We start from the raw sequence: 144,179 nt of genomic DNA on the forward strand, positions 1-144,179 counted from the left end.
TGAAAAATTAAAGGCCATAATGTCTTAGAAAAAGAAGATGATCCCTACTTCCATTTTTTACTACTTTCTGTTCGCTGGTATTTTGGAAACCCGGACAAGTGTCAGCTGATTTACCAGCAGCAATCATTACACTCTGAGGTAGGTTTCCCATGCCAATATAGGAAACAAAATAGAGCAGGGATCTCTGAACATGCCTACGGTATATTTGAGCGAGAAAATATTTGATGAGACCAATTGTAACCTACCCCTGCTGCCTTACGCTAAGGACACAAGAAAGCTGCAAAGACAATATACACTGCAGCCAGAACAACCTTTTTATGGTCAGGGTTTGTGAGCATTATGCAATGTCAGGGCTTTCTGCTGCTCACCTTCTTTCAGCCTCAAAGTCCTTTCTGAAGAGATAAGGTACAGAGGATATGAGTGAAAGGTCTTTCTACTCTGTCTCGCAACAAGAGAAAGATAACATAAGGAAGTATTAAAACATTATCACTTCTTGCATTAACCTGTTCACGTTCTGTACATGAACCACTTTCACACAGAAACCTCAGACTTTGGACATGAGAATCATTGTACCTGAAGTTCTGGAATACAAGTAGAATAAAAAAACCTCAGCTGGGAAAAATTTTCAGGTGAGTTACTTGCCACAAATTATGAACTTCAGCATAAGAAATATATATGCTGGGACAAGATTCAGTATCGGGGCATAATGTGCCTTCACCACAGTTACTTGCCACAAATTATGAACTTCAGCATAAGAAATATATGTGCATTTCTAGCCCCCCTTTTCTGCCTGTGAATCCTGATATGCAACTGAGCCTATGGGCTTTAGATTTTTCTGATTGTCCTTAGACACATTTATATAAAACCCAAGATACAGGTACATTCTGTATCAAAAGCCCCAGCTCTGCTACCCATCTTTTTCATACTGGGGACCTGGGCATGCTCATGCTCAGCATATTCTGATGTTTCTAGGGCAGTGGAAAGAAGACCCCAAGATGAGGAGTCAGTGTAGCTGTCTCATAAATAGATCAGGGCCAAGGCACCATTGGAATCTGACCATGTTCATATTATCAAACTTCCTTGCCCTCCAAAATTGGGTGCATACGTTCAAATCAACTATTAAAAGGGGCCCCTGACCTATATAGTCCCTGCTCATACTGGGAATTGTTTGGCTGAATGACAACTAGCTAACACTATATGGTTGGTAGGAGACTGTCTAGGGTACAGTGACCATGAGATAGTGGAGTTTTCAAAATGCAGGGAAATAAGGAGGAGCAATAACAGAACCCTTACTTTGGACTTCCAGAGGGCAGACTTCAGCTTATTTAAGCAACTAATTCGGAGAGTACCCTGGGTAGGAGCCCTTAAGAACAAAGGGGTCCGGGATGGTTGGACCTACTTCAAGCAGGAACTCTTGAAGGCATAGGAACAGGCTGTGCCCATGTGCCAAAAGATGAGCTGCTGGGGAAGGTGACTGGCCTGGATGGGAAAGCAGCTCCTGAAGGAATTAAGGAAAAAAAAGAGGATGTATTGCCTTTGGAAAGTGGGGGAGGCAACTCGAGATATGTTTAAGGATGTTGTTAGATCACGTAGGAGAAAAATTAGAGAGGCAAAAGCCCATCTAGAGTTTAGATTTGCTACTCCTGTGAAAGACAATAAAGAGCATTTTTATAAATACACTAATGCTAAAAAGAGGGGCAAGAAGAACTTCCACTCTTTATTGGACCTGGAGGAGAACATTGTAACTAAAGATGAGGAAAAGGCAGAGGTACTAAATACCTTCTTTGCCTCCATTTTCAACAAGGCAGGAGGACTTCAGGATAACTGGCCTCCTGAGCTGGTAGATGGGGTCAGAGAGCTGTATAATCCCCCTGAAATCCACGAGGTAGTAGTTAGGGACTTGTTGAACCACTTGGATACTCACAAGTCCATGGGACCAGATGGGATCCATCCTAGGGTACTTCGAGAGCTGGCAGATGAGCTGTCCAAAACACTCTCCATCATTTTCCACCAGTCCTGGTTCACTGGAGAAGTCCCAGATCACTGGAAACTGGCCAATGTGATGCCCATCCACAAGAATGGCTGGATGGAGGAACCTGCAAGCTACAGGCCTGTCAGCCTGACCTCAGTGCCAGGAAAGATTATGGAGCAGATCGTCTTGGGGGCAATCACAGCACACTGCAGGACAGCCAAGGGATCAGACCCAGCCAACATGGATTCAGAAAGGGCAAGTCCTGCCGCACCAACCTGATCTCCTTCTATGACCAGGTGACCACCTGGTGGATGTGGGGAAGGTTGTGGATGTAGTCTATCTGGACTTCAGCAAGGCCTTTGATACCGGTCCCCACAGCAAACTCCTGGCCAAGCTGTCAGCTCATGGCGTGGACAGCCACAGTCTGAGCTGGGTTAGGAACTGGTTGAAGGGCCATGCCCAGAGAGTGGTGGTGAATGGTGCCACATCCAGCTGGCAGCCAGTCACTAGTGGTGTCCCCCAGGGATCAGTTCTGGGTCCCATCCTGTTCAATATCTTTATTGATGATCTGGATGAGGGGATTGAGTCCATCATCAGTAAGTTTGCAGATGACAACAAGTTGGTAGTAGGTGTTGATCTCTTAGAGGGTAGAAGGGCTCTCCAGAGGGACCTTGCCAGGCTGGACAGATGGGCAGAGTCCAACATGATGACATTCAACAAGTCCAAGTGCTGGGTGCTGCACTTTGGTCACAACAACACCTTGCAGTGCTATGGGCTGGGGTCAGAGTGGCTCAGGCAGAAAGGGACCTGGGGGTGCTGGTTGACAATCACCTGAACATAAGGCAGCAGTGTGCCCAGGTGGCCAAGAAGGCCAATGGCATCCTGGCCTGCATCAGAAATAGTGTGGCCAGCAGGAGCAGGGAAGTCATTGTGCCCCTGTACTCTGCACTAGTTAGGCCACACCTTGAATACTGTGTCCACTTCTGGGCCCCTCTTTTTAAGAAGGACATCGAGACTCTTGAACGTGTCCAGAGAAGGGAAATGAGGCTGGGGAGAGGCCTCGAGCACAAGCCCTATGAGGAGAGGCTGAGGGAGCTGGGGTTGTTTAGCCTGGAGAAGAGGAGGCTCAGGGGAGACCTTATTGCTCTCTACAACTACCTGAGATTCTCAACAGGACCTTACTCTCAGGTTCTGATAACAGGACATGTTCTCACATGGGAGAAACCCATAGAATGCAATTGTCTAGAACTACCTAGAATGTGAAGCTGCCAAAAAAAAAAAAAGTAACTGTAGTATACAACCCAAGCAATGTTGTATGCTGTGAATTCCTGATCATTTTAAGTCAGTGCTCCTGTAGGTGATTTAAAGCTCAGTTTTATATTTGTGATCTCTGGGGTGGTGTGCATAAATATCTATAAATGTAGAGAATTCAAATTAGAAAATAAAGTTCCTAACACTGCTGGATGCAATGATAAGTACAAGGATGAGAATGCTTTCAGGGTTAAGTTATTAATAAGGTAAACATGTTATAGAGTTATACTGAAAGCTTTTAAAAGCTATTTCAGAACAGTTTTCTAGGTGGAAAATATTCAGTATAGTTCTTCTCTAAACATCAATTTCCTCAATTTACTGTATAGTCTGTATTTAGTGGAGCAAAGAAATACATCAACCTACATACAGTTTAGAAGCAAAATTAATGGAAAAACCTCATTATGAATAATGTATATGTTGTATATAGGCTTTAAACCATTTGTAACAGGTATTTTTACTATTAAAGGATAGACCTCCATCTAGTTTTGCTCGATCATGTTTTGGTAATATCCCTTTTACTACTATTTTCTTTCTGATTCCTGCAGATAGCTGCTTTGAGAATCAGCATTTTAGCGATATTGACAGTGTTTGCATCACACCATTTGCACAGTGAAAGGCCACCTAAATTAACTGCACAAACTACTAGCAACAATTACAGTATCAATTGTAGCATAATCTTAATATAACCACTCGTTATGATTACAGTATGCAAACCATTAATTAGAGCTCTACAGAACAGGGAAAAGAATAGCAAATTAAGGCTATCATTTAAAGACATTAAGTTTTCTGAACTATCAGGATCATAGTGGCAATGTACCATAGTCCATCACAAATGAAACACACCTTCTAGTTGCTCTGTTGAACAAGTAATGTATTAAATCTAATACTTAACAAGTGAACTATGCCTCTGTTTTCATCCCATGCTGAAAGATCAGGCTCTGACACTGTATTTTAGAAGCATGCCATTTCTTTATTTGCTGCAAGATGGAATTCATAACTCAGCCATGTTCTACCTCCCTGTGGCTCACAGTTAACGCTATTTCCCTTTTTTATTACTTGACTCTCTTACACCATCCTGCTCCTCTCCTGCAGTAACCCCCTCCTCTCTGCAACCAGCAGCTGATTTCAGCTCCCCAAATGGGACAGCAGGAGCTTGCTCAATAGAATGAGACAAAAACCATGGAGGAATCAACTTTACACCTTACAATACAGGTCAAGTCTGTTCCTGCTGTTATGGGACTTAGAAGAAATAATGTATATGCTGGTGAATGCGTATCTGCTCCACTTGGGACCTCTCCTGCCAGTACAGCCTCACTTTTCATTCCCTAATGAATCCCAGTATGTTTCACATATTACTGGTTATAAGATTTTGGTGTTTCTTGACTTTGAGTACCTTCTGTCATTTCCATCTAAGTTACAGAAAATGGAGAAGAATCACTGTCCCCTGTTGAAGAAGGCTGCAAGTGCTGGGCCTAAAAATCCTTACCATGTTACACAAAAAATTAAAATATGCCCTTTTTTTTTAAGTAATACTTTCTTCCCTTGACTTACACCTCTGAAAATTCAATTCTTTATATTATTCTTTCCTCTTGCAGACTTTTCTCTTTCTGCACTTTTGATCTATTCAGTTTGGATGCATCACTGCATCTGATCACCACAAATAGGGAATGTGGCTGCTGTCATACCCTAATTGATCAACTAATCATAGCATAGTATCATAGTATCTGTCAGGGTTGGAAGGGACCACAAGGATCATCTAGTTCCAACCCCCCTGCCATGGGCAGGGACACCCCACACTAGATCAGGCTGGCCAGAGCCTCATCCAGCCTGGGCTTAAACAGGGGGCCTACAGGAAGGCTGGGGAAGGACTTTTCAGGATCTCAGGTAGTGATAGGACTAGGGGGAATGGAATGAAGCTGGAGGTGGGGAGATTCAGGCTGGATGTGAGGAGGAGGTTCTTCACCACTGGGTGTTTAAGCCCAGGCTGGATGAGGCTGTGGCCAGCCTGATCTAGTGTGGGGTGTCCCTGCCCATGGCAGGGGGATTGGAACTAGATCATCCTTGTGGTCCCTTCCAACCCTGAATGATACTATGATACAAAAAAAAACCCTCCAGGGATGGGGCCCCAACCACCTCCCTGGACAACCCATTCCAGGGTTTCACCACTCTCATGGTGAAGAACCTCCTCCTCACATCCAGCCTGAATCTCCCCACCTCCAGAGCTATATGGCTTTGTCACTAATATATGAATGATAATAGTATAGTTCAGTTCCCCTGCCACAGACATGTTCACCAACAGAACTTTAAGGCCCCTCAACCCCTATATTAACACCTCCTGAGAAGTTTAACTTAGCTTTTAATTCTGTTGAATCCATCTGTCTGTCTGTAATGGCTTTTGTCTCGAGTAGTCTATTACTTAAGACAACTTAGGATATTAATAGACAGGAGATCAAAGAATATTAAAATAATTGGTAGACTGGTGGTGAACTTCTGAGGCTTGTTTCCAAAGTCCAGGTGACATTAGTTTTATGTTCTAAGAACCTAATTTTTTTTCCTTTGAAGTAAAAACTTGAGTATATAAAATAGGCATGAATTGATTGCTTCAGTTACACTTTAGCTAAAAATGGTCTCTGTTTGTAATGCATCAAGTCACTGAATCACAGAATGTTAGGGGTTGGAAGGGATCGCCAGAGATCATCAACTCCAAGTCCCCCTGCTAAAGCAGGGTCACCTAGGGCAGGCCACACAGGACTGCATCCAAGTGGGTTTTGAAAGTCTTCAGAGAAGAAGACTCCACAACCTCTCTGTGCAGCCTGTTCCAGTGCTGTTTCTCCTCCTGCTGAGGTGCAATCTCCTGTGTTCTACCTTGCACCCATTGTTCCTTGTCCTATCACTGGGCACCAGTGAAAAGAGACTGTCACCTTCACCTTGACACCCAGCCCTCAGATATTGATAGACATTGATAAGATCTCTCAGCCTTCTCAAGACTAAACAGTCATGGAGATAGTACTTTGATTTTCCACCTCCTATCCATTGGGTGGTCTTCATGACATCTTTAGGAATTTATACTTTTGAGATCTCTCCTTGTTGAATGTGGTTGGAATTAGCAAAGTGCTAGTGAGGGGGAACAGATGTACAAGTTGATTATATAGGTGTGATTTTTCCCCCTTGGAAACTAGATTAAATGATACCCAAAGCTTTGTCAGTAACTATGAAATATTCATTCTGGGGACAGATGTATTCAACTTTTGTTTTTTCCCTCCCAGAAAGCCAGAAACACAAGAAAACTTGCAAGTATTTCTCAGCTATGTTAAGACTAAAGAAATATAATATTTAATCATATGCCAGCATTTAAAATGCTACTATTTGTTTCTTTGCATAAACATCCAGCATGATTACAGAGCAACATGCAGATGAGCAGGAACTACACAGAATTAGAAAAAAAAGAGTAATTCAGCACACCAGCAGGCTGAAAGCCAAGGAGAGCAAAATATAAAGTCAGAATTCAACAAGGAAGTATTTTCAAGAATAATAAACCTTTGCTTAATGTGGAAAAAAAAATATGGAATTCGTTTAAAATTTGAACGTTACATTGAAATGCATTTGTACCTTTGTCAATAGCACACTGGGGTTTGGTACTCTGTGGCCCAAGTGTGATGGGGTCTATGTGTATGCAAAGGCAGCTCTGAATCCCAAGACCCAAACTCCCAGAGAAACAGCATTTCAGTTTCATCGGGAGCTCACCTGGACATCTTGGATTATACGTCCATGGAGATCTACTAATTTTTAACGGTGGAGTAAGAGCTTTGCCTTTACTCAAACTTTGGCCTCGTCCCACTCCAAAGTGGGGATGGCAAGTAGGTCTTTGTTCCAGCAAACGCCACACACGGCTCACAGGTGTCCGCTCTCCCCTGGTGCCTCTAGGTGCAGCCTGAAGACGGAAGGCGCAGGGCCTGCCTTTCCGCGGGGGCCAAAGAGGCAGTGCCACCAGCACACTGACTACGTGGGGAGGACTGCGACGAACCTTTGAGAGATACAGCCGTGCTCTCGCGATCTGGGGTGTAATGGGAGGGGAAGAGAGGAGCTTGCACTTATCCCCGTTGAGAGTGAATGAGGTAAGGAATCTGTACAGCAGACGGAGAAGGAACCAGCAGTCTCTTCCTACCCCGCCTCTTCCCCAGCGGGGAAGAGACGCCCAAGGGGGTGCGGAACCAATCGGAGCGCTCGTAGCAGCAGCCAATAGGGGCGGCCGTGACATGGCGGGAGCTGTGGGTGGGGGGCGGGCGCCGTAAGGCAAAGGTGGCAGGGGCTGCGCGCTGTCGCTTCTCTTTCGTGCATCCCCCGACACGGCCCCGACAGGCATGGCGCCCTCTCATGTTGCCATCATCGGCAGGTAAAGTGTCGTCTCTTCCGCGGGTAGATGTAGTGACCCAGGGGAGAGTTGCCAGCCCGGCTCGGCCCCCTGGGCGCTCTGGGAACGGATGCCTGGAGACGTGCGACGGACTCAGGCTCTGTCCCGGTGAAATCTGGCCTGGAGGGAGGTGTGTTGGCTGCTTCAGCAATCCCTGCCCTTGCAGGTGTCGGATGTGGCAGTGGGGTGCTGGCTTGGGGCGGTGGGTGGATTCCGGTGCGTGCAGCCCGTGCTGGGGAGAGGCGCTCACAGGGAGGTCTGGCTAGCCGCGGGTTCGAGTTTCTGCCGGAACTGAGGAGCTCACTGGCAAGGCTGGCTTCGCTTTAGTCCGACAGCTGTGTGCTGCTTTAAAACAAACAAACAAACCCCACAATCATTCACAGCATCTTCACTGTAAGTGAAGTTGTCCTTTACGTCTGAAAGACTGCTGCCCTTTCTCATTGCAGTGTTTTGTGTAAGAGGAGTGGAGAAATCCAAGGTCAGATTAAGATCCTGTTTGTCAACTCTGTCAAGAAGTTCTGAAGTTTCTCTCGGGCGCTCCTGCAGTAATACTTCCTTGTCATAAGATACAGCAGTATTTCTGACTCGTGTGGGAATCAGAGAATGTAAGGGGTTGGAAGAGACCTCGAAAGATCATCTAGTCCAACCCCCCTGCCAGAGCAGGATCACCTATACCAGATCACACAGGAATGCATCCAGGTGGATTTTTAATATCTCCAGTGGAGACTCCACAGCCCCCCTGGGGAGCTTGTTCCAGTGTTCCCCCACCCTCACAGTGACTATTTTTTCTCATGTTTGCATGCATGGTTTCATCCTCTTCTTGAGCTAAATTTGAAGCTCTTCACTTGAGCAGTAAGCTGGTGAGGCAAGACGACGCATGCCAGTCAGTCACAGCCCCCTGTGCACCACTACAGCTTGGTGCTAGAACTGTGGGCTACAAAACACTTCACTAGCTAGACTGCTGGACACATGTCTCAGTGCTGTCATGTGATGGTGACAAAGCTGGTACTTAGCAGTGGCACTTGGGGACCTTTCATTCGCCATGGGTGTGTGCAGGATTGGGAGAGCTGGACTCTTGCTCCCAGTGCACAGTTACAGTGAAGGCAGGAAAATTTCCTGGTAGCACCAACGTAAGTTGGGTGATCAGATCTGGGTTTATCACTAGACCCAAAATGACAGCACATAGAGTGTTAGAAATCACTGTCTTGGGGTCAAGTATGCTAATATCAGGTTGTAATGTTGCTCGTTGTTGTGTTGTACGAGGAGAAACAGTACCTACCACTGACTGACTTTGTACACTCCATAGCTCAAAAGGAAACAAATCTCATTATTCTAAACATCTATATTAAAATAAACTTCTTAAAAATAAAATACTGACTTAAGGAAATTAATTTAAAAGTGCTATCTGAGAGAGATGATACTAATTTAGAAGTATATTGGTAGCACCTATATGCTTGGTCAAGCTTTTATTTTCAACCACTTGGTAGCCAGGAGGCTACAGCAGCAATCAAACCTTGACCCATACCTTACCTTTTCCATAAGTGAGCATGTTCTGTAGTGGAGTGAGGGCTGCTGAAGTCAGGGTTTACTATAGTAAGTTGTGCATGTTTATTCTTTTAAAAGGTAAGTTTTGAGTGAGAGCTTGCTGCCCACTTAACTAAACTAAATGCAGAGTTTTACTCTTTTTTTTTCCCCCCTTCTTTTTGGTGTTTTTTTTTAGTCTCAGTTATTTCCTGATTCCTGCTGTTTCCTGAAACTTCCTGTTTTGTTCATTTTTTCCCTTTATTTTAATGAAGAGCTGAACATGTTCCTATTTTCTGTCCCTTTTCTAATCTACCCTGTTGCTCTATCTCTGACTTTTACTCCCGTTTTACTCCTCTATTCATGCCTCAGTGGCCTTGCATTTTCCAGTTGCCAGGGGTCACTTAAGTTTAATGTTGCAAATGCAGCAATCTTGAAAGTGGCAGGAAATGCATGTAATTATCAAAACCCCTGCTTTAACTGTTGCAGGTATGGAGTTCTGCTCTTGTCTTTTATGGAATTAGAATATTATTTGTGATTCTGGGTTATTTAGGCTTATGACACCGTGCCTAAGAGCTTGCATTTGAAGAGACTGATGTCTTCTATAAGCTTAAGTTAAAAGCTGTGCTGCTTTGAGAGACATGATAAAATTGCCAATTACTGCTAGTTTCCTCTATGTCCTTCTCAGTAGTGTGACTTCACCAAAAGATGTAGACAGACAATTCCTGCATGCATCCAGCATGGTAGAATGCATCTTCTGAAAATAAAGGCAGTGCTAGAGGTGGGTAGATGGAAAAGTAGTATTGAACCCATGTTTGGTTATTGATTGATTTGTTTTTCATTCCTTTTCACATGCTTACAGTGCTTCCCAAGGCATTATGACTCTGGTAGCTGGCCTTAGGTTTTCTGATCATTTCTGAAATAAGATTCTGAACTCTTAGACCAATGGACTGCTGTCTGTCTTTAGACTATGAGTTGTTTTGTGGTGTTTTGTTGTTTGTTTTTTTTTATCTTTAACATAATTCACTGCACAATGTTGTACCTGACAAAATTGTTGGCACTTGAGTCCAGTGTCCCAAAGTAGTGGTTCCTGCTATTTGAATTCTAGTTTGTTTTCTTCTGTTTGTTTTCTTCCTTATTATCTTTCTCCCAGCTCTTGGAGAAGCTGCTACACAACTAGCAAAGAGTACTTCTCTTTTTAGAGATTTGCTTCTTACCGATATGTAACCGAGCCTTTAATCAAATATTGAAGAGTCCAAGCTGTGTTTTGCTCCTTGCAATGCTTGTAAGATGTCTTTCTCCAAAATAAATACTTTGTTAGTAACTGAATGGTATTTTTCTTTTCAGTGGACTCATTGGTCGCAGCTGGGCCATGGTGTTTGCTGCTGGAGGCTTCAAAGTGGTACTTTATGATATCGCACAACAGCAGCTAACAACTGCACTGGAAAACATTCGGTAAGTCACCTGACTTGAAGTGACAGTGATTGTAATGAAACTGCAATGTCTGTAATTGTCTGTAAATGTCTGGTGGATGTGGGGAGGCCTGTGGATGTGGTCTACCTGGACTTCAGCAAGGCCTTTGACACCGTCCCCCACAGCAAACTGCTGACTAAGCTGTCAGCCCGTGGATTGGACCATTACACTCTCTGCTGGGTTAGGAACTGGCTGGAGGGCCGGGCCCAGAGAGTGGTAGTGAACGGTGCCACATCCAGCTGGAGGCCAGTCACCAGTGGTGTCCCCCAGGGATCAGTGCTGGGCCCCATCCTCTTCAACATATTCATCGATGATCTGGATGAAGGGGTAGAGTCAGTCATCAGCAATTTGCAGATGACACAAAGTTAGGGGCAGATGTTAGTCAGTTAGAGGGTAGAAAGGCTCTGCAGAGGGATCTCGACCGACTGGACAGATGGGCAGAGTCCAATGGGATGGCTTTCAACAAGTCCAAGTGCCGAGTGCTGCACTTTGGCTACGGCAATCCCATGCAGAGCTATAGGCTGGGGTCGGAGTGGCTGGAGAGCTCCCAAACAGAGAGGGACCTGGGTGTGCTGATTGACAGCCACCTGAATATGAGCCAACAGTGTGCCCAGGTGGCCAGGAGGGCCAATAGCATCCTGGCCTGCATTAGGAATAGTGTGGCCAGCAGGAGCAGGGAAGTCATAGTGCCCCTGTACTCTGCTTTGGTTAGGCCGCACCTTGAGTACTGTGTCCAGTTCTGGGCCCCTCAGTTTAAGAAGGACATCGAAACACTTGAGCGTGTCCAGAGAAGTGCAACAAGGCTGGGGAGAGGCCTTGAACACAAGCCCTATGAGGAGAGGCTGAGGGAGCTGGGATTGTTTAGCCTGGAGAAGAGGAGGCTCAGGGGTGACCTCATTGCCCTCTACAACTACCTGAAAGGTGGTTGTAGCCAGGAAGGGGTTGGCCTCTTCTCCCAGGCAACCATCACCAGAACAAGGGGACACAGTCTCAAGCTGCACCAGGGGAGGTTTAGACTCGAGGTGAGGAGGAAGTTCTTCACCGAGCGAGTAATTTGTCATTGGAACGGGTTGCCCAGGGAGGTGGTTGAGTCATTGACCCTGGAGGCGTTCAAGGGGAGATTGGACGTGGCACTTGGTGCCATGGTCTAGTCATGGGGTCTGTGTTGATAGGTTGGACTCGATGATCCTCGAAGTCCTTTCCAACCTAAGTGATACTGTGATACTGTGAATGAGCAACCACTTCTTGCTCTTCAAGGAAACACAGGATTTAACTTATGAGCACAGGTCCTGTTAAGATCAGAAGAGTGGCGCTCCCAAATCTCACTCAATGACACTTCTGAAGAGCACTTGAATTCTAAAGTAATGATTTAAGAGCTTAAGTTTATATCCAAATTCTTGAAGCGATTTTATCATCATTAGCTTATCTATAGGCTAAGCTTAAAATAGATGAACATTATAGTTTTTTCGTGGAAAGACAACAAATGCTTTCAAAATGGAAATAGGTTAATATGGATTATTGAGGAGCCCTGCTGCAATTACAATTAGTGTTTTATAACTGGAAGTTTTTTTAATTCATAGTATCATAGTATCATTCAGGGTTGGAAGGGACCACAAGGATCATCTAGTTCCAACCCCCCTGCCATGGGCAGGGACACCCCACACTAGATCAGGCTGGCCAGAGCCTTGTCCTGCCTGGTCTTAAACACCTCCAGGGACGGGGCCTCAACCACCTCCCTGGACAACCCATTCCAGTGCTTCACCACTCTCATGGTGAAGAACCTCCTCCTCACATCTAGCCTGAATCTCCCCACCTCCAGCTTCATTCCATTCCTTCTAGTCCTGTCACTACCTGAGATCCTGAGAAGTCCCTCCCCAGCCTTCCTGTAGGCCCCCTTCAGATACTGGAAGGCCACAATTAGGTCACCTGGGAGCCTTCTCTTCTCCTGACTGAACAGCCCCAACTCCTTCCATCTGTCCTCATAGGAGAGGAGCTCCAGCCCTCTGATCATCCTCATGGCCCTTCTCTGGACACGTTCCAGCACCTCCACATCCCTCTTGTAATAGGGGCTCCAGAACTGGACACAGTACTCCAGGTGGGGTCTCACCAGGGCTGAGTAGAGGGGGAGGATCACCTCCCTTGACCTGCTGGCCACACTTCACCTGATGCAGCCCAGGATCTGATTGGCTTTGCGGGCTGCAAGTGCACACTGAGAGCTCATGTTGAGCTTTTTGTCCACCAAATTCTTGAACTGTTTCTTTTTTTTGAGTTAAAGAACAGATTGCTAGTTCCACTTAATGATGTAACTACTGATCAGTTGCTGTAGAGGCTGGGAGGCATCTGTAGAAGGAGCAAATTTGACAGCGTGAACATAAGAATACTCATGCTGGTTCAGAGCAACAATCCTCCAGCTCTTTACTCTGTTGCCTTGTGGAAGTACAGCTAAAGCCAGGTGGTTTTGGTCCATGGCCATGGTTTGGTCATGGGGTCTGTGGTGACAGGTTGGACTTGATGATCTTTGAGGTCTCTTCCAACCTTAGTGATACTGTGATTCTGTGATATGACAGGTGCAAGTTCAAGTCCTGCTTCATTGCTCCCTTCCCCCATTCTTCAGTGCCTAGAAATTTCTTGTGTATTTGATAATTAACTAGATTTCTTCCAAGTATTTCTCTAACCTTGTCTTGAACCTGTGTACATATTTTTGTGGCCTTCTGCCAAAGGACCTTGTGTTCTGTAGGTTTACTGCGCACTGTGTGAAGAGCTATTCCCTTTTGTTTGTGTTCAGCCTGGCTTCTCAGTTGCTTTCTTTGGCCCTGAGTTCTTATGCCACAAGGGACAGTGAGTAGTTGGTTCTATCCACTCTATTCTTGCTGGACCTGGTACAGCTTTTATATGCCTTTGAGAGAGAGAAAGAGTGGTTATAGAGTGGTTCTGTGCACAGTCTTAGGTTGTTGTATCAGCATTTAATTTTAAAGTTCATATTGTTCCATGATGAGCATCAACCTAAATGCATCCTCCCTCCCTTCCTGATGCCTTGGAGTGAAGTATGCCAGCTGCTGTGTGCCAGGCAGCATGGGGAATAAGCTGCACCTAAAAAAAGGGTTGTGGTGTGTTGCATCCTTATTGTTTTCTGTGACAAGACTTAGAGCAAAGAGAAGTGATTTCAGGGGCCTCTTGTAAGTCAGTTAAATTGGAGTTCAGAAGTTAAACAGTGTGCCTTATCTAGGGATATCTTCTAAAAAATAGCAAGCAACAACAACAAAAGGCTTGATAACAAAAGGGGATGAAAAACCTAACTCCTACAAATGTGTTTTAATTACTTTTTTATTTCCCCAAACCTCTTTTCCAGGTAGGTGTTAGTCAGACTGAACACCTCTGTTGCTACACCTAGATGATAGAAACTTTTGGTTTTTGCAGAATTACTGTCATAATGGTAGCCATGATGAGATTCTGGATTGTTGTGGAGGGGCCAGTTTGCAGTCTACATTAGTAAAGATAGCACTTGCCCCTAATTTTTTCTTTTCTAATAGCAAAATGAAGACTTTAGCCTTCCAAGGTTTTCAACTTGAAAAAGTGAAGCATGAAGGGTCTTGTGTAGTAGGGTAGAGTGCTGTTTGCACGTCTGTACTGTCCTGTGTTTGCGTTTGCTGTCTCATGGGAGTTCAAGTTTCACCTTTTACATAAGATGTCATTAACTCGCTGTATAATTAACTTGTGTATCTTGGCTGTTGTGGCATCCCAGTTAAAAATCCTAGTTTCAGGGCAACTTAGTTCTTGTGACAAACATAGAAGCTGTGGAGTTTCTTCAACCAGTATTTTAATGATTGTAGCTATCAAAATACAGTCAAACTTGAATTTATGTACACTTATTTGTTGCACACAACCTTCTACATCTCTTTGAGTTACTGATAGGACATTTCTGCAGGAGCTGGAGCTTGAGTGGGTTAACAAAGGCTTTCAGGAGGCAGCGTCTTACAAAGCTGGTTGGTGGTTGCTTCTCTGGACTTGCTGGGAATTGCTTTCCTCGTTCTTTCTAAATAGCCGGTACTGGTAGGGAAGTTTTTAGTCTTAGGATGTTTGTGATTATTTTGTTGTTTAGTATTGATGAATATTTGTTCCACTGTAGTCTGCAGTCAGTGAACTTTTAGTGTATATAGTGGTACTCTATGAATTAAGGAGAAACTGGAGTATTCAAAGCACTGTGGGTTCCCTTTCTTAAATAAAACTGAGATGTGAGTATCAAACAGCATTCACTTTACTTTTAAAAGCAGATGATACTTCTTGAAGAAATGATACTAAAAGTCCACCATATAAAATAGATAATAAATACTTTAGTACATCAACTCATAACTCATTCTGAATTTATATAAAGTCTATCTCAGGGTTCATTAACCTAATGAATTCAACTTGTACAACAGTAGGTGGGCAGCAGGGGTATAGAGCTGCAAGAGGACTCAAACAAGTTTAGGATGGGCCTACAATGAGCACAAGAGCCTGCCTTTATCTGTGTGGAAAAATACAAAATGTACTACAAATATATATACTACAAAATGTAATACAAAATGTAATGTGTCCAGAGAAGGGCAACAAGGCTGGGGAGAGGCCTCGAGCACAAGCCCTGTGAGGAGAGGCTGAGAGCACTGGGGTTGCTTAGCCTGGAGAAGAGGAGGCTCAGGGGAGACCTTATTGCTCTCTACGGCTACCTGAAGGGAGGTTGTAGCCAGCTGTGGGTTGGTCTCTTCTCCCAGGCAACCAGCACCAGAACAAGAGGACACAGTCTCAAGCTGTGCCAGGGGAAGTTTAGACTTGAGGTGAGGAGAAAGTTCTTCAGAGAGAGAGTTGTTACCCATTGGAATGGGCTGCTCAGGGAGGTGGTGGAGTCACTATCCCTGGAGGTGTTCAAGAGGGGACTGGACATGGCACTTGGTGCCATGGTTTAGTAGTCATGAGGTGTTGGGTGCCAGGTTGGACTTGATGATCTTTGAGGTCTTTTCCAACCTTACTGATTCTGTGATTCTATTCTATGATTCTACTCTGTAACTATATTTAAAAATCTTGATTCTGGGTAAAAAAATAAGATTAAAGTGTGAAATTTTGATCCACTCAAACAAGAGGAGATGCATATCATGTTGCCACAATATTGTTAAAGCAGGTAGAGGGGGTGTGTCTTTTTAAGGCCTAACATGGTGTGATGGATTTACTGCCTGTCTACCTGTTGCCAGATGTGTGGTAGTCAGTGCCCTGACACACAAAATAACTGTGCACTGGATCGAGCTGGATGTACCAGTGGCATTATTAACCAGTGTCTGGTCTAATGGGACAACCTTTTCTTTGGCTGAAGGAACTAATGAACAACTTCACGTCGCACTTGCCCTACTGCAGTCTGACACGCTGTATTGATGCCCTGTAGTAACCTGCAACTTTCCACTCCCAGTGTGCTTTCTTCTGAGTCAGTATTACTCCTGTTTGAATGCAAGATTACTAAACTTCAAAAAAATGAGGATTAGAAAAGTAAGTAGTACCCTATTCTTGAAGTAATCCTAACAAATAGGATGCAGAGGTGCTTCAGTGCATGCCCCACCCCAAACCTTTACACTGCTTCTAATGTATAAACTTTTGTCAAATAGTTGCTGTGCTACTGTTCTCAACATAATTATGCTGCTGATAAAAGAGTAGTTAATTACAGTGGAAAGGCTATATTTTTTTCACTCTTTGTATCCAGTTCATATTTCATAAAGGATGTTTTTTTTCATGTCTAGTGAAAGACTGTTGCATGGGGGAAAGTTTAGTTGATGCTTAAGAGGATGCTAAAACTTGGCTGTTTGCACGTGTTGTCGTTTCACCTCATTCCTGTGTGGCAGCCAGTGTCCTGGGCCACTAGAATATACAATTTAAATACGACAAAGGCTATGTTTTGAGAAGGGTTATGGTGTTAACATTTGCCTGGTACAGGAAATACATACATAGAATAAACCAGGTTGGAAGAGACCTTCAAGATCATTGCATCCAATCCAACCCACCTAAACAACTAAAGCATGGCACCAAGCACCCCATCAAGTCTCCTCCTGAACACCTCCAATGATGGAGACTCCTCCACCTCCTTGGGCAGCCCATTCCAATGGGCAATGACCCTCTCTGTATAGAACTTCAAAAAGTAACAGGTTGCCTAGAAATTGAAGATCTCCGTCCTTGAAGGCTTTTCAAGGCATGGCTACACAAAAGCAAGGCTAACCAAGTCTGGTGCTAGCAATATATTAGGAAGAAATACATTAGGAAGAAATTCTTTACAGTGAGGGTGGTGAGACAGTGGAATGGGTTGCCCAAGGAGGTTGTGGATGCCCTCTCCCTGGGAGTGTTCAAGGCCAGATTGGATGAGGCCTTGAGCAACTTGGCCTAGTGGAAGGTATCCCTGCCCATGGTAGGGGGTTTGGAACCTGGTGATCTCTAAGGTGCCTTTCAGTCCAAACCATTCTATGAATATTTCTGCTGCAGATGAAGGCTGGGCTTGAGACTTCCCAGGGCCCTTCAGCCAGTGTATCTGTGACTGTGGGAGACCCAGGTGTCAGACTGAGTCTTCATGGTCAGGAGCAGGGAGGTGAATTATGGGTCTCTATTTTAGGTGAGCCTACTTTGGTTTCGGTGAGAATTTCCATATTGAACCTAAACTTGGAACAACAACAAAAAAGAAATAGAGAACCATAGAAAATGCTTTCTGTCAGGCAGGTTTCTCAGCATATGCTTGTTGGTTCTAATGCCAAGATGTCAAAAGGATTTTGACAAATGTAACCATTAAACTAACTTAGTTCACTAGATTTGAAGGCAGCATTGCAGTTGCTCTTGTCTCAGATCTGTGTTCTTTACCCAGTGTGAAAAGATGAATCGATAGACAAGAGTCAACATACTTCTTTTATTCCAGTTCTGCACAGAATTGGGTCCTAAGTGGTAATTCCATAAAGCTAGCACACTGTTAGCTTAAACAGCAGCAGTATGAATAACAAAGAAATTAGGTATGATTGCTGATACTATGCCAAATAGTATCCATGGATAAAAGTGAGGCAGTGGGGTGTGGAAAAAAATGGGTTAAGTGTCAGTGTGACTTGCAAGGTCCTTTTGTAAAGACTTTTAAAGCAGGAGTTGTGACAAAGGGCATTTCAGTAAGTTTGTGGCCAGGAGTGCCATTTCATGGGGTAAATATGCGCTCAGTTCCCATAGTAGGGTTCAATGGAGAGTCAATACAACAGTAAAACTCTGGAGACAGACAAAGCGTGGACTCAAGAAGGAAGTTATTGACATGGATTCTTCGTTCTTTGGGGAGCTGAGTCAAAACTCTTCAGGCTATGCACACAATACAGTTGCAGTGTGAAGTCCTATGAGGTGCTATAGATGTGTGCTGCAACAACCTGTCCAGTACACCTCAGGGATGATCAGCCTGAAGTCTTCCAGTAGAGGGCAGTGGTGCACTGCTGCATGCACAGGCAGTCTGGTTTGTGCTTTAATATAGGGTAAGGATCAGAGGACATTCCCTTCCTTTGACCAGACTTTTATGGCATTACAGAATCATTAAGGTTGGAAGAGACCTCAAAGATCATTCTAATACCCAGGGGATCATAAAGAGGGTCTAGGATTTGGAAGGCTTAAAATTAATTTGTGAAACAAAACAACAAAAATGTCAATACACATGTTGGCAAATGGGCCCAAAGAACAAAATTTCCTAGGAAGAAAGGTCAAAATTTAAGTCATGTACATATTCCCTGTTCCATAATTGAAATAACCATACTAATTTAAATAAATGACTACCAGGAAGATTGATGGTAAACAGAAAGAATTTTTTTTTTTTGTTTAGGAAGGAAAAAAATTAGTCCAACCTTAAGCTATAAAAGATGGAGTTAGTAGTTTTGCAGGTTAATTAATGGGATGTCATTCAACAAGTCCAAGTGCCAGGTGCTGCACTTTGGCTACGGCAATCCCATACAGAGCTACAGGCTGGGGTCAGAGTGGCTGGAGAGCTCCCAAACAGAGAGGGACCTGGGGGTGCTGATTGACAGCCACCTGAATATGAGCCAGCAGTGTGGCCAGGTGGCCAAGAGGGCCAATGTCATCCTGGCCTGCATTAGGAATAGTGTGGCCAGCAGGAGCAGGGAAGTCATTGTGCCCCTGTACTCTGCATTGGTTAGGCCACACCTTGAGTACTGTGTCCAGTTCTGGGCCCCTCAGTTTAAGAAGGACATTGAGACACTTGAACGTGTCCAGAGAAGGGCAACAAGGCTGGGGAGAGGCCTTGAGCACAGCCCTGTGAGGAGAGGCTGAGGGAGCTGGGATTGTTTAGCCTGGAGAAGAGGAGGCTCAGGGGTGACCTCATTGCCTCATTTGTGACGGAGAAGCATCAGTGACAGGATGGTCAACACTAGCAGCGGTTGAAAGGTCCAGAACAGGAGACAGATGCTGCCAACTTCTGTAGGAGCTTGTGGAAGAAAAATAAAAGCCGTATCTCATAGTCTACTGCTCCATCCTTTTTGAATCCCTCAGTTACCAAGTGTACTGGCATTTCAGAGGATCAGGGAGGATGACACAAGGGTAGTATTGCACAAAACATGTCCAGAGAAGGGCAATAAAGCTGGTGAGGGGGTTGAAACACAAGCCCTATGAGGAGAGGCTGAGGGAGCTGGGGTTGCTTAGCCTGGAGAAGAGGAGGCTCAGGGGAGACCTGAGACCTCCTGAAGGGAGATTGTAGCCAGGTGGGGGTTGGTCTCTTCTCCTAGACAACCAGCACCAGAACAAGAGGACATAGTCTCAAGCTGTGCCAGGGGAGCTTTAGGCTGGATGTTAGGAAGAAGTTCTTCATAGAAAGAGTGATTGGCCATTGGAATGTGCTGCCCAGGGAGGTGTTTAGGAAGAGACTGGAGGTGTTTAGGAAGAGACTGGATGGGGTGCTTGGTGCCATGGTTTAGTTGATTAGATGGTGTCGGATGATAGGCTGGACTTGATGATCTCAAAGGTCTTTTCCAACCTGGTCTGGTCTGCTCTGCTCTATTCTATTCTATTCTATAACATGATCAAGAACTTCACCACCTTCTTCAAAGTAGGAATTAATTCTGCTGTGGTCTCTTCAAAAAGCAAAAGCAAACATTTTTTTAAAGGAACATGCAGCCTATGAGCAAGAGTATGCTGGAATTGGCCTAGTGCAGCTGGGAAGTTTGTTTCTGGTGAATGGATGGTTAAGACCTTTTGAAGTACTGCTTCCTTATCAATTACTGGTTTGTTGTCTTGCATCACAAGGTTTAAAGGGGACAGAAGTTTGGGTACTCTAGCTTAGGTGCTCCTGTTTCACAGAATCACCAAGGTTGGAAGAGACCTCAAAGATCATCAAGTCCAATCTGTCACCACAGACCTCATGACTAAACCATGGCACCAAGTGCCACGTCCAGTCCCCTCTTGAACACCTTTCATTACAGATGAAGCATTAGCACTTGAAGTGTGCTAAGATTCTTGGATGGGGCTTCTGGCTAGCTACCCTGGCAGGTTGGAAAAATGGAGCCAAAACTTCCTGTTTCTCAAGAGGCAGAAGTCTGCTTTCCAACGGTCTGTTTGCTTTGTTGTTAAGAAACCAAATGGGGAACTCCTCCAGCGATCCAATGCATTTCCTGCTCATTTCTCTGACTTTGCTGGGGTGGGAGTGGTGGGAGATATTTGGGCATGTTCTACTAAATTAAAAAAAAATAAATAAAAATTTTCTTTATTTTTCTTCCTTGAAATGCTTTTAAGCAAAACTTACTAAAAGGAGATTCTGACTAGCTTAAATTTGGGTAGGAAAGGTCTAGGTTTTTAAAGCTAAGCCTGTGTTTGAGGAAAGAGGCAGAAAGCTGTTAGCAGAACTCTTTTAAGGAGTTTTGAACTGCAAAAACTGTTAGAAAAACTAATTTTAGCACCAAGTCTTAAGGAATTCCAGGGAAGCCAGCAGGACAAACCTGAGCAGTGTCTTAGGAGTTATATGACTCATAGCTTTATTTTCCAGCTAAGAATTAACTGAACCTTTTCAAAGCTCTTCTTCAATGTAAACAAATTACAATTCCTAGCTGCTTACCCGGGCATGGTTTGCCTAAAAGAGCCAGAAATCACTGCCTGTGATAATTTCTGACAAAAATCAAGAGGAAATTTTAGAACTTACAGTACAGAAATAATTATGTGTGAGTTAATTGCTGAAGCAGCTCATTGAAGAGGAGAAAGTTAGTGCTTGCAGGAGTTAGTGCTCTGTGTGTGCATGCATAGAAATAGTTGTTGGTGGTATTGTCCTTCCAAATCTGAAATATGGGTGCATGCTCTGATTTGGAATGTGCATTGTCACCTTTGCTAGCTTCCAACAGCCTCTGTTGACACCTTAACTACTCCCTGTTGTTGGAAACACTTTGATTTAATGTACAAAGTCCATGGCTATACAAAGGTATTTATTTCTTTTAACTGTTGTGCTACACCTGGAGCAGAACTGCACTATGTGTTTTTGATGTTTTTGACTACTGTTAAGTGGCCACCAAGTGCTCTTTGTCTTGATTTTTAGTGGGATTACTTCGTGGACAAGGTATTGCTGCTCTGGGTTGGTGTCAGAAAGACATGTTAGGAAGCTGTTTTGTTTGCAGGGAAACAAATGTCCTCTTTTTAACAACTCAAGTAGAAGAAAGGAAAGGGTTGGTCTCTTCTCCCAGGCAATCAGCACCAGAACAAGGGGACACAGTCTCAAGCTGCACCAGGGGAGGTTTAGGCTTGAGGTGAGGAGAAAGTTCTTCACTGAGTGAGTCATTCGTCATTGGAATGGGCTGCCCAGGGAGGTGGTGGAGTCACCATCCCTGGAGGTGTTCAAGAGGAGATTGGACATGGCACTTGGTGCCATGGTCTAGTCATGAGGTCTGTGGTGACAGGTTGGACTTGATGATCTTTGAGGTCTCTTCCAACCTTAGTGATACTGTGAAAAGACATCAGAGTAACTTGCAAAGCAGCAGATAAAGGCATGATAAATCTACTAGAGCCTGTATTTGCTGTGGTTTGTTTGGACACAACACAATTACATGAGTGATGAAGTAAAATTTAGATTATTTGAAAGATTTGGTGAGGCAGTTCAAGCTAAAGATCTGAGGGCTTGATGAATCTCTGCTGAGGGGTTGACTTGCTTCTGTTTAGTGAAGTAGGAACTGGATTGTCTTTAGATAAATACTTACCAGCTTTCTTCTTTGATTTCAGAATATGTGGTCTAAATCATAGAATCAATAAGGTTGGAAAAGACCTCAAAGATCATCAAGTCCAACCTGTCACCCAACACCTCATGACTACTAAACCATGGCTTCAAGTGCCATGTCCAATCCCCTCTTGGACACCTCCAGGGATGGTGACTCCACCACCTCCCTGGGCAGCCCATTCCAATGGCTAACAACTCTTTCTGTGAAGAGCTTTCTCCTCACCTTGAGCCTAAACTTCCCCTGGCATAGCTTGAGACTGTGTCCTCTTGTTCTGGTGCTGGTTGCCTGGGAGAAGAGACCAACCCCCACCTGGCTACAGCCTCCCTTCAGGTAGTTGTAGAGAGCAATAAGGTCTCCCCTGAGCTTCCTCTTCTCCAGGCTAAACAACCCCAGCTCCCTCAGCCTCTCCTCATAGGGCTTGTGCTCAAGGCCTGTCTCATTCTGAGCTATTTTCTCTTGGTGGGGGGAAATAGATACTTCTGTTACAAAACAATATGGATTGCATACTTAGGTGCCTAAAAAGGGTGAGACAAATGCCCCTTAAACAGTTATCACTTCTCTAAAAGAGAGCTGAAGATCATCTTCAGATGTGCATATTGACAGGGTAGGTGAGGTGAATCCCGCTCATTTTGTTTAGGAAAATCTGGGGAGGAAGCTTAATATTTTTATTTGATCTGCAGAGTCAATATTTGTTGTCAGTAAAGAGCTCTAAATAAAAGGATGATTTGACAAGGACAAGTGCATTATCACATACTGCTCGCCAAATGGTCTGAAAAGAGTATGAAGGAGAGTCAGTATGAGCTACATCTCTATGCCCTTTCAATTCATTGGATATGCTGTCTGAAAAATACTTGATGTCTCCCAAAACTTTGCAAAGAAACTGGGAGCTGAGGTCCAGTTGCTCCCTGTGAGGTATGTTCAGGATTGCTGGTGGCTGCCACAGTGTCACTGGTAGAGAGGAATGCATTTATTTATTTCTCTAACAGTTAAACCATGTTCCTACATTGACTCTTCATAAAAGAGGAGCTGGTTTTTGTGAAGCTAGATGAAGTATGTTAGAGACCTCTCTTCCCATTAGATTTTAGTAGAAAAAAAATCTTGCTGATACTACATCCATTTGAAAATAGGTTTGAGGTGATGGCAGGCTTGCATCTAGGAGTAGGTCTTATAGCTGTCTGTGCTTGAAAAGAATTGTTTAAAAAAATCTTATAAGGTGGATGAGCAAAGAGAAATTACTAAACTTTGTATTTTGGGACATAGATCTATGCAGTAGCATAGTAGTACTGGTTTGTTAAGAAGCTGTGTTAAAAATTAATGGTGACTAAACAATGATAAAGTACTTAAATGTGTATGTTGTTTCTGCCAGCGTACAAATGAAAGAGTTGGAAGAGTCGGGATTCCTGAAAGGATCTTTGAGTGCAGAGCAGCAGTTGGCTCTCATTAGCATCTGTACAGACCTGAAGGCAGCAGCAGAGGGTGCTATTTTCATTCAGGTAAGCAAAGATTTAACAACAGTGTAGAACGATGATAAGAGTTGTGCTGTGCAGTAGGTGGGCAGTGGAGAGTTCAATGTCCTGAACCCATAAAGATAGCTCTGCCTGTTTAAACTGAAGTTCTTTCTAGCCTAGTATCCTAACATGAGAGATCATGCCTTTTTGCAGTATTTCCTATTTGAGAGTTCTTGCAAGTTTCTTCAAGATCATGTTGGAAGAGACTGACAGCTAAGCCAAGAGAGAATTGCAGACCTCCATGTGTAACAGAGACTGTACCTGCTAGAATGATGAAGGATGGGTGGGGGATTCTTCAGGGAAGAGATTATCTCTATGGGAACACTGCATATTCTAGTGCTGGGACTAAAATGTGTTTCTTCCATGTCATGTATCTGTAAGAGACAAGGGAGTATGAGTATGGCCAGGGGTGACTTCTGTTTGAAAGAGCACTATGGCCAAAAGCAGTTATCTCAGAGTATTAAAAAAAGGCTTGAAATACAGGGCTGGAATCTGTGCTGCTAAGTGAAATTGGGATGAGGAACAAGCTGAATTACTGAATCTGATAGTCTTTAGGTGCTTAACTATTAGATTGCTCACTAACATGGGCATAGTTCAGGGAATAGGTGAATCCTGGACCATTTCTGGGATAAAGCATGAATTACCCATTACCCAGTATCCATTAGTTACCATTAATTATCTCTACCTGTATGAGCTGCACCCAAGAGTTTACAATTAATCCTGGCTCTGACTGTAAATCCCACAGGCTGCTTAGTTGAAATGCATCCCTGACAAATTTCACTGAATGAGGACAGATTTCTAGACCTTTTCTTCCTCTCAGACTTGAGGTGGAGGGAGAGAGAATGGGTGGCAGATCAAAGCCTCACTCTGAAGTCAAGGAGTGACCTTACTATTGATTTTTTTTACAGTGATATATTTTCTTTCACTTCCTTTTATTCCAGATCATAAAAATATATACTGTTACCCAAACATCTTATTCCTTCATTAGTAATGAGCTCAGAGCTTGTCAGCTTATATGATGTTTTCACATATGTATCCTCCAGTGATTTTAATCTGCAAATTCATTGTCTAGTCACTCTGTCCTGTAAAGTCTGTCTGCAAATCTTTGTGGCTGTAATTATGATTACCAACTTCATTTTATGAACTGACTTTCAGGTCATTTATGAATGGATATAACTAAGGGCACAGACATCTGTGAAACAGCACTGGTCAGCATCTTCCACTGAGTAAGAACTGACTGTTTTTCCTACCTTCTGCTTACTATCTCCTTGCCAGTTACTATCCATGAAAGGTCTTTTATCTCATCTGTGAGCAGTTAACTTTGTTGAATGCTTTTATTAATTCTTGTTGGAAGACTTCTGGACATTCAGACCAGCATCAGCTATATGACTTCAGTACTTGTGCTTTCTGCTTGCTTTGGAGAATTCTACTAGTTCTGTGAGTCAGGACTTCACTCAGAAAAGTTGCTTTTAATCTTCCCCATCTATGTAGCTCTCATTTGGTGCTACCCTTTACTCTGAACTTGCATGATAGAAACATAAGGTTTGCAGGTTCATTGTTGTAAAGATGCATCATACTTGCCTCTCTTCTGCTTTCAAAATAGTGTACATTTAGTTTGGTTTCAAGGGAGCAGTTATCATTGTTACTGAATTTGATATTTCAACCATATCAGAATATGTTCAGTTGTTTCAACCATATCAAAATGCCAGTATGGTTCTGGTTCCCCTCTCTTTATCCTGTGACTTCTTCCAATCTGAGACAAACTCTATGAATCCTCAAGACTAAGGCTTCAGTTTTCTGCAAGTGTTAGAAAAAGAAACTGAACAGCTGCCAATAAATAAATCACTGCTCTGTGTGTGTTTTCCAGACAGCCCTTCTGTACTCTGATCATCTTTTGGTCCTATGTGTTGTTGTTCTTCTCCATGCATTTTGAAGAAAGAAGGGGGAAATCCCCTTTACATTTTTAATCCTGTAAATTGTGAGGGGGTTGAGGTGGTAGTGTTTCCTTTGTCTTACTTTGACATAGTAACAGTACTGCATGGCTGTGCTCATTTGGCTGCCACATAGCTTTGTGAAGGCTGCCTTGTTTTCAGTAGGCTCTCTGAGTTCTGCCTGTTTATTTTTTCATTGCCAGGCATTTTGTACTACCTGGCGTGCCCATATGGTGTCTTTACTTTCTCTGTATGCAACCTATAGGAATCTGATCCTCCTTACTGCCAACTTTGCATCTTCTTAGCATCTTCACTTTTATTTTGTTACCTTCTTTTGAAGCTGACCGCAGCTGTCATGGTGTTCAAGGTTCTTGTTGCTCTGGCAGATGCTGAATTTCAGTATATTATTGTTCCTGTTAGAGAGATATTTCAGTAGTAAGATTTTTGAACAAGGTCCTTCATACTACTTGAGATTAAATCAAGGGCTGTATCCTCCTTCCTTCCCCCTCCTCCTTCAACTGCTCTAAGAAACAGGCATTGGGCAAACATTGCAGAATCAAAGTAATTTTGAGTTGGAAGGGACCTGTAGAAATCATCTGGTCCAACCTGTTGCAGAATGAGTTTATATCAGCTTGCTCAGGATTTGTGCAGAAGAGTTTTGAGTATCTCTGGTCTCTTTCTACAGTGATGATTGCTGTCATTGTGCAACTTCTTTCCTAATGCCTGACTGGAATTTCTGTTCTTGCAACTTTAGTCTCTTGCCTCTCATCCTAACAGCATGAACCTCTGAGAAGAATCTGTGTTTCCTTCAGGTGGTTTGAGACAGCAGTGTTGCATTAATAGTCTCTGAATAGTGACAGTCTATCTGGGGTAACTCAAGCTTTCAGGTACAATTTTATGTTCCCTTGGCCCTTATCATGTCTCTTAGCATGTAGTTGTCTAGCATATAAATAAATAAACCCAAATAAAATAGCTGCAGTATGCCCATAGGTAACAAATCCTATGTGTGGAGCACTGTTGGTGATATTCATAGCAGCTCCTAAGTTTCAAGCTGTGGCATCAGCTTTCAGTTTGATGCAAAGTGTTAACAAATACAGAATATTCAACTGGGAAAATTGTTCTACATAGTCTTTAATTTGCTTTTGGAAGGGGAGTGGAATAGAGTTTTACAAACCTGAATTCCAAGCTCACAGCTTTATTTCACCAATGAATGGACTGCTTTCTGACTGAACCACATTAACCTGCAGAAGTATTATCTAGGATAGTTTGAACCTGGAAGGACAAAATCAACTAACAGTAACTTACGAATGCAAGTGTACTGATTTTTAATTACATTAAAACATCAGTTGCATTAATGTTAGTTGAATATAGAGGACTCTCCTTTCTTGCTTAATGGTATCACTTACTGATTAACTTGTCAGAAGGCTTCCATGAGAGCTGCATTTTTTTCTCCTGGCTTTCAGTTGATTAAATATTAACTTCTTTTCAAATTTGGCCTTTGCAGACTAAATCCATTTCTAGCTTTAAAAATTTCCTTGATGTTTGCACTCCTTGAATGAATTATACAAACTGTTGCCTTCTGTAATGTTTTCATGGGGTATCACTTAAAATGAATGGGATGAAGTAGTAAGAAAGTGGAACTTCTTAAATGTCATTAGTGAATATATAAAAGTGAAAAAGATGCAAGAAAGAATTATAACTAAGTGAAAACCATGTATACCTTGACCCACATTTTTATGAAGTAATTTACCCTGAGGCTGGGGTCAGAGTGGCTGGAGAGCAGCCAGGCAGAGAGGAACCTGGGGGTGCTGGTCAACGGTAGGCTGAACATGAGCCTGCAGTGTGCCCAGGCAGCCAGGAGGGCCAATGGCATCCTGGCCTGCATCAGGAACAGTATGGCGAGTAGGAACAGGGAGGTCATTCTGCCTCTGTACACTGCACTGGTTAGGCCATACCTCGAGTACTGTGTCCAGTTCTGGGCCCCTCAGTTTAGGAAGGATGTTGACTTGCTGGAGTGCGTCCAGAGAAGGGCAGTGAAGTTGGTGAGGGGTTTGGAACACAAGCCCTATGAGGAGAGGCTGAGGGAGCTGGGATTGCTTAGCCTGGAGAAGAGGAGACTCAGGGGTGACCTTATTGCTCTCTACAACTACCTCAAGGGAGGTTGTACACAGGTGGGGGTTGGTCTCTTCTCCTAGGCAGCCAGTACCAGAACAAGAGGACGCTGTCTCAAGCTGCACCAGGGGAGGTTTAGGCTGGATGTTAGGAGGAAGTTTTACACAGAGAGAGTGATTGCCCATTGGAATGGGCTGCCTGGGGAGATGGTGGATTCACCATCTTTGGAGGTGTTCAGGAGGAGACTTGATAGGGTGTTTGGTTGCATGGTTTAGTTGGTTGGGTGGTGTTGGGTGATAGGTTGGATGTGATGATCTTGAAGGTCTCTTCCAACATGGTCTATTCTATTCGTTTCTTAGTATTGTGCTCTTAACTTTCCTGCGTAATATGTAATGACAGGATATGTAATGACTTTTATCTTTTGTCATTATGTGAATATTTGCTCCTGAACATACTAGTATTTCTTTCACTATTAAAACTAGATATGAGTGTATGTGTATCTAGTTCATAGATAATATAAGTGGGATAAAAAGTCAGTGCAGCACTTGTGTGATTTTGTTTCCCAATGCTCATACATGAAAATGTATGCTTCTAAATGCTTTGCTTTGGAAAAAAAATTAATAACAAAATAATAACATTTGCTAGCTCTCAGAGGAGGATAAGATCTTGTTAAGATCTTACTCCTGACACTTGAGCTGCTGTGTACACTTGTGAGCTGCATGACCTGGCCAGACTGGTTGAAGCTGAGCATGGAGGATGGCTGGGATATCATCTCATGTGCCATGGGATGAAGCAGACTGGCAAGGAGATGAAACTAAACTAGTAACTTATGCCTGGTGTTCTTGAGGTATTTATCCTTTTTCTCTTTAAAGGAATTCTGCCTAAAAGCTTTAGAACAATATCTCTTCTCCTGCCCTCCCCCACTCCCCCCCCTTCTTTAAAAAGAGAGTGTGTTGCTTGCCCCCCACAGCCCCCATTTACACCTGCAAGCTCTTTTGAGCTGGGGATAGCACTTCAGGCCGATTTCTCTTAAATCTTGCTGTCTCTTTTATCTCTCCCACTTAAACATATTTAGAAAAAAAGTGTTAACAGCTTTTCAAGAGCCTGGTGGTGCCTCAGAATGGGAATCCAGCACTGACTTGGAAGCTTTGACAGCAGGTGGCTCCTGTTGTGAACATTTCTTTCATTGTCTGGTACCAGTTTCTACCACTAGCTTTGAAGAACCCTTTCTGGTGGTTTATGACATAGGTCTGTAAATACAAAGCTGCTGGAACACAGGGTATGCAAGCCTTGCAGTAATGTAGTTTCTTCTGGACTGGTCGTTGGTCAGCTCTGAGCACTGGACAGACAAACATGGATCTGTGTGCTCTGAGCTGGGTAAAGACAACCTTAGGACAGGTTTTGTTTTAAGCACTGGCCTGAGGCACCTGAAGTAATGTTTTGGCTTCTGAGTGAGCTCATTTAAAGCATGTGATCTGACTTGCCAATTGTGTAGAGTCTGATCTCAAAGACTTGCTGTGATATATGTTATCAAGTCAGTTTTTAAGTTGGACTGAAAGATGACCTTTGGGTAAACAGCTTGCCGGTGTCGCTGCTACGTTGCAGCTGCTGAATGGACTTTTGTCCTTCCAAACTTCCTAATGTACTCCCTATCTATCCTGTGCATTATGGGAGGTAGTCTTTACCATAACTGTCATCCTACCCAATCTTGCTCTTCAGGTTCTCTTTCAGTGCTCCCTGGTATCTTTACCCCCCACCCCCCATTGCCTTTCCTAGATCACTTCTTCCGTTTCTCATGGTGGATAGGATCACAGTAGAAAAAAAACAGAGAAGATCTAATTTGTTGAGAAAGGATGTTGGGAGGAGGATGTCAGTCAACTTGTTTGAGGTCTTATTGCCCTTCCCTAAGAGAACAAAAAGGATCTTCACCTCTCCTGTAGCAGTCTGATCAGTTTGTCTGTCTTTTGCAAGTTTTGTAGGGCAGACAAATGTAATGGAAAAAGGTGGATCTCTTAATGGCATCATATTGACATTAGATGAAACAAAACTTGCCTTCACTTGTTGTTTTAAGCAAAGCAAAAATCTTCACACAATCTCCCCAAACCCTCCCAAATCTGAAAGTTTGATTAGTTTAGGTTTTTTTAGCTCTGAAAATCAGTACTCCCTCAAATCCTATTTTGTACTGAAGGTCAAACAGTTGTAACTCAGTTAATTATTCTGAACCGTATAAAATGGTAGTAACTTGATATTTTCATGGCTCTGGGGTATGTTTTTGAACTGTAGGAAAGTACAGAATGTTTCCATCTAAATGCTGGATTTCACAAAGTGTTATTTACTTGTACAGTATCATGTGGTAGAGTGTTTCGTGTCACTCAAGAGGTAGTGATTTAAGAAGCATCAAATGTCACACCAGCATGAGCTCGTAAGTTCAAAACAAGAAGCAGCTATCACTTCAGATTTGAAGCGCGTTGTAGCCCTAAATTGATTTTAGATCTGCCAGAAAGTGTTGGTGTTTTAGCTGTTGCTTTTACAAAGGCTCCATAATAGGCTTACCCATCTACTCTCCTGTGGTTGTGGGTTTGAATTTTGTTGAAGGTTTTCTGAATATGAGCCTAGCACTGTTCTGCAAGCCAGGCACTTGCAGACTTGCTGTAAAACATTTTTGTAACCATAGATTAAATAGAAATTTGAACAAGTTCAAATTCTGTGAAGCAGAGTTAAGTTTGTACAGGGGGGTTGTCGCTGCACCTCTTCGAGTCCTCAGCAGAACAGTGTATGAGAACACTTCACCTTTTAGCAGAAGGTTCACCTTTCCCTTTGCTGCCCTACTAACTATAGAATTATCCAAAATCAGGTAGGAGGGGACTTAAGAGGTTACTTAGTGCAACTCCTGCCCCAAGATATGATCAGTCATATCTAGACAGCTGCCTGTTAAAAACAGGTTAACCTGTTCCTAAAATCCTTAGGTAATGCAATTCCTTCTTCTTCTATGTTAAGCATTTTACTTCAGTGCATCCTTATCCCATAGGAAGTCTGTAACTGGAGCCCCAGAATATGAAGCCCCCGTGCTTTTATTTATTTTATTTTCTTAAACTTAGGACAAGTGCTGATCCTGTGGCTTGATCATTATTAACAAATTGCTGATATGCTTTTGAGTTAAAGGAGCTGCAGCTCTTATCCTGGTTTCTTACCTTCAGCTTACAGGATACCAGTTCTTGTTCCGTTCAAGTAGTCTTGGTTGCCAAGGTTATGTGGTTTGGGTTAACTAGAACTGGTTTAAATCTAAGAAGTCTTTTGTCACCAAACATATTGTTTTTAATGGTGTCCTTGAAACCATCTTGGAGGAAGTTGTTTACCCAGGTATGTGGGACAAATATCTGCAGGAGGAAAAGGCCCAGTCTGATGTTCCCTTGTGTGTTTGGGTTCCTGCATCTCCTCCAAGCAGATCAGGGTCAGTCCCACTTAACCTCATCTTTTTGCTGTGGTGCACAGTGAAGCTGCACCCCTTTGCATTCTCTGTGACCCTATCTGCTATTAGAGCTGTGTGCTCTAATGTAATTATGTCAATTATGATACCATGTCAAGTATGTTGTTGGTTGGTTTTATTTGATTTTTTGGTGGCTTTTTAGTTGTGAAGGTTTTTGTTGTTGTTTGGTTTGGTTTTGCTCTGTGTTTTTTCTTCTTTTGATCTTCCTCATTTTAACTGATCACAATTCTGACACCACAATGAAAAGTGTGCAGTAGCCTGTGGACTCCTTCAGTAACTCCTTCAGCTGTGTGTACACATCTCATGATTCTGTGCTGCATCTCAAACATGTACAGTGGTGAGCAAGAGTGTGTGTATCCCACCCAGCTGCTGACCCCACATTTCTCCTCAGATGGAGGTAACAACACTTTCTAAAATGAGACTAAAGCAGATAAGTGTTCTCTCCACCCTATTTTTTTGAAGTGATGCTTTTTTTATGTAGCACCTTGTCTTAATTACTATACTGGTATATCCACATACAGTCCATCTTTAAAGTATCCCAGAACAGTTATCTGAAACTACATCACCATTTTGGAGAGAAGCAAGATAGAAAAGTCCAAAGTACTTGCATTTGAAATTGCAATAAAAATAATTTTGAACTTTGTGAGATTACCAAACCTATTTAATGCATGAAAAATTTTAGATAGCTGAGCTAAATCCTAATGGCTAACAGTACTGGAAGCAGAATTGATATTCTGATGTAATAATTTGTTCTGATATAGAATAGAATAGACCAGGTTGGAAGAGACCTGCAAGATCATTGCATCCAATCCATCAACCAATCCAATCCACCTAAACAACTAAACTATGGCACCAAGCACCCCATCAAGTCTCCTTCTGAACACCTCCAATGATGGTGACTCCACCACCTCCTCAGGCAGCCCATTCCAATGGCAAATCACTCACTCTCTCTGTATAGAACTTCTTCCTAACATCCAGCCTAAACCTCCCCTGGTGCAGCCTGAGACTGTGTCCTCTTGTTCTGGTGCTGGTTGCCTGGGAGACCAATCTCTGCCTGTCTACAACCTCCCTTCAGGTAGTTGTAGAGAGCAATAAGGTCACCCCTGAGTCTCCTCTTCTCCAGGCTAAGCAACCCCAGCTCCCTCAGCCTCTCCTCATAGGGCTTGTGTTCCAAGCCCCTCACCAACTTTGTTGCCCTTCTCTGGACACGCTCCAGCAAGTCAACATCCTTCCTAAACTGAGGGGCCCAGAACTGGACACAGTACTCGAGGTGTGGCCTAACCAGTGCAGTGTACAGGGGGCGAATTACCTCCCTGCTCCTACTGGCCACACTGTTCCTGATGCAGGCCAGGATGCCATTGGCCCTCTTGGCTGCCTGGGCACACTACAGGCTCATGTTCAGCCTACCATTGACCAGTACCCCCAGGTTCCTCTCTGTTTGGGAGCTCTCCAGCCACTCTGACCCCAGCCTGTAGCACTGCATGGGGTTGTTGTGGCCAATGTGCAGAACCCGGCACTTGGATGTGTTAAATCTCATGCCGTTGGACTCTGCCCATCTGTCCAGCCTGTCGAGGTCCCTCTGCAGAGCCTCTCTACCCTCCAGCTGATCAACTCCTGCCCCCAGCTTGGTGTCAAATTTACTCATGATGGACTCAATGCCCTCATCCAGATCATCAATAAAGATGTTAAAGAGCATGGGGCCCAGCACTGATCCTTGGGGCACACCACTGCTGACTCGCTGCCAGCTGGATGTGGCACCATTCACCACCACTCTCTGGGCTTGGCCCTCCAGCCAGTTCGTAACCCAATGCAGTGTGCTCCCGTCCAAGCCATGGGCTGACAGCTTGGCCAGGAGTTTGCTATGGGGAACGGTGTCAAAGGCCTTGCTGAGGTCCAGGTAGACTACATCCACAGGCCTCCCCACATCCACCAGGCGGGTCACCTGATCATAGAAGGAGATCAGGTTGGTCGGGCAGGACCTGCCCTTCCTAAATCCTTAGAAAATATTAGAAAAACAAAACAAAGAAAGAAACAAAAAAACCCTAAACAACCAACATTTTACTTCTCTGTTTGTTTCACTAACTGAACTCCCAGTTCAGTAACCTCAGTAGTATTGGGGAGATAATTGCCAGTAGTATTGGGGAGATAATTAAATTGCAGAGAGATTTATTTGGCATATATACTTTTTCTTTCTGAAGTCAACTAGGGTTTTACAAGACCCTTTTCATTATTATTATGGTATTGTTGTTGTTAGGGTGTGGTAAACTTAGTGCTTTGAAATCTGTGTTTACTTTAATTAGTTTTCCAAGTCTTTTCAATTATTTTTAGTCTCTGTCTTTATATGGATCACCTGAATGCTGTTTGAAATCTGTAGGTCCCTGCTTTATTTAGGTTTATGTTCCTCAGGCTTTGGTTTAGAAACACAGCATTTTAAAAAGAGGCTTGGTAGTAAATAAAACACTGATGGCTGAATATCTTTTCTGGGAAGTTCTTTTTCTAATGAATAATAACTGTAGAAGATAATGAAAGTATTTCTATACATGGATTAGGCAACAAAAGCTTTCAGAAAAGCTGCTTTCTGAGATTCAGAAGCCTTTGTCTCTTAATCCTGTGAAGGTCTTCATATTCCCACAAATACCTGAACTCCTGTTGCAGAAGTGCTGACAGTCTGGGTGCAGCTTGTGGGATAGTCTGGTGCTTTGAAAGCTGCTGCTGTGTCTTGAGAGAGTTGCTGTGACTTGACTCAGGGAACCGTTCTACAGAATTACCTCAAAATTGTCTGCTAAATTGCAGTACTTAAAGACCACTTAAAATGCTGTAAGGTATATGTGTAGAAATGGAGGATCAGACCTAGGGTTTATGGCATGTTTGGAGATCCTCTCTTAACTGCAGAAGATGAAGAATTCCTTGAAGCCATCAAAGTGGTTATGGTTTCTAAACAGTTTACCTGCAACTTGAAGCCCTATTGAATTTGTTGGGAAGAGGCAAGTCGTGGAACTCATGATACTAATTTTCTTCCTTGGCTGAGGTTAGGGTGATGTTGCAGGGCACTTTTGCATCTGTAGCAGCTGTAGCATAGCAGTGAAGTACAGTTTATAGAGGTTAGGTGGTGCAAGATGGAGGCTGCTACCTAGGATATTTATTACATGCTGTGAGCTAGCATGCACAGAACTTTGCCTTGCTTTGAATGAGGAGCCAGTTGAGAGCTTGTGGGTCAGGATTAACAGGACCACCAATGTAGAAGACATGGTAGACATCTGCTGCAGATGACCTGATCAGGAAGAAAAGGCCTTCTTCAGACAACTGTAAGAAACTTCATATTTGCAGGCCCTTGTCTTCATGGTGGGGATTCAGCCACATCAATATCTGCTGGAGGAAGAGCTCAGGATAGCACAAATGATTCAGGAGGGAGGATTCTGGAATGCATTCATGGTAACTTCCTGACACAGGTGATTGAGAAACTGAGGAGGAAGCATGCTGTGCAGGACCTTATACTTAAAAACAAGGAAAAACTGGTTGGAGGTATGAAGGTCGAGATGAAGCCTTGGTTAAAATGACCTAAATGCCCTAGATTATATGGTCCTGCTCTGGCAAGGGGGTGGGCTCAATCTCCAGAGGCTACTTCCAACCCCTAAAATCCTCTGATCCTGTGAACCATGAGGTGGTAGAGCTGAGGATCCTGAGAGAAACAGCAAGACAAAAAGTAGGATTACAGCCTTGGACTTCAGGAGAACAGCTTTGGCCTGTTCATGCCAAAATCTGCTTAAAAGAATCCCATGGCATGGGATACAGTCCTGGAATAAATAAAGGTTGAGGAGATTGGTCTGTTTTCACTCATGGCAATTTGTTACCATAGATCTTCATATTGACAAATCATTCTTCCAGGGGAGAAATGTTTTCTTGATTATGTTTTGAATGTTATGTAGGAGCCAGTACCTGGTCAGGAGATGGGAACTCATCATTGTGGAGCTGTGGCTTTCAAACTCTTTTACTCATTGATGCCTTATGCCTGGTAACTGCCATCACATTCCATACTTGCTGTTGAGAGGGCTCAGTGCTGCTCCCTGTGACAGCATCTCCAGAAGCTCTTATAAAAAACGGTTTGCTTGTTGGTGAATGGTTGCTGATCTTTGAGCTTCTCCATGCTAGTTTAAATCTTTGGCTTTCATCTTGTGTAGCCATGCTGTATAGGACAATGCCACTTGTTTTCAGACCATGCCACTGTGTTGCAGTGCTTCATTTGGTCAAGTCAGTCATCAGCAAGTTTGCAGATGGCACCAAGTTAGGAGCAGATGTTAGTCAGTTAGAGGGTAGAAAGGCTCTGCAGAGGGACCTCGACCGACTGGACAGATGGGCAGAGTCCATTGGGATGGCATTCAACAAGTCCAAGTGCCGAGTGCTGCACTTTAGACACGGCAACCCCATGCAGAGCTACAGGCTGGGGTCGGAGTGGCTGGAGAGCTCCCAAACAGAGAGGGACCTGGGGGTACTGATCGACAGCCGCCTGAATATGAGCCAGCAGTGTGGCCAGATGGCCAAGAGGGCCAATGGCATCCTGGCCTGCATTAGGAATAGTGTGGCTAGCAGGAGCAGGGAAGTCATTGTGCCCCTGTACTCTGCATTAGTTAGGCCACACCTTCAGTACTGTGTCCAGTTCTGGGCCCCTCAGTTTAAGAAGGACATTGAGACACTTGAACGTGTCCAAAGAAGGGCAACAAAGCTGGTGAGAGGCCTTGAACACAAACCCTATGAGGAGAGGCTGAGGGAGCTGGGATTGTTTAGCCTGGAGAAGAGGAGGCTCAGGGGTGACCTCATTGCCCTCTACAACTACCTGAAAGGTGGCTGTAGCCGGGAAGGGGTTGGTCTCTTCTCCCAGGCAACCAGCACCAGAACAAGAGGACACAGTCTCAAACTGCGCCAGGGGAGGTTTAGACTCGAGGTGAGGAGAAAGTTCTTCACTGAGTGAGTCATTGGTCATTGGAATGTGCTGCCCAGGGAGGTGGTGGAGTCACGGTCCCTGGAGGTGTTCAAGAGGGGATTGGACGTGGCACTTGGTGCCATGGTCTAGTCATGGGGTCTGTGTTGCTAGGTTGGACTCGATGATCCTTGAGGTCTCTTCCAACCTTAGTTATACTGTGATACTGTGATTCTTCAGGTCATGCTTTGTTTCTTGCACCCCCAGTGCTAATAACTCCACAGGCTTGGCAGTGATTCCTGTTGCTAGTGTAAGGAGAAGGTATTTTGCAAGATACTGTTTTGGAAAGTGTTTTCCTGGAAGGTGGTACAGGCGAGTTGCTGCCTTCGCATATCTGCGAATGGCTAGGAAGAACCTGGGCAGGTGCCAGCATTTAAATATGGGTAAATGAAGTTGTGCACTTAGATGAGCATGGGCGTGTATGGAAACACACAGATGGTGGATAGCATAGTGTCAAAAGCCTGTACAAAGCCACGGAGACACAGGATTTAAACAGGTAAAACACCCTTGCTTTCCATGTCCTGGCATTCAAGGGGTTGTGTCATATGAGTGCAGCTTTTTAACTTGGGGCAACTAGACCTCAATCACATAGCCTGTTACGTGCTAGGGAGAGAGTCCAGTGCATGTTTGTCTTTGTGTAGCTCTTTAAGAGTTCATAGGCTGGTCAAGTAGCTGCTATGTATTATCTGAACATGTATTTGAATAGTGTAATGCTTATTACCTTTATGTCTTTAATTCAATGCAACTCTTCCTGAAGGTGGGCTTTAAAAATTAGCAGCTGCCATGGTCTGATCAGACTGATAAAAATGATGTCTCATAAGGTTTAAATTAGAAGTCAGACTTAGTAGCAGTTCAGGTGCTGAGGCCTTGGAATAAAGGTGTACTGTTCACTGCAGATGAGAAGTATGCTCTTTACAAAAAGGACACAAATATACAGTGTCACTTAAAATGCATAGAGGTGTACGCTAACCTCTTTGCACTGATTCTTTGAGAGAGACTGTGGTGGCTTTAAAACCATATCTTATCTGCTCACTATTTGATCTTCTCTTTCTCAGGGTAAACAGAATAGCTTCAGACCTTTCCAGGCTCCGTAACTGACAGCAAGCAAGGTTCCTGTTTAATGGACTGTTTAGAGCTTGATTTTCCCCCTGCCCTTCAGGGAATTGGTGTCTCTGAGAATATAATTGCATGCTTGATGAGGACAGAAACTTTATTGCAGTGGTCCAACAACCTGAGTACAATTGTGACACTATACAAGAAACTTCAAGCAAATGGCCCATTCAGAAAACTTACATAACTGTGGCAGGTTAGAGTTTCCAGCAGATTTGAGTTTGCCTTTTTGATTATCATCTGATGTGAGAGAAGGCTTAGGGTTTCAAGTTCACAATAAACCTATTCAGAGCAACTCTTTTATTAGCTTGAACAGTATCTGCAAAGTTCTCTTCATCTTTGGCTTTACTAAAAGAAACTATTTAAGCTTAACCAGCGAGCAAGGATCTTAGAATTCTAAGCAGAGTATCATTTTGTTTTGATAAGGCTTCTATTACTTTGTGCTCTACCTGGAGTTCTTAAATGACCCCATTTATCTCTTCTGCATCATGGAACTTTCAGTACTGTTCCATGCAATGTGCTTATTTTTTAAGTCTTCAGCTGTCTTTTGACCCATTTGCTGGGTTAAGAACACTGGGCCTGGACATTTCTGCCACAGAGCCTGTCCAAAGCTGCTGGTATTAAATGTAAAATGTTTATTGTATTAGATATATTATGTGTTCCCCTACATTTACATGCAGTTCAGCATAACAGGAAGGACAGAATGAAGTACTGACAAGTGGAAGGTGGCTGGAGTTGAGATATAGCAGGCATTTTTTGTGGGTTTTAAGGGGAAAGCTGAGGTTTTGCAAGTTTGGAATCCTGTTTGGATTTTTTAAAACCCTCCAAAAAACCCTAGAATAAAAGTGGCTTTTCTCTGTTTTCTTCTTGTAGTAGACTGAATGCTTTCCTGTTTATGGGATCCACTGTGATAATTCTCCCATGTCCTCATTGCCTACAGATGGGTGGACTTTGGCATGCTCTCCTTCAGGCAGCTCCTGAGGATAACTCTGAGGTTCTAGTGACTGTAGATGGTGCCTCTTACCTCATGCATGTGAAACTTCACACGATACTGCAGTGCTTAACATGCTCAATGGCTTTGGGAGAAGTTCTGACAGTCTCCTCCCTGAACACCTCCAGTGATGGTGACTCCACCACCTCCCCAGGCAGCCCATTCCAATGGGCAATCACTCTCTCTGTGTAGAACTTCCTCCTAACCTCCAGCCTAAACCTCCCCTTGGTGCAGCTTGAGACTGTGTCCTCTTGTTCTGGTGCTGGTTGCCTGGGAGAAGAGACCAACCTCTGCCTGTCTACAACCTCCCTTAGGTGGTTGTAGAGAGCAATAAGGTCACCCCTGACAGCATGAATTCTACTTGCGGAATCTTTCTCAGACTTAGAATGAGCAGAGATATTTAAGTTTTTTAAGCTTGAGTATCACTGAGAGCTGTTTCAGTAGAGGTTCCAGAACTGCATCTTGGAGTTTTCTGACATGGTTCTGAAGATTGTAAGTTTGTCTTCTTTTGAGATACACCTATTCATTTCCCCCTTGTCTGAGAAAGAATACTGACTTCTATCATACTAGATTCTCCTTAAAAAAAAAAAGAGGAGACCATGTCTTACTCTTACATGCTGTGCTATCTCTGTGCATGAGTAAAAGTCTATATTTTAGACAAAGCAGACTAATTTGTTTTGTGTTGAATCTCTTGTTGTGTGTGGTGGTCCATCTTCTGCTGTAGAGAAACTCCTGGGCTTTCCATTTCTTCGTATACGGGAAGGTATTTTTGTGACGGCTCACTGGTGTGTGTGAGCTGATTGGATTAGTTGATTTGTGTTGAGTTCCTAGGTGTCAAGGTGGGATCAGTGAAGACTGAAACACATGTTGAACTAGAAGACTTCTAATACTGATTTTTTTTTTTGTTTTTATTCCAGGAATGTACTCCGGAGAACCTGGAACTGAAAAAGAAGATTTTCGGTCAGTTGGATCTTATTGTTGGTGACAATGTTATCTTGAGCAGCTCGACCTCTTGTCTCTTACCCAGCAAATTGTTCACTGGCCTTAAACATGTTAAGCAGTGTATTGTGTCACATCCTGTAAGTATGATGGCATGTTTTGGTTTTGTGGTGGTGGTTAGTACAGGTGTTTAAACCGCATCCCAAACTTTTCCCTCCAGACTGAGAGATACTGAAAGATATTTGGAGTGCTTGTATGCCATCATTAGTGTGCAGGGGCCTGACTTACCAGAAAAGGTTTAGTTTGGCCATACTGTGAGCAACAGTGTCTACTAAATTGAGAGGATGCATGCATGTTTCATACTGTTAGCTTAAGATAACATTCTGTGTAAGCCATTGTGCTCATACTATTTTGTGTTACTCAAACTACTGGCTCTCAAAATGTAGGAATTGCATCTTCTGAAGAGCAAACTATAAAATTCCCTACTTTCTCCTGGTGGCATCATTAGTCTTTTCTAGTGTTCTTTTTCAGCTACTGTTGAGTAACAGTAAGCATCCAAAAACTGAGCTGCATGTCTTGTCAAGTAATATCAATGAAAAATGGAAGCATTTGTCTCTGGTTTCTTCAGACTTCTGATGCAGAAGCAGTGTACCTGAAGAGGAAAAGAGATGGATGAAATAGAACAAATTGTACTTGGATTAGAAATTGTAGGCTTTGTGACTAGCTGAACAGCACAGTGGCCCAGAAATGGTGTGACTGAAGGTGGCAACAGAACCTCAGCATATCAAAGGACACTTAATGAACCTCTGGAGGTTTATGTGAAGCTGTCAGACAGCAGTTTTATCACATCTGTCCTGAGCATGGAAGAGCATTTTTCTCTTGGTCACTGGGAGTCTTACCATTTCTGTTTTCCACTACTCAACAGCTAGTGAATTTGTGAGCCTAATGTTAGTCTAGTGCTTGACAGATCAGTTAATAGGATTGTTGTCATGAAGGCTTGCAGTATCTGGCGACAGGTACTGCTCTGCTGTCTGCTGTTTAGTAACTACATGTTGTCTCTCCAGGATATCCCTCAGGGTGTAAAACAAATGTCAGTTCCCTTGCCATGCTCAGCAGTGGCAGTGTGAACGCAAAAATACGTCATTGCTTAAATGTCCCTGTGGGTACCTGTAGCCTCATGCTGCGGTGTCAAAGCTTTTGGTCAGTCCCTTTCTGACACCACTCCACTGCCAACATTTGTGCCTTGGAGTGACAAGGAAGCAAAAGGGACAAAAGGACTTGTTTCTTTCTCTATAGTTTTCAACCCATTTTAATTAAAAAAAGACAGAAAAAAAAACCAAACCTCAAGTTTCACAGTATGTATGTTTAACCTTTCTCTAATCAAAAATTCAGAAGTTCCTTATCTCCTATTTCCAGGGTTGTAACTTCCTGTAGTGCAAGAGAAGTGATAATGCCTCTTCTAGACTTCTGTATTATGTAACTACAGCTGTGCCTTTTGTTGGGTTTGGTTTTTTTCATTTTACCAATTCCCAGGCTTTTACCTATTCTCTCTTTGTCAGTCTTTGATTGGCATTACCCTTTCTTACTGTTTTCACAAGCTGGTCTGTAGCAGTTGACTCGTTTAGTCTGAGCTGCAGTCATCATAGGACCCGCTTCTGAACCAGGCTTTATCAGGTCTGAAAAGGTAGCTAGTCACTGTGTATAGCTAGTCACTGTGTAAACATTTTGTAGGCTGCTGTTGTAAGGATATTGGTATTTTTCCAAAGCAAATACTCTGGAGTGTTTTAAAATGCCTAATTGTTCTGAAATTGCATTACAGTCCAGCTGGGACTATTTTGTTAGCAACCTCAGCTTCACTTTAAAGGGGAGTGTACTGGAGACGCTTGAGTCATTGTGGAGGCCTTGCTGCATCTATGGGGAAACACGCTCGCTTTACAGCTTTTGGTGGTGTTTGTTTTAACCATGCCCTTACTAACATCTTGAACATGTCAGCAGGACATGGTGGCTGCAGGAATCAAGCACTGTGGGGGGGAAAAAAAGGAAGAGTAGCTTTTAATTCTTCTGGTATATCAAATTCTAAAGATGTGAAGCACAGGTGAGCAGGTTAAGGACAAATGAAGTTCCCAAAGGACAGGAGGAGCTCAGCCCTTTGTTTAACATAGCAATAGACTCAGACCGTTGGACTTGATGATCTTAGAGGTCTTTTTCAACATTAATGATTCTATGATTTAATGATTAGAAAAAAATAAATGAAACTCTGTAGCACAGCTGTATGATAAAAATGTAGGCAATACTAAAGGTACAACTCTTCTCTGCAATCAGTTCCAGGCAGTGTTATCACTGGACATGGTGCTTGGGGATATGGTTTAGAGGGTGAACTTTGTAGAGTGAGGCTATCAGTTGAACTTAGTGATCTTGAGGATCTTTTCCAACCTGAATGATTCTGTGATTTCTGTGATCAGTAGAGGTCTTCTGCAGAGCAGTTAATTGCTCATGTACTGTTATGTGCCTGCTACATCACATAGAAAGAAATAGGAAGCTTGAGGAAACAGTGTCATGAAGTCTCTTGCTGCACAGGAAACTACGTATTCACATCACCTTAAAAATGGTTTATCAGTTGGATTATTTTTTTGTAACTTCACTGCTACTGTTGGAAGTTGTTTATGTCTTCTAAGTTTTGTTCCAATCTTAGTGTAGAATAGAATAGAATAAACCATAATAGAATAAACCAAACCAGGTTGGAAGAGACCTTCAAGATCATCACATCCAACCCATCAACCAATCCAACCCACCTAAACAGCTAACCCATGGCACCAAGCACCCCATCAAGTCTCTTCCTGAACACCTCCAATGACGGTGATTCCACCACCTCCTTGGGCAGCCCATTCCAATGGGCAATCACTCTCTCTGTATAGAACTTCTTCCTAACATCCAACCTAAACCTCCCCTGGTGCAACCTGAGACTGTGTCCTCTTGTTCTGGTACTGGCTGCCTGGGAGAAGAGACCAACATCCACCTGTCTACAACCTCCCTTCAGGTAGTTGTAGAGAGTGATAAGGTCACCCCTGAGTCTCCTCTTCTCTAGGATAAGCAGCCCCAGCTCCCTCAGTCTCTCCTCATAGGGCTTGTGTTCCAAACCCCTCGCCAACTTTGTTGCCCTTCTCTGGACTCGTTCCAGCAAGTCAACATCCTTCCCAAACTGAGGGGCCCAGAACTGGACACAGTACTCGAGGTGTGGCCTAACCAGTGCAGTGTACAGGGGCAGAATGACCTCCCTGCTCCTGCTGGCCACACTGTTCCTGATGCAGGCCAGTATGCCATTGGCCCTCTTGGCTGCCTGGGCACACTGCAGGCTCATGTTCAGCCTACCATTGACCAGTATCCCCAGGTCCCTCTCTGCCTGGCCGCTCTCCAGCCACTCTGACCCCAGCCTGTAGCACTGCATGGGGTTGTTGTGGCCAATGTGCAGAACCCGGCACTTGGATGTGTTAAATCTCATGCCATTGGACTCTGCCCATCTGTCCAGCCTGTTGAGGTCCCTCTGCAGAGCCTCTCTACCCTCCAGCAGATCAACTCCTGCCCCCAGCTTGGTGTCGTAGATTAGAATTTACCAGGTTGGAAAAGTCCTTTGAGTAAGGGTCCATTAAAATTAATTTGATGTTGATTGGCAGCTCATGTGTAGCTTAAATCTTTCTCTGCATTTGCTTTGTCATGTCCTTTATTAGCTTTTAGTTTGTTAGGCTGAATAAGGTAAACTCTTCTTCGCCCTTGAAGAAAGGCTTATAGTTTTCAGAAACCTTCTCCTAACTCCCAATTTCATCTATGTTCTACCACTTCTAGTTTTTCCCAACATCTGTTGTCTCACTCCTAAAGAATTGTCTTCTCCTCGGTGTGTTTGTGAATACACCCTTATATTCCTTATGCCAAGTTTGTGAAGTGGAATATTTCAGTAAGGTGACTGTCAACACTGCTCTTGGAAGAAATTGATAATAGCCTTGGTCTCTCTCAGCAATTAACTTGTCCTCTTTCTGATTGGAACCTGTGATACCACTCCTCTGAGTAAAAAAACTGGCTGGATGGCTAGGCCCAAGGAGTGGTGGTGAATTGAGTTAAAGCCATTTGACGGCTATTCACAAGTGGTGATCCCCTGGGCTTAGTACTGGGGGTGTTTCTTTTTAATATCTTTAGCAATGATCTGGGCAAAGGGATTGAATGCACCCTTGGAAAGTGTGCAGATGACCCTAAACTAGGTGAGAGTGTTGATCTGCTTGAGGTAGGAAGGCTCTGTGGAGGGATCTGGATAGGCTGGGTTGATGAACCAAGGCCAGTGGTATGAGGTTCAACAAAGCCAAGTGCTAGGTGCTGCACTTGGGTCAAACAATCCCATGCAGTGCTACAGGCTTGGAGCAGAGTGACTGGAAAGCTGCCCAGCAAAGAAAGACCTGGGGGTGTTGATCAGTGTCTGGCTGAATATAAGCCAGCAGTGTGCCCAGGTGGCCAAAAAGGCAAACAGCATCCTGGCCTGTATTGGGAACAGTGTGACAGGCAGGACCAGGGAAGTGATTGTCCCCCTGTACTCAGCACTGATGAGGCCACACCTTGCATTCTGTTGTTCAGTTTTGGGGCCCTCACTACAAGAAAGACTTTGAGATGCTGAAATGTGTCCAGAGAAGGGCAACAAAACTGGTGAAGGTTCTGGAGAACAGATCTTATGAGGAGCAGCTGAGGGAACTGGGGTTGTTTAGTCTGAAGAAAAGGATGCTGAGGGGAGACCTTACTGCTCTCAGCAGTTACCTCAAAGGAGGTTGTAGTGAGGTAGGTGTTGGTCTCTTCTCCCTAGTAATGAATAATAGGACAAGAGGAAATGGCCTCAAGTTGCACCAGGAGAGGTTTAGATTTGATATTAGAAGAAACATTTTCACTGAAAGCGTTATCAAACACTGGAGTATACCCCTCCAGAGTGGTGGTTGAATCACCATCCCTGAAGGTGTCTTAAAAATGCATAGATGTAGTGCTAAAGGACATGGTTTATCACCAGACTTGGTAGAGTTAAATAATGTTTAGACTCTATGATCTTAGAGGTCTTTTGCAGATGAAATGATCCCGTGTTTCTGTATGCTTAAGGGTTAGAAGAGCCTTTAAAGAACACATTGGTGCTTACAGTGGTTTGGGTCTTGCTAAATTGCCTGGCACCACACTTGAAATGGTGCCTGTCACACCATTCTCAGTGTTGGTGATAGCATTGCCAGAGGCTGATAGGAGAACGGTTACATTGGAAGACAAGGCACTTTGATCATCAGTAGATGATGTAACAGTAGATGATGGTTGTGCATTAGTCAGACCTTGCAGTAAAGGGAAACATGTTGAGTACTGAAAAGAACATACAGAGAGGGAAGTCTCTTTGCATCTTGCTGTGACTAACTCCTGTACATGATCACTGTTACGAGCAATTGACTATAAGGGAGCATGGTGAAAGAAGCAGTACTTCATTACATCCCTTAAATGTCCATGTTACTTCTGGTAGTAATTTATGATACGTTAGCTCTTTCTGTTACCTGGAAACTAGACTGAGGGTTGAGATTATGACTGAAGGACAGCTGCTTTTGGAAGGAGCATGTAGGTGGTGTTACTGCTTGTAACACGATGACCTGAAAAACCTGTAGCTGTTTTTAGGATGCTCTTTAGAGGTTTTTGTTTATTACTTCAAAAATACATTTCACAAAGATCTTGACTTGATCAGAGATTACATTTGGGAAGAATCAGAGACAGATAACCTTTCAAAGTAGGCACAGTGTTTGAAGGTAACCTGTTCTGCAGCTTCTTTGAAGTATGTTTTACATATCTGTTACTGGGTTTAGCATGTATTTGCAGGCTTGGGCCAGTAGCAACTTATCTATTAAGTGTCCCATCTCACAGATGGTGGTTTAGTAATAATTTTGTGGCAAAATTCCTGAATATCTAAAAGGAAATAGCTTGCTTCATTTGGAAAGATGTGTGGCGACTTTGTCTTACAACAACAATCTGAATATTGAGAAGATACCAAGTCAGTGTAAAGTTTCTAGTACTGTTTGAGTGCTTTCATCTTTAGTGTAGCTCCATGAAATTTGCTGAGGTTAAATAGAGATGGATTTAATGAAAAGTCAATTACTGTTTTTTATTTAAGTCAATAAACTAGCTTTTATTTCTTTTATTCAGGGTCTGAAGAACAGGCTGATTGTCTTGGCTGGAAAACATTGACATCAATAGAAAGCTTTAAATGTGCTTTGTATTAAGTTGTTCTGTGAATCTGTTGACATTCTTTTTCTGTGTTTCTTCTTGAGGTAAATCCACCTTACTTCGTGCCATTGGTTGAAATTGTTCCTCATCCAGAAACAGATCCTTCTACTACAGAAAGAACATATGCCCTGATGAAGAAGATTGGTCAATCTCCTGTCAAACTAAACAGGGAAATCGAGGGGTTTGTTCTAAATCGGCTCCAGTATGCAGTGATAAGCGAAGCCTGGAGACTTGTGGGTGTATGTATTACCTTTCTTTTCCCTCAGTTTCTGTGCCACTTCTGTAGATGTGACAAGTGTGATTGTGTATTTAAACTCCCTTAAAATTTGTGCCATCTTTTGTTAAACGGTTCCTTATGAACATTAAACATATTTCAACATGTAAGTTAAAAAGAGTAAGCTGTGTCAGTTATAAATAACAAAGGCTGACAAAAAGAAAAGTTACATCATCATAACAACTGTGATTTATCCTGCCTTCTGTTCAGAATGCTGTCATTTTCAGGACAATCAAAAGAACAGTCTTAAAGGCATAAAATTCTGTGTTTTTTTCCCTAAAAGGTCTCATCATTGCCTGTTGTTTTTCTGAATGTTGCTGGCCTGCAGTACAGATGTTGTGAAAATTGTATTTTAAATGTTTTTGTCTGTGGCCTTTCAGGAACTGGACTCATAGCTTCAATGGTTATTTGATATGTGTAGGTAAGGACAGATTTCTCCTCCTCCTGCCCATTCAGTCATCTAGCTGAGAATCATTTGTTTGTGCCTCTTCAGCTTTTCCCACAGTTGCCTGTTCTGTGTTGCATAGTCTGATCTTTCATCAGGAAGAGCTGAATTATGAGTCTGTTCTGTGAGAAGAGATTCAGTTGGGCTTGTATGGGGCTTAATTTTTGTCATGGAGAGTGTTTAGATTTTTTTTTTCCCTTTTTTAACCACAAAACCCAACCACACACACAACTACAGGTGAGGATCTTAAAACTAAGGTAATGTTAAAGTATTGTAAACAAAGCAACTCGTTATCCAAAACAGTATGTAAACATAGGGAGGTGGTTGGCCCTCATCCCTGGAGATAGAATCACAGAATCAGTAAGGTTGGAAAAGGCCTCAAGAATCAAGTCCAACCTGTCACCCAACACCTCATGACTACTAAACCATGGCACCAAGTGCCACGTCCAATCCCCTGTTGAACACCTCCACGGATGGTGACTCCACCACCTCCCTGGGCAGCACATTCCAATGGGTAACAACTCTCTCTGTGAAGAACTTTCTCCTCACCTCGAGTTTAAACTTCCCCTGGTGCAGCCTAAGACTGTGTCCTCTTGTTCTGGTGCTGGTTGCCTGGGAGAAGAGACCAACCCCCTCCTGGCTACAACCTCCCTTCGAGTAGTTGTAGAGAGCAATAAGGTCTCCCCTGATCTTCAGAGTGAGGCTTGACAGGGTTGTGGATGACCTGGTCTAGCTGAGGATGCCCCTGCTTATCGCAGCAGGGCTTGGACTAGATAGCCTTTGGAGGTCACTTCCAGCCCAGGCCATTCTATGATTCTATAGTTGCTGAACTGATTTTGCTTACCTGTGGTTAGCTTCCATTAGCAATGTGATAGAACAATATAAAGGAGGTGGTGAATAATAGCCAGTACAACAATACTGTTAGAAAGAAACTGATCATCTGCTAGAGATGTTTCTTGAAATTTAAAATAAAGGTTTCTGTTATTTAAAAAGTTAACACAAAATCTTAAAGATGTGATAAGAAAAAAGTTGAAAGACACAGGGTAGTAAAGATAGTAACCTATAAATTATTTCTGAAACTGTAATAACACAGGTAGAAAAAAAGAGAATTTTTATGAATAAAAATGTGAAAATAACTACACAAAATACAAACTAGGAAGGCACATTCAGGGGGAAAAAGATGGATAGAATAGGATAGAATAGAATAGACCAGGTTGGAAGAGACCTTCAAGATCGTGTCCAAACCATCATCCAACACCACCTAATCAACTAAACCGTGCAACCAAGCACCCTATCAAGTCTCCTCCTGAACACCTCCAGTGATGGTGACTCCCCCACCTCCCTGGGCAGCCCATTCTAATGGGTAATCACTTTCTCTGTGTAGAATTTCTTCCTAACCTCCAGCCTAAACCTCCCCTGGTGCAGCCTGAGACTGTGTCCTCTTGTTCTGGTGCTGGTCGCCTGGGAGAAGAGAACAACCTCTGCCTGTCTACAACGTCCCTTCGGGAGTTGTACAGAGCAGTAAGGTCTCCCCTGAGCCTCCTCCTCTCCAGGCTAAACAACCCCAGCTCCCTCAGTCTCTCCTCATAGGGCTTGTGTTCCAAACCCCTCACCAACTTTGTTGCCCTTCTCTGGACACGCTCCAGCAAGTCAACATCCTTCCTAAACTGAGGGGCCCAGAACTGGACACAGGACTCAAGGTGTGGCCTAACCAGTGCAGTGTACAGGGGCAGAATGACCTCCCTGCTCCTGCTGGCCCCACTGATCCTGATACCAGAACTGCAATGTTTACTGTTAAAGATGTTCCCAGACTGTAACCTTTCCTTGAAAGGAAGAGATCTATTGTGGAAGTAGAAAAAGTCATGCAAAGAACAAGATTTTTGGAGGAAAAGAGTAAATGCATAATGACAGACTGTGAAGGAGAAATAGAACTTATTTGAGAATCCCCAAACTCAAATACTAAGTTGATGAAATACTTTATTTTTTACACATCAACAAGCATAATACCACAGAAATGGAAGGTTAGCACACCTTAGTTCTATTAAAAGTGTTCAAAGAGTCATTGGGAAGGGGTGGGCCAGTAAATCCAATAATGTGTAGGCATAGTGGCACGGTACCCTTGGTCAGCAAAGGTATCCAGGGAAGTAATGCCTCAAAAATCTAGAAGGATTCTTTCACATCTCTGAGAGGCATAAACTGAATTGTGGAAGTCCTTGGTGCCATGGTTTAGTCATAAGGTCTGTGGTCACAGGTTGGATTTGATGATCTTTGAGGTCTCTTCCAACCTTGGTGATTCTGTGATAGAAACCTAGGACACCAAAAGTATGGATGGGTTTAAGGGAACATTGAGACTTTACTGTTGGAGGAGGACCATGAAAAGCCACTACTGAAGTCTCAAAAACTGGACTGCTGGCTGGTGAGGCAGTGAAAGTGTCACTTTCTACTTGCTCTTCAGATATGGGAAAGTCATTATTAGGCATTATTATATTATTAGGGAAGTCATTGTGCCCCTGTACTCTGCATTGGTTAGGCCACACCTTGAGTTCTGTGTCCAGTTCTGGGCCCCTCAGTTTAAGAACGACATTGAAACACTTGAACGTGTCCAAAGAAGGGCAACAAGGCTGGGGAGAGGCCTTGAGCACAGCCGTATGAGGAGAGGCTGAGGGAGCTGGGATTGTTTAGCCTGGAGAAGAGGAGGCTCAGGAGTGACCTCATTGCCCTCTACAACTACCTGAAAGGTGGTTGTAGCCAGAAAGGGGTTGGCCTCTTTTTCCAGGCAACCAGCACCAGAACAAGGGGACACAGTCTCAAGCTGTGCCAGGGGAGGTTTAGACTCAAGGTGAGGAGAAAGTTCTTCACCGAACGAGTCGTTCATCATTGGAATGTGCTGCCCAGGGAAGTGGTGGAGTCACCATCCCTGGAGGTGTTCAAGAGGGGATTGGATGTGGCACTTGGTGCCATGGTCTAGTCATGAGGTCTGTGGTGATAGGTTGGACTCGATGATCCTCAAGGTCTCTTCCAACCTTCGTTATCCTAGTATACTACTACTGTGGAAAGGAAAAGCATAAGAACACTTTGTTGGTTACTGTTGGAAAAGAGGTACTGATTTGATGAGAACTTCTAGCATGTTACTTCTCTGTGGGTGGTGGTATGTGAACAGTAACAAAATATTAGCTGAAGCACTGACATAATGAAAGTTGCTTCTGTTGTGCAACATCAGTTTCCAAGTTGTCCTGGTTTTGTATAATTCTATTGCATTTCAGTCAAATACACATTTAAACTGCAAGAACTGTGGCTGTATTTCCACTTCAAAAGCCTGGACAAATATCAGAGGTATATAGTTTCAGCTGTGTGACTTCAGGCTACACACAGCCTTTGATGGGGTGAGAATCATGAGAGCTGCAGACCTAAGAGAATTTCTGTGTTTCTACTGTTATCCTGCTAACTTAGTCATTTTTGTTGCAAGTTGTGTTTTTGCCTTTAAAAGTGGGGAAGAATACTTCATGCTTCTGATTTTTTTAGTCACTCTTTAGCCCTTGTTGTTGAGTGTTAAAATACTGAAAAGATCAGCCTCCTTACCTTTCAGTCTTTAAGAGACTTCTAAAAATCGAGTGTTACTCATTGATTCCTTCTGTGAACAAAAGCTTTCATTATACATGGAGTGGGAGATAACCTATGAATATTAACAAGAGGGACATGTTAATAAAGCATTCTTGTCTAAAGTGACCACACTATTAATCTGTCTGTGGCTGGATATGTAAACTGTGTGTACTGGATGAAGCAATCCAAGTCACCTGGGATGCAGAACCCAGACATTCTTAGAAAATTAATTATGAATACTGGGGTATTTCAATGCTAAGAATTGTGTATTGCTTTTTACTATTGTAGAAGACAAATGAAATAGAACCATAAAACAATTTCAAGCTCACTTGTTTTATTAGTGCTTGTAAAGGTCTGAACAAATATCTTTGCCTGCATACAGTTACATGCCTTCAGTGTGCCCTGGCAGCCAAGAGGGCCAATGGCATCCTGTATCAGGAACAGTGTGGCCAGCAGGAGCAGGGAGGTCATTCTGCCCCTGTACACTGCACTGGTTAGGCCACACCTTGAGTACTGTGTCCAGTTCTGGGCCCCTCAGTTTCGGAAGGATGTTGACTTGCTGGAGTGTGTCCAGAGAAGGGCAACAAAGTTGGTGAGGGGCTTGGAACACAAGCCCTATGAGGAGAGGCTGAGGGAGCTGGGGTTGCTTAGCCTGGAGAGGAGGAGACTTGGGTGACCTTATCTCTCTCTACAACTACCTGAAGGGAAGTTGCAGACAGGTGGATGTTGGTCTCTTCTCCCAGGCAACCACCAAGAGGACACAGTCTCAAGCTATGCCGGGGGAGGTTTTGGTTGGCTGTTAGGAAGAAGTTCTATACAGAGAGAGTGATTGCCCATTGGAATGGGCTGCCTGGGGAGGTGGTGGAGTCACCATCATTGGAGATGTTGAGGAGGAAACTTGATGGGGTGCTTGGTGCCATGGGTTAGTTGTTTAGGTAGGCTGGACTGGTTGATAGGTTGGACATCATCATCTTGAAGGTCTCTTCCAACCTGGTTTGGTCTATTCTATTCTTTTCTATTCCCATTTATTTACTTTCTCATGCCTCCTATGAAGTGATCACTAGTATATCTGATTTTATTTTTTACTCCTTGGGGCAGATACTTTCTTTATTCGTTTGTGAAGCACTGTGTACACTCCTGACACTACTACTTTTGTACTTTTACCAGTACCAATATATTTTATCGTTGATTGTGATGATGTTGCAGAAGAGTGTTAGTCAAATGGCTTGACTTTGTCTTATTCTGAAGGTAAAGGTTTGGGTGACGTAATCTAGAAAATAACAACTGAAAAGTTTCACCAGTGCTTTTAGATCAGAAGTCTCAAACCTTACTGTGACTATCTTGGACTGTCCTTTTACTGTGGATTACTGAGTGGAAGCTTACATTGGTGAAATATGGTTCTAAGCTGCACCTGGAATTTGTGAGGAGATAATGAAATACAGTAGCAGAGATAGTGAAGAGAACATGACAGTTTTTTGGCCCAGGAGCTTTACCTGCTTCTAAGAACCTGCTAAAGCTATTTTACATGATAGGTTGTATGAGAAGTATCTTTAGAGTCTCTATTTTCCTCTGTATAAGCTTCTGATACTTTTTTTCTTTAAAAGTGGGCTTTCTTTTTATGTAACAGCTACTGTAAAAGACAAGAAGAATGGAGAGCCCTGCCATTTTTGTTAATGTCTTGGAAAATACACAGTCATAGTTTGGCTGTGTGTCCATTTCAGTTCATTTTCACAGCAATCAGATGCACTGGCTTCAGTCCCTAGCTTATGTACCTTTCCCTTCTCAGGTAACTAGCTTGGCTGTTCCTAAATACTGGCAAGACTTTTAAAATTCCAAATGCCTGATTATTAATAATTGTACTATAGCATTATCCACATAACCTTTCCAAAAGATCAAAGATAAGGTAGATAGTTAAACATCTAGTTACAGTTCCCCATTAAAGGGGGATATTATAAAGGCATGTTTAAAGAGCCAAGGAGAAAAATAGCATTGATACTAAGTGTTACAGGGTGAGGTGAGTGAGGGTGCCACAGAATAAGGAAGATAAAGGCCAACAAAATAAGCAGGTAGTAAGTGTGTAGTTTGACAAGTTTCTCAAACATGATGAAATGGAAAGACATGAAGCTAGGAGAGGAATCTAGGAGAAAAGTCGTATGCTCACAATGACAGGACTGGAAAAAGATCTTATCAGGGTGTGGATCGAAGTGATGTGATTCAAGTGATAGTGGAGAGAAGGGTGTAACAAGTGCTGCTGAGAGAGAATGCATGTCCTAGTGGCAATCAGGAAAAACAAAATACTGGTTTTGGGAAAGACAGGTTGAAGGGGCAGATTTGGAGACAACAAAAAACGTGTGTTCTAGGGGAAAATGGAATCCATAATAACTCTAGAGACTGAAGTCAGTTGGAGGACATGATGAATTGTTAGCATCAGAAAAAGTAAGACTGGGGGGGTGGAGGATGGCCATGTCACATGGCAAATTATTAGAAACTAAGTGACAGAAGTTTTGATGTGGGTGTGACTCACAGGTTTAAAGACTGTCGATTAAAAACGAGCAGGTTGGGTCAGTGCCTAAAGGTGGAGACGACAGAATTGCCACAGGATTTTGGAAATGAGAAAAGTGTCCTTGCATCGTGAGAAGCAGTAACAAAATACCAAAGGAGCATTAGGACAATATTGTGGCATCACAGGAGATTAAAATCTCTGGGAAGCTGAGACTGAGGTATATAAATGGTGTCATAAGTAGTGTGGAAGATCCTGAGCCAGTCTAGATCTTCAAGTTTGACTGGCCACTTGGGACACTGAGGCTCTTGTTGAAATTTGTTTTCACATTTTAGTTCTGTACCTGTAAAAGCTTCTAGTGAGTTCTAACACACTTCCTCTGACAAGTGCTTGAGGGCAAGGCTTATAAGAAGGGTAACCCAGGATGAAGTGGATGAAAATTACCCTTGGGAAGATTGTTTCACACCTAGATGTAATGAAACTGGGTTGAAACTCTTTCTTGTTTACTTCTTAGCATAAACACCAACCCTGGCTGACCTTGCACCCACTCTGCTGAATCATTCCAATTTATGATCTCCTTAACATGAATGGGAGTAGGGTTATTCTCCACGGGAGGACAGTCAAACTTGTTTCTCATTTCTGTGTTGTTTAATTTCTCAAGAGAAAATGTAGAAAGTTCTTCTTTGAGAAGGTCTATGGGACAAGGGGAAACTGAGCTCATGGGTGCAGAATAAGATATCCATCACCTGGAGGGGTCTGTCATGTTTTCCTTATGGTAACAGCAGTTTTTGCCTTTTTAGCGCCCAGATCTATAAACTTACAGACACAGTCAAAAGGCCAAGAGCTAAGCAGTCATGTCATGGTTCTGAGGGCACCTGGCCTTCAAATGTCAGTATTGAAACTGAGGACTAAGGCACAGCAGAAGAACTAAGTCAGCTTTTAATTTGAAAATGAATTTGCAATGATTCTGAAGTGTTTCAAGAGTCTGTTAACTCTTTAACATGATGTTTACAGTTTTTAACTGCTGCTGCGGTTCAAATGCTTGTCTGGGACTTGTGGTCAATCTTTTGTCCACAAATCCATGTCAACCAGAAAGAAAAAAAACAAAAGCACTCATCGAGCACAGCTTTTCCAGCACAACTCATTGTTTGGATGAAGCACTCCCAACAGCAGAGTGCTTTTGTTGACTTTGCTGATGTGGTTCAGGGAAGTTGTTGCTGCCATGTCAGGGGAAAAAACTTCCATAGAACGTATGTTGCCTGTGTTACTAACACTGGCACTGGTTCTTTATCTGAATGCTGTCTGGGGTTTTCTTTTAGTCCTGTATTTATGCAGACCTTCCTGATTGCCTCTAGATGAAGGCCTATGCCTTACCTTCAAGTTGAAGAAAATAATGTTTCACTATCCCTGCCATTTTATGTCTAATTACATTGTTACTAGAGCTCCATGTTCTGTATGTGGTGGGTATATCTTATTAATTGCATTATTGTTTCCTTTCAAGAAAGAGTTCAAAAGCTGCCTGTAACAGGGATTCAGCCAGGCTTACTTTTGATAGGGGCAACACCTACTAACAGATTGAGACTTGAGGTTGAGTCTTGTAAAAGGCTCTATTTGTGCTTGAGATGATGAGACTTGGTGTCTGTGGCCAGCTGTAGAATTTATATTGGTTCTTGGCTTATAGCTTTCTTTTAGTGTAACAGTAGATGTAGTTGATGGACGCAGGAAGACACTGTGGGTGGGATTCAGCTCACCTAAGATGCCATTTCTACAATGTAGTCATTGACATCCAAGCTTCTTGTTCATCTTTCAGTGAGGAGAATTAGGCTCTTTTAAGACACAACTCATCTTACGTATTCTAGATGCCTCCTTTAGGATGCTGATTTCTTTTTTTCTCCCTAGTGATTATGAAAAGAGTCTAGATGTCTAGCTCAGATGTCCATGTCTACAACAGGTCAGGAAAGCTGTCCTTCATGCTTGTAACTCTAGCTGATGGCTGTGTTGTACAAAGAAGCATTTGGTCAGGGCTCTGCAAGAGGAAAATTTAACAGAAAGCATGTCTTTGGTCAGGCAGATGAGTGTACATACTTGTACTCTGCAGCTCAGAGGGTCGTGTGGAGAAAGACAGAATGGGAAGAGCACCTCAAGGTAGGGTGAGAAGACAAATTAGAAGCAGTTCAAGATCTGTTCCACCTTCTTAACCAAAAGGAAGTGCTTTTATGCCTCTGGGAATTAAGAGGACAAGTTCTTGAAACCAAGCTTTATCTGATGGAATTAGTTATAACAGGTCTTAATTCATATCTTTCCAGTAGATGGAAAACAACCTCATATGATAAATAATATTCTTCTCAGGTAAATCTGTTAAAGTAATGAACCATAACTCATGTTTTCTACAAGCCTCCCTGTGCTTGCCCTAACCTGATGGAGGCGTTGGCTTTCTTGTAAGTGCTACCTTGTGGGTGGAATAGCAGTGCTCAACTTTTTACAGGAGAAATGCTTCATTTTACATGCTCTGTATCCTGCCAGCTCTGAAGTGTGAGGCTAGCAATGAATTTGAGAAGTTGGGCAGGTTGAGGCTGGGTAGATTGAATGTTCAGTGAATTTTCTTGAGGGAGTGGCAGCTGTATTGGCTGTGTGTTTGGTCCCAGCTTTTTTTTTTGAAGGTAACCTCTGGAGTAGTAGCCCCTGCTGAACCACCGTTCTGCCAGTTGTGGCTGCCCAAAAATCCAGGACTAACAGAGTATTAAGGGAGGTGTAAGAGTTAGACAAAACACCTGTATTTAAAAGGGCTGGTATTGTGCTTGGATTTGATACACAGTCTTTTGGTTGTGGGCTCGTAAGGAGTGTCACATTTGCTCTCTGTTTTCCTGATTCTCAGCTTCTGAGAAAAAAGTGTTTTGGTTAACAAGCAGCTCAGTTTAGTGTTAGTACATGAATTTTTGTAAGTAGTGTCGGGCAAACTAGTGTGTACAATAGTACATAGTGTCTATAGGAGTGCATTTAACTCATAACCTTAAGAATATGCCAGAATGTATCAAAGTGTATCTGGGCTAGGAAGTACAGCAATCTTAGAGATGTGAATGATGTTTATACTGAAGCACAGGAAGGCCCTGCATTGCTGGACGTTGCTGGCAAACAGTGGTGTTTCTGCTTGCAAGCTAACTGGTATTTCTAGCTTTGGTTTTTATTGCTTTCTTTAATTGTATACAGAAAGTGGGCAATTTTGCATTAACACCAACCATTCACAAATCTTTTTTGCTGTTCTATTGTTGCTCCTTAGGAAGGGGTAATATCTCCTACTGATCTAGACCTTGTGATGTCTGATGGATTGGGAATGCGGTACGCGTTTATTGGACCTCTGGAAACCATGCATCTTAATGCAGAAGGTAAGTAGTTTAAAATGCTGTGACTATGAAGGGGAAGGCTTATGTTGCACAAGACCCCAGAAACTAGTGGTGTGCCCCAAGGATCAGTGCTGGGCCCCATGCTCTTTAACATCTTTATTGATGATCTGGATGAGGGCATTGAGTCCATCACCAGTAAATTTGCTGACGACACCAAGCTGGGGGCAGGAGTTGATCTGCTGGAGGGTAGAGAGGCTCTGCAGAGGGACCTCAACAGGCTGGACAGATGGGCAGAGTCCAACGGCATGAGATTGAACACATCCAAGTGCCGGGTTCTGCACATTGGCCACAACAACCCCAGGCAGTGCTACAGGCTGGGGTCAGAGTGGCTGGAGAGCAGCCAGGCAGAGAGGGACCTGGGGGTACTGGTCGATGGTAGGCTGAACATGAGCCTGCAGTGTGCCCAGGCAGCCAAGAGGGCCAATGGCATCTTGGCCTGCGTCGGGAACAGTATGGCCAGCAGGAGCAGGGAGGTCATTCGCCCCCTGTACACTGCACTGGTTAGGCCGCACCTTGAGTACTGTGTCCAGTTCTGGACCCCTCAGTTTAGGAAGGATGTTGACTTGCTGGAACGAGTCCAGAGAAGGGCAGTGAAGTTGGTGAGGGGTTTGGAACACAAGCCCTATGAGGTGAGGCTGAGGGAGCTGGGGCTGCTTAGCCTGGAGAGGAGGAGACTCGGGGTGACCTTATTGCTCTCTACAACTACCTGAAGGGAGGTTGTAGACAGGCAGAGGTTGGTCTCTTCTCCCAGGCAGCCAGTACCAGAATAAGAGGACACAGTCTCAGGCTGCGCCAGGGGAGGTTTAGGCTGGATGTTAGGAAGAAGTTCTATATAGAGAGAGTGATTGCCCATTGGAATGGGCTGCCCGAGGAGGAGGTGGTGGAGTTACCATCATTGGAGGTGTTCAGGAGGAGACTTGATCGGGTGCTTGGTGCCATGGTTTAGTTGTTTAGGTGGGTTGGATTGGTTGATGGGTTGGATGTGATGATCTTGAAGGTCTCTTCCAACCTAGTTGTTTTATTATTATTATTATTATATAATCAACCAGGTTAGGATTGCTGCAACTGTGACTCTTTTCTCCTTTTCTTATCATTGCAATAAAACTTTATCTAAAACTTGGTCAGATGGAAGGCAGAGAACCTTGATTATTGTGTTGTAAATGATCAGATGAAAGATGACAGTGGATCATTGAAACACTGTCTGTGCACTTCATTTTTTTTCCCAACATATGTCCCAGTGCTTTGCAATCATTGCTGTAGCCATAGTTCAGGATTGTGTGAATGTCAGGAAAAAAAAGCATTGGAAAAGTTTGTTTGGTAATTTAGTGTCAACAAAACCTCACTTTCTGTAGATGAATGGTTTTTCTTCCCTCCCAAATTCATGGGAACTCTTGCTTTAATCTGTCTTAGATCCTGAGTGAAGTAAAATTGGTTCTATCCACAAAACGCTGTGTGTGAAAAGCTGACTTAACAAAGCGGTCGAGTATCAGTTCAATGTTTGTCTTGCATAATGAAGACAGATTATTAGATGTATTGAAAAGTACACATACATACATAGCTGGGGTTGCTTAGCCTGGAGAAGAGGAGGCTCAGGGGAGACCTTATTGCTGTCTACAGCTACCTGAAGGGAGGTTGTAGCCAGGTGGGGGTTGGTCTCTTCTCCCAGGCAACCACCAACAGAACAAGAGGACACAGTCTTAAGCTGTGCCAGGGGAGGTTGTGGCTGGATGTTAGGAAGAAGTTCTTCACAGAAAGAGAGATTGGTCATTGGAATGGACTGCCCAGGGAAGTGGTGGAGTCACCATCACTGGAAGTGTTTAAGAGGAGACGGGATGAGGCATTTGGTGCTGTGGTTTAGTTGATGAGATGGTGTTGGGTAATAGGTTGGAGCTGATGATTTTCAAGGTCTTTTCCAACCTGGTTCGGTTCTGTTCTGTTCTATTCTATTCTATTCTCAGCTTAAGGTGAAATGCATAAAATGAAATAAAAACCGTGAATCAAAGTTACAAAGGTTTCAGCAATGAATTTAACAAAACATTAACACTTCAAGAAGTTAAGATTAACTAAATAGATTTTTAGCTCTTTATTATTATGGGCTGCATCTTTTTTTTTCTGTTTTTGTACAGTCCCTGACATAGTAGGGCCTTGCTCCATTACTAGATCTTTTAGGCACTGCTGCAATGCCTAACAATATAACAATAAAATAAAAATGAGCAACCAAGATTATAAAATACAGTGCATAATTAGAAGTGTTATTTTATGTCCACTTTTTAGTTACTTACTTGCCAGAAACTTCTGTCTCTTAAGGCAGACTAAGCACTTCTGACGTGAACGTGGAATTGTGGATCCTCCACCAGAGTGGTTCAGCATGTCAGTTCTGTTGTATATCATTAGTAAATTAAATGTCACAAAGTATTTGGTTTTGTGCATTGCTTGGTAAACAACATCCATCTTCTGCTCAGAGGCACCTTCTTAAAAGTTTAGACTGGCTCAGTATAAATCATACATGTTCTTTACATAGGACAGATTGACGTAGTACCAGCATTAACCATCAACCTATCTGGAGTCTTGCAGGCCAGGTTTGTCCAGGCCTGCTGCCACCACTCCACTGAACTGCCATGACATCTTCTTCAGGGATAGGGTCTCTGACAGAAGACCACCCTCATTCATGCATAGACCCTTCTGTCAGAGTAATTTGCTGAACTACCTCTACTAAAACATAAACCCAAAATGGAATATTTATTAATACCCCCCAAAAATTTAGTTTTCAAGGTGAAATCATATTTGTGAATGCTTTGTAATCCTTAATTCTAAAATGATGTGCACTTGAGGTGAATGAAATCATGCAAGTCATCTGGGTTGGTTTTGATGCTCTTCCTGCAGTGCCCTCTGGCATTCAATGCTCTGTCATGATGCAGCTTAGCTTCCTTCCTCCTACCAGGAGGTAGTCATTGTTACAAAAAAGTCTGACATTTCACATTTCATGTTGCTTATTCATGACAGAGATTTTACAGCTTTCTACATCTGATGCTACTTTCTGTGGGGGAATTTAGTATTTCAGATCAGAGGAAGAAAAGTTATGAAATACAATCCAAGAGAATGATAAATTGGAAGTCTTGTGGTGGGCTTGTGAAATTCAAACCTTAAATAAACCTATAGTTATTTTAACATTATAGAATACTCTTAATATAAAATAATCCTAAAATAGATATTTAGTATGCTTTTGGACTGGACCACTTGCACAAGAGCACCTTACTGGCTTGTTCAGTAACTCAGATCATAAAGAGAGAGTAGAGTAGAGTAGAATAGAATAGAATAGAGTAGAATAGAATAGGTTGGAAGAGACCTTTGAGATCATCACATCAAACCTATCAACCAATCCAACCCACCTAATCAACTAAACCATGGCACCAAGCACCCCATCAAGTCTCCTCCTGAACATCTCCAATGATGGTGACTTCACCACCTCCCTGGGTAGCCCATTCCGATGGGCAATCACTGTCTCTGTATAGAACTTCTTCCTAACATCCAGCCTAAACCTTCCCTGGCGCAGCCTGAGACTGTGTCCTCTTGTTCTGGTACTGGCTGCCTGGGAGAAGAGACCAACCTCTGCCTGTCTACAGCCTCCCTTCAGGTAGTCGTAGAGAGCAATAAGGTCACCTCTGAGTCTCCTCTTCTCCAGTATTGCTTCACTCCTAGTCTTGCCAGGTGCAAGAGTCTCTGAGTATAGAGCTGCTTCTGTTTGTGTGCTGGCAGGCTGACTCAGGCTGTTGTTTTCATCAGAGAGAGTTTAAATCAAAGTTGCTGATGTCAGGACACATGATGGCTTATGGTCATAGTTCCGTACCCATGCCAACTTCACTTGGGTTGCCCAGTATTGCTTCACATAATATGGAAGAGTATGGACCTCCTCTTGATAGCTTAGGATGTCCCATTCTGGTGCATTTTACTAATAGTGTCTGCTGTTTATCAGTGGATGGAAATGGAAGGAGAGATAAGAAATTGCCTCTGTCCTGTGTGTTAGCACATCAAGCAGCTTCACAGCAGCTGCTGTTCTTTACAGCCATAAGATATTGGCTGGACGAGGCTCTGGCCAGCCTGATCTAGTGTGGGGTGTCCCTGCCCATGGCAGGGGGGTTGGAACTAGATGATCCTTGTGGTCCCTTGCAACCCTGACTGATACTATGATATTAATTACCTGTAATCCTAAACTCTCTGCTAAACAGTGAAGAAGGATGTTGAGGATGCAGGAAGCATGGGAGAGAAAAATAGTATTATTGATGAAAAATGGATTCTTAAATACATATTTTTTAAGGGCGATACAATATTTTTGTTTGTTCGGTTTTGAGTAAAGAATATGTTATAGCCATTTTTTCCCCCTAGATCAGTGTTGCTTTTTTCCTTGTGGGATGCATACATCAAGATCCTCCCATGAACTTGCCATGTGCTAATGCTGGGTTTCCTCCATTTTAATTGTGCCATCCTTTCCCCCATATTCATAAATGAGCCTATCAAAAGCTATTACCCAGGCAGCTTTGGATAACCTGTGAATTCATGCATAAATATTAGGAATTTTGAATATATGGCAGCCAGCCAACAGCCTTGAACATGAAATAAAATGACAGCATCAAGTCACTAAATGGAGCAGAAGCAGCAACAACAATTTGAGGACTAAATTGCAGCAGACAGGAAGGAAACCTTGGGGCAGGGTGGGGGGCACAGCCAAATTGTATAATATTATAATGTTGGTTGTTGGTTTCAATAAATAAAATGAATGTTGATTTCAGTTTCAGTAAGCTCTGTCTTTTGAGTCTGTCATCTTATGATTTCTCATGGCAGTGTCACAGCAAAGGCTGTTAAGCCTTTTACAAGGAACATCAATAGATTTAACTAGAGTCATTTTACCCAATTACTTATTGTGGGATTATGTTAGCAGACACAATATCCCTCCTGTGTAGCTACCTGGCTATCTATGAATTAACTGAAGATGATCCAGCCACAGTAAAACAGTGAATTCAATTCACTTCCTAATAGGCCAAAGCAGTTAATAGTCCTTGTACAAGTGCTTGTTGCCTGCACACACCCATAGGGTTTCTCTTGATGAAAAAGTCTGTGTGCAGTAAGCAAAGGGTGAATTTTTCTGCACCCTGGCTACTATGCACCAGTTTTCTTCTGTGGGCTCACATGTAAAGTGGTTCCCTCCACCTTCTGAAAGGAGCACATGACTTTGCACAGGGATTCTTAATGCTTTGTTATTCAGGTCATTATAGATGTGTCCAGAAGAAAAGATTTTTATGCATCCTTCTCCCTGTGCTAATGAATGTACATAGTCACCAAATGGCTCAGACTGACAAATTCATTCCATATTTGAAACTGATCTGACAAAACTGTTTCATATTAACTCAGTTTAATTCCTTGATCCAGCTCACAGTAGTCCTGTGCAAACATTAGTGTATCACTGTTGAGATGGTAACCAGGGACAGTGAGAATAAAACTTTTTTGGGTGCTACTACTCTTAGGGTGGTTGTCCCAGTGGAGGCCAGTGACAAGCGGAGTCCCTCAGGGATCAGTCCTGGGACCTGTCTTGTTCAACATCTTTGTGGGGGACATGGACAGTGGCATTGAGTGCACCCTCAGCAAGTTTGCTGATGACACCAAGCTGTGTGGTGCAGCAGACATGCTGGAGGGAAGGGAGGCCATCCAGAGGGACCTTGACAGGCTGGAGAGGTGGGCACAAGCCAACCTCATGAAGTTCAATAAGAGCAAGTGCAGGGTCCTGCATCTGGGTCGAGGCAATCCCAGGCACAAATCCAGGCTGGGCAGTGACTGGCTGGAAAGTAGCCCTGAGGAGAGAGACTTGGGGGTGCTGGTGGACGAAAAGCTCAACATGAGCTCTCAGTGTGCACTTGCAGCCCACAAAGCCAATTAGATCCTGGGCTGCATCAGGAGAAGTGTGGCCAGCAGGTCGAGGGAGGTGATCCTCCCCCTCTACTCAGCCCTGGTGAGACCCCACCTGGAGTACTGTGTCCAGTTCTGGAGCCCCTATTACAAGAGGGATGTGGAGGTGCTAGAACGTGTCCAGAGAAGGGCCACGAGGATGATCAGAGGGCTGGAGCACCTCTCCTATGAGGACAGACTGAAGGAGTTGGGGCTGTTCAGTCTGCAGAAGAGAAGGCTCTGAGGTGACCTAACTGTGGCCTTCCAGTACCTGAAGGGGGCCTACAGGAAGGCTGGGGAAGAACTTCTCAGGATCTCAGGTAGTGATAGGACTAGGGGGAATGGAATGAAGCTGGAGGTGGGGAGATTCAGGCTGGATGTGAGGAGGAGGTTCTTCACCATGAGTGTGGTGAAACCCTGGAATGGGTTGTCCAGGGAGGTGGTTGAGGCCCCGTCCCTGGGGGTGTTTAAGAGCAGGCTGGCTGAGGCTGTGGCCAGCCTGATCTAGTGTGGGGTGTCCCTGCCCATGGCAGGAGGGTTGGAACTAGATGATCCTTGTGGTCCCTTCCAACCCTGAATGAAACTATGAAACTATAATGTATTCATGCAACTACAGCCTAAGTGCAATCATAGGAAAATTAATGTAGAGTAACGAGCATCCTTTAAACTCACAGCCTAACAAAGAGCATGCATCTGTGTTCAGACACACCCTTGTTGAAGATAGGATTGCATTTATAAAGTTTTCCTTGGAGCTGTAATGTCTAGAAATGTAATCCCTCTATTAGCAAAACAAAAAGCTTGGGAATATTCTTTCTCTCCCTGAACATAACCATGACAGATTCCTCCATGATGTTCCTGAAACATGGCCCCTTCTTTTCTCATCTGTACTCCTCTTCAGTCTTACCAAATTCACCCTCCTCTCAGATTTTTACCAGCTAAAATTAACCCCACCCAATCTTTTCAAATTGTTGATGCTGTTACATCAGTGGCTTGACCATCCTTTGAGTCATTACAGTATCTTATTTCTGCTCATCAGGTTCAAGGTCATCAAGTGAGGCACTCTCCATCTTTGGTGTGTTCCCTGTCCTTGCCAGTAACACTTGCTCCTGTCCCTTGTTTTCTCTCACAAATATCTCAGTGCCTATGTGGCAAGTGCCCTTGCCTGACTGGTTTACCAAGAGTGCTTGCTTGCATCCTTCAGCCTTCATGAGTTGTCTTTCTTATGAAGAGAAAGACATGAAACTTTGTGTACAAGAAGCAGTGATACTTGAAATTGCTTACATGCTGTAATTCATGAACATGCCCCATTTTATACTGTCTTGTTTTCCTTTTTTTTTTCCCCTACTACTCCAAGCACCTTTACATTTATGAACTTCACTTGTGCTTAAGGGAGTAGAACCATCACCCATATGAGGAAAGGCTGAGGGAGCTGGGCCTCTTTAGCTTGGAGAAGAGGATACTGAGGGGGGGGGTTATAAATATGTAACTTACAAGTGTCAGGAGTATGGAGCCAGGCTCTTCTCAGAGATGTCCAATGATGGAGCAAGGGGCAAAAGGGCAGGCTGGAGCATAGGAGGTTCCCCATAAACATAAGGAAAAACATTTTCACTGTGAGGGTGACAGAACCCTGGAACAGGCTGCCCAGAGAGGTTGTGGAGTCCTCTGGAGCCATTCAAAACCTGCCTGGATGTGTTCCTGTGTGACCTACTCCAGGTGATCCTGCTCTGGCAGGGAGGTTGGATTCAATGTTCTTTCAAGGTCCTTTCCAACCCCTGATATTCTATAATGCTCAGGGCAGTGTTTTATGCATGCTTCTAAGTTAGATGTCTGTCCTGAGTTCCTTTTCCTTTATCAGAGCCCTGTTCCTTTTGATGTTGCAACTAGAAGCATTTCATTGTTGCATGTTTGCACCACACCAAGTGCTTGCAGGTATCCTTCAGGTAAGGCCTGCAAACCTCAAGTGCAGTTATATGAGCAAATTCTTATGGGACAGTTCAGTAGGTATTTTGGAAGCTGCTTGGACTCGCATTGAAGCTAAATGAGTAGCAGTTTGTTCTTCATTTGTTGGGGGGGTAAAGAACATTGCATTTCCTAGATACATAGGGGCAGCTGAGGAACCTTGAATCAGTGCTCTCATCTAGCTTGTCATAACATGTTCCTGTAACTATACTGTGCAAGTCAGAAATGCTGTGTGGGATTGGGACTTTGAAGGAAGAGAGTATTCTGCTTTTCATCTTTATAATCCTGTATATATGACTCCCTTAAAACATTTTATTGCTCATCCCCCTTCTTCCACTGATCACCACAGCTGCAGACACATAGTAAAAGGAAGATTCAGGGAGCTCCTGCCTTTCTGTTCTGTGTTCCTGGTTCTGAGGTGCCTGCTGCAACATCTGCTTTCTCCCACAGCACCTTGCTTCTGACATAGATGAGGTGAGCATACAAGGGAAATGGAGGTTTAGGCAGGGAGCCCCCAACCCACGTAAAAGTAAGATGAAGCTATCATCATTCCTGTGCTGCAAATTGATTCCACTCATTCACTCTCCTGGATGCATATTGTGTCATTCTTCATTTCCAGCTGGAGATAGTGGGGCACAGCATGGGCACAGAACTACACTCAAGGAGTCATAGTGATTAACAACCCCATTTGCCATCCTTCTTCCTATTTCTCCAACTCTCACATTGTTTACAGATGCTAATTCTTCCAGCTTAAGATGGTCTACAGGCAGTATCAGCAAGGATTAAAGCCAAAGGGACTCTATCATACTTGTTTTCCATATTCTTGTCCCCATTCTCCAGTCAAGTGGTCTTTTCATCTATCTACTTTTCAAATATCCCTGAGCTGCGAACCAGAGAGCTCCTAAGTCTAAACTCTTGAAGTCAAATATTTACCAGTTTTGAGTTTGCAGGTGGAAAGCAAAGTGATTTTTTCAGTCATATTCCCCATTGCTCAAGTGTGTTTTTGAAGCTAGCAGGGCAGGGTTGGTTACTTAAACCAAATTAAAGATTGCACTGACATTTCACACCAAGGGTGCTATCTTGAGTTAGTTATTTTGAATGTTATGTCCTTTTCCTTTTTCCCTTTTCCTTTTCCTTTTCCTTTTCCTTTTCCTTTTCCTTTTCCTTTTCCTTTTCCTTTTCCTTTTCCTTTTCCTTTTCCTTTTCCTTTTCCTTTTCCTTCATGTGTACATTATGGCTTTTGGTGTCTTTCATTCAATTGAGACTCAAAAGATTTTGCAGCAGCCTCCTGCTAGACGTGCAAGCTACATCCTTGCATGTTGCTGTTTCAGCCTTGATATGGAGATGAGTACACTAATGCTGCTGCTCTAGACCTTTGGTTTTTTACCTACTATTTTGCTGACTTTGCATAAGACTTTTCATTCATATGTTGCATGCAATGAGTAAATTGTATTACCCAACCTGCATTTGACATATTTCTGTTGCATTGGTGAGCTACACCCACCCAGATAATTGTTCTGATTCATTCAAGCTGTAGATGAGCAGCCAGTAGGACCTCAATTTGCAGGACTTAGCTGGCTGAATGAGTTTCAGAGATCATCTCCAGCTCAGGAGTTCACATTAACCAAGTAAACGGATCAGTCACATTCAAACATTCAGCTTTCCCAAGATACTAATGTTATCTCTTTAGATTGAGGCTCATTTCTGGCACACAGTCTTCTCTTCTACCTTCTCTTGACTGTACCAGAGTCAAAACTACTCAGCTCTGTGGTATTACTACACAAGCTTACCTGTAGGTTGAGAGGTTTGTCTTGACTTTTGGAAAAGTACCAAACCCAAACTATTTGTCACTGGTTTAGGTGTCATTGACCTGTGTCAGCTGGATAAACACCAGGATAGCTGGTACTGACACTGCTCTGTATACCATTCTTTCTACTGTCAACTGCTCATGTAGATTTGCTTAAGATGCCATATTTGGCTGAAGTGCCATTTTTGATTTTGTGATTGCCCATGTGGCAACAGCTGCTGCCAGCAGTTGTGACTTATCCAGGCGTACCCAAGTCCACGTAGTTCTGCACCCTTCAGCCTCAGTCATTTCTCCTTCTGCACTGCATGATGTAGGGGAAACCCTTTTACTCCTCACTGTTAAGAGAAAAAGGCTCACATGAGCAAGGCGAAATGTAAATGTAATTATCTTGTGGTTGGTGCATATGTCTCATCCAGAGCTGACTTGGGTTCCCAAGATTGCTCATGTGGATAGCATATGCCCTATAGGTTGATCTGGGTTTGCTTCAGGTGCCAAAGTCTGTGAACCCAGCTGTTAAGATGTAACAGGCAAGCACTTGTGCTAATGGTAGGGTATGGTCAATAAACCCTGATGACCAGTGGTCCTTTACAGAGTGTTTATGAAGGAGGGTGGTCTCTGCTTATTCCCTCAGTGACGAGAGAGAATCAAGTTACAAGCAATTCCACATCCCACAGTAATGTGTCTCTTCCTGAATCTCATTTCCTGCCAGTGATATCTTGGAGCCTATTAGGCAATTTGGAGGTTTCTGGCTGTGTGTCAATTGAGAAAATTGAGCAAAATAGAAAATGACCATATATTTAGAGCATCAGCATAGATATATGACCAATGTATATCACCAACCCTTTTTTGTTGAAGGCCAGAACGTGGCAGGATGAGTTCTAGGAACACATACACTCCATGAGTAGATAGCACAAGTAAACGGGATGACTAAATGGTTATTGGCACACTCTTGGCACCAAATACAGGTTGGAATGGAATGGAATGGAATAGAATAGAATAGAATAGACCAGGTTGCAGGAGCTGCTGTTTTTCTCAGAGCCTTCTTCCTTCTGATACTGGAGAATGTGTTTTTTCCCCTTTTTTTAAGAGAGTTGAACACTCTTAAATCTATCCATGTTGCTCTCATGCAGTGTGTATGTGTTCTCCAATTCTCTTATCTCAGTTGTTTATCTGATGCGTTAATTTCTGATGTGTTATCAGTGTTCATTTCTTAAAGGACATCTGATACTTTCTTGAGTGTCTGTCCCTCAAAAGGGCTTTTGTCTTTGGTCGTGAGTGTTCTTTGTACTTTTATTGACCTCAGAGGCCTTTTGGGAAGCCTGTACTTCAGTGATTTCAGGCATGTTGAGCAGTATAAGTGTTGTAGTTTGTGATTCATAGTAATCAAAGGTTTCCTTTCCTTCATCTACCTTTCAACCTCAAGCATTTAGGTTTAGACAGGTGTGACTTCTATGGTATTGATATCACACGATATTGCATTCCAGGGAACTGTCTACAGGCTGTTCAGAAAAGAGACTGCTTAATGACTCTTGACCTAAGCTGCATTCTTTTGTATGGTAGTCAGGCCACCTCACTTACATTTCCTGCATTGTGTGGTTGGATAGTACCGTGAGCAGTTCAGTTTGTGCTCCTTAGTCTGTACAATCTCCTGAGTCTCTGTGAAGGAGTTGGTGACTATAACTGCTTGCCTTTGTCTTCTTAAGTTTTCTTCTCTTTGCTTTGATAATTACCTGACAAAAAGAGAGTTAAGGATGCAGTTTCTTCAGCCTCTATGGCTCTCAGAAAAGGGAAGCTCCACAAGGTTTTAGTGGATATCCAGAATTTCCCCTCTCACATCTAGGGTGTTCATCAGCATGATGCTACTCTTAGTCACCTTGGCTTGCTTACTGCCAGACAAGCATTGCTCATTTACTGTTGTGGTGCAGCTCATTGATGTGCAGTGGGAAAGGCTGCCTTACCCTTTCTTCTTTATGTGGTGGTTAATAGCACTAAAGTCTCCTTAATGTATTTGTCTGGCTAAATGTCCAGTTTTTCTTTTTGGTGCATTGATCATTTCAGTTTAGTACCTCAATAGTAATTTTTTTTCTGACATTCCTGCTGGAGCTGGTGGAAGCTGGACCTTTCCCTGTGTCAGCCAAGGTCTGTTTGACTGCCATTTTACCCTTTATTACCACATGCTTTTTAAGATGTTCATAAGAGGGTCAGCTCTGAGGCCAGACCAAGCTGCTCAGGGTTTCAGCCAGTCTTTAAAACTCCTATTTTCTGTTGGTCATCTGCCTTTAAACAACTGTAAAGAGCTGAGTTCTGTCTGTTCAATGGCAGCAGACACTGGGGCGCTGCTGTTAGGTCCCCCCAAGCCACCTCTGCTTCAGCTTGAACAAGCAGCTACCCCCACCTCTCCCCACAGGGCAAGTGCTCCAGCCCCCACCATTTTGGTGGCCTCTGCTGAAGCTGCTTCAGTTTGTCAATGTTTCTTGTATTGAGGGATATCCAAATGACTGCAGTATTCTGGATGTAGTCTAATGAGTACTGAGTAAAAGGAAGTAATCTCCCCCTTCAATCTACTGGCTGTGCTGTTAACACAACTCAGGATGCTGTTGGCTGTTTTTGCTGCCAAGGCACACTGTTGGTTCACATTAAGCTTGCTGCCTAGCGTGACTAGTTCTTGGAGCTCACAAGCCTGTGTTGTTGCAAGGAGCAAATCCTTCTGAGGTGCTGGATTTTGTGTTCATCACTCATTGCCATTTTTAAGGTTTGATATTGGCTCATTTCTCCAGCCTAAGGGCAGCCTTGTACTTCAGTATATCAGCTGGTCCATTACACTTTGCCTCCTACCCCTGCCCAATTTGGTAGCATTCACAAACTTGATGAGGAGTACAAGTCTCAGGATAGATTCTTGCAGTATGCCATGTCTACTGGCCTTCAGGTAGAGTACAGCCCATTAATCACTACCTCTGAGCCTGAGTTATCCAACCCATTTTCATCCATCTATTTGTCCAAGCATGCAGACCTCAAGATACAAGAGTATCACAGGAGACAGTGTCTGAAGTTGAGGTGAATTCTATCCACTGCTTTCCTGTTTTCCACAGATCCCATGATTTTATCCCAGAAGGCAACATGGTCAATCAGACATGAGTTACACCATGGTATGCCCATTGGTGACTACATGCTGACCGTCACTCTTTCTTCTTACTCCTGTACCCAGAAATCTGTTTCATGAGGACTTGTTCCTTGATTTTCTCAGGGAGAGAAGTGAGACTGATTGCCCTGTAGTACCTCAGACTGGGGGTTTTTAACATTTTCTGATGAGGGTTGCAATATTTACTTTGAGTCCCCTGGGGATCTCAAATGATGACACTGATGCATTGATTGGCATGATTTTAAACATACCATAAAGCAACCTTGCAAGGGCATGGGCCATTTACAAGCCTGGTGAGAGGCCTCGAGCACAAGCCCTATGAGGAGAGGCTGAGGGAGCTGGAGTTGTTTAGCCTGGAGAAGAGGAGGCTCAGGGGTGACCTCATTGCCCTCTACAACTACCTGAAGCCAGGAGAGGGTTGGTCTCTTCTCCCAGGCAATCAGCACCAGAACAAGTGGACACAGTCTTGAGCTGCACCAGGGGAAGTTTAGGCTTGAGGTGAGGAGAAAGTTCTTCACTGAGAGAGTTGTTAGCCATTGGAATGTGCTGCCCAGGGAGGTGGTGCAGTCACCATCCCTGGAGGTGTTCAGGAGGGGATTGGACATGGCACTTGGTGCCATGGTTTAGTAGTCATGAGGTGTTGGGTGACAGGTTGGACTTGATGATCCTTGAGGTCTCTTCCAACCTTATTGATTCTATGATTCTATCCTTGGATACAGTCTGTATCATCCCATGGTCTCAGGTGGGGCTGAGACTCGATTATCATCTACAGCTAATAACTCTTATCCTCCTTGAACCCTACTTCTAAGCACAGAGGCCTATATAGGAGACCTTGACAATGAAGAAAGAAAAAAATCAAAAGGCAATTAGTAACTCTGCTTTACCTGTTCCTCCTGTCACTTAAGTCACCCATCCATTCAGCAACAGGTCCAACTTTTCCTTGCTCAGCCTTCTATTCCTAACACAACAGTAAAGTCCTCACTGCCCTTGACATCCTTGCAAGTCTCAAATGGAACTGACTTTTGACTGTGACAGCATCCCTGCATACCTAAGCGAGTTTTAAATTCCCCATTTGTCCCTGCTTCCACCTCCTGTGTGCTGCCTTATTTGCACCGGGGCTCATACAAGCCAATCTCTTGATATATTTACTTGCCTTCCTAAACACCAGGATGAACTCTTCTTGTCTTTGGAGGATGCTGTCCTTTGCTGGCCACAGACCCCTATCTCTGAGCTGCTCCTTTACTGAGATAGCATACCCCCTTCTTGTTTTCCCTTGGGAAACTGAAGTGTGGGTCTGCCCACTGCAGCACTCCAGTTGTGTGAGCCATCTCGCCACCTCAGTTTCTCCAGTAACGTAGTTGTATGATCACACATGGAGCTCTTATTTCCTCTGACTGTTTCCTAGGCTGTATGCATTTGTGCATGGACACTAGAGGTGGACTCCTGGTTTTTTCATACTTCCTTGGGGTTTCTCTTGTACTTGTTACCCTGCACTCCTTTTTTTCCACACCCATATACCTCTTCCTCACTTGAATACTGGTTGTAATCTCACTTCTCCAATGTTCCTGATCTGAAGCATTTGTCACCATGCTGGCCAGGTTTTTGGCAAGGATACTTTTTCTCCACTTTGGTGGATCCTGACTCCCTTTTGCAGTGCTCAACCATCAAAGAGAGTCCTGTGGTCGTAAAAGCCAAATCCTTGTTGCTAAGCCCAGCTGCAATACAAGATGTTGGTCTGCAAGATCCATCTCTTCCTCATTCACTGGAGGTCACCTGGGTCTCCATGCCTTTGACCATCCATGTGAGCCGTGTTGCTCTTGATACACTCTCAGTCAATAAATAAAAGTAACAACAGGAATGCTTCAACTGGTGTGACATATCTACATATTTACTGGTTGATGGTAGGATGAACATGAGCCTGCAGTGTGCCCAGGTGGCCAAGAGGGCCAATGGCATCCTGGCCTGCATCAGGAACAGTGTGGCCAGCAGGAGCAGGGAGGTCATTCTGCCCCTGTACACTGCACTGGTTAGGCCACACCTCGAGTACTGTGTCCAGTTCTGGGCCCCTCAGTTTAGGAAGGATGTTGACTTGCTGGAACATGTCCAGAGAAGGGCAACGAAGTTGATGAGGGGTTTGTAACACAAGCCCTATGAGGAGAGACTGAGGGAGCTGGGGTTGCTTAGCCTGGAGAAGAGGAGACTCAGGGGTGACCTTCTTGCTCTCTACAACTACCTGAAGGGAGATTGTAGACAGGCAGAGGTTGGTCTCTTCTCCCAGGCAGCCAGTACCAGAATAAGAGGACACAGTCTCAGGCTGTGCCAGGGAAGGTTTAGGCTGGATGTTAGTAAGAAGTTCTATACAGAGAGAGTGATTTGCCATTGGAATAGGCTGCCTGGGGAGGTGGTGGAGTCTCCATTGTCATTGGGTGTGTTCAGGAGGAGACTTGGTGGGGTGCTTGGTGCCATGGGTTAGTTGTTTAGGCGGTTTGGATTGGTTGATGGGTTGGATGCGATGATCTTGAAGGTCTCTTCCAACCTGGTTGATTCTATTCTATTCTATATACCAAACTTCTATTCTATTCTACATACCAAACTCCTTTCTATAGAATATGGAAAGGAGAGGTGGGAACAGTCTCCTCGTGGGCACTGCTCAGAGAAGCTTTCTGGTCTCAAGTAACAGAGCATGAGTATAGCCATGGTTGTGTGCTACACCCCTCACACATCATTGCCTTTTTGTGAGTAACATTAATTTGTTTGGCAAGGAAGATGTGTCCTAAATCATCTTTCCATGAACCTTGATGGAAATGTGGTAGGTAGAATCACAGAATCACAGGGGTTGGAAGGGACCTCTGGAGATCATCTAGTCTAGCCTCCCTGCCAAAGTATTTTTCTTTGATGACAATTAGTTTGTCTTAAGCATAAGGGCACGCTGGTTGGTTGAGTTTTGTTTTAACTCTGATTTAAGACAGTGCTTAAGCACAAGCAGCCTTACTGAACTTGAATGTGAATTTCTGTTTGAATGTGATTTTTCACCCTGACTTTTAGGTATTTCAGATTATTGCGAAAAGTACCGTGAAGGAATGAAGCTTGTTCTGAACACCTTTGGACCAGTCCCAGAATTTTCAGGTGACATTCAGCAGAAAATCAATCAGGTAAATATGGACTTGGTAAATGCAGTGACATTCAGAGCAAAGGATGTTAGATTTTATTGTAACATCTGTGCCATTTCGGTTTACTGTTAGAGGTACCTGTAGTCAGTAGTTCTTGTGTGGATGTGTACTTTAAATGAGAAGATCAGTGCCCTTCTCCTAGCACTTTGACATGCGTCAAGGGAAAGTGATCTAGCAGCAGAGTAACATTATTACTAGGCCATTATTACTACTAACAACTATGGGTTATTGACATTAAATTCTCCACACTGTTTCTTGCCCCTTCTGTCCTGTGTTTTCTACCAAAATATGCACAGCTCCAAGTTTCCTTTCTTACTTGCCTTTCTCCCTGTGTCTTCCTCCTACTCCATCTTCCTGCATTCCTGTTGCTTCCATCCAAAAAGATGGAAGCATTCCTGTCAGTTACATCTTCCTGTTGGTTTTTTTTTCCCTGGGTGTTCTTTTTCCTACTCTTGTATACTTTACAAACTAGAGCTCCAGTCTGTAATGTGTGCAAATACTTGGTTGAAGTTAAGCATGTGAGCAGTCCAGTAAGGTTACTGCCATGTTTGAAGATGTGTTTGAGTGCTACGCTGGATTGGGACCTAGTTTTCCTGTTAACATTTCTAAGCCCACAATTTGTTCATATTCACTGTATGGACTACTTTGTATGACCATAGGAGTTAACTGAAGCTTTTTGATGCTTCACTGAAGAACACATGCATGTTTTGAATCATTCCTGATCAGCTGTCAGAGATTAATGCCAAGTATGGAGACAGCCTGTCTGGATGATAACATTTTTGTTCCTATTTATGTTAGTGCAATTTCAACATCAGCTGTGTTAAAAAGGAAAGAGATTCTTCTATGATTAAGCAACAATGACTCTTTGTAATAATCATCATCAATAATGATTGTGGAATTATTCACATTAGAAGCTTTTTCTTGATGTAAAGCAGTTTGGGTTTCATGATAGAAAGCTGGATCCCACTTCAGCATCTGTTTCTGTGCCTCTTCATTATCTTAAGTCTCAATGCCAAAGATGAGCTTGTAAGAATCCTCTCAAGAATAAAGCATTAAACATTGCTTATCTTACTCCTCTGCCCCTTGCCCCCCCTAATTTTTTGTCATTTATTGGTAGCAGATCTGGGTTTTACCTTGTTTCTCAACACTTGCCTCTTAAACCTAAGAATTCAGGTGCCAGTTTGCCAAAGGTGATCTGGTGATCTCTACCTGCACTCTCAAAACAGCTCTGTTTCAGCCTCTGGCCAGAGCTCTTGTTCTCCTTTCAGTGATACATTTAACTGGCACATCTAAGAGAACTTTGTGGATTCACAAGTATTAATTTTTTTCCCCTACTTTGTTTTAAATATCCTTTTTCCACACTAAATTGTCCAGCCTTCTGCCTTTGCATCCTCAAACAGTACTGTAGATTCTCTCCTCTGTATATTGTTCTAGTAAGCAACAAAAAATCATGATTCTGGGTTTGCTATGTGTCTCCCCCTGGCATTTTGATTATACCTGGCACTCCTAAGGCAAAATGTTTTTAATAAATCCCTCATTACCTTTATTAAGATCCAGGACAGAGATCACAGTTTTAAACAGACACACAGAGAGGAATTTGGTTTAGAGCACACTTTCAGCCACATAAATGGCCAGGTTGCCACCTTCCTACTTAATGAAAGATTATTATCAAAGAGACTCACAGGCAAACCAGGAATAGAGGCTGATGCTTTGATGTGTCTGTAGACATCTTCATTGCCACATTCAGGCCAGCCTTCTCCAAGCACTTTCTTCTCATGCAGCTTAGCTCATTTGCATTAATGTATGTAAAGAATTAGTGGTCTATTGCTTGTGATGGAATAAATTAGTTTGTGTGGATGGTTACTTGGTCTGACAAAAGGGAAAGCAGGGCAACAGTGCTAGTGAAAAACTTTTTACTCAGAGCATGAGATTTAATCACCTTAAATTTTATGTTCCAGGCAATGTCTGAAAAAATTCCAGCTGTTCCCAAAGTCCTGGATGCCAGGAGAAAACGGAGAGATGAGTATCTCACTGGTCTTGCCAAACTGAAAAAGCAAATGAAATCTGACTGAGGTGCACCTCATCTAACAGGAGAGACCAAATGAAGAGCTGATCTGCAAAAAAAGTGGAAACATGATCATGCAGAAGGGGAGTCTGAATGTGCACCCAATGATATGCACAGCAGTAGAGACTAATGAAACATTTGGTCCAAATTTGTCATGACATAATTAATGAATTAACTGGAAACTGTTGTTAAAAAGCTCAGTTAAAATTTATTAAATGACTATATACATGCATTAGATGTGTATGCAGCAGGCAGCTTTAGTAATACAAATATTGTGCAATGCTGGAACACAATCATGGTTTAAATAAGGCATTTTTTCAGCTTGCTTAGGAATTCAGTGCTTGAACAATATTTGCTTATGCAGGGATCTGAAATAGGCAAATATCAGCTGTTTGTCACTGGAGAAAATAAGCCCTCACCCACCAATCACTGTGGCAGCAAGGTTAATTTGTAAAGCACTGACCATAGACAGGAGAAGGTCGTGTTGAGCAAAGAGTAGATTCACTGGCCAGCAAGCTGAGACCTCAGCAGCTGTAAGGGTCACTTCAAATTTTATCTGTAATTCTTCCACAATGTAGGGGAGAGAATTCATAGAATCATGGTATCAGTCAGGGTTGGAAGGGACCACAAGGATCATCTAGTTCCAACCCCCCTGCCATGGGCAGGGACACCCCACACTAGAGCAGGCTGGCCAGAGCCTCATCCAGCCTGCTCTTAAACACCTCCAGGGATGGGGCCTCAACCACCTCCCTGGACAACCCATTCCAGGGCTTCACACTCTCATGGTGAAGAACTTCCTTCTCAAGTCCAGCCTGAATCTTCCCACCTCCAGCTTCATTCCATTCCCCCTAGTCCTATCACTACCTGATATCCTAAGAAGGGACTTCTTAGGATATCAGCCTTCTTGTAGGCCCCCTTCAGATACTCCTTTCCCTCCCTTTGGCACTTCTGTACCTGTATGATGAGTAAATAGAGCAGAATTCCCTGCGTATTCTCTACTCCTGGTTATGTAAGACCTACCAGAGACCTATTTGGTCTTTAAGACCATGCACTTCATACCCAGTGGCTTTGCCCCAAGCTTGAGTGTTTGATGCTTGCTGTTGGCATTGCTGCATAAATATGTCCCTTGTTTTAAGACTTGTCTATGAGAAATAACGAGGTTTGATTTAATAGTTAATTTGGGAGACAGTAAGGTAGTAGATCAGTCTGGACTTTCTCCCAGGCCATTTTGTGGCTGAGTGATCTTAGGAAGTCAGCTCACCTCTCTGTTTCCATGTCTGTTTTTTACATTATCTGAAGCAAGGACTGCTTCTTTAGGATTCAGCTGTACTGAATGTTACAGCTGTAGGGACCTCAAGTATCTGCTGTTTTGCTCCACTAGAAGGACAGGCTGCAGTGGCTTAGATACAGTATTTGTGCGTTGCTGCTGCCCTTCCTACAGGAAATAGAACTCCTCTTCCATATACAAGGATGCAGTGTGTGCCTGGAAGTAGTAATATCCTCAGTTTCTGCTGTGGCATGTCCAATCCACAGCAGGTAGGGTGTTACTATGAACATGGGAACCCTGTAAAGTGGTTGGGCTTTGATCTTGGCTGGGGCATTACTGTTAAGCAGAATAACTTGAACGAGTGCTTTACACCCACGCTGCCTGAGTTAGGCATTTCTGAGTTTGTGCTAAATGCTCGCATAACTTCAGTCACAGCAGGGATGCAGAAGTTTTAGGCTGCCATTTTGCTAGTGCTCTTGATTTTTACAGATGGTGCAGCACAGAAATGGGTTGCTGAAACTTAATTAGTTGCCACTTTGACCCGAACAGCAGAAATGTCTGTGTGAACATCCCAATGCCACGTCTTTCTGCTTATATCACCGTAAAAGAGACCTAAGATAAATGGTACCGCTTGACACAAGCTGTGGTCCAAGAACACATTTCTGGATGTGAAAAATGAGACAGAAGGCATGATTCAGAGGTTGTCCTGTGCACCTTTATAATCAGTGGAGAAGGAGGACAAATTGTAAGCTCAAATTTATTTTATCCCAGTGATAGACCTGAAAGTGTCAATTCCTTCTATTGTTTTTTATTGCCACAGTGACTGGCTCTAAACCTGCATTTAGACATCTGAGGTTGAGGAAATCAGTCCTCACTCTTGATGCCTTATTAAGCAATAGTAAATTAATTGTGGGGGCTATGTTCCTTATTTTATATATGTTTTTGTATTTCAGACAAGGCCATAGCATGTTCAAAATACTTTCAGGATTAGGCCTGTTTTCTATGAGCATATTAACACTGTCATAACTAATTTAGCTTACATTGCTTCTGTTTACTCTGAGGTATCTTAAAACTTGATTATGTCATCAAATATTTGCCTTTACCTTTATTATTTGATGGTGAATAAAATATTTTAATGAGGAAAATCTGAACTCCTGTGTTGCAGTGTGATATGTAATAATAAGTCTTTAGAAACCACTGCTCTAGTAGGTTAATTTCTGGAAGCCAATGGGAGCAGGTGGACAGGAAGTAATATGAACACTCCTGTAGTTCATGTGTTGGTGTGGGGGTTGCTGCCATCACAGGGCCCTGCCATGAGGGAGTGACTTTCTGTAGGGGAAAAGCACTCTGGGGAGTGATGCTGGAGCATCAGTTCCCATCCAGGTTCATAGCTACGAATTGAGGAGGAAATGCTTGACAAGAAATATTTTTTTGCTGAAATTTCTTAAGCACACAAAATCATTAGGTGGTAAATGCAGCAACTGGAAACCATTAGGAGAGGGTAGCTAAAGGAATGAGATGGGCTGTCCTCATCCCAGGGACCTGTATCCTGTTCATAATTAATCCCCTTTAGTCATCAGTCATTAGACCGAAGCAGGGCCTCCTAGTACAAGGAAGACATTGGACAAAATGATGGGGGAGATCCCTGAGATCACAGAATCATAGAATGATAGGGGTTGCAAGGGACCTCTGCAGATCATTTAGTCCAATCCCCCCACCAGAGCAGGTTGCACAGAATGGCATCCAGGCAGGTTTTGAATAACTCCAGAAACAGAGACTCCACCACCTCTCTGGGCAGCCTGCTCTAGTGCTCCACCATCCTCAACGTAAAGAAGTTCCTCCTCATGTTTAGATGAGACTTCCTATGTTCAAGTTTGTGTCCATGACCTCTTGTCACTGGACCTACCCTTTAAGGATTTATAAGCATTGCAAAGATCCCCCCTCTTCTCCAGGCTAAAAAACCCCAAGTCTCTCAGTCTTTCTTCATAAGACAGATGCTGTAGTCCCCTAATCATCTTCATAGCCTTTTGCTTTACTCTGTCAAGCAGTTCCTTGTTATTGAACCAGGAGCCCAGAACTGGATGAGGCCTCACCAGGGCAGAGTAGAGAGGGAGGGAGGATAGCCTCCCCTGACCTGCTTGCCACACTCTTGATGCTCCCCAGGGTGCTGTTGGCCTGCTTGGCCACAAGGGCACTTTGCTGGCTCATGGTCATCCTGTTGTCCACCAGGACACCCAGGTCTTCTTCCACAGAGCTACTTTTCAGCAGGTCAGTCCCTACCCTGTGCTGATGCAAGGGGTTACTCCTCCCCAGGTGTGGTACCCTGCACTTGCCGTTGTTGAACTTCATAAGGTTACTCTCTGCTCAGCTCTCCAGCCTGTCCAGATCATGCTGGGTGACAGCACAGCCTTCAGGTGTGTCAGCCACCTCTCCCAGTTTTGTGTCATCAGCAAACTTGCTGAGGGTACACTCTGCCCCTTCATCCAGGTCATTGATGAATATATTGAACAGAGCTGGACCCAATACTGACCCCTGGGGAACACCACTTGTTACAGAGCTCCAGCTAGAGTGCTGCTTAGCACAACCATCTGAGCTCTGTTTCAGTTACCAATCCACCCCAGTATCCATTTATGTAACCCACACTTCCTAAACTCCCCAGTCTGCTGCGGCCATCAGACTATTACCTGCTGCTGGTTATGCAGACTGGGAGTCGTGAGGGGATGCATAGGAGCACAAAAGCAATTTAAAAAGACTTCAGGGCTTTGGGGAGATTACTTGAGGGCTCAGGAGCACAAGTGGTGTTCTCCTCAATCCTTCTAGTGAGAGGAACTAATATTGAAGGAAAGAGAAAAATCCATGCGATTACCACATGGCTTAGAGGTTGGTGCCACCAACAGAACTTTGGGGTTTTTGACCATGGGAAAGTTTCCTTGGCACCAGGTCTACTGGCAAGAGATGGAGTTCATCTGTCCCATAAGGGGACAAGAATCCTTGCACATGAGTTAGCTGTGCTCATTGACAAGGCTTTAAACTACTTTTAAAGACAGGGATGTAGCTGGCCTTGACACCAAGAACTCTGGGTGTAGTAGCTCAGTGCTTGTGGAGCAGTGTGTTAGCATCTTAGATAACCAGAAGGTCTACCCCACTTCAAGGTTGAAAACTATGTACTCAACTCCCTCCCTGAAATGTTTATACACCAATGCATGCAGCATGGGCAACAAACAGGAGTGGCTGGAGGCTGGGGACAGAGTGGCTGGAGAGCAGCCAGGCAGAAAGGGACCTGGGGGTATTGGTTAACAGCTGGCTGAACATGAGCCAGCAGTGTGCCCAGGTGGCCAAGAAGGCCAATGGCATCCTGGCCTGCATCAGAAATAGTGTGGCCAGCAGGAGCAAGGAAGTCATTTTGCCCCTGTGCTCAGCAGTGGTTAGGCCACATCTTGAGTACTGTGTCCAGTTCTGGGCTCCTCAATTTAAGAAGGCCACTGAGATACTTGAACATGTCCAGAGAAGGGCAATGAGGCTGCGGAGAGGCCTTGAGCACGAGCCCTATGAGCCCTATGAGGGCTGAGGGAGCTGGGGCTGTTTAGCCTGGAGAAGAAGAGGCTCAGGGGAGACCTTATTGCTGTCTACAACTACCTGAAAGGAGGCTGTAGCCAGGTGGGGGTTGGTCTCTTTTCCCAGGCAACCAGCACCAGAACAAGAGGCCACAGTCTCAAGCTGCACCGGGGGAAGTTTAGGCTTGAGGTGTTCTTCACAGAAAGAGTAATTGGCCATTGGAATGTGCTGCCCAGGGAGGTGGTGGAGTCACCCCCCCTAGAGGTGTTCAAAAAAGGATTGGTCGTGGCACTTGGAGCCATGGTATAGTTGTCATGAGGTGTTAGGTACTGGGTAATAGGTTGGACTTGATGATCTCTGAGGTCTTTTCCAGCCTGGTTGATTCTGTGATTCTATTGAATGAGGGCACGAACTCCATTGCCACATAGCAACGAGATTCCAGAAATGCAGAGAGCAGAGAATCTCAGAAGTCGTTCCAGAAGTGCTTTAGTACTGCACTGTAGAATCCCTTGCATTACAGAGTCTCAGGGGGTCCTTAACTGCAGAAATCCTGAAAGCCCTTAACAGATGAAGCAGCTAACAGAAGTCCTGAGCAGCATCCCTAAACAAAGCCCTGACCAGAAGTAGCTAACTAACAGAAGCAGAAGTCCCTAGCAGGCCTAAGCCCCAATCTCCCTTATAACTCAGAGTGGCTGTTTTTTATACTCTTTGTTATCAGTCACTTCACCAATAAAACCCAACCACGTATATAACAGCTAAAACCTTCTCCCAGTCAGAGGTGCCAGTGTGTCAAGGAAGTGGCTTCTGCAGGATGTTCCAATCACAGGTTGCCAACATGTAAAGATGTTGGTACCCAGGGGCCACCTCTCCTGGTGATAGATAAATGCTGCACTCACCTTGTTCAGCATCTCTGTTGCTCAGGGCTACTGGCAGAAGCAGGGTTTGCCAAGTGGAGAAGGTTCACTCCTCTCTCCCTCCCTTTTCACTTTTTTACTCTACTTCTCCCTCTTGGTTCTTGGCTTCTCATACTGATCCATCACTAACTTCTTCCAGGGTATTTAGCTGTCAATTTGGACTGAACTGCTAATAGGTTTGTTAATTGGACAGTGAAGAATTCCTTCTGGGGATCAACTTGTCAAGAGCTCAGCTTCTTATAAGATACAAAGCCCAGTTCTGTTGAATTAATTGGTTTAATTATTTTCTTGGAATTTGCCTTGGTCCTTTTATCCCATTACTGGTTTTTTCCTCACATGCAGTAGACTTCTTGTGATAGATTGCACCTGGTATCTTATGAGGGAGGACTCTCTCAGAATTTGCACCACCAATCCTACAATGTTGCAGAACTGCCACAGATATGATCAAGTATTCATGTTGTTTGACTGTGAACAGAAGAAGCAATATTTAAACAACATTTTTTTGTTAAACAGAGATATTTTGGGAGAATTTGCCATGGTTTCTTCTTTATAAGATTACATATCTCAGAACCCTGTATTATTTTTGTGACACCTACAGAATTCCCTCAGTCTCTCTTTGTTGCACTGTGTTTTTTTCTCTTTCACCATTTTGATATTTATTGTTTTCCTACTATGTGTAGTTTACTATTAGTTGCTGCTATTTATTGGAAGTGAAGTCACAGGATCTCACAGAATCACCAAGGTTGGAAGAGACCTCAAAGATCATCAAGTCCAACCTGTCACCACAGACCTCATGACTAAACCATGGCACCAAGTGCCACGTCCAGTCCCCTCTTGAACACCTCCAGGGATGGTGACTCCACCACCTCCCTGGAGGTGTTCAAGAGAGAATTGGATGGGAATCCAAGGTGTTCATACCAAAGCCTTTGATTTGATGCTGCTGGAAATCAAACCACCTGTTATGTGTAAGATAGGGAAGAAAGGGCAGATGCAGGGAAATTCCTGCTTCACTGAGGGAAGTCTGGTATCACAGAATCATAGAACACCATGTTGTAAGGGTCCTCAAGGATCATCTAATCCAACCTTTATTGGGCAAAGCATCTCTGTTTCCTACATCTCTGAGTGTCTGCAGCTTGCAAAGCAACTGTGGATTTATTTTCCCTGTTCCATAGTTACTATTTTGCTGAGTCATAATAATTTGGAGGTAAAATGTATTTTCTGATTGCCATATTATGTAACTGGTATTTAGAAATTGTGCTATCCATCTGTACCATCTTGCAGGTAAAAGATGAACTGTACTTCATTAGGGAGGCAGGATAGTGCTTGTGGTGCTTGCTGTAAAAACAGAAAACATCATTCTGAGGTAAAATGATGTCATTGTCAGTCTCAGTTTCTCAAAAGAACGGTGAGATATGCTGCCAGTGCCTATGTAGTTACATGTCAGGACTTCATTGCCATGCTGTGGAGTTACAGAGAGGTCTTTCAGAACACTCCCATCCTCACACATATGGAGGCTGGGAGTCATCCATGAGAAGAGGAGCCCAGCAGATGTGAACCTAGAAATTAAGTGTGTCAGGAGGAAAAACAAATTATCTTCTGCTTTCAGCGGCCTTCGAGGCCTGGAGGGAATGTTTCACAGATTAACTTGTATCTAGTTAAACAAGCGTAAATGAATAGGTTTGCTCTAGCTGCCTGCTCTTCAGCTCCCATTCCCCCAAGGTGCAGTCTCGCTGGCAGGGCAGCCCTCCTCTTGTCCCATGCCTTCCAGTTTTCCTCTCTGTGTGCACGTACACATGTGCATGCTATCGCAAACCAGTCACAGCGACTGGAAGGACAAAAATTGACCCCAGGGGAAGATTCACATTTAATTTGGTAAGACTTTGTATCAAGCCAACAGCCAAGGATTTCTTTCCATTCTGCTGTGATTTCAGGAAAAGAAATTCCTCCCATCAGCAGGTTAGTCAGAGAGAGTTATCCATTGCCTGGAGTTTCTTCTGGTTCATTTTTCAGGTAGAACCACCTTCTCCCCTCTGAAGAGTCATTTGACCATCAAATGCAAGCCAATATTCATCTATGAATAATGATCATAGTATCATAGTGTCATAGTATCATTCAGGGTTGGAAGGGTCCACAAGGATCATCTAGTTCCAACCCCCCTGCCATGGGCAGGGACACTCATGCTAGATCAAGCTGGCCAGAGCCTCAGCCAGCCTGGTCTTAAACACCTCCAGGGATGGGGCCCCAACCACCTCCCTGGACAACCCATTGCAGGGCTTCACCACTCTCATGGGGAAGAACTTCCTCCTCACATCCAGCCTGAATCTCCCCACCTCCAGCTTCATTCCATTCCCCCTAGTCCTATCACTACCTGAGATCCTGAGAAATCCCTCCCCAGCCTTCCTGTAGGCCCCCTTCAGATACTGGAAGGCTGATTTTTATAATAAGGAATAGCAGAGGGGCAGGAGTGTGGTGTGTTCATTTGAATATGTTTATTTACTCATACCAAAGCAATTTGTGGATTTAGCTGCATATCTTAATAGTTAAATGTTATTTACAGCATGTGCTGGGAGCACACAAGCAGCAAATAGTTGATTCCTCACTGCTGTGTCCATATGAAACTATGCAGTGGGAAGAATGAGTGCCCACATCCTCTGCTGCTGTGTGTCATGCTACAAGGTACAGAGCCATGGCTACACAGAGCTCTCACTTCTTTTATAAAGGAGAGCTCAGAAAAGAAACTAACAATTTAAATATCCAAATGCTGTCATATCAATAGTTTCATAGGAATTGGGGGGGGGGGGGAAATGATGTTAGAGGGGTCTTTTGAAGCAAAAGAGTGCAACTTCAAATGTTTAACCCACAGAATTTGCTGTGAAGCTCCAGTTTGTGTAAGCTGATATGTGGTTGTGAAAAGCTCTGAGGATGTTTCCAACTGCATCTAGCTGCAAGTGAAGTAATGAACAAATGCTGTGGATGGACTAGCATTTATTTTGTGTATAGCTCATCAAAACTTGGTCCAACATCTTCCTGGCTGTGAGGAAAAGTCTGTAACACCGCTATGGCAGAGCAAATTTCAAGGAGAGCTGTTGGTAAGGGCACTGTTTTCACAAAATTCAGTGGACTTTCAAGGCACAGCAAACCACTTTGTTTTCTGGTTTGCCCCAGAACAGCGTGATGCATTTTCTCAACATATATTCAAAGAAATGCTCCATGGGGTTGCACATCCCTCAGCATTTTCATGGATTCATTAGTTTGTAGATTCATAGAATACCAGGCTGGAAGGGACCTCAAGGATCATCTAGTCCAACCTTTCAGGGTACAAATATAGTTTAAATGAGATGGCCTAGTGCCCTGTCAAGCTGGGCCTTGAAACTGTCTAGTGTAGGGGAATCCACCACCTCCCTTGGGAGTTCATTCCAGTGTCTAGTAGTTCAAACATGGAAAAAAAATTTCTGGCATCCAGCCCACATCTCTCCAGTAGTGACCCTTTACCCTTTGTCTTTGCCATGTGACTCTGTAAAAAGGGAGTCTTCCACTTCTTGATAGCTGCCCTTCATGTACTTGTAAGTGGTTATGAGGTCTCCCCTAAGCCTTCTCTGCTCAAGACTGTACAAACCCAATTCTCTCAGCCTCCCTTCATACAGTAGGTGTTCCAGTCCTCTGATCATTTTTGTGGCCCTTCTCTGGACCCTTTCCAGCCAGTCCACATTCTCGTATAGCAGGGACCAAAACTCTGCACAGTGCTCAAGGTGTGGCCTGACCAGCGCTGAGTAGAGTGGGAGAATGACATCTTTATCCCTGCTTGTGATGCTCTTATTAGTGCAAGTTAGCATCCTGGTGGCTTTCTTTGCCACCACAGCACACTGTTTGCTCATGTTGAGCCTTTTGTCCACCAAGACCCCCTTCTCTCTCTTAAGCCAGGTGGCTCCCAATCTGAGCTGCATTCCTGGGTTATGTATTCGCAAGAGCCTATGCTTGGCCTTATTAAACTTCATATGTTTCCTTCTTGCCCACTTGACCAGCCTGTCACAATCTTCCCTTCTCTCTCTCTGATGATTTTTGTTCCTTTCAGCAAGTCTTCATCAAGCACTGAAATGGAGGGACACTTGGAATGAAATGGCACTTAGCATGCATGCGATTCCTTCTTGAACCTGAGTGTGAAGACTTCTTCCAGCAACTCGGATGTCACACCTGTATTTGCAGGAAATGAAGATGCATAAGACACAGAATCATCCAGAAACTTCTTTTCCTTTATATATGAACAAAATGTAGTCTGACATGGAAAGGTCAAAAGCCCATCCTTGCATGGGGATATAGGAAAGCTTTGTGCAGAAGCTGAACTTACCTTTTTTAAGTACCCCAGTTACCGGCTGATGGAGGTGGAAGAAAAGAGACAGTGCTAGACTCCGCACTGGATCTTGTAGTGGTGCTAAGGATTGTGGTAGGAAATACTACAAAATTTCCTGTGTCCACCCCTCTGGGCTGGACTTCTGGACACAGGAAGTGAACATTGCAGGGGGGCACCCAGCTCAAACTGCAACATTGCCCTAAATTGGATGTTTGCTCTGTTTAGCTGAAGCCTAGATGATGGCTGCTGGTGCAGTATCAATGTATTGCTGAGTGGCTCCATAAGGGTCCATCCAACACCTCTGTGTTGGCACAACAAGTGGAGATGTTTCCCAGCAGAAAGCATCAAAAAGCCTCTGTAATTTGAGACACTGTGAAACCCTTCCTTTGCATTTGTGGGATGTTTACATTTTAGCATCATGTCTTTCACTAACTTTTCCAGTATTGTAACAGTACCTACTTTCCATGTGAAGTCATTGTTGCCTGCTCTTGGCCAGCTTTAACAGATAACGCTCCTACGGAATACAATGGGGGTATTTTTCAGCAGCCCAGGGAGAAAGTGATGACTTTCTCTCTGGAGTTGCTGGGAACTTGATGTAACTGGTTCTTCTAAAAGAAGAGGGTTGGTTTTTTCCCCCCCTTATCTTGCCCAGCAATCGTTTATATGTAAATTAAGCCTGGTGCTACTAGTGGAAATGGCTTACCACTGCCTCCTGCTTCACTCCAGCGACTGCCTCAGCAAACACGCTGGCGATTTCCATGTAGCATGGATGTGTTCATAACATGTGCATCACTCCTGCATGCAGCAGCAGCAGCTGTGTAACAAAGCGACTGGTCAAGTTTACTCCCAGCCGTGCTACTCTTGAGCTTGTGTTTTCTTTTTAACCTCTACTTTAAAAGACTTCATGGGGTGCAATCTCTCTACTGGGTTCTTAGCAGTAATACAGAAAGTATTTCTGTGCTGTTAAAAACAAATCATGGGAATTACTGCCATGACATTCTGCACTTGCAGCCCAGAAAACCAATCAGATCCTGGGCTGCATCAAGAGAAGTGTGGCCAGCAGGTCACGGGAGGTGATCCTCCCCCTCTACTCAGATCTGGTGAGACCCCACCTGGAGTACTGTGTCCAGTTCTGGAGCCCCTACTACAAGAGGGATATGGAGGTGCTGGAACGTGTCCAGAGAAGGGCCACAAGGATGATCAGAGGGCTGGAGCACCTCTCCTATGAGGACAGACTGAAGGAGTTGGGGCTGTTCAGTCTGCAGAAGAGAAGGCTCCCAGGTGACCTAATTGTGGCCTTCCAGTATCTGAAGGGGGCCTACAAGAAGGCTGGGGAGGGACTGCTCAGGATCTCAGGTAGTGATAGGACTAGGGGTAATGGAATGAAGCTGGAGGCTGGACGTGAGGAGGAGGTTCTTCCCCATGAGAGTGGTGAAGCCCTGCAATGGGTTGTCCAGGGAGGTGGTTGAGGCCCCGTCCCTGGAGGTGTTTAAGACCAGGCTGGCTGAGGCTCTGACCAGCCTGATCTAGTGTGGGGTGTCCCTGCCCATGGCAGGGGGGTTGGAACTAGATGATCCTTGTGGTCCCTTCCAACCCTGACCAATACCATGATGCTATGATGCTAACTCAAAGGTGGCAGTCCAACAAGTGCACAGCTTTGCACATTCCACAGCACCTTGCAAGCGTAAAAACAGATTTTCTGATATTAGTCAGCAGTGCCATTTCAAACTCTTGCAGTAATGGAAAGATGTAACTGTGCCATTTCAAACACATGGGGTAGTGGAAATAGCAAATTGCATAACCAAGCAATTTAACCCAGCAGGCAGTGACTGTGCCTGATCTGTATCATACAGAGGCTTGTGGAGTCGCATTGTGTAGTTCATTAAACCTGAAACATTTATTGCATTTGCTTTTGTTTGGGGCTTTTTTGGTTGGTTTGTTTTGGGTTTTTGGTGGGGTTTTTTTGGGGGTGTTTTGTTGTTGTTGTTTGTTTGTTTTGGTTTGCTTTTTTAAAGAAAAATTAATTGCAAACATAATCTCCCCCTATCAAAAGCTGTATCAGTGCATAGCTGTCATGGGTTAGGGCTGGGCCAGCCACTAAATGAGTGACAGACACTCTTTATCATAGTATCAGTCAGGGTTGGAAGGGACCACAAGGATCATCTAGTTCCAACCCCCCTGCCATGGGCAGGGACACCCCACACTAGATCTATACACACTGGATTTATAATCCCTTCTCCTTTCCCAAAGGGGAAAAGAAAGGGATTAAGAGTCTGACAAACTGGGAGAAAACAAAACAAACCAAAACAAACCCACACCAAAACAAGCAAAAAAACCCAACCCCCAAACCAAAACAAAATACCAAGCCCCCACCTACTTTAATGGCAACAATAATAAAATACATACAAAGCTAATACCAAACCAAACTTCCATGATGGCAATCATACCAGTGATGATGTGACAGGCATTGGGGAAGTCAGAGGCTGGACTCAGCTGCAGAGAGGAATCAGATTAAGGAGCTGGATTCTGGAACTGGATTCAGGAACACATCCCAGGTTTGGGATCAACAACACAACAGATAGTGTCTTCCTCTGATGCTGGCCTTTGAAGAAGACAGCCTGACCCTCGTGATCCACAAGAAGGGTTGGATGGAGGAACCTGGAAACTCCAGGCCAGTCAGCCTGACCTCAGTGCCAGGGAAAGTGATGGAGCAGATTATCCTGGCGGCAATAACTGCGCACCTGAAGGATGGCCAAGGGCTCAGGTCCAGCCAACATGGATTTAGAAGGGGCAGGTCCTGCCTCTCCAACCTGATCTCCTTCTATGATCAGGTGACCCATGTGGTGGATGTGGGGAGGCCTGTGGATGTAGTCTACCTGGACCTCAGCAAGGTCTTTGACACCGTCCCCCACAGCAAACTGCTGACTAAGCTGTCAGCTCGTAGCTTGGACCGCAACACTCTGTGCTGGGTTAGGAACTGGCTGGAGGGCCAAGCCCAGAGAGTGGTGGTGAATGGTGCCACATCCAGCTGGCAGCCAGTCACCAGTGGCGTCCCCCAGGGATCAGTGCTGGGACCCATCCTCTTTAACATCTTCATTGATGATCTGGATGAGGGGATTGAGTCAGTCAGCAAGTTTGCAAGATGACACCAAGTTGGGAGCAGATGTTGGTCAGTTAGAGGGTAGAAAGGCTCTGCAGAGGGACCTTGACAGACTGGACAGATGGGCAGAGTCCAATGGGATGGCATTTAACAAATCCAAGTGCTGAGTGATGCACTTTGGCTATGGCAATCCCATGCAGAGCTATAGGCTGGGGTCGGAGTGGCTGGAGAGCTCCCAAACAGAGAGGTTTGGGGGTGCTGATCGACAGCCGCCTGAATATGAGCCAGCAGTGTGGCCAGGTGGCCAAGAAGGCCAACAGCATCCTGGCCTGGATCAGGAATAGGGTGGCCAGCAGGAGCAGGGAAGTCATTGTGCCCCTGAACTCTGCATTGGTTAGGCTGCACCTTGAGTACTGTGTCCAGTTCTGGGCCCCTCAATTTAAGAAGGACATTGAGACACTTGAACGTGTCCAGAGAAGGGCAACAAGGCTGGTGAGAGGCCATGAGCACAAGCCCTGTGAGGAGAGGCTGAGGGAGCTGGGATTGTTTAGCCTGGAAAAGAGAAGGCTCAGAGGAGACCTCATTGCTCACAGCCTTTCACACCCTTAGCATAGTATACAAGATTTAGCAGTGACCTTAGTCTGCATCCCAGTCCTTGGTACTAACTAGAAATATGGAGCATTGTCACTTCTAGGAGCAGATACTGTTTGCAATAACAAGCTGTGAACTTCAGACAGTGCAGTTACTTAGGAGAGGGTGTGCTTTCACTGGCAGTATTGGAATTGTGTTACTTTGGGTGCTTCTTGCAGCTCCTCTTCTTTGGGTACGTTCTTCAGGAAGTTTCTCTGAGGGAAGCAAGACCTTGTATTTTCCAGCCTTTTTAAAAGATAGGATCCTTTGCATGATTTCCAAGCTCTCATAGCCATGTGATTATGTATTGTCCTGTGTTATATTGCTTAATTTTTTAAAAACCTTCCTTTGAATTGGCCATTCACCATTTACCATTCCACATTAATCCCTTCTGATGACTCCTTTCTTTATTTTTGATGTCTCTTAGCTGCTGAGAGAATCATCTTTAATTTCAGAGCTATATGTGAGGATTAATTGCTTTCCAGTTGTTATACCAACTTCCCACTACAGCCCATACAGGCAAATAGAGTTTGGAGCTCAGGCCCTATGAGGAGAGGCTGAGGGAGCTGGGGTTGCTTAGCCTGGAGAAGAGGAGGCTCAGGGGAGACCTTCTTGCTGTCTACAACTACCTGAAGGGAGGTTGTAGCCAGGTGGGGGTTGGTCTCTTCTCCCAGGCAACCAGCACCAGAACAAGAGGACACAGTCTCAAGCTGCACCAAGGGAGGTTTAGTCTGGATGTTAGGAAGAAGCTCCTCACAGAGAGAGTGATTGCCCATTGGAATGGACTGCCCAGGGAGGTGGTGGTGTCACCATCACTGGAGGTGTTTAGGAAGAGACTGGATGGGGTGCTTGGTGCCATGGTTTAGTTGATAGTGTTGGATGATAGCTTGGACTTGATGATCTCAAAGATCTTTTCCAACCCAGTTAATTCAATTCAATTCAATTCAATTCAATTCAATTCAATTCAATTCAATTCAATTCAATTCAATTCAATTCAATTCAATTCAATTCAATTCAATTCAATTCAATTCAATTCAATTCAATCCTATCCTATCCTATCCTATCCTATCCTATCCTATCCTATCCTATCCTATCCTATCCTATCCTATCCTATCCTATCCTATCCTATTCGTGACTTTTGTTTTTGTTCCTCCCCCCCCTCTCAGTAGATGGGATCCAAACAGCAGCTTCTGGCCATTTGGATCCTGCAGTCATCTCAAGGTTAGTATCTCAAGGGCCTCTGCTGCTTATTCCCCAGCAGTATGTTGCAGTTGCTCAGGCACAGCCCAGTTGCACACTGGCAGCAACTCCTCTGACTCACATTCTTCCCAGGAGGGTGCCAAGTACTGCTGGTGGTGGAGATCCAAATGCAGCCTTTTCCTAATCCTTTCTGTTGACAGTGATTTTTGCCTTCTCCAATTTAATCTCATGATATGTTCCAAGATGAAACTGCTCCCTGGTTTATACCTGACTCAGTATTTATCTGTCAGCTCTCTGTCTGCTGAGGTCATTGGTGATCAACTGCTCTGTGAGCCTTAAAACAAAGTTATTTTTTCAGAAAACTTTTTGTATATACCACAGGGATTTCACATTTGGATCTAGAAGGTACAGGGCAGTAGAAGCAGGGCTCTCATGGCAAGCACAGTCCCTGTAATGGAGGACATCATGTCCCCTTTTCAGGATGTTCTTCACCATGAGAGTGGTGAAACCCTGGAATGGGTTGTCCAGGAGGTGGTCGAGGCCCCGTCCCTGGGGGTGTTTAAGCCCAGGCTGGCTGAGGCTCTGGCCAGCCTGATCTAGTGTGGGGTGTCCCTGCCCATGGCAGGGGGGTTGGAACTAGATGATCCTTGTGGTCCTTTCCAACCCTGACTGATACCATGATACTATGATCCCAGGGTATCCTTTCTACCACCCCAGCTCCTGTTGGTTGCCTTTCCCACTCTTTACATCCTCCCTGAGCAGCAGAGACTGTATCACAGGCAGCACGTGTGGTAGATGCCACGTGACGTGCCGCCCTTGTTTTTGTCACTCTTACTGGTGCAGCTTCTCTGAGCCTCTGTTCTCTCCAGTTCTCACTTCATGATCTGTCTTTATATTCACCAGCCATGAAATAAAATTTTGCTGTTTTTTTCAGGCCTATTCAATAAATACCTTCCTTCCAAAATTGGTTTTCCCAGGGAGTCCTTATTCTTTCTGTTACTTGAGCTATTATTTTTGTGGTAAATCATACACTTTCCCCTGGGGAAAACTATTTTTAGCAAATCCATGACACCTCTTCTTTTTTCTTATTCCTTTTGTGGGGAAATTATGAAGTGCTTAATACATACTTCTACCTTTCACAGATTCACAGAATAGTTTAGGTTGGAAGGGACCTTAAAGATCATCTAGTTCCAACTCCCCTGCCACATGCAGGCACACCTCCCACTAGACCAGATTGCTTAAGGTCCAATCCAAACCTGGTCTTGAACACCTCTGGGGAGGGGGTATCCACAACCTCCCTAGGCAACCTGTTCCAGTATCTCTGGTTATGGAACCACCTACCGTCACAAACTCTGTCCTTGGTTAAAATCCTCAGCTCATATAACTGGGAAAACAACAGTGCCTGGGTGGAGAAACATAACATCCACAACTAAATTGCAAGCAGACTTAATTAAGGCAGATGTATTAGGGAGAATTTTATGACAGCACATTTTCAGCTTTGACAGTAATCTAACAGGTGGCACAGTGAATAGCATGGAGCTGAATAACATCATAAGTGCAGCCTGGGACAGAGGGAGGCTGCTCTGAGTCATCCCCAGGCCCATGTCAGCATCTGCCCCCACTCCCCAGGAAGATGGGTAAAGATCCTGGCCCACTCTCATTGTTTCTTTCTGCCACTTGTTCATACACATTGTGCCTCCTCCTAGCAGCCCTTCTTTTTGCCTTTGTGGGCTTATACAGTTCCTGACCTCCTGCTCCAGCTTTTTCAATTTCTTTAACCCATGCCTACCTTAGGTGTCCCTTACACTGTTCTTAATTTATCAGCCACCCCATCACTGCTCATCTGTATCTTTGCATTCCTATTTTTCCTCCTGGTACAGCTCTCTGTGGAGGCTGGTGGCCATCTGGGTCATTGGATCATCTTCCCTCCCAGGAAAAGTGGGTTGGAGATGGCAAGGGCTGCACAAGAGCCTGATCTGAGGATGACACCTCAGCAGATGTTGTTTATTCAATCCATGCTCTCAGCCCTGAGCACAGCAAGTTAGAAAAGCCTGACTAGGTGTGACCGTTTGACGTTGTCCCCTTAAGAAAGGGAATATGGTGGATGGAAGTTGGTAAACTAAAAGAAGGATCTAAACTAATTTCATTGGTAGAGTGGGAGGAAGCACCTTCTGAACTGGGAGTGCAGGAGGGTATCCTGGGCATTCAGGCACTTTATCTTCAGTCTGTCACCCTAAAAAAGCAGTCAGCCAAGCAGATTTATCACCTGCTGCTTGTACTTCCACATCTCCTCCTTCTAATGCCCATGGGTTTGGCTGACAGTTGTTTGAACTGTCCACTCGGTCCTCATCTTTGCTCTTTCCTGTGGGCATGGAGACCATGCTTATGTACCCTCTTGGGCTCAGTGATTATGGAGTAGATCAAAAAGTATTTTTCAAGTTTTTACAAGATTATGCAGAGTTCATCCTAGGTAAAAATGCAGTCACCAAAAGGGTTTGATCCACAGCTGAGACCTTTTTAAAAAGTCTTCTTAAGTGTAAGTTAAGCAACAGAACAAGCTGTTTAGGGTGGCTGCAAAGGTCTTTGAGTTCTTGTAGGGAAGGTTAGATACACATCTCTTGGGCATGATGCAGGCACAGTTAGTACAAATCAGAAACCCTTCATGCCTATAAGCATGCAAATTTAAAACAATTAAAATATAGAGCATTGCCTAATGCTTAATGTAAGCATACACCCAGTGCTCACACAGCCAACAATTAGTGTATCTAACAAAGAGACCAAGAGGAAGACCAAGAAAAAGGTGGGGTGACACTTGATCACAATATGTAAAGGCTGGCTCGGAGAAAGTGGTTTCCAAAAAGATATCTTGGGAGCATTTCAGGTGATTGTAAGAAAAAAATGTTCACTATAAACCAGAGGATAACTATTCAAGGAAACAATCCAAGACAAGGTGGTAGTGGGCTTTGCAGAAAGGTGTAAGCAAAGAAGGTAAAGCTTTGCAAGCAATGCAATAAATAATCCCCAGAAAGGAATGAATAAGCCAGGGCAGCTGAGACATCACTGTTGCACAAAGTCATGAAGAAATCACCAAGAGAACATACTCATAGCTTTTAGAAAGGGGAAGGCATGAAGGAAATGGGAAATAAAGCCAAGACACAGGCATGTGGGCCAATGACATTAGTCATAAGCGATCAAATGCTGTGAAGGTGCAGTGAGTGTGGAAGGATGAAGGACCAAACCGAACAGCCCATCCTAAAATAAGCACTGGCATGTTGAAATAACCAGGGAGCTTATCTGGAGGAATCAACGTCAACACTGAGGCTGTGACAGATGAGGGAAAAGAAGAGGGAAGCTGCTCCAGAGCAGGGCATAGCTAGTGGGAGAAGTCCACTGAAACATCATAAAAGGTCTCCAAAACCAGGCAGAGGGCAAAGAGGTACCAGCTGGCAGATTTCACTGCACTTTCCTGATTTTGAGGAGGGTCACCTCAGTGTTTCCTAATGGATATGATGAGAGTCAGGGCTGAAAGAAACCTCGATAAAAATAGCTGATTCACATCAGTTTAAAGGCAGCAGTAAGCAAGGAAGAGCAGGTCACACCAAACAGCCAGGCAGGGATCTGGGCATGCCATGGGCTGGTCGAACTCATTCCTTGCAGGAAGCATCTGCTTCAGGATGCAGCACCTTACATGTATAGTCAAATTACTATACATGCTATACATTATATGTATGTGTGTGTGTGTGTGAGTGTGTGTATACACGGTGTGATTGCAGTTTTCCAAGAACTGGCAAACCTTTAGGCCTCTGCTTGAGGTGAAGTATTAACGGTAGACAAGGAGTTGTGGAGCTCCTGTGATTATTCCCATTTTTATGAGCCCAGATTTGGCATTCTGGATCTGTGCTGTTCTTTGGTCAGTACAGTAACACAATATAAATAGTAATTTGATTTCAGTTAGTGACAACACTCTCCACCACTCTGCAAATATCATTTTTGGCAGCTTGGATTTACAGACTCTCATCTCCAAGAGCTTCATCTAAAGCACAGTGAAAATGATGCCATGCAGCAGCAGGAGTTAACAAACAGGTAGATGCCATGTTTGCAGGAGCTGAACTCTGCACCACTCATTCTCCCATGGATTGGGAGAAATGGAGATGTGGCTCGGCCACCCATGTTAAACAAACACTGGTACATAGAATCACAGAATTGTTTCTGTTGGAAGAGACCTCTAAGATCATTGAGTCCAACTGTCAACCTAACACCACCACGCCCCTTAAACCATGTTCCAAAGTGCCATATCTACATGGGTTTTGACTACCACCAGAGATGGGTACTCCACCACAGATTCACAGATTGCACTGGGTTGGAAGGGACCCTGGAAGATGATCTTGGCTAACCCCTCTGCAGTGAGCAGGGACACCTCTAGCTAGAACAGGCTGCCCAGGGCCACACTGAGTCTAATCTTGAATGTCTCCAGGGATGGGGCTTCAACTGCTTCCCTAGGTAGCCTATTCCAGTGCCTCACCTATCTTTCAGTAAAGAATTTTTTCCTGATATTGAATCTAAACCTGTCCTGGTGCAACTTGATACTAGGAAGAAGAGACAAACACCCACCTCACTACAACTTCCTTTCAGGTAGTTGTGGAGAGCAATGTCTTCCCTCAGCCTCCTCTCCTCCAGACTAAACAATCCCATATCCCCAAGCCACTCTTCATAAGAATTTTTCTACAGATCCTTCACCAGCTTTACTTGCCCTTCTCTGCACACACTCCAACAACTAAATGTCCTTCTTTTAGTGAGGGGCACAAAACTGCAGAGAATTTGAGATGCTGCCCCACCAGTGTTGAGTACCAGGGCAAGCATGGAAACATTCTCTGAACCTTTCTTTGGTGTCAAAGTGTGAATGTGTCCAGTTGTGTGTGTGATGGGTCCGTGGGTGTGGAGATGGCTGCAGCAGGCAGAAGGCTGGGAAAAATGAGAGATATAAGTTTGAAAAAAAAGCCCCATAGATGAAAAGAATTGGCTGTGAGACAAATAGAGAGAGTATGCTGTGAGATAAAGGCACCTAATGGGCTACAGCTGAAAAAATTATGGAGGTGATAGGTAAGAATGTCCTGAATTAATCACTGCCTTTGTATAAGTATTTATGTTTTGCAAATCATTATTGCTTAGCAACCTATGCTGTCCTTCTAATTTTTATAGGCTTAAGCTGTTTCCTGGGGGAATTATCTCTGCCTGGCTCAGCAAAATTGTAACAGTATCTCATTTTAAATTGGCTATAAGTAGATGGCAATAGTTGGCTCCAGATGTGTTATGAGTTGCACTTTGAGAAGTAACATGGCTGAGATCATAGAAAGTGGGGCATACTTGGTGTTCAACACTTTCTTATAGAGCAGTGATCCGTGTTTAGCTTTACGGATCTTATCAAGTGCTTGGTCAAGCCAAGTTATGACGCTTGCCAAGAATACTTAATGCCATGTTTCAGGTAATGAAATGTTAACCAGAAAGGGGCCCAGCAGGATTGCTGGGTCCCTGCTCTGTCCTGAGGCACTCCCTGCCTGCCAGGGAGCCCTGTTGGACCCCAGTCTGCAAGCACCCTCAGTACAGAGAAATGTGATGGGGAGCTTTGTCTAAGGATTCCTGAAAAATCTCTCTGGACAGAGATTCTGAGCCTCCTCCCACACTCCACACCTTGTACACCTTGGATATGTTCCTTAGTAGCCAGTCAAAACAGCCTTTGTTGCAGAGGGGAAAACCAATTTTTTCATGTCTTTGTCTCTGCAGATGATGTAAACAATCATCTCCTCAAGGAGGTTTTAATTGTTCCTAATATTCTTTTCTTGGACTAAATGAGCCAAGTTCCCCAGTTTTTCCTTTTGAATCCCTTGGTCTACATTTGCCCTAACTCTTGTGCTCTTGTTGGTGTTCAGACAAGAACCCAGCACTCCAGTGAAGTACTTCAAAGCTCTTGGTGCATATTAAATCACACCAAATAGATGCTCATTTCTGTGTTAAAAGGGTGAAGATAACACTTGTCTTCTCCCCGTTCTCAGAGTGATTTGCTACCATATGCAGGGCAACCTACATCAGGTTCAGCGGTGATCCTAGCCAAACTGGTGCACAGGGACCTCCCACCCAGGCTGCCTGCACCTATTGCCCTTGCCCTTGTACACTTATTTTCACCCCTGTCTAGATGAGTAGAGAGCAAATGGGTGGAGGGCAGGGAGTGGGTGATGAGTGGCTTTGTCCTCCTCCTTCCTGAATCTGCTGACCGGCACTTGTGGCCATCATGGAGGGAAGCCTGGGCTGGGCTGTGAGTCACCCTCCACTCCCAGTCCCTCCCCAAGCCAGGAGCTGTGTGCTCCCCACCAGCTGCAAGCTACAGTCAAAGCCTTGGCCCCACACTTGCACCTCACTGCATGGATCCGCTGCTGTTGCACAAACACTGCCACATTTGGAGCGAAGCTCCCTTTTCCTTGCAGATGAGCCCTGCACTTCATTGTCACACTGCTGGCAGCAGACACTTGTCACTCTTCTACATGGCCCAAGCAGTGACCTCACCATGAAGAATTTCAGTATTAGAAATGTCTGAAGAAAAACAAAGGGTCATCTCATGATGCAATTCTGATGGAGGAGATGTGAAATAGCGTGGGCTTGTGGTGTGAGCACACACATGCAGAAAGCTATGATTCGTGTCCCCACTCATAGCAAGGAACGCTTGTACACACAATGTCATTTTACTGACAGCTGCACTGATGCCAGAGGTACAGAGCAGAAGGGAGAGTTGAAGAGAGGAATTAAGCATTAGATAGCTTTAAGTGTTAAAAGCAATGTGTCTATGGCTGTAGCATTTCACTGGGAGCTCCCTTTAATGTCTGAGCCTCTGAAACACGCAAGCTATCCGCTGAAGAATGCTCCCCAGCAGTGCCTGTCCATGCTCCAGCTGTGCGTGGGGCAGGATGGACCCTGCCCAAGCTGCACTGGAGGAGCTGTGAGATCAGAAAGCAGGTACACACACCTTGGCACCTCTCTGGTATTGCCAGCTCAGGGGCATCAAACAATCAGGATCCTGGTGTAGAAATCATGCCAGTTGTTACTGTAAATAACATTTTTAATTAGTTGTTATTAGTTTGGGGTTTTGTTGTTGTTGTTGGGTTTGTTGTTTCATTAGTTCCTTTTCATTACAGCAGCTGCCTACTTGAAAATTACTTTTTATTTCTTCTAACCACAGTCTGCAGGATGACAAATGTTCTGTGGGGGATGGTTTTGATTCAGCATCTTCTGATTGCCTGTGTTGTTTGCAGATTTTCATGACTCCAGGTGACTCAAGCAGCCCTTGCTCTTCAAAGAGGGGATGTATAATCAGCCAACCCTTGCAACCCCCCTACAGACACACAGAGCATTGCATGGCCTTTGCTTGGCGTTTGTAAGTCATTTTGATATGGTTCTGTATGAAGGTGCTGTGCAGGAAGTGCCAGTTCTCATGCTGCACTGGTATTTTTTAGTTATTTCTTCCCTGTGCAAAACCTAATCCCTCCCTATGTGTGAAGGGGAGGGGAGACTCCCACTCAGCATCTTTGACAGAGAGGAGGGTTTTCTCACTCTGCCCTCTGCTCCAGCAAGAAGTGGTTCTTCCCTCCCATGTGTTGGTGCTGCAAGGTCCCAGCATGTAGCAAAGCCACCCTGGCAATAACCAGGCCAGTCTGGGGCCATTAGTCATCATTCTTCCTGTGCCTCACTGCCTGTGCTCTGAACAGACGTGTTCAGCTGCCTTTATGTAAACCCCACTGAAGGGCTGGCTGGTGCTGGCTGAGCGGCCACTGTACCCACTGCCTGCCACTGCATGCCACCCTAGTGCCCATCAAGAACCTCGTACTTTGATTGACTTTGAAGCCTGACAGGAAAAAGCAGAGGTGGCCATGAGTTAGATGCAGGAGGATCTGCTGCAGTGGTGCCAGCCCTGAGCTGAAAAGCCTACAAAAGCCTTTATCCTGGCTGGTAGGCTGACCCTCTCTTCCCACCCTTTTGGCTAGGGCAGAACCATCAGGATAGGTGGCTGCTGGCAGGTTGTGTATCAGAAGCGGTTGGTGGAGGACTCCGTCCTCTCCTGGTCCTCCAACCTGTATGATATGCCCCATTGCAAGCCACCAATCCTGCTGGCTTTTTAGCAACCACAAGGGATTCATTTTGGTCTAATCCCTGTGGAGCAAGCAAGCAAGTTCTTATCTTGACTTAACCTACAGGTAAAACAACTCTGGTCATACTGCTGGCATATTTCAGGGGTTTATGTCCACACCCCTGTGGTGTACGCACTCCGGTATCCCTCAGGTAGTCTTGCATCATCGTTTATGCTTCAAGCCTCTGCAATCAGATATGGTTATCTAAGCAACAGGAAGAAGTATTTACCAACACTTAATTTAGAGGGGGGAAAAAAGAAAGAAAGAAAGAAAGAAAGAAAGAAAGAAAGAAAGAAAGAAAGAAAGAAAGAAAGAAAGAAAGAAAGAAAGAAAGAAAGAAAGAAAGAAAGAAAGAAAGAAAGAAAGAAAGAAAGAAAGAAAGAAAGAAAGAAAGAAAGAAAGAAAGAAAGAAAGAAAGAAAGAAAGAAAGAAAGAAAGAAAGAAAGAAAGAAAGAAAGAAAGAAAGAAAGAAAGAAAGAAAGAAAGAAAGAAAGAAAGAAAGAAAGAAAGAAAGAAAGAAAGAGAGAAAGAGAGAGAGAAAGAGAGAAAGAGAGAAAAGAGAGAAAGAGAGAAAGAGAGAGGGAGGGAGGGAGGGAGGGAGGGAGGAAGGAAGGAAGGAAGGAAGGAAGGAAGGAAGGAAGGAAGGAAGGAAGGAAGGAAGGAAGGAAGGAAGGAAGGAAGGAAGGAAGGAAGGAAGGAAGGAAGGAAGGAAGGAAGGAAGGAAGGAAGGAAGGAAGGAAGGAAGGAAGGAAGGAAGGGAGAGAAAAAAAAATGAAGGAAGAAAGAAAGAGAGAGAAAGAAATGAAGGAAGAAAGAAAAGGGCTGAAAATAGAAACTCAGCACTATTTGAAACATGCACTGATGTTTGGGAGAAAATGAATCAATGTGTCTTTTGCCCATTGACAGTTCTATTGTGAAGATTTATCTCATGCAATATGTTATTTGCCTTCTGGTATGTGGGGTAGTCTGATTTTTGAGACACTTGTTTCTTTCCTCTTCCACATGTTTAGCTTTTTCTAATGCTGAAGGCGGTTGCTGGTGAGGACTTCAAAAAGGAACTGGGATTGTGATGAGCCAGGGATGTTGCATGTCCAATTTCATATAAAATGTCTACATTTTACTGTTCTTCAGAAAACGTCCACTAATTCTTTCCCAGAGTTTCCTCTTATAGAGTGTTGTCTTGCCTATGACCCACAGGGGATGGCTGGGATCTGGGTAGGTTGTTGAGTGGAGGTGTTACCACACAACCTGTATGCATGTGGCCAGTCCCAAAGACCATTCACCTGCAGAAGGAGCCCATTAGGCCAGGGAACACCTCTTCCTCAGGACCCTTTTGTCTTCGTATGAGGAACCAACAATTTAGCTATTCAGGTGGCCATGGCTTTGAGCAGAGCAGCTTAGTGACCATCTACCAAACTTTTTGTGGATGGCTGATGACATCATCTATCCACCTGGTATACTGGTGAGAGCTAGAGGAGAAGGTGCTATAAACAACGTTTAGCAGACCATCACCATCTATTGTCCTATCTGCATGTGTGAGCATGCTGCCGTGAGAAAAGCTGCTCCTAGCGGCTGCCTTGCCTCCCCTAGGAGCCTCCCACTGGCTGGTCCCTTCTGCATCCCGCATCATTGCTTTCCCATGCCTGATTTTCAGGAGGTGTTATGTTGTACCTATCAGTCACAGTCAGGTGGGATAAACGCTACTGCAATCTTCTGCAACCACGCAGCTCAGGGTAGGACAGTGACAGAATTCATAAGCACATTTTTTTGTCTGGTCAGAGAACAAAGAAAGAGTGACAAAGTCTGGATGGTCCCGTGGAGAGCATAACCTCAGGAAGCAGGTTGGAAGGTCACAAGACAGCCTGTCCTGTGTTGAACAGTTCTTTGATGATAGGGCACTCAGGATGCCTTCTCCATGCTCTGGCATTCCTTACCTCTAAAATGGCAATTTCTGCTCCCCAGGCGGCAGATTTGACTGGTTAATCACCGTGGGCTTCTCCAAGCTCCAGAAATGGGAAGATGCACCAAAGCTCAGTGTTGTTGCTGCTGGTACCATCCACAACCCTGTGGGATTCAAACGGGATTTCTGCTGAGCAAAAGCTGCTCATCTGGCTCTTCTGGACACACCCTGACTTGTTACTGCCATCTCAGCATTTAATGAAGGGGTTAATGGACGTCTCCTCCTCCCTGCTCAGCACAGTAGTAATGGCAGTCTGGACCCTTCAGAGAGGGAGAGCATGAATGGTTCTCATCAGGGATGTCCTTTACAACACTGAAACAGATTTCTGGAATCATGCTATTGCCCTGTGAATATTTGATATGGCACAGGTTACAGAAGAGACATCTCTGTGGACGTGGAAAGTGTTGAAAAGTAGCTGTTTACTGTGTTGCAAAGGCCATGCATTGCAGACTTGGGAAAGTATGTTAGGCAGCACCAATTTCACCCTGAAGCAATAAGTAATATAGGCATTACTTCTTAAAATTAGTATCCCATACTTGTTAGGATTTGTTTCTTCATTAAGTTCCTTTGGTACCTCCTCAGCTTGTGTACACCTGACATATGTTATTATTCTTTCAATTACTACCAGGCCCACAGGGACCAGGGTCCTCTCTAATAGGTATTTTTCACCCTTAGAGATTGTGATCTGCAGGCCAAGAGCTGAGAAACAGAACTGTGAGCATTTTGCGCTGGAGCAGTTTGAAAGTAAGTAGGTATATACATAGCTGCACCACCAGCCTCTAGGCAGACAATGTCAAGGTGAAAGCATTACCCTGGCTTGGAAAAGGGGAAGGGGCTAAATCAAGCTGAGACTTAAGTAGCTTTATGTAAAGATTTTCATCTGAACACTCCTGCCTTATGCCATAGGGTCCCCCATGCAGAAGCCCCAGGAACACTTGTTCTTTGGGGTCAGGCAGGGAAACTGAACAGGCAAGCCAAGTGAGTGTGTAATTTCACAAAAAAGGTTGGAAGATCTACATAATCACAATGGTGTTGACAGGTGGGGGGCAATATATGTCATGACAAAGCCATGGAGGGATGCAAAACATGAGCTGGTCTGGTTTGCTCTTCTCCATGAGCTTTTAGTACTCTAGGCTGATGAGATGGCCTCAGAAGTACAGTGCTTACTTAGCACAGGAAGGGCCTAAGAGCCCTCCAAGATGGGTGAAATCCTGACGGTTCAGAGTTTGGGCTTTATTTGGATCATATCTACTTTAGAAGGCTGGTTTCAGGACAAATAACTTTTAAATTGGAATAAAAGGAAGACAAAATAGGCTCCCTGAGGGAATAGCAGAAGTGGAAAGGTAGGTCTTGGACCCCACTTGGCAGAGCAAGACTCCAGTTTGCGAATCAGCAAGAGAAGAAAATACTTCTAACCCTGCTCGGCTTGTGGCAGAGGCTGCACAGGGTTTAGGACAGAGTTTAGTCCTGTCACTGACCCAGCAATTGCCTGTGTAAGCTGTAGCTCTGTAGCTCTGCATCCCTGCAGAAGGCACCCCGAGACCCTCAAGTGGTCGCAGCAGCCTGGGTCTCAGGCAGCTGGGTAAGACTGGTCCTGGGAGGGTATGAGCCATGCTGGGAAACAGCACAGAAGCACCTGGACAACCTGAAACCCTCTGGACATCTGTGCTTCACAGCTCTCCTTCGTGCTTCCATTTGGGATGTTGAGTTTATGGATGGGAGTCACCTCTCACAAAGGCAGGGAAAGAGCAGTTATTTACCTCTGCCTCGTTCTCTGCTTTTGCTGAATTACTATATAATTTTGTTTTACAAGTAGGGAGTGACTTTTATCTTCTGTTTGGTGCACTTATTTTACAGCTGAAGAAAGGGAAGAGTTGTGTATGAAGTACTAGGTGAAGAAGGAGTCTCAAGCCTCTGATGACAAAAAACACTGGAACAGAGAGAACTCTGCTCACATAAAATACAGGAGACTTTAAGAGAAAAGTCTCAATCAGATTTGACTGGAATCCAGTAAACTTAGAAAAATGTATCCATAGGAAAAGAGCACCAGCAACAACAGGCCTGCTTTCACATCCAGTGGTAAAAGAAAAACAAGTAGCAATTTTCCCTGAGGGAAGGAGGATACTGGAAGTGAAACAGCAATGTTTGTGGTTGTGAAGAATTTAAAGGCTTCCTAGGCACGCTGGCTTCCCTCTCAAGTCCTGAGCACCTCGGGGTAATACATCAGTCCTGTGGTACTGGGAAACAGCCCATTGAAGATCTTGCTTTGAGCAGCTCCATCTTCTGCAAGGAGACCTAGGAAACATCAAAGCAGGGAGGTGCATAAACATGGACAGACCCTGCCTTCCAGAATTACCAGTGGGGATTACTTACATGTTCTTTCTGTGCAGGAGACCACTGGTTTCTCAAGAGCTGAAGCCTTCAGCTGCCCTGGTTGAAAACAACTACTGTCATGGGATTTACTTTGTTAAATTTGAGGCAACTCACGTGAGTCATCCTTCACACACTGATCAACTTCCTGTTCTCATTTCTGCATTTGAATTATTTTGTTAAAGTTGCATTTAAGACCTTTCTGTAGTGTGATTTGTCTTGACACCAAATATAAATAATTTCCTATGACAATGTCAAACTCTGAGTCACTTCTACACATTATTAAGTGTCCATTTTGGTTAAGCTGGTGATGGCTTCCAAACCAATTTCATACCCACCCTTCCCTTATTTTTAGTCTTTCTATCCTGGTAAAGGAGCACACAGATGACCACAGTATGGGCAAATGTGTCTTTGTGTCTGCCTTTCACTTGGCTTTTCATATATCTTATGTCAGGGACATTCTGGTGGCCCTATTCAGGTGATAGTGTCCCCTCTAAACCTATCTCTCCAATCCTAGCTGAGATGAGTGGCTGAAAATCTGGTATGGAGAAACTGAACTCAATAGTCCAAAACCAATTTCCTGGGTGAGAAAAATCTACAACCCAAGCAACTCTGGTTTCATGGCTGAGAGGCAAATCTTTTCTTTCCTGCACTCATGGGAGATACTGAACATGGTGGAAGGAAACAGGTACAATGGAGGGCAGTGTGTACAAACTAGAACACAGGAGGTTTCACCTAAACTTAAGGGAACACTTCTTTACTGTAGGCTGTCCAGAGAGGTTGTGGAGTCTCCTTCTCAGGGACAGTCAAAACCCACCTGGATGCTTTCCTGTGCAAGCTGACGTAGGTGAACCCGCATCAGCAGAGATGATGGACAAGATGATCTCTGGAGGTCCCTCCCAACCTCTACTATTCTGTGGTTTGGTGATTCTGTCAAAACAGTTCTGCTGCACATGGTGAGAGAAAAAAAAGGTTTCCAAAGGGTAAACTCATTTCTTTGCACAGCAAGGAAGGATGTTGGCTTGCTGGAATGTGTCCAGAGAAGGGCAACAAAGTTGTTGAGGGGTTTGGAGCACAAGCCCTATGAGGAGAGACTGAGGGAGCTGGGGTTGCTTAGCCTGGAGAGGAGGAGACTCAGGGGAGACCTTATTGCTCTCTACAACTACCTGAAGGGAGGTTGTAGACAGGTGGAGGTTAGTCTCTTCTCCCAGGCAACCAGCACCAGAACAATAGGACACAGTCTCAAGCTGCACCAGGGGAGGTTTAGTCTGAATGTTAGTGAGAAGTTCTACACAGAGTGATTCCCATTGGAATGGGCTGCCCGGGGAGGTGGTGGAGTCACCATCATTGGAGGTGTACAAAAGGAGGAGACTTGACAGGGTGTTTGGTTGCATGGTTTAGTTGGTGAGGTGGTGTTAGATGATAGGTTGGACATGATGATCTTGAAGGTCTCTTCCAACCTGGTCTGGTCTGGTCTATCTTATCCTATCCTAGCCTAGCCTAGCCTAGCCTAGCCTATCCTATCCTATCCTATCCTATCCTATCCTATCCCATGCTGGGAAGACACCCATGATGCTAAAGGTTTGGAACCACAAGAGACTGTGGCCATGTTCTGCTATCTCCAACCATACATACTGCTGAGTCCCAGAACTGCAGAGATGTTAGCCAGTGCATACTACAAAGGGGATGACTGGCAGGATAAACTGATCACTGAGCTGAAGGTTGGAACAAATGTTAAGAATCTTTTCTTGAGAGGCAAACCAGTTTGCTGTGTGATGAAGCAAAACGCTCCCCTATAACCTAAACACATCTAGTGCTGACTCAACGGGGACATTCAAGTATCATGAGACAAAAAGGCCTCCCACAACCCAAGTCAGCTCTGTAATTCCCACACTGCAGATTACCGCACCGACATACATGCACAGCAGTACAAAAACTTGGAGACTGTGTGTTTCAGAAGCCACAGGTTCTCCACAGGTCTTCCTGCTGCTCCTGAAAAAAACATCATCATGTCAAACCAGGAAAAGAAGAGGGTATGATTGGCCTGCATTGCTCAATCTCTGCCCACTCAGCTGATGTCTGCTTGGCCATACTGATGGAGAAGAGAGGAGAGGTCTGGCTGGGCAGTGGGACAGGGGTAACATGTTGACATGTTAGTTAGGAGCAGCTGTGGCTTGGGATGGCTTTTGATGGGGTGGCTTGTGCCCAGACATAACCCTGACTGCAGGGTCTGATGTGAAACACTGGCTAAGCAGAGATCATCCCATTTTACTGAGCAGGCATTAGATGAGAGGCCACTGAAAATCAGTAGTGGTGACTGAATGAAAAGTTGTAAATAATACTAATGGGCTCGGGCCAGAAATACACTAATAGTCACCAGCACCCTCCCTCTGATGGTAGCTCTGGGGCATGGGGGACACCACATGGGATTTCTGTGATAACCTGCTGTGTGGTGAGGGATATATTTCTTACCTCTTCAGGGAGGAACTCATACAGGCCATGAAGTATGAGTTGTACCAGACCAAGTTAAAGACAGGCTGTAATTTTAACTGCGACTATCTGACAAGACTGGTTTGACAATCACACCCATCCATCTGGGGATCCTGACACTGGAGGAGAGATTATCTTGGTGGCTTTGGTTAGTGGGAACTGAGGATCATTGCAGAGAGATGACAACCAGGAAAATCCCTTCCTCCTTTCCCTTCCTGCAGAGCCTGGCAGCCCAACTAGTCATTCTCTCCTGAGAGGAAGAGGGGAGATCTGTCAGGATCTTCATTAGTCACTCCATCTGTGTCCTTTAAGTCTTTCTAAAGCTGGGCAAATGTTTGGTCTAGGGACAACAGTGCTTGACCTAGAAAATCATAGAATCATAGAATTGTTTCTGTTGGAAAAGACCTCTAAGATCATTGAGTCTAAATGTCAATGTAACACCACCATGGCCATTAAACCATGGCCTGAATTGCCACGTCCACACATTTTTTGAACACCTGCAGGGATGGTGACTCCACCACCTACATGGGTAGCCTGTTCCAATGTCTGACCACTCTTCAGTAAAAGATTTTTTCCTAATATCCAATTTAAACCTCCCTAAGGTACAACTTGAGGCCATTTCCTCTTGTCCATTCACTTAATACTAGGGAGAAGAGACCAACACCCACCTCACTACAACCTCCTTTCAGGTAGTTGTGGAGAGCAATAAGGTCGCCCCTCAGCCTCCTCTCCTCCAGACAAAGCAATCCCAGTTTCCTAAGCCACTCCTCATAAGACTTGTTCTTCAGACCTTTCACCAGCTTTGTTGCCCTTCTTTGGACACATTTCAGCCTCACCTTATTGTAGTGAGGTGTGGCCTCACCAGTGCTGAGTACAGGAGCATGATCACTTCCCTACTCCTGCTGACCACATTATTCCTGACACAGGCCAGCATGCTGTTGGCCTTTTTGGCCACATGTACACACTACAAGTGCCTTCAGGTCATTTTCTGCTAGACATCTTCCTAGAAAACCTGCCCCAAGCCTGTAGCATGGGGTTGCTGTGACCCAAGTGCAGGACCTGGCACTTGGCATGTTAAACATCATACAACTGACCTGGGCCCATCAATCCAGCCTGTCTAGATCCCTTCGCAAAGCCTTCCTACCCCCAAACAGATCAACACTGCTACCCAATTTAGTGTCATCTGCAAACTTACTGAGGGTGCACTCAGTTCCCTCATTCAGATCATTGATAAAGACATTAAAGAGAACTGACCTCAATACTGAGCCCTGGGGAACACCACTGGTGACTAGCTGCCAACTGAATTTATCTCCATTCACCACCACTCTTTGGACCTAGACATTTATCCAGTTTTTAACCCTGTGAAGTGTCCACCCATCCAAGCCATGAGCAGCCAGTTTCTCCAGGAGGATGCTGTGGGAAACAGTGTCAAAGGCTTTACTAATGTCCAGGTAAACAACATCCACATCCTTTCCCTCACCCACTAAATGGGTCACTTCACTGTTGAAGGAGATCAGGTTTGTCATGCAGGATGTGTCCTTCATGAACCCATGGTGACTGGGCCTGATCACCTGGTTGCCCTGTACATGCTGCATAATGGCATTCAAGATGATCTGCTTCATTACCTTCCTGGCACTGAGGTCATACTGACAGGTCTATAGTCCTCTGGATCCTTCTTCCAGCCTTTCTTGTAGATGGGCATAATATTTGCCAATCTCCAGTCAGCTGGGACCTCCCCCAAAACGCTGCTAGCTTTCTGCTTAGTCTATACCTATCTCACAGAGTTCATTACACTCGGCTTAAGTAAGGAGTGTTTACTTAAAGCATTTTGCTTTTGAGATGCTTCTTTAAGCACATGTTGGGGAAGCTCTTGTACAAATCCAGTATCAGACACAGCAAGATCTTTCACTGGCTGTTGCAGTTCATTAATTCAAAGTCACAATCCATTTGGAGTAACTGGTGGCAATCCATTATTATTTTGCCACTGCCTGCTGAGCTGCTTAAAAAATTGAAATGCTTGTGAGAAGGTGTAAAATGTAAATAACAGTAACACAAGAAGCAAGAAGCAGCAATATGTTTGGGAGGAAGAAAAGAGGACTTGGGGAGGATAAGAGCCATGAGACCCACTGGAGCCTCAGTCAAATGGGCCTCACCATGGCTAAACCAAGCACTTCCTTGAAAGGCTCTACCTGCTCTCTCATTTCATTGGTAAGGTTCAAGGGAGGTAAAGGAAGAATGTAATATGATTTTTTTTTTTCTGTACTAGCTAGTAAAGCAAAAGCCCTCACTGTATTTTGGAAGCCCAGCAGTCCTCAAGATAGAGACAGGGTAGGATGTCAGGCTCAGCTGTCCAGGGATCGCTGGGAAGCTCCAGGAGAGCCTGCTTCTTTTTCATCCTGGAAGTTGGGGGACAGGCAACATTTTCTTTAAGTCATGAGGAAAAATCTGAATTACTGTTAAGGTTTACATTCTGCACCAGCAGGGACCCATTTTGGTACTCTGGTCAAAGATGTTGAGGAATATTTGGCGTACAAAGAATTCAGTGACGTTGTGCATTTCTATCGCACGGGCTTGAAACTGATGCCATTTACTGACCTAGGGCTTGATTCTGCAACTACATAAGTAGGTGAATACCTGCTTATCCAAATGGTCTCTGAATGATTTTGTGGGCACATGAAAACATCCATCTCAGACCCTCCCAGCCTCAGGGAATAAGGGAAAATGCCTGCTTGGAGCTCTGAAGACTGAAGTGAGTTGTGACACAATAGGATCCCAAATGACGATACTTCTTACATATGATCATTTACAAAGTGAAAATGTCAATGTAATAGATAATATTTGGAGCTACCTTCTCATGAGTAATTATACATCTGGAAGGCCCACAAGTACATTCTAATCATAATCATCTTTTTTTTTCTTTTTGCTAATAGAAAGCATGGCTGTTCATGGATGAACCATATAGAAAAGTACAAAGCATAGATGGAAGCAGAAACACGAGGTAATTATGCAGTTTCTGTACAAAACCATGGAAGAAGAGAGAAGAGCATTTGAAGTAGCTAAGTCATTTGCAAACTCTGCAGCTAATTCATTGAGGCTCTTTCTTTGTATTCCATAATCTCCCATACACATTGTGACTCTAAGGCTAAATTCTACAGGCCTTTATCAGCTCATATTTAAGGGTTAATTTATAGGGCCTCTGTCCTGCAGTTCATTGTTCTCTGACCAGCTGCATAAAGCATGGTAAACATTTAATAGTAAATAATGTTGGAGTAGAAAAAAATAGCAAATCTTCTGAGGAAGACCAAATGGTCTGCCTGGATGCTGTGACTGTGAAGTAGCTGCTCAGAGGGTTATACACATTCACTCTGCCTGAATGAGCCAGTAAGGAAAATCATAGAATCATAGAATCAATAAGGTTGGAAAAGACCTCAGAGATCATCAAGTCCAGCCTGTCACCCAACACCTCATGACTGCTAAACCATGGCTTTTTTAACACTTGCAGGGCCAGTGACTCCACCACCTCCCTGGGCAGCACATTCCAATGGCAAACAACTCTTTCTGTGAAGAACTTTCTCCTCACCTCAAGCCTAAACTTCCCCTGGTGCAGCTTGAGACTGTGTCCTCTTGTTCTGGTGCTGGTTGCCTGGGAAAAGAGACCAACCCCCACCTGGCTACAACATCCCTTCAGGTAGTTGTAGAGAGCAATAAGGTCTGCCCTGAGCCTCCTCTTCTGCAGGCTAAAGAACCCCAGCTCCCTCACCCTCTCCTCATAGGGCTTGTGCTTGAGGCCTCTCCCCAGCCTTGTTGCCCTTCTCTGGACATGTTCAAGTGTCTCAATGTCCTTCTTAAATTGAGGGGCCCAGAACTGGACCATTGTGTATTTATATAGATCTGTATTTATATATTCTTTCCCAAATGCATGTATCTTACTGGTCGTCTAATAGGAGCAGATGCAAAAGGTTAAACTCATTTGCCTAAACTCCAACATTACATCTATCCAGGAGCATTCTCTCAGCTCTTCCAGATGAGACTGCTCTTGGCTTTTTCTACTGGGTTATGTGTGTGCAAGGAATGCAACATCAAGCTAATGTAAATTTCCATGACCTACACAGAACTCCCTGAAATGTTGCCCCTAAGAGATCTTCCCAGCAAGGCCCTTTATGCTCCATGGAAGCCAATCTACTTTCAGAAGAATCTAACAATACCTTCCAAATTAGGGGTGTTCAACCACTCCTGCCCAGAGTCAAAGAAGATAATTATCAGCATGATTTGGATGGAAAAATTTCAACTCTTGCACGTACTGGTGACATTGGTGACATTCATAGATGGTACTGGTAATATGCATAGGAGGAATGGAGCTTTTTGTTAGAATGTATATGTAAGGTAATCTGTGTAGGATTTGGCCTTTTCAGATTGCTCTACTAATGTCAGCAAAAAGTTAGCATGGTAGTAGGTGCCCTGTCTTTATAAAAACCTTCTGGCATAGATATTACTAAGGAAAGGCAGGAGGATGCTGTGGTGAAAAGTGAAGGTGGTGATGGTAAAACCTGCTGTTGTTGCTGCTGCTGCTTAGCTTAAGGGACACTCCCACAGCTCTGGAAACATGGGGTGAAGCTACACCTCATCCAGTGATCCTGACTCCCATGAGTGCAGTTCAGAGAAAGATTTTGTCCTTCACCACAGCTCTGTAATATGGAACAGAGAGGAAGGAACACTACAAGCTGTAAAAAGAGGAAGGGAGAAAAGCCTTTAGGTTTCCATATGTGGGCAGAAAGAAGACCCTGGCTACCGACCAGTGTGTAGCCAGTACTGTGTCTCATGACTGCACCACGGTAAGTATCTCACAAGGCACTGTGCAGGGAAGCAGCACTCCATGCTCCAGCCCATGCTCCAGGTTGTGGCCGCACACTGTGGAAGGTGACACAACCATTCCAGGTAACAGAGTGACCTCTCCGAGCTATGCACCACCCACATGAAAGGGAAAAGCCATGTCCTCATGCAGCAGGCAACAACTCTTCCCTGCCTGTGACTGTATCAAAATGGATACATCAGATTTTCAGTTTCTTTCTCATTTTGAGATAAAATCATTTGCATAAATCATCTTTTAAAACTTTGTGGGTTTTTTTATCTCTGTCCTTGCCTTTGTTAGATGATGCTGACGCCATGATAATCACATCAATGTGATAATAACAATGAAAACCTCTGATAACCTTTCAGAGTACTTTGCACAGACTTAGCCTCATTTGCAATGAAGGAAGTGTAAAGCACTTGATAGCAGCGGTTTCACTAACAGCAGAAGCCTCTGAAGTGCAGGGTGGGACTGACAAAGGGAACAACTTTACATTGTCATTAACATTTTAGGAAAGGAGAAAATACTTCACACAAATAAAGCTAAAAGGCCACAAATACTTTAAGTTAAACATCTACACAGATACTGTTCCTGCCACAGGGGGGCTTTGCAAACACAAAGGGAAGGCAGATACATAGAAGGGCAATCCCTATTCCTCTTTTTTCACACGTGCCCCACACTACAAACACCCTCAAGCATCCTTATTTTGCATGTATCAGCTCAGTGAATGGAACCACTCTCAGAAAGATGTCTTGCCAAACGCAGAAGATGGAAGATGCTGACTCTGAAACCTGCCAGTCCTAGGGTTAATTTTAACATTATTTTCATCACCGTCATGGAGAATAGAATGAAGAGTCTGTGGCCCAGACCTGTTCTCATAACATTTCATTAGAAGTTTGGCATCCACTTTCATGAGAACAGGGCTGAGAGTCATACCTTCATTTAGTAGTAGTGTGAAAGGGATTGCCAGTATCTGTGAAGTCAGATGGCCTTTGGAAATCAGCAAATGAGCCGAGGCCAACAATTAGGAGAAACTGCAAAGATGCCTTAGCAGGGAGATTGGACTAGGTGATCTTCAGAGGTCCTTTGCAGCCCCTACCAATCTGTGATTGTGTGATACAGGGCAGAGGGATGTTTGAGGAGTGGGAATATGACTGTCTTGCATTAACTAGGATACACAGAAGTTGTGTTATCCCACCCTGCCTACCATGCCAGGCATCCCTTAGAGAATTGCACTGAGGCTCAGGAGCCTGTAAGAAAAAGAAAGAAAATAAAATTAATTTGTAGTCAAAGGGAACACTTTTGGTTTTTTTAATAAAATTTATGCAGATGCTTTTAAAAAAAAATTCAAAGACAGCTCTCCCAAAGCATATTCCAAGGTGCTTAGGTATCACAGTATCACAGTATCACAGTATCACAGTATCACAAAGGTTGGAAGAGAGCTCAAAGATCATCGAGTCCAACCTGTCACCACAGACCTCATGACTAGACCATGGCACCAAGTGCCACGTCCAATCTCCTCTTGAACACCTCCAGGGACGGTGACTCCACCACCTCCCTGGGCAGCCTATTCCAATGGCGAACGACTCTCTCAGTGAAGAACTTTCTCCTCACCTTGAGCCTAAACTTCCCCTGGTGCAGCTTGAGACTGTGTCCTCTTCTTCTGGTGCTGGCTGCCTGGGAGAAGAGACCAACCCCTTAAAAAAAATCTTTTTTTTTATCACCAAAGAAAAGCCCTTTTATTGTCACCAGGGGGGATGGGGACAGCATAGGAGGAGCAAAGGACCCCTGGGACCCTGGGGCCAGGCTGGAAGCAGCTGCTGCATCCCCCAGCCCCTGCAGGAGGGGGTGGGTGAGGCCAGGACGCCCCTGGCATCCCCAGCAGAGCTTCTGCTACATCTAAAGGTATTTTAATTCAATGAAGTCTGGCATATGAAAACCAGAAAGGTCTGAACAAAAACGCCCTAGGAACACAATGGCTTTTACATGCATGAAAAGCAGCACACAGACAGCTTAATTCACTGCAAGTGAAACTGAAGACCATCAGCCACACATTGTAGGATAAGTAAAGGTCCTTTAGAGACTGGCGGGGAAGAAAGAATTATCCTTGCAGACAATGAGATCCTCCCTTCAAGAAAACATATTTGTGTTGGTGAAAGAAAAAAAAAGGCAACCAGAGGCAGTAAGAGCAGCACACCCTGAGTCCGTTCTCAGGAATACAGAAGCCAGCTGTCAGTTGGCCACTGAGTGATGGGGATTACACCAAAGAGACAAGCAATCCTTCCTGGACTCTCTTCCAAGGCAACTGACAACACAAGAAAAAAGATAAAATGGATAAATACAGAGAGTGAAGATGAGCAAAGTATAACTAACCTTCATTTTCCTGATGAATGGAGACAAAGGGACGTGCAGAGGGATAAGCCAAGGAGATCTGGGGAGACTGGGGAATGAAGTGATAGTTAGAGAGTTGAAGGTCAGTGAGACATCTGAACCATTATCAGAACATTTTAGGTGAAAACAAAAGGCTAGAGTATGAGATCAGGAACAACCAGAGAAGATATTCTTACAGTGGACACAGAAATCTCAAAGGAGGTGAATGGATCTCAGGCAGGGAAGGAGAAAACAATAGCCAAGAGCCTAGATGATGCTAGCGAACACCAGACAAGGGGCCAGGCTTTTGGAGAAGAGAAAACTGGGTACAAGGTAGTAGTGGAAATGAAGGTAAAAGGAGAGCACTGGACAAATGTAGGATTGCTTGGTAGAATAGGATCACAAAATCCCACTTATAGGAAGGGCAGTCTGGGACACATAAAGCAAGTGAAAAGCAAAAGCGTTTGGGAGAACTCAGGAGCAGCTTTAGAGGATCTTTGAGGTATCTTCCAACCTTAGTGATACTGTGAATTGCAGCAGGATTACTGTGGGACACAGTGGGGAGAAGTATGTGGACATCTAGAGATAGGTCCAGGGCTAAAACCAGGGAAAAGCAGAGGAGATGAGTGAGAGAAGCTCCTTGGGTAGGGGCAGAGCTACAGGAAAAGAAGAGCAGGTTGGTATAGGGGAAAGGGCTAAAGCAGACAGCATGGATTGTGAGACAGGAGCCGTTCTGGTAGTCAGCCAGGGAGGACGAAGTTGCCTATTCAGCAAGTCAGGTAGTAATTAATTAAATACAGCCAGGCAGCAATCAGTCAGTTAAATCCGGTAACAACTCAATTAAATTGCACTGGGGAACAATGAACTTATTACATCAAACCAGGGAACAACGAACCAATTAAATCAGCTGGAAGCCTCCATGGGTTCCTCTGGAGCCTGGGCTAAGTGCCACCCGAGTGAGGGACTTGCAGCAAGCTGCAGGCTCCAGGAGAAACATCACAACAGCAACTGTGCATTGCTGCTGACAGCCTTTCTTGTGCCCCTTTGCCCAGAGCAAAGGACAGAGCAGACTACAGCTGGTCTGATGAAATATTTGTAATAAACTAAAGGGGTGTGGAGATGGAAACTGTCAGTTTCCAAATTAGCAATAGTGTTGCAGAAATTACTGGGCTGCCTAAGGATGGAGAAAGCCCTGCCTTTCAAATCAAGCTGGTGCTGGATATCCAGAGCTGTCAGCTAAGACATTATCTGAGAGACTTTGATGGGTGCCTGACGATGATTTAGTCTACCTAGCATGCAGCAGTGGTACATCTTCCAGCTGTGTTCTACAAGCACATGGCTATGCACTAAAACATCTGCCTATGCCTATTTTGAGGCAAAAAGTGTAAATTACATGAATGAGTGTAAGTCAGGCTGGTCATGTACTGTCAGTGCTAGGAACCATATTCACCCCCTTTGGTTGGTGCCCCATATCGTTTGGGGTTGGGGAGGGTTTTTTTGGTTCTGTCCTATTCCACCTTCTGTCTTCACAAGGAGGGACCATCACTGACACCTCCAAAGTTACCTTAGCAGGAAAGCACTCAGTATGTTTCTCTTGGGATATTTAATATCAGTTAACTGAAAATAACAAAAGGGAAGGTCTCATTGAGGTCAAATGTAAAGGGAGACAGCCAACTGTTCCATTATTCAAGGAAAGTGGAATCCTAATTGTTCTGCAAGAGTGCCTGTAAGGCCCTTGGAAGTGAGGAAAAGTACTGCTTGTAACACTAACACAAATGCTTGAGGAGCTGTAATGGTTAATAAACAGTGATATTACATGGGCAACCTTTCTGATACTACACATCACCATTAAAGTAATTATATTGAAAAGGAAGTGACTCTTTGGGTGTCATTTCTGGCTAGCTGAGGTCCTGGGATTTGCCAGGAGTGTGTAAATCAGGGCAAACACAATCCCTGCAGGAAACTTGGCCAGTAAATTAAACTGAAAATAAAAGCTGAAGAAGAGCAGCTTCCTGAGCAGCATACAACAAGGATGAGGCTGGACTTAATATACAATATCAGTGATCACATGCATACCTGTTGTCCCCTAACAAATGTGTCACAGGAGAACACTCTTTGAAACACACCTGCACGAGAGCTTTACAGTCAGAGACTGGATTTAACTTTCTTCCCTTCCCCCAATCCCCCCTGGCTTAATAGCCAGAAAGGTGCCAAGACTCTAATTAGAAATATGAAGGTTTGGAAGGGAACCAGAAATTTTCAGGAAGAAAACCTCCTGCTTCCAGTCTTCATCACAATGTTTGAGCAGCAGTCTGCCACAGAAGAATGTAAAAGAAACTTCCTGGTGGTTTGTTGGGTTGGTGTTTTTTTCCTTTCTTCTTCTTTTTCTTTTTCATCCCTTCTGAATAATAAGATCGAGAAGCTGAATTTGTTTTGAACAGGTCTTCAGTCTAATGAAATACATGAAAATGAGGTTAAAATTTCAGTCAAAAGTTCTAGTCATCTCAGACTCTGGTTTGATCAGACTGGTCAAAAGGAAAACTTCATCTACAGAAGTATTTTTAAAAGGGTGCTCAAGATTTAAGTGCTCTTACAGGATAATAAGTCTTGCCTGTGATTATGACCTTAGAGATGATGATATGTAACACCAAAGAGACTGGCCTTATCCTAGTTAGGCTTTATAGCTAAAGCTACTCTTAGTCCTCAATATTATGTTGTGACAACTATATTTACTTGCAAAAAAATGTATTTACTAAGATATTTCTTTTGTACCTGCACTATGTGAGGCACCTAGTGGCATAACATTTCTGAAGCCTGTAACTTTAATTCTCCTCTTTTTTTTCTATGTCATTACTAGATGGTTTCTGTGTTTACCTGATCCTTTCTTCTCCCTTTTTATTTAAAAACTATGTCAACAAACAAAGTCTATTCCTGCACATTCTAGTGCACAGTCGCAGTTATTACATGAGGAGGGGCTGTCATCATTCAAATGTAATCAATTGAGACATGTTTATTTCAGAGGTTTATCAAACAGTACGTCTTCTATGCTGGCTAAATAATACACAAAACATTCCTCATCTCTAAAGGAATAAATACAGTTTAGCTCTGATCACTATGTAGTCAGTCAGCAAACATATTTCAATTTTTTACCCATAGTTAAAAAGAAAACCTTGTGATTAAAACTAGGAAACTCTTTTTCTATTCCTCACGTTTCTAGCACTTAACACACATCTAATTCTTTGTACCTAGTACCCCTTGCTTCATCAGCTGGTCGTGAGTTCCCTACTCTAGTGGTGAGGTCTGCGGTGACGGGTTGGACTCGATGATCTTTGAGGTCCCTTCCAACCTTAGGAATACTGAATGACTACTGAACCAGAGCATGCTGATGCTACCTGGTCAGAGAAGTAGCACTCTCAGGTACTCATTGCTTGACTAGCTCAGTATACCTGAGCTAGCACCATGTACCTTGGGCCTGATCCTACAGTTGCTGCAGTGAACTGACTCCAGCTGCAACAAGTGCTAGGTCCCTCATAGATGGGGTGTAACTATTTCATGGTCTGAGATAAGAGCTGACCCTGCTTCGATCAGATCAGCAGGTTGGGTTAGAGACCTCCTGAGATTCCTGCCAACATGAATTTTCCCATGTTCCTAACATGTAGGTTGCATGAATCTAAGTGCAATGGTAAGAAGGGGGGTGGGGTGGAAAAAGATGTGCACCACAGAGACAGAGGCTAATGTTTAAACCAAGTATCAATCTTTCAAATACAAGATTGAGTTGTTTGTGCTAGAAATGTCTACCTTTTCTTCTTGAGCATGAGATTAATCAAGCCCCTGACTGTTGCAAAAGATTTTTCCTGTGATTATTTTTATTCAAAGAACTGGAGATAAAGGACAGAAGAATTTAGCCGTCAACCATTTATAGTTTGAACACTTATACCCTAAAAAAGCACAGACACATGTATTTTTCACCCAAAGCCTGAGCCAATGGACTGCTGTAGCTGTGCTGTACGTTTTCTTAGGAAATTTAGTTACGAGGATTAGAAACCATTTATTTGATGTGCATGTGCGCAAGACGGAGAAAGCAGTTCTGGGCAGGGATTTTTGAACCCAAAGTAAATTGTTTCCCCAGCAACTGTATTCCTTAGAAACAGAAAACTTTCCAAAACAGGTCTTTGCACTGACAAATATCTGCGGCTCCGTGAAAGCCGGCGAGTTTGCAGGGCACTGCTTTAGCATTTCAATCGCACTTGAAAACAAACCTCAAAAAGCCAGAAACTACTGGCTCTTCCTTCTGTGTCTGGCCAGTAATTCTTCAATGATTTCCAGGACAAAAGGCCGTGTTTTTTTTTCTGTCCCAAGGCCTTTCTGACTTGACAAGATGGAAATATGACCCTATTACCTTTAATAAAAAAAAGAGGGGAAAAAAAATAATTTCCTCTGGACACACACGCACAAACAAACAAACAACAAAATTCCAGCACACACGCAAAACCAAGCGACCCAAACCAGCCATGTATCTGCTGTTATCTTTATTTCCTTCCCTCTTGCTCTCCCCCACGGCATCCTCAAGCCAGTCCCCAGGCGGCGGGAAGCGCTCGCGACGCGGCCACCTCCCGCCGCCCCCGGGAAGAACACAATCCCTCCTGCCCGCTCTTCTGTGCTTAGTTCAGTCGTTCCGCCCGTTATTTGGGCGTTTTCCCCCTCACGTTCAAAGCCGTGTTCCCCACACAACCCCCCTCCCAGGGGCACAGCAGCGTGGATGGCCACCTAACCCCGCCCCGGGCTCCCCACCGCCTCCGCGGGCGGCCGGCCGGAGGAGCCGGGCGGAGGCGGGCGAGGGGCGGGTTAAAAGCGGCGGCAGGTGAACAGGGAAGGACCTTAAAGCTCTGGGGTGGTGAGGCTGGGGCTGGCCGCTCTTCAGGCATCGCTAGGCTCCCATTAAGCCCTCGCTGCCCGCCCGGGGTGCCCGAGAGCTCCCGGGGGCGCACCTCCTCCAGAGGTTGCGGACACTACTGAGGCAGGTGAGGGGTGCGATAGGAGAGGGCGAGCCTGCGACGGGCTGGGATGGGATCGAGCCGGGCCGGGCTGGGCTGGCGGTAGGGGAGGCCGTTCCCGCGCGCTTGCCCGCGAGCCGAGGGCCGGGTGGCGGCGGAAGGGGCGATGTGGGGCTGGCCGGGGGCGATGTGGGGCTGGCCGGGCCCGCCGTCCCTGCCTGCCGCTGCCGCCGCACTTGTTGAGCCCTAACGCGGGCCCGGGGCCCTCTGCCCCGGCGCCGGGAGCTCTGGCGGCACTGCCCGCCGCTGGGAGGGAGTGGGGGCCACCCTCCAAGCGGGCCGGGGCCGGGGCCGGCGGCGGTGCCGGTGGAGGGGTGGCTGTGTGCGCTGCTCCCTGTGCCTGATGGGATTTACCCCAGCTCGGCCTGGGAGCTCCAGGTTTCGTTTCCTGAGCTTCAGCGTGAGGGGGAGTGCTTGAACCCCCCGCGACCGGTTTTCATTGCGAATGCTCTCGCCGCTGTTAATCGTACGTTTAACACCTAACAGCGTCGCTTCTTAAAAATCGGTATTCTCTCAACAGCTCCTTGTAACCACGTTATGTGAAGTGCCCAACCAGCTAAACGCAGCAAGCAAGGAAAGGCTTCCGCAATTACAGGTAATTTGCGACACGCCTACAGATGTTAAGAGAACTGCACGAAGGTAAACAGCTTGCATCAGTAAAACTGACATGTCCTGTGAGCATCTGATCGCACACTGGAAACATTCCGCAGAATTACGGAGGGAATAGAAAATTAGAGCTCTGAGTCAGAAGTAAATGTATTTCAGAGTATCAGGGCTGGAATAAGATTGCATAGGAATGAGTACATGAGCCCATAAGTAAAACGTTGAGGGATGCGTTGGAGTAAGGGCAGGAGTACTTGCTTAGCTGGCAGCAGGGTGCTGGGCATGGATATTTTTCCCCTTCACTGGGCACTAATGGATGGAGTGTTACTTTTAGATTCTCTAGTGTTGAAGATTTTGTCCTTTCTCTTTTTCCTTTGTCTTTTCTTCTTTTTTATTTTTTCCCCAGCAGAACAACTAATTTTTGTCAGGCTGGATGTGAGGAGGAGGCTCTTCACCATGAGAGTGGTGAAGCACTGGAATGGGTTGTCCAGGGAGGTGGTTGAGGCCCCGTCCCTGGAGGTGTTTAAGCCCAGGCTGGCTGAGGCTCTGGCCAGCCTGATCTAGTGTGGGGTGTCCCTGCCCATGGCAGGGGGTTTGGAACTAGATGATCCTTGTGGTCCCTTCCAACCCTGACTGATTCTATGATACTACTATGATTACTCTTCACTGTGTAGCCTGGAAATGCACAAAGAACAGGCAAGGGGTTGCAAGAAGGAAGTAACCTTTTGTCTTAAGGATGCTCTTTTAAACCCAGTGTTTGTTCACTGATGAGATTTTACTGGCTGTGGTCTGTAAAATGCTGTGAGAGTTTGGGCTTAGATTCTATTTGGGATTACCAAAATGTACATATGTGCACTGTATTGAGAGCAGAATAAAATGGACTTTTTGTCCTTGACTTTTTAAAAGAAGCTATATCTGGATTTTAGTATCTCTTGCTCTCCACTGTTCAGGCTGGAAACCCTGCTTGCAAGATACCTGGAAGAGCCCCACGAGAAAGGTAGCAGGCAGGAAGATGTGCATGTGGTTGTGTCAGATTTGGCTTAGAGGACATGGCAGTGATGGGCCTAGCTTCAGCCTCAAAGAAGAGGGCACCTCCTTGTGTCAGCTAGATGTTGCAGTGTGTGGCCAGGAGGTCAAGGGAGGTGATTCTGGTGAGACCCTACCTGAAGTACTGTGTCCAGCTTGAGTCCTCTGCACAGGAAGGACATGGATCTGCTCAAGCAGGTCCAGAGGAAGGCCACAAAAATGATGAAGAGGGATGGAATATCTCTCCTATGAGGACCGGTCTGAGTGTGTTGGGGTTGTGCAGCCTGGAGAAGAGAAGGCTCCAGGGAGACCTTATAGCAGACTTACACTACTTAAAGAGAGCTTATAGGGAAGCTGGGGACAGTCTCTTTAGCAAGGCCTGTTGTGACAGGACAAGGGCTAATGGGTTTAAACTAAAAGAGGGGAGACTTATGCTAGATACAAGGAAGAATTTTTTTTACAGTGAGGGTGGGTAGTGAAGCACTGGAACAGGTTGCCTGGAGGGGTCAGATTGAACAGGTCACTGAGCAACCTTACCTAGTCAAAGATGTTTTGGACTGCTTGATTCTTAAAGGTCTCTTTGAACCCCAAACTTTCTATGATGTTGCAGGTGGGATCTTCAATGTGCTTGCAGAGCTATGGGGTTGTACCTACACTGCATGTGTCAGGATTTCTGAGGATTTTAGTCCTTGAAATGGTCTCAGAACTGGTAGAAAGAGCTTAACATTTGAACAATTACAAGCCATGAATTAAAGTATTTCTGTGGAGGAATTAATTCTGTCGTGACAGTTTTTGAAGCTTGGGCCTTGCACTGTGTTGCTGTTCTGCATCCTTTCAAGTATAATTCAAGTTACTTGGGCAATCTCATTTCATTTGTGCAAAATGTAATCAAAAAGTAATTGTACAGTGAAAAAGCTATAGCAGACTATCTCAGCAGCTGTGGAAAAGCTTCATTGTCAGGTATAAGTACAAGTTCTTAACAGCAGTCGTTGCATAAACTCAGTTGGTACCTGTGGGTAAAGAGGGTGCTTAACAAGTTACTCCTTTCTGGTTTTCATGTAAACAGTTCCAATGAAATCAGTGTTTCCAGAAACTGCACCAAACAGGAGTGTGGGTGGAATCTTAGCTTTTTTTCTTTTGACCTTTTTCCTTGTTCTGTTCCTCACTGCTTTTAATTGTTATTTAATGATGACTGATGAATTATCTGATAGGGGAGCTGTGCCTGGCTAAAAACTAGTTTGTGTAAGGAAAAACTTGGAAGTGGTGATATGTGAGGAGAGAGAATGCACTGTCAAAACAGGAGGAATGTGGAAAAAGAGAAACACCTCTCTGGTTACTTGATAAAAGAAAGTTGAAAACTGGTTCTATTCCTTATCTCATAGAAATGTTTCTTCCTGTAATAGATACTTATTTCTGTAAGGGCAAAGTTGCTCCTGTATCATTTCGTGAAAGAAATGGTAACAAAATACACGCTGGAGGAAAAGCTACACTGCAGAATAAAATTGTTGTGTTGATAAATTTAATTACCATAGCCAAAAGGGCCTTCCAGTATCTGAAGGGGGCCTACAGGAAGGCTGGGGAAGGACTTGTCAGGATCTCAGGCAGTGATAGGACGAGGGGGAATGGAATGAAGCTGGAAGTGGGGAGATTCAGGCTAGATGTGAGGAGGAGGTTCTTCACCATGAGAGTGGTGAGACCCTGGAATGGGTTGTCCAGGGAGGCGGTCGAGGCCCTGTCCCTGGACGTGTTTAAGAGCAGGCTGGATGAGGCTCTGGCCAGCCTGATCTAGTGTGGGGTGTCCCTGCCCATGGCAGGGGGTTTGGAACTAGATGATCCTTGTGGTCCCTTCCAACCCTGAATGAAACTATGAAACAAGTTCTGCCTGTGTGGAAGGCACAGTGACTTCTTACCAGTTTTGTAGAAAACGTTATATTGAAGTGGGCAGATTTGCAGAGGGGATGCAGACTTTGCATAAGTCTGGGGAGAGGGAAATAGGAATTAAGTAACAGGCTAAAAAAACCCACCCAAACCCAGAAAAATGTCATAACTAAAAAGTTGCTGTTACCATGTCTGGGAGCAGGACACAGTGTGTGGGAAAAAGACTTTATTTAAAAGCATGGGCAATATGACATTTGCATCAGTGAAGACAGAGTCCCTAGGAATTGGACTGACTGTGAATAAGAAGTTTAAAACCTCTTTTGAAAGCAAAGTTTATGGGGGGAATGGCTGACAGCAGGACTTGTGCTGTCTTGTTGCTCCTTCAAGTGTGGCTAGCATTTCTCATTTCCTGCTTTCCAAAAGTGGAGTGAATTTTGTGCCGAGATGTTCTGAAGGATGGTGAACTTCTGTTGTGTATTTCCAAACATGCCTGAAAAAACAAACTTGGGTAGGGGCATGAATATGGGACAGTCATGAGGGGGTCATGATGGGTAGAAGTGAACCCTTAATGCTGTGTATATTTAGCTGGCATACTTTTTTGACATTTAACTGTGTGGTGTATTGGGTCCTGATCTGTTCTGTTAAAGGCTGCATCTGGATTAACATTGGATTTAATTAGAGCAAAGAATACCTCCTCTTTTCATAAACTGGAGTGGAAGTACAGTGCCTGCAGTGTTTGGACCTGCAACTGTCAGAGGTTTCCCGTTTCTGATGAGTCTTTGCCTGCTCTTGTGTCAAATCAGATATACTGTAATCCTTCTGTCATGGCTCTGCTGTTCTCCAGTTTCCACTCTGGTCTGGAGACAGTTGTTCAGGAAGAAAAAGTTTGATAAGTACTAGAGAACTGCATGGGGTTTGTGGTTGTTAGACTACTCTTTTGATCTTTATTCAACTTTTTAGGAAAGGAGTTGTTAGTATTTCAGAGTGTTCCAGCTGCATGTTCCTTGAAGTTTGTAATATATAGCTTTAAAATTAAAATAGCTGGAAGCTGCCTGTGATAGTGAAGTTAAAAGGTATTTGCTTGCCAAAGTCTGAGTTCAAAGCTTCATCTTCTTTAAGTTTCAACTTTACATTAAAGCTATAGCAATGTAGGGAGGTGTATTCCTTTTCAGGTAGCAGGAACATCCTGGATGATAGAAATCAAACTCTGTACTTTCACCTTTGAGCTGTTACTTATCTGTCTTGGTCCACTGATAACAAAGTATGACTCTGAAGCCTGTAGTTGTATTGAAGAGCCCTGTGAGATGGTGAGATTCTTATCCCCAGTTTCATGTCTGAGAAACTGAGGCATGGGGAAGGCTGGCAATTATGTTGGAAGTTTGAGAGAGTTAGCAATTGCTGTAGCCTGCCTGCCAGCCTTTCTTAGTGAAATAAAAGGACCTTGTCTTTGGAAGACTTAAATTTGTATTTATGAGAAGTTTCTTTGGTTTGGTCCTGGTGGTGCCGCTGCTCTTCTTGCAGTACAGTACTCAGCAACAGGAATCTCTGCATAAGCAAAACAGCAGACACTTAATTGCTAAGCTATAAACTAGACCCTAGGTTAGCTGGTATGCTGGTACACAACTGCTGAAATCCAGATCTGTGTGTTCCTCAAATTGCGTATGAAACAGCATATGTAGCTGTAAGACACCGCACAGAACGGTAGGGGATGGAAAGGGCCTCGGGAGATTGACTCAAACCCTCTGCCAAGGCAGGTTCCCCTAGGGCAAGTTGCACAGGAACACATCCAGGCATGTTTTGAATGTCTCCAGGGTAGATACTCCACCACCTCTCTATGCAGCCTGTTCTTGCGCTCGATGCTGGTGCTCCCAGCATAACTGCTTGTATCAAGACCTGAAGGGAAGGTTGTATAAGCAGGGCCTTTGAATGCATGCTGGACCTCACCATACAGCTGTAGTGGTAATGATCTTGGGCCTGATGCAGGTTAGAGGTTCTAAATCTTTTCTGTGGCAAAGATTCTGCACTAGACCTGCTGTTCTCAGGCAGCAGAATTATCTTTGCCCCCAACTTGGGGGCTGGAGAGGGACACTGGGACCAGTGCTTTCTTGCATAGATTATCTTGGTTAACACATTCCCACATGCCATAAAGTGTCTTTAAGCTTGGCAGATAGTTGATCTCATTATCGGTATTGGGAGGCACTGCTGAAAGCGGTGGAGTGCCACACCAGACTGGTAACTTCTGCTACACCATACATTCTCATAGGAGTGGAGGTGTTGTGCATACCCTCTAACGTTTCTGTTTAGTGGAATAAGTAAGTAGCTATAGCAGGAAGGGTATAATCTTACTTTTAGTTTATGCATAAGTTAGCATTCTGTGGTCCTCTTCTTGAATGGAACTCCTAGATGTTCTCGTAGCATAAGCAGTATTATAATACTTGCTAATGACTACTTTTTCTTGACAATATCTTAGAGCAGCAGGCAGTGTAGTGTGTATGTGAAAGTAATGTATCTTCTGTTGGCTTTACCTTTGCTGTATTATTCGAGTTGTGGTTTGCCGAAGCCATGGATTTAACCATTGACTAACGATTTCTCAGTGTAACAGTCTGTAACAGTGACCAAAGTGTCTGTTAGCAAGCTGTACTTGTAAATACAGGAGCTCAGTGATAATTGCCATCAGTGTTGGGAATTGCAGGGATTTTTCACTGTGTGTATGCGCTGCTCTGTCATTGTGGCTTAACATAGGCTTATAGGAGCTGGTTTTAAAGCAGAATGCGGTTTAGTTGTGGCAACCCAGAGCTCCAAACTGGAAGCTGGAGAACTGCAGAAATAGTTAAGTTGTAGTTCTTCTCTTGCTGCTCTCTGGCCTACTGATGCAAAAAAAGAAACCCAAACCAGCAAAAACTCCAAACCCCAAATTCAAAACACCTGCCTTAGTGTTTCTCTGTGTGATTCCATAGACTAGTTCCCTCATAACTTTTCAGTGGAGCATGGTGATCTTCGGTTGGTTTTAACTCTTGCTGTAACAGCCATATACTTCTGTGTTCCTTTGATTGTTGAAATAGAATGTGACATTCAGTGGGTAGCAGAACAGATCTGTGCTGAGGCTTGGAAGGGTTTGTTTTCATGTCCAGGTGCAGTAAGATTACCACCCATTAAAGGGAAGTAGCCTTCCTGCTTGCTTTTTTTTTGTAATCAAGACAGTTAAGACCTTGTTACTAGCAAGTAAAATATTAAAAGCAAGTATCTTGAAGAAAGGTAACCTGTGATCATAAGTTGACATCCTAGCTTTTGAATAAATTAGGAGTAAATCAGTACAGACAGTCCAAACAATGTTTAGCCAGAGTGATGAGCACTAATGGCTTACTAGTGTGAAGGGCCCTACTCAGTTAATTGAAATTCTGCTTGGGTCACTGTGCCTGTTTACTGGAGAGAGGTGGACACTTCAGCAGTCTCTGAATTGGCTTCATTGGATCCTCTAAATTGCATTGAGAGCTGTTTAAAGCCAGCTAGTAGGAAACACTGGGGCCAGTGTATTTGGATTGGAATTTAGGCTGCCTGAGTATGGCCCTACAATCTTAATGGTGCTACCCTGCAGGAACAAGACTTCACTGATATCTGTCAGTCATCATATCACTCTGCAGTGTCACAGAAGTCATGTGACTTTCCACCAGCATGCAAACAAGCCTGAAAGGCCAAGGGGGTACTGCAAGAAGGGGCAAAGGTTGGTTACTATCTCAGCTAGTTTTCGGTTTTCTAGCCTCGCCGTGAAAATGTGATTCTGTTTAGTGATGCCATGTGCCAAAGAAAGTCAAGGCCAAAGAAAGGTGGATGCTGAGATGCAAACAAATTAAAGCTGAGAAATAAAAACCTTCATGAAGCATTTCACAGCAGTGAGATCTTGTGAGTGCTTTTAGAGGGTCCTGGCTGATGAGCACAGGAAATGCTGGTTTCTAGTGTTTAGAGTGGCCTGCAAACCAACTTTCTGTAAATCCATTTAAAGTGGATAGGGAAAAATGGGCTGAAGTGCCCCTAAATGCTCTCTGTGGACGGTAGTTGTTTGTGGAAACTGAGCAAACACAGATGATTGTGGTGTGCTGTGTGGGAGACAAAGATGAAATCTTTTACTTCATTACAGTCAATAGCACTTTGAAACTCACCTACTGGAAACTATATTCTTCTGTTGAAAAGTCTCTGAACTACTGCTGCCTTGTCTGGGCTCTTCAGATGTTGACTTCAGTCTCACAGCTTCTGAAATCTCTCCACTGTTGTAGGAGTAATGCAGTCTGTGGTATTAGGGGGGTGGGGAAGGGAGGGAGAAATCACCTGACAGACATTGATACTGAAGGAGTCTTTGTTTAGTTACCCTAGGTGCTTTTTGCAGTTAGTGGAGAGAAATGCAGTTCTGGAATGAATCTTTAAGCACTAATTTTAAACATCCAATTCAAGATGAGATGGATAATGACCAAGACTTCACCTTCATTGCTTCAAGCTATTGTGGAATTTGCTTCAACTAATAATACAGAGCCCTACAGTCACTTTTTAATCTATGAATGCAGGTTTTTCAGGAGCAAAGCATCAGCAGCAGTTCCTCGAGGTCTGTGTTTATTGCTGGAATGTACTCCTGAAAACATTGTTTACATTCTGAAGCTAAGGACAGGCCAGCTTGGCTTAATAGGAGTTCTAGCTGGGGCTAATAGCTGTTTTCAGTTGGCAAATGCACCTAGAAGTTCAATGAATGTGATACCATGTGTGTAATCAATTAAATATCACTTGTTGCTATGTGATTGGATTATTATTTAGGACTCTGCATCAACAAAATGTTGGCAGAGCCAGTGGAAGGGCAGCAATTATAGGATATTGTCTTTGTTTTATACCACGTGTTTGATGAGGTGTTTGCTGTCTTGATTAACTGTAGTTTTGTTTATTTGTCTTCTAGGTTAGCCAGTTAAAAGGAGACAATGGATTGGGGAGCTCTGCATACCATTTTAGGAGGTGTGAATAAACACTCCACCAGCATCGGCAAGATCTGGCTCACAGTCCTGTTCATCTTCCGTATCATGATCCTTGTTGTGGCTGCAGAGAGAGTCTGGGGAGATGAACAAGATGACTTTGTCTGCAACACTCTGCAACCTGGTTGTAAGAATGTTTGCTATGATCACTTTTTCCCCATCTCTCACATCAGACTCTGGGCCCTGCAGCTGATCTTTGTTTCCACACCTGCGTTGCTGGTGGCCATGCATGTAGCTTACAGGAGGCACGAGAAGAAGAGGCAGTTCAGAAAAGGAGACCAGAAATGCGAGTACAAGGACATTGAAGAAATCAGAAAACAGAGGTTTCACATTGAGGGCTCCTTGTGGTGGACATACACAAGCAGCATCTTCTTCAGACTGGTCTTTGAGGCGGTCTTCATGTACGCGTTTTATTTCATGTACGATGGGTTCCGAATGCCTCGCTTAATGAAGTGTAATGCTTGGCCCTGCCCCAACACAGTAGACTGCTTTGTTTCTCGACCTACTGAAAAGACAGTGTTTACTATTTTCATGATTGCTGTGTCCAGCATTTGCATTCTTTTAAATGTGGCTGAGTTATGTTACTTACTGACAAAATTTTTCCTCAGAAGATCCAAAAAAGCTGCAAATCAAAAACAGCACCCCAACCATGAGAACAAGGAAGAAACAAAACAAAATGAAATGAATGAGTTAATATCTGATAGCTGCCAGAACACAGTTATAGGATTTTCAAGTAGTTAAGATGGTGTCAGTGCTGGAGTTCACTCTTTTTGGAGTGAAGGTTCTTCAAATGAAGGCTGCAAGTGAAATTTGATACATGAAATAATTTCAAGTCGGGTGACAACTTTGATGCATAGTGTCAGATGTCAATTGTGCATGCCTGAAAAAAGCCAGGGCAGCCTAAACATCAAAACTCTGTGAGGATTAAATAGGAAGGTTTATCTTCCTATGAGCACCCTCACAAGCTGACTGTGACTAGTGGGAAACCCATTCATACCTTCATGCAGACACAGCTCCTGAAAACTACATGCAACAGCAATAAGAACAAATTTCTAAGCTAGATATTCTAGTTGTATACCAGATGTTTTGTAGTAGTGATAGTTTTTACTTGTGAACTGACAATTAAAATATTTTTCTAAAGTCTTAAGATTCCATGTTACTTATGGTGTTATATAGTACACAACTGACTGTTTTCTGTTTTCCTTAACCAGCTGGATGCAGATGAATCCTCTACTCCCATATTCATAAGGAGGAAACAGTGATAGGCTGCAGCTTCACAGCTTTGCAAGTACTGCTTGAGACAGTTGCATAGATGCTGCTGGCTGTAGGGAAAGCTGTGTGAAAGGCCCCCACATGACATGTGTGGGTAATAGAGGTAGCTAGTTTCTGAGTGCAAAGTCATGCCTAAAACCTGCATGACAGTGTAGTTACAGCCTAAGTAGACTTGCTTTAAACACCTAGCAGACCTGGTAAGCTTACCAATCTTTTAACTGCATACTACAAGTTTTATAGCAACATACATAACTTCATGTGGATGTTCATCTCTTAATGTATTAGCTGTATTTGTTTCTTTATGCTATATCACATCATGGAACTTACCTGCTTTTGATTTGTTTGCTGCTTCTTTTTTTAATGGTAGACTGATGGTGCTGTTAGGAAAGTAGGGGCTCTTTGGTTTGAAGGACATGGAAAAGTATCACTGGAAACAGAGCAAGTCTTCTGAATAAAAGGCAAACACTTTAACCTTTCTCAATGAAGTGAGAGTCTGTATGTGAATGGTAGTGAGATCTTAAACAGGAGAAGTGCATATGAAAAACTGTTTTCAAGCAGAAACTTCTTATCTGAAGTGGATATAGCCCATACACACCCCTCATTCCCAGCCAGAGCACTGATGCTCTGATTCTATTGTTCATACTCTAAATGGAGGTACACACACACAGCTGTTGAGTGTGGGAGTATGTGCTTGTGGGAGGGGTATGCTGATGAAAGCAGAGGATCCTGAAAGTCAGGGGCAGGTGTAGCGCAAGTAGGGCCTTGTTTGTTTCCTGGTGTGGAGTGCTCACCATGATAAAAATGGCACAGACACTGACCTCAGCAGAGTTGCTGCTTCCTTGTATTTTATTTGTTTTAATACCAGTGCAAATGGATTAGCCTTTTCTTTTAATCATGGAAATATTCTTGCAAGCAGTGTAACAAAGAACAGATATCCCTAGGAGCAGAGATTACACCCAGTGTCAGTTTCCTCTTACTGTTGTACCACACTTTTACAGGTGCCAGCATGTGCTTTAAGTAGGTTTGAGTAGGTTGGTCGGTTTATATGTGACTGGTAAAACCCTAACAGATTGCAAGCACAAGCAACAGGAAAGTGAAAATACCTATAGTCAGCTCTGTCCTTGCATGAGGGCCTGAACTGAGCCCTGTCATTTATCTATTCTCTTCAGCTGGCAAACTCCTGATCTTTCCTGCCTCCACAGCACATTTTCTTTTTTAATTGCTGTTGTGAAAAGAAATTGCTGCTAGTCTTCTGAATGTGTCTCCCAGTGAGCTCGAGGAAAAAATACACACAAAACTATGGAACAGTGCTTGTATTGTCATTGCTGCAGACTGCAAGTACAAGCAGAAGTGAAAAGTGCTGCAAAAGTTTGCCTTTGTAGGTGGTGTTCCTGGTAGCTTCACCAAAGTCCCTGTACCCATATGGCAGTGGTTTAAACCTTAGAGTGCTGCTTCCTTGGGCTGAGGAAGCTGGGTGCTGAGACTCTGATTTCATCAGATCATCCTGTAGTCAGCCCAGGGGTAAAGTGCAAGGACTCAGGCCTTGCATTGTGCCGGGCCCAGGATGCAGAGACACAGATGCTTTGGTTATGGAACTGTTGCATGGAGCAGCTCAAGCTATGGACTTTCATCCATGGCATACTGCAAATCACATACCATATAGGGCATAAGAATGGAGATGAGTTAATGATTACGTCTGATCTTGTGTCACCACTTTTCATGATCAAGTTGAAATAGCCCGGTGCTGAGTGTAAAGGAACCTGCAAAACAACTTAAGGCAAGTAAGTTTTCCTCAAATGGAAGAGGAGTTTTTTTCATGTTCTGTGATAAAGCACAGGCCTGACAAACCCCAGGTGGCATTATGACAACAGCTGTCTGTATGGAGTTTTCATTTCCTGCTTACAAGTTTTCAGTGGGATTTACTCCCAACAGCTGGATTTTTCTGGAAGATCAGTTCCACCTGTTACTATTTTAAGCCTGGGTGAGTGGGCAAAGCTTAGAAGAAGAGGATGGGTGTATGTGGTCCTTTGTGCATCAGCACAGCTACCTGTGTGGCTGTTTTCTTTATGGAAACAGGACTTGGTAAAGTATAATCAAGCAATGTTGTCTTGTAGCTGGGTTGTCCTGGCAGCCACATGGGTCAGGAACAAATGTGTCAGTCCCCATCCAACCTACACCAAGGGTAGCCATGAATTAAAAGATGGAGTTTATCCAAGACTTCACTAGTGCTAAGCGACTCAGCAGGAAAGAGCAGTTGTGACTGAAGAGTCTGGCTGGGCTGGGTTTTAGAATACAATAGAATAGAATTAACCAGGTTGGAAGAAACCTTTGAGATCATGGAGTCCAAGCTATCATCCAACACCATCTAATCAACTAAACCATGGCACCAAGTACCCCATCAAGTCTCTTCCTAAACACCTCCAGTGATGGTGACTCCACCACCTCCCTGGGCAGCTCATTCCAATGGCAAGTAACTCTGAAGAACTTCTTCCTAACATTCAGCCTAAACCTCCCCTGGTGCAGCTTGAGACTGTGTTCTCCTGTTCTGGTGCTGGTTGCCTGGGAGAAGAGACCAACCCCCACCTGGCTACAACCTCCCTTCAGGTAGTTGTAGACAGCAATAAGGTCTCCCCTGAGCCTCCTCTTCAGGCTAAACAACCCCAGCTCCCTCAGCCTCTCCTCATAGGCCTTGTTCTCCAAACCCCTCCCCAGCTTTGTTGCCCTTCTCTGGACTAGTTCCAGCAACTCAACATCTTTCCTAAACTGAGGGGCCCAGAACTGGACACAGTACTCAAGGTGTGGCCTATGTCACGCTATGTGAGACCCTAATTAAGGATCCTCTCCTTATCAGAACTATCCCTTGACTTCTGTTACTTCTAAGGAAGTCTCTGATGTTTCAGTGGCCTCTTTAAAAGACTCATCTCCCCATGTGTCAGGCCAAAGTACACGGCATCACAAGAAGAGGGCAAGTTTCAGTTTCTTGACTCTCGAAGTCTCTGTCCCACCACAGATCATCATGTAGCCTGAGCAGGTGAGGCAGCTGTTTGGTGAAGCAGAAGTTATCCCTTTCTGTAGGAAAAAGCTGGGCTACTTTTCTTCGTTTCAGACCTCCTCCTGCAAGCTGGTAGGAGCTGCTCTGAACTGCAGAGTACACTTGCTTCCAGCCCTTCTCTGTGCCTGCCCTTGCTCCTGCCCTGTAGCCATCCCCTGAGGAGACAATCTCCACTCCCCACGCACCCACCTCCTCCTTCCCCCCGCCATGCTCCATGTCTCTGACCCACTGGTGACAGACAGTTTGTACTATACTGGCACTGCCATCACCCTTTGGTAGTTCAGCCAATTTCTCTGATGGCAGCTGGCTTAGTTGTGCCTGCCCATCTCTGCTGCATCTTCCCACCCCGTGATTACCCCTTTGTTATGCCTGGGGCAGAGGTTAATCAGAGCTTCTGGAGAAGCTTTCTTGCAAATTCCCTGCGCCACCCCCCGCCCCTCCCACCCCGTTCTCGCCTTCCAGTCAAGGAGGCAGAAGCCCCGACCGCGTTACGGGCGCAGCAGCAGCTGCTGCCAGAATGTTTCCATGGCACCACCCCTTGACTCCATCCCTCTCCTTATCTCAGCCCCCCGGGGCTTTGTTTTGCCATTGACCTAAGCCCTTCCCAGCAATCCTTCGTGCTAAAGTGCTAGAAGCAAATCATGCCAGTCATGGGATGGTCTGAACCCTCCTTTGGCATGGTTAAGCTGCCTGTCCTCTGCAGCAGTGAGCTCTTTGCTGCCAGGTTGGAGCAAGTTCTGCTATTCCAGTCCCTGTGCTGAGCAGAGACTCCACTGGTGCCAGCCCAGGACCTCACCCATCCTCACCCAGTGATGGCATGCTGGAAAGCACTGCCACAGCCAACACACGGCAGACCTCTGCTCCCCATTGCTTGGTATGTTTCTCTGTTACCACCATTACCTCTATTTCCCTTAGTGAACCAAGCCTTTAGTATTGTGCTCCTGAAATAAATCTATTTCATAGAATAGTTAGGGTTCAAAGGGACCTTTAAAGGTCATCTAATCCAAACCCTTGCAATGAGTTGGGACACCTTCAACTACATCAGGTTGCTCAGAGAACTGTCCAACCTGTCCTTGAATGTTTCCAGGGATAGAACTTCTACCACCCCTCTAGGTAACTTGTTCCAGTGCTTCCCTACCCACCCTCACTGTAAAAATTTTCTTCCTTATATCTAGCATGCATCTACCCTCTTTTAGCTTAAAAACATTACCCCTTGTCTGTTGGAACAGCTCATGCTGAAGTGTATTCTTATCTTTTCTATAGGTCTTTCCTATAAGCTCATGCTGAAGTGTATTCTTATCTTTTCTGTAGGTCTTTCCTATAAGCTCATGCTGAAGTGTATTCTTATCTTTTCTATAGGTCTTTCCTATAAGCTCATGCTGAAGTGTATTCTTATCTTTTCTGTAGGTCTTTCCTATAAGCTCATGCTGAAGTGTATTCTTATCTTTTCTATAGGTCTTTCCTATAAGTCTCTTTTAAGTATTGAAAGTCTGCAATAAGGTCTCCTTGGAGCCTTCTCCCCTCCAGGCTGCACAACCCCAACTCTCTCAACCTATCAACGGAGATACATTCCAGCTCTCTCATCATTTTTGTGGCCTTCCTCTGGACCTGCTTGAACAGCTCTGGACTCCAATGCTCCAGATGGAGTCTCACCAGCTTGGAGTTGTGGGGGAGAATCACCTCTCCCAACCTGCCAGTCATACTGGTTTTGATACAGCTCAGCATATTGTTGGCTTTCTGGGCTGGCTCATATTGCTGGCTTATCACCAGTTTTTCATCCACCAGTAATCCAAGCCGAAGAGCTACTTTCAATCTCTTAATTCCTCAGACTAGATTGATACCAGGGTTTGCCCTGACTCAGGGGCAGGACCTTGCACTTGCCCTTGTGTGGTGGTTTAGGCTGGGTGCCGGCCCGGATGCCACTGCACAGGCCACACCTGGGAGGTCCCAAAAGGGTCCAGCCCACTGGGTGGTCACAGGAAAACAGGTTATTTCACCAATAATTCCCTGCTCCTCTATAAAACATCCATGCAGGGTCCTTACTTTCTCTTTTGTCCCCCGCTGCTGCCTAGGCAAAATGGCTGAGCTGCCTCCCTTGGGCCTGCCCAGGCCCAAGGCTGGGGTGGGGTGGGGAAGAAAGAGCCCTGGGGGGGGTTGGGTGTACCCCCAGGTGGGGATGGGACGTTCTTGGGTATGTTCTGGGATCTCTGTCTCTCTTTGTCACAGTGCTTGTGGTTTTCTGCAAAACTCTCATTCGTTTTCCATTTAAACTTGCCACCATTTTTGCAATCCATTTTGTCTGATTCTTTCTTGGCCTGTGGTGGGAGAATTGGTCTCCCAAACCACAACACCTTGTTGAACCTCATGAGGTTCACACAGACCCACTTCTCAAGCTTGTCATGTCCCTCAGGATGGCATCCTATCTTTCAGGCATCCTTTAGCTTGCTGTCATCTGCAAAGTTGCTGAGGGTGCACTCAATCCTGTTGTGTCAATAATGAAGATATAAACAGTACTAGTATCCATGTGGAACCTTGAAGGAAACCACTTGTCACTGATCTCCATCTGGACATTGAGCCATTGGGTATGACTATCCAACTAATTTCTCATCCACCATACAGTCAACCCATCAAAACCATATATCTCCAATTTAGAGAGAAGAATGCTGTAGGAGTGCACATCAAAGGCCTTACAGAAGTCCAGACAGATCACAGAATCAACCAGGTTGGAAGGGACCTCCAAGATCATCAAGTCCAACCAATCACCCAACCCTAACTAATCAACCAGGCCATGGCTCTAAGTGCCTCATGCAGTCTTGTCTTAAACACCTCCAGGGACATTGACCCCACCACCTCCCCAGGCAGCCCATTCCAATGGCTAATCACTCTCTCTGTGAAGAACTTCTTTCTAAGATCAAACCTAAACTTCCTGCGCAGCTTGGGACTTTGTCCTCTTGTTCTGTTGGTGGTTGTCTGGGAGAAGAGACCAACCCCCACCTAGCTACAACCACCCTTCAGGTAGTTGTAGATGGCAATAAGGTTTCCCCCTGAGCCTCCTCTTCTCCAGGCTGAACAACCCCAGCTCTCCTCATAGGGCTTGTGCTCCAAACCCTCCCCAGCTTTATTGCCCTTCTCAGGACACATTCCAGCAAGTCAACATCTTTCTTAAACTGAGGGGCCCAGAACTGGACACAGTACTCAAGGTGTGGCCTCACCAGTGCTGATTACAGGGGCACAATGATTTCCCTGTTCCTGCTGGCTACACTATTCCTGATCCAGGCCAGGATGCCATTGGCCTTCTTGGCCACCTGGGCACACTGCTGGCTCATGTTCAGCCAGCTGTCAACCAGCACCCCCAGGTCTCTTTCTGCCTGGCCACTCTCCAGCCACTCTGTCCCCAGCCTGTAGCACTGATGACACAGGTTGCTCTTCCCTTGTCCACTGATGCAGTAATTCCATTGCAGAAATTCCTGAGGTTGGGCAGACAGGACTTGGCCTCGGTGAAGCCATTCTGGCTATATTGGATCATCTCTTCATATGCTTTAGAATAGCTTCTAGCAGAATCTGCTCCATGGGCTTTCCAGGCACAGAGGGGAGGCTGACAGATTGGTAGTTCCCAGGGCCCTCCTTTCTGCTTTTTTATAATCACAGAATCACAGAATGTTAGGGGATGGAAGGGACCTCGAGAGATCACCTAGTCCAACCCCCCTGCCAGAGCAGGATCATCTCTACCAGATCACACAGGAGCTCATCCCCACAGGTCTTGAATATCCCCAGAGAGGGAGACTCCACAACCCCCCTGGGCAGCCTGTTCCAGTGTTCTGTCACCCTCACAGTGAAATAATTCTTCCTCATGTTTCCATGGAACTTCCTATGCCTCAGCTTCCACCCATTGCCCCTTGTCCTATCATTGAGCATTGCCGAGTGGAGCCTGGCTCCATCCTCTTGGCACTCACCCTTTACATATTTATTAACATTTATGAGGTCACCCTCAGTCTCCTCTTCTCCAAGCTGAAGAGCCCCAGCTCACTCAGTCTTTCCTCATGAAGATGTTCCACTCCCTTAATCATTTTCATGGCTCTGCACTGGACTCTCTCAAGCAGTTCCCTGTCCTTCTGGAACTGAGGGCCACAGAACTGGACACAATACTCCAGATGTGGCCTCACCAGGGCAGAGTAGAGAGGGAGAAGAAACCTCTCTGGACCTACTGACCACACCCCTTCTAATACAACCCCGAATGGCATTGGCCTTCCTGGCCACCAGAGCACATTGCTGGCTCATGGTCAACCTTCCATCCACTAGGATGCCCTAGGTTCCTTTCCCCTTTACTGCTCTCCAGCAGGTCAGTCCCCAACCTATACTGGTCCATGGGGTTGCTCTTTCCTAGGTGCAAGTCTCCATGCTTGCCCTTGTTGAACTTCATGAAATTTCTCCCTGTCCAGCTTTCCAGCCTGCCCAAGTCTCACTGAATGGCAGCACAACCTTCTGGTGTGTCAGCCACTCCACCCAGTTTGGTGTCATCAGCAAACTTGCTGACAGTGCTCTCTGTGCCCTCACCCAGATCATTGATATTGAACAGCACTGATCCCAGTATTGACCCCTGAGGGACTCCACTAGTTACAGGCCTCCAACTACACTCTGTCCCATTGACCACAGCTCTCTGACTTCAACCAGTTCTTAATCCACCTCACCACCTGATCATCCAGACCACACTGCCTCATCTTAGATGCCAGGATGCTGTGGGAGATGGTGTCAAATGCTTTATTGAAATCAAGATAAACCACATCCTCTGCTCTACCATCATCTATCCACCTGGTTATGTCCTCATAAAAGGCTATCAGATTTGTCAGACATGATTTCCCCTTGGTAAAACCATGTTGACTGCTCCTAATGATGCTCTTGTCCTTGATATGCCTAAGGACAGTGCCATGGATAAGGTGCTCTATCACCTTTCCAGGGATGGAGGTGAGGCTGACCTGTGTCCTCCTTCTTACCCTTTTTGAAGACTGGAGTGATATTTGTCCTCCTCCAGTCCCCAGGCACCTCTCCTGTCTGCCATGACTTACCAAAGATGATGGAGAGTGGTCTGGGAATTACCTCTTTCAGCTCCCTCAGCACCCTTGGGTGCATCCCATCAGGACCCATGGATTTATGGATGTCCAGATGGCTTAACTGTTCTCTAACCCAGTCCTCATCAACCAAGGAAAATTTCCCCTTTGTCCTGCCTTTCTCTGGGGCCTCAGGCTCCTGAGGACAGCCTCCAGCAGTATAGATGAAGACAAAGAAGGCATTTAGTAACTCTGCCTTCTCTGTGTCCTCTATCACCAAGGCACCCACCTCATTCAGCAGTGGGCCTACATTGCCTCTGGTCTTAGCTTTTCTTGCAATGTATTTGAAGCAGCCTTTTCTGTTGTCCTTGACCTCCCTTGCAAGGCTGAATTCCAAGGAGGCCTTAGTCTTCCTAGTAGCCTTCCTACATCCACTGACAACTGTCTCATACTCCTCCCAAGTGGCCAGCCCCTCCTTCCATGATCTGTGGACTCTCTTCTTCCACCTGAGTTTGCTTAGCAGTTCTCTACTTAACCATGCAGGTCTCCTGGCTCCCCTTCTTGATTTCCTGCACGTTGGGATGCTCTGATCTTGAGCTTGGAAGAAGAGGTCCTTGAATGTTAACCAGCTCTCTTGGGCCCCTTTGCCTCCCAGTACCCTATCCCATGAGATTTCCCTTAGCAATTGCCTGAAAAGGCAAAAATTTGCCATGCTGAAATCCAGCATTGTAATTCTGCTCGATGCTTTCTTCCTACCACACAAGATCCTGAACTCCACCAGCTCTTGGTCACTGCAGCCAAGGCTGCCCTCAACCTACACTGCTTCAAGCAGTCCCTCCTTGTTGGTGAGTATCAGGTCCAGGAACAATCCTCTCCTAGTTGGTTCCTCCACCATTTGCACCAAGAAATTGTCATCAATGCACTGGAGGAACCTCCTGGACTGTGGGTGGCTGGCTGTATAAGCCTTCCAGCAAATATCTGAGTAGCTAAAGTCCCCCATGGCAACCAGGGCCTGCGATTGTGAGGCTACTGTCAGCTGCCTGTAGAAGGCCCCATTGGCTTCTTCATCCTGATCAGGTGGTCTGTAATAAACACCCACAACGGTGTCACCCATGCCAGCCTACTTCTTAGTACACATCCAAACTCTCAACTCACCCCTCATCCACCCCAGGCTGAACTCAACACATTCTAGTTGCTCTCTCACATAGGGAGCAACTCCACCACCTTGCTTAGCACTGAGTGCAGTTTCTGTTCCTCATAAAGGAGCATGTGCTGTCTTGCTGGAGCTTCCTTTTGCTTCTGTGGTGACTGTGTCACAGCAACTAGCCTGTGAGAGGAGTCCCTGCTGTGTATATTTGAGTAATGATCCTTCACAGCTCAAGTTCTAGCTTGTAAGCTGTATATATTTATTTGCAGCAAAAGATGTACTTAGGGACCTGGGTTAGGAACTATCATGCTGCTTCTTGTCTTCATTATTCAGTGCTTGCTAAGATGCTCTTGCCATGGCAGGAAGGCAGAGGGGCAGGCATGTAAGAGTTCTTCATGCATAGTTTGAGACATTTGGGGTGTGATCAGATTTCTGCTGCACTTTCAGAGAGCAAAGACTCTGAAGGCAGAGACCTCAGTGTCCAGCAGGACACTGCTCTTTCCTCAGGTGTGCTCATGGGCAGAGATCCTGTTCACCTCTGCACACTTTCTCATAGGGAATTTGCACCACCGACTGCAACAAGAGCACTCCTGTTCCAGCAGCCTTATGCCTGCCAGAGGCAGTGCACATACCTGTCCCCCTGCACAGCCCTGTAGTGTCAAGCTTGTATTTATCAGGTTAGGCATGTGAAGGTGAATGGTCTCTGTTTCATCTTCCACTAGAGCCACAAGATTGGCCAGCTTCACCAACAAATATGTGGATGGGGGTGCAAATAACACTTCAGCAATTTCCTACCTACTTGGCCCTGAACCCTTGATGCTAGCTGGGGAGTACAACTGCTTCTTCTTCAGCGTGCATGCACATCTAGGTGGGTTGCTCTGCACAGAAGCACCCAAGACTTCATCTGACACAAAGCAATGGGTAGGTGGGTCCATGGGAGGAGGAAACAGGGAGAGGTTCCTGCAAAGCCCTGACTCAGCTGTCAAGTCCTAGCAAGGGCACCAGCCAGCACTCTGCTTCATCCCTGCCAAGAGGCATATGGACAGGAATGCCACTCCCTGCATCTTGTCACCACCCAGCCATGGACTGCCTGTGCCACAGGGTCACCTATCTATGCCAGAATTTCTGCATTAGCTTCCCCCTACCTGTCAATGCTGGCACTTTCTGCAAGCTTGCAGATATTTCAGGGCCAGTTCCAAAGCTTCTCAGTGTTATTCAGCAAATCCCTGTTGATTCCAGTGGGCATAGACCAGGCCCATAGGAAGGGTGTAACTCCTTAGAAATACTGCAATGCCACTCAGCCACTTTCTGCACAGCCCTTTTGCAACATCAGGTCACATTTCACATGGCTGCTATTATCTTCCTGCAGCAGATCTGCAAACCACATAAGTAATTCCCTATTCAGGCTGTGCCTACCCATCACAGACAGCAATGCTACCCCAGTGCCATGCAGACCAAGGTGCCCACACAGACATGTGCCCATGTTCTCACAACTATTTTAGCCACTTCCAGTGATTTGCTGGTGGCTACAGAAAAGAGTTTATTGCTTAAAGAAGGATGGAAACAGCTCCCTAAAATTGTTTGGCTCTTAACAAATCTGAGGACCTTTTTTGCTTTTCTGGCTTGGATGTTAGGAAGTCATTTTACTTGTATACAGGCCCATGAAATAGAGGAGCTTGGGGCAGTAAGATGAGTAAAGCAGGAAGGTTTTACACCTTGGCAGCTCCCAACCTGCCAGGACTCCTGATTTCTGGGAATTGAATCTTTTTTACTTCCTCCAGAAGAAAGGGCAGAGCTAGTTGTGCTCTTAACTATCCAGAGCAGCATAGAATCATAGCATTGTTAGGATTGGAAGGGACCTCAAGGGTCATCTAGTTCCACCCCCCTTGCCATGGGCAGGGACATCTTACACTAGATCAGGCTGCCCAGAGACACATCAGCCTGGCCTTAAAAACCCTCAGGGATGGAGCTTCTACCACCTCCCTGGGCAACCTGTTCCAGTGTCTCACCACCCTCATGGGGAAGAATTTCTTCCTGACATCCAGTCTGAATCTACCACTTCTAGTTTTGCTCCATTCCCCTACTCCTATCACTACCTGACATCCTAAAAAGTCCCTCTGCAGCTTTCTTGTAGGCCCCATGTAGATACTGGAAGGTCACAATAAGGTCTCCTCAGAGCCTTCTCTTCTCCAGACTGAATAGTATAGTGCAGCCTTTCTGTATTATCAAAACCATAGTGGAATCTTGGCTAATCTAATTCCTCCTGATATCTTACACCACTATCTCATCATTATCTTTTACATGATGCACTTCTCAGCCAGGGACTCCATCTCTCCCAGTGATGTCTTTGGGATGTTTGGGAAATTTAGTCAGTTATTAAATGGCAATGACAACAATGGCAACGTAATATAAAACACAGTGACCTCAAGGAAGAATTGAACTGTGTCCTTTGATACTGCTAATGATATATGAAAATCCTGGGAAGAAAAGCAACTGGTGGCTCAGGCATAATTCCTTGTATGCCCCTGAAGCTTAAGTTCACACCAGTGAAATGTAGAATGGCTCTTGCACCTTGTAGCCAGACTTGGGTGGCACAGGAGGGACAATTTAAGTCTGTTACTAGGTCTGATCATAGTATCATAGTATCAGTCAGGATTGGAAGGGACCACAAGGATCATCTAGTTCCAACCCCCCTGCCATGGGTAGGGACACCCCACACTAGATCAGGCTGGACAGAGCCTCATCCAGCCTGATCTTAAACACCTCCAGGGACCTCCTCAACCACCTCCCTGGACAACCCATTGCAGGGCTTCACCACTCTCATGGTGAAGAACCTCCTCCTCACATCCAGCCTGAATCTTCCCACCTCCAGCTTCATTCCATTCCCCCTAGTCCTAATGTTATGAGTTTGTATGTATGATGTTATGGGTTTAGTCAAAACATCTCCCAGGAAGGCATATAGTATGTGCTAGTTTGGGAGTACTGAAGAGCTGTTTAAAAGCATCCAACAACCTTTAATAGGCTGTCAGAAAAAAATGCCACACTCCTGGTGACTCAGTCTCCTGTTTCTTATCAAGTCAAATCTTAACTAATTTGCCAGTTCCCTGCAAAGTTTCCCAGTGCAGATAAGATTTAAGCAGTAAGCAGGAGCACTCATGTCTCACAAGCTGTAGCTGTCCAGCTGGGGCTGAGTCTGGCTCTGACCTCACAGTTCCTCAGCAAAAAGTAGCAGCAACAACAACAGTAACAATAATATTAATAGTTTGTGTTAACAGAGAGTACTCTAGGTTGGAGATTCAGTTTTGTTTTGGTATCCCTGATAATTATTTGTATTTAAAGGATCTTTTCACCAGAAGATGTTCCTAGGAGACAAAATTGGCACATGATGAGAGAGATCAGAGGAGAACTGAGGAACTTTGGAGAAAAGTCTTTTTAGTAGTCACACAATGGTAAGTGGAAATTAAAATGCACTTCAAGCAAAAATTTGAACTCCTCATCCAACTCTTTGGTTTCCAGTGGTCTGAACTGCTTCAGAAGCAAGAGCTGTCTGGGCTGGTACTTTGGTCAGCTCTGCCCTGTATCCAAAAATGACAGAGAAAAAGATTCCAAAATATTTAAATGTATAAAGAAGGAAATTAATAGTGACATCAATAATCACATCACCCAACTGGGCTGGCAGTTGAGGGGGGGGTGTCAGGTTCAGCTATTCATGAGGGGTCACAAGGTTTTTGCTCTCAAAGACATTTGTGCCCTTTGGCACCCAGCAGAGATGAGGGGTGACTGGCAGAGACATCTTTCTATTTCTTAGTCACTGCAAGAAGAAAAAGAGACTTCAGTAAAAGTAACTTGTCAGGTATATGAAACCAATAACCTAGAGCTGTGCTGACTGTGGTATATTTCACAGGGATTAGGGGTGAAAGGGGAATACTGCATAACTCAGGTTTCCCTCCCCACAGCCCAGGAGGATAACCTTGATCCCAATATTATTTTTCTGTTTATCCACTGTTTATTGCATAATATAAAATCATTCTGGGGCTTCCTCCAGAGGAAGAACTTAACCTACCAAACTGCTGCCTACGCTTTCTCCCTCTGGCATTTACCTCTTCTTCTGCACAAAGGTGGGGTTGATGTGGGGGCAGGCCCATTCTCCACCTTTCTAGTCTCTCTTTTTTCCACAGAAAATAGGAGCTGTGAGTGAATTTGCAGGTCATAGTGAAAGGCACTGAGTGAATTTAAGTGCCTGGAGGGTTGGGTGGCAGCTGGGTGGGGGTATTCTGTATTGCAGCTCTGAACGTAGGTATTTCACAGTTATTTAAATCCTATCAAGTACCTAAATAGACTCTTGGAACTCACCCCATAACCTGTCTAATCCCTTTATCACTTTGTAGTAAAACTTTTATCAGCAATCTAATGTTCTGGCAGTCAAAGCCATCATACCAGTACTCACAAATCCAAAGGAGAGCTTCAGACCCACCACCACTGCCTCTGGAAACTGACCCAAGGGATGATACAGCTGCGCTTCCCCGGGCTCAAATGGTCTTGCAACATCACACATGATTCACCAACTTACTCCCCAGCAAACTTTCATTCTTGGTTGGTTTGGGTTTGTTTGGTTGGTTTGGTTTGGTTTGGTTTGGTTTGGTTTGGTATGGTTTTAACAGTTCTGGTATTATTCAGCCTCTTTCACCAAATATCCAACTGACCACTGAAATTAATCGCTGAAGAATAACCACCTATTAAACATGATTAAAGAACAACAGCAAATGCATGTTTTTCATAATGGATCTGTTAAGAGGATATTTCAGTTCCCAAGCAAACCAAACCAAACTACAAAAAGCAAGCATCAGAAACGAGTGGTCACACAGCCCAGTCTTTAAATCTGAAGCAAAACCGAATTCACCTGGGTCCTACCTGAGGTGCTTGTCTGACATGGCATAATTGAAAGGTGAGGGCTATGTTGTTTCACTGGGGCTTCTTCCATAACAGAAAGGCTGTTTAGGTGAATAAATTTGTTTCATATTTCTCTTGATAAATTCCTGGAAAATTTCTGTGGTAGATAGGCTTCGATTAGCCTAGAGCTTGTACTAATTATTTTAGCTTAATTTGGTAAGCCATCGGTGCTGCTAAACCAATCTGAACATTTGATAAACTCTTAGCACTAGCCAAGCCCAGCAGCACTGTCAGCAGAAGCCTGCATGTGTGGTTATTTTCAGGGTGATTATCACTTTTCCAGGAAAGTTCTTAAATTCTCAACTTCTGAAAGCAAATAATTCTCAGGTCACTTTTCCACTTGTGTGAACACATGTACCACAATTCCTCAGGACACATTTCGGTGAGGCACCTCTGAGAACTTTCCCCCTTAGCCCTCACCATGGCTGTCCTGAGGATACCCTATCCCTGATGCACCACAAACCCACAGTTGTGAAGGGGCCTCTGATGTCCATGAAGGGTTTCACAAATGTGCTGCAGACATGTTTCTGTGCACTTCTGGCACAAGCTGGCACCTCACAAATGACCTCCTTTCCTAATGGAGTTGGCTGGATACTTGTCTCTCCCTCTGGGTATGTCTGTCTCCCAATAGGCAGAACCAGATCTGTATTTCCTTTAGGCTACAGGGTTCAGTTCCACATCTTTCCTTCAAACCCCACATCTTGGTCAATCCCACACCTCTCATTTCTGAGACTGGCAGCCAGGTGCGGAGGTGGGGAAAGAAGAAAGGACACCCTTCACTCCTGTGGGACATTGCACAAGACAGAGATCATGCAAGGTCCTGACTCATCTGATAGGTTAAGACTGGCAGCTAGGAAAGAGTAATGCTACTTCTGAGTCATATTTGCAGCCTTTTATTCAGTGTTTAGGGCAGAATGAATGAACAATCCTGAGAGCAGAGACTCCAGACCCTCCTCCTCTTTCCCAGATGAGACCTCTAGTCCTTAAGAAAAATCCTCCATTAAATTATCCATTCCCTCCCTGTGTTCTTTTGTCCTGATGACTTTATTCCTCTCTTCCCAGCTGAATAAGTTCTGTAGGAGATGGGGGGGAAAAACATCAGCATGGGCTAATCTACAGCCTTCTGATTGTGGCATTTTGTGGAGACTGGGAGACAGAGGTTTGAGTCCTCTCAGCTCAAGCAAAACAAACATTTCCAAATCTTGGGTGATTTTGGGAAAACCTAAGGACGTTTCTACATTAGCATTTTAACCTGTCGCAGGAATATGTTGATGAAGTGATTACCTTCATTCTGCTGCTTTGCTTCACACTGAGGAATCATCCTGCATCTCTTGGATTTGGCATAATTGGAAATCCCTCTCCTGAAAAACAGCCCCTGGCAGTCAGTCCACAGGGACTACCCTGAAGCAAACTTCTCTAGACATGCATGTGATGTGACTGTTGGGTACTCGGCACCAGCTGTTCTCACAGACTGCTCTTGCTGGGCTGCCCTGAAGCAAACCCTCTAGACATGCATGTGGTGTAACTGCTGGGTACTCAGTACCAGCTGTTCCCACAGACTGCCCTTGCTGGGCTGCAGTGGTTGCCAATCTTTGTAGCTGTAGCCCGTGTCTGTGAATGTCATATTGCACTGTTGTGTGCTGTAGAGTGTGTACTGCACCATAATGTAATGCAGTGTAGGCACAGCCACAAGCTATTCTAAATAAGGCAAGTGTGAAGGATCTTTGATATGGGATTCTGCATTTTACATTGAATCATCAGCACCAGCAGCTGCTTTTAGAAGAAAGCAAGCTGCTCAGCTTTTGGTAGGAAAAGCTGCGGGAGTGTCTTCCATGCCAAAGGGGCTTCACATTCGACGGGATGGTCTGACGGGATGGTCTAACCTCTGGACTACAGATCCCACTTTAGCACAGCTCACAAGCCCTCTCTAGCTGTTTTGGGCTATGGTATATAAATGTATTGCTTACCAGAAAGTGCTAGATTTCAGAAATCTGGCCAGTAGCTTCTGGAAGGCTTATTGGAGAGCACTTAGGCAACTTTTCTCATGTCTTCCTTTGCCCTCTGCAATGTCAAAGGGAGTGCAAGTTGGTTTATTCCAAAGCCAAACTGTGGTCACAACTCTGTCATGGCATATATCAAATGAGCAAAAGGAATAAGAAAAATTAATTCCGCTAGTTTTAGCGATCTTGATGTGATTTTCACATCAGCAGGCAATGCCATTACACTTGTGGGTAGTGTTGGAAGTGTACTGAGTGCCACAGAAAAGAGAGGTAAAACCAAGTAAGCAGCCCATCTGGAGCAGTGCTTAGTTAGAAAAGCATGAACAGTCTTGGGGTTTAGGCTAACAGTTTGTGAGGTTGAAGTCACAGACGTGTGTATGTTGCTGATCTACAGGCAATACACCTATTCCCAGGATGTACAACAGGCTACATGACAGTGCAACATATCTTGACACAAGGAAGAGACTCACGTGAGACTGTGGGTTGCAGTGTGGAAATTGTTTCAACAGCAGTCGCAAACCCTGTCGGGAACTGGAAACTGCACGGTCTGATCTTGCCTGGAATTTCCTTGTAGCTTTGCCTAAATGCTCTGGATCAGAATACTTTCTGGTAGATTCTATCACTTTTCAAACGATACAAACCACTGCAACTGACTTATGAGCACCCTTGCCTGACACTCTACCCGTAACAATAAAACACCTAGCAGTAAAACATCTTGTGTGGTTTTGGCCTGATTTATTGGACACTTTTTCCACAAGCTAGATGCACACAGAGTTGCTGTAAGGTTGTGCTAAACCCATTTTTTCTGTTGTCCAAACAACACTGCCTGTACAACCCAGGCCATTGGACAGCTTGCACAGTGCAAACACCAGCAGGGCCACTGTGTTCCTCATACCAGCCCTGAGAGGTGAGTCTCACTGTGAATGCCTTTGGGCAGTGTCTGGTCTCATCTTGCTTTGAACCCTGCAGCCCTGAAATAAGGCCCTCTTCCTTTCTTTTTGTCTGAAAGCCCAGCATATCTGTGGAACAGCTTTTTCCTGCTTTTTACTTTTGCAGAAAAGCAGGCATAGTGACATGCTAGCACAGCCCAAAACCAAGTTCCCTCATGCTGCCTTGACCAAGAAAGACATCCCAGTCCTTCATAGTGCCATAATGGGAAGGGGCTGCACACACGTCAGGAGAAAGGAGAAATCAAAGTGTATGCAGCAGAGGGACTGTGAGCCTGGGGCTGACACTGGGATCAGCATGGGGAAAAAATGAGTCTGCCAAAAGTGCTGGGAATTACTTTGAGTCTCTGCTGGAGAGCATCACAGAGAGCTATGATCTCCCTCTTGGCAGCTATGTGGCACACTGAAGTGTATGTGACCATGTTGGGGAGCAGGGATGTGGTAGGGTGCATGACACAGCTATAGGCAAGTGCAGCTGTGAGCTAAGCCAAGAGTTGGGGGTCTGGTAAAGAAGTCACAGCTAATGTAGCACTGCAAGTGCTCAATGTGCAGGATTTGGCTGTTTCCCCTTGAAGGTGCCCCAGGTTCTGCAACCTCTCTTTCAAAATGTTATCCTTTTATGTAGTCAGATAAAAAAGGAATAGAGTATTCTTTTCCCATGGACAATTTATTCTGCCACCCACCATTCACTCATAAAAAGGTCAATTCATACAGGAACCACTTAGAAGCAGGAACATTTTGGTGCTGAGAAAGTATTTCAAATAAGAAGGAGCAGCAGCCTGCCAGAAATTTATTTCTTAACAAAAGAAATTATCTGCTGGCCAATTAAAATACGCCAGCAAGTCAACATGTACCTGCTTAGCTGGAGCCCTGGACTTGGAGCAGTAAGTACTGACAGTACCCAGGTAATGCAAGCATTACAAAAGCCAGTGGTTTTCTTAGATATCCACTTTTCCCTGCCTGAAGCAAATCCCTTAATGGTATAATTGATTAAAGTAGAGAGCAGGGCAGAAAACATTCCTGAAACAAGAGGATCATTTTTCCTTCTCTTGGGGTGTTGACTGAAAAAGATATTTCTTGTTGCTGCCTCGAACTTTTGTAATCCTGAATGAATGCATTGCTTTGGACCAATACCAGTGGCATTTCTGAGGAGATGTGTGGCTCTGTCATTTCTTGGAATTATGGTCTGTTTCTTCAGTGTCTACTGGATTGCTTCCCACAGATCTCTGCAATAGGCTCTGCTGGGGCTTCTGCAATTAGCAGCATGACTACAAGCAAGATGGAGAGACATTGGTAACTGGAACATTATCTTCCCTGGTGCTCCCCACCCTTTGGAGCCAGAAGAATAATCAAAAAACTCCTTCCTTATATTAATTTAGCAGTAATTACTACTCTGCTCCTGAATGATCTGATTCCTTTGCTTTGGTCCA

The 144,179-nt window shown here is 44.5% G+C and overlaps 2 protein-coding genes across 5 annotated transcripts; both read left to right on the forward strand.

Annotated features, from left to right (window-relative positions):
• The first annotated feature begins 7,549 nt into the window (after positions 1-7,549).
• On the forward strand, positions 7,550-75,957 carry CRYL1 (crystallin lambda 1). Of its 2 annotated transcripts, none has more exons than XM_068144280.1 (8): positions 7,550-7,676; positions 10,563-10,670; positions 23,280-23,406; positions 38,945-39,106; positions 45,287-45,481; positions 55,339-55,444; positions 71,350-71,456; positions 73,433-75,957. In XM_068144280.1, exons 1-8 carry the CDS (start codon positions 7,645-7,647, stop codon positions 73,544-73,546), a joined length of 951 nt encoding a protein of 316 aa, XP_068000381.1. In that variant the 5' UTR covers positions 7,550-7,644; the 3' UTR covers positions 73,547-75,957. The 2 variants fall into 2 exon arrangements, with proteins under 2 accessions (XP_068000381.1, XP_068000390.1); XM_068144289.1 differs by lacking the exon at positions 7,550-7,676 and adding an exon at positions 9,975-9,996.
• A 39,651-nt stretch (positions 75,958-115,608) lies between these two features.
• On the forward strand, positions 115,609-126,084 carry LOC137444009 (gap junction beta-6 protein). Of its 3 annotated transcripts, none has more exons than XM_068144313.1 (3): positions 115,609-115,787; positions 116,341-116,459; positions 124,264-126,084. In XM_068144313.1, exon 3 carries the CDS (start codon positions 124,286-124,288, stop codon positions 125,075-125,077), a length of 792 nt encoding a protein of 263 aa, XP_068000414.1. In that variant the 5' UTR covers positions 115,609-115,787; positions 116,341-116,459; positions 124,264-124,285; the 3' UTR covers positions 125,078-126,084. The 3 variants fall into 3 exon arrangements, with proteins under 3 accessions (XP_068000414.1, XP_068000404.1, XP_068000424.1); XM_068144303.1 differs by having other exon boundaries at positions 116,341-116,415; XM_068144323.1 differs by having other exon boundaries at positions 115,609-115,783; positions 116,341-116,415.
• Positions 126,085-144,179: the final 18,095 nt, after the last annotated feature.

This window comes from Melanerpes formicivorus, unplaced genomic scaffold (assembly GCF_026170545.1).
Source record: "Melanerpes formicivorus ecotype bairdi unplaced genomic scaffold, bMelFor1.0.p_v2 SCAF_1, whole genome shotgun sequence".
Classification (NCBI taxonomy): Eukaryota; Metazoa; Chordata; class Aves; order Piciformes; family Picidae; genus Melanerpes; species Melanerpes formicivorus.

What these genes read in the sequence shown, in the direction of transcription:
- CRYL1 (XM_068144280.1), top strand. Translation starts at nt 7,645, where the DNA reads ATGGCGCCCTCTCATGTTGCCATCATCGGCAG. An exon ending in ACTGCACTGGAAAACATTCG is followed by an intron (nt 10,671 to 23,279) that starts GTAAGTCACCTG and finishes TGTTTCTGCCAG; the next exon opens with CGTACAAATGAAAGAGTTGG. An exon ending in CATGCATCTTAATGCAGAAG is followed by an intron (nt 55,445 to 71,349) that starts GTAAGTAGTTTA and finishes CCTGACTTTTAG; the next exon opens with GTATTTCAGATTATTGCGAA.
- LOC137444009 (XM_068144313.1), top strand. Translation starts at nt 124,286, where the DNA reads ATGGATTGGGGAGCTCTGCATACCATTTTAGGAGGTGTGAATAAACAC.